Source organism: Pimephales promelas, chromosome 17 (genome assembly GCF_988280905.1).
Source record: "Pimephales promelas chromosome 17, fPimPro1.hap1.1, whole genome shotgun sequence".
Lineage (NCBI taxonomy): Eukaryota > Metazoa > Chordata > Actinopteri > Cypriniformes > Leuciscidae > Pimephales > Pimephales promelas.
Genome location: NC_142785.1, coordinates 25,717,786 through 25,861,964, shown reverse-complemented (window position 1 = coordinate 25,861,964; position 144,179 = coordinate 25,717,786). Strand labels below are relative to the sequence as shown.

At 38.2% G+C, this 144,179-nt stretch overlaps 9 protein-coding genes across 35 annotated transcripts in view; 3 read left to right on the top strand and 6 right to left on the bottom strand.

The window, feature by feature from the left end:
* Nucleotides 1-8,947: 8,947 nt before the first annotated feature.
* nherf1a (NHERF family PDZ scaffold protein 1a) lies at nt 8,948-28,965 on the bottom strand. Its single transcript, XM_039665126.2, has 6 exons — nt 28,356-28,965; nt 18,777-18,947; nt 14,200-14,353; nt 12,575-12,618; nt 9,613-9,729; nt 8,948-9,528 (listed from the first exon to the last, which is right to left on the bottom strand). The coding sequence occupies exons 1-6, from the start codon at nt 28,809-28,811 to the stop codon at nt 9,373-9,375; spliced, it is 1,098 nt and encodes a 365-aa protein (XP_039521060.1). The 5' UTR covers nt 28,812-28,965; the 3' UTR covers nt 8,948-9,372.
* Nucleotides 28,966-30,805: 1,840 nt separating this feature from the next.
* narf (nuclear prelamin A recognition factor) lies at nt 30,806-38,935 on the bottom strand. Its single transcript, XM_089122287.1, has 12 exons — nt 38,681-38,935; nt 38,108-38,208; nt 37,927-37,992; nt 37,569-37,706; nt 37,351-37,483; nt 36,659-36,793; nt 34,432-34,550; nt 33,973-34,102; nt 33,473-33,545; nt 33,197-33,334; nt 32,905-33,062; nt 30,806-31,566 (listed from the first exon to the last, which is right to left on the bottom strand). The coding sequence occupies exons 2-12, from the start codon at nt 38,195-38,197 to the stop codon at nt 31,316-31,318; spliced, it is 1,431 nt and encodes a 476-aa protein (XP_088978413.1). The 5' UTR covers nt 38,198-38,208; nt 38,681-38,935; the 3' UTR covers nt 30,806-31,315.
* Nucleotides 38,936-40,045: 1,110 nt separating this feature from the next.
* On the top strand, nt 40,046-43,863 carry cybc1 (cytochrome b-245 chaperone 1). Its single transcript, XM_039665127.2, has 7 exons — nt 40,046-40,199; nt 40,582-40,669; nt 40,766-40,807; nt 40,906-40,979; nt 41,072-41,168; nt 41,254-41,398; nt 41,553-43,863. Exons 2-7 carry the CDS (start codon nt 40,582-40,584, stop codon nt 41,707-41,709), a joined length of 603 nt encoding a protein of 200 aa, XP_039521061.1. The 5' UTR covers nt 40,046-40,199; the 3' UTR covers nt 41,710-43,863.
* On the bottom strand, nt 42,338-68,131 carry fasn (fatty acid synthase). 2 transcript variants are annotated; one of them, XM_039665124.2, is made up of 42 exons: nt 67,911-68,131; nt 64,213-64,362; nt 63,780-63,932; nt 62,736-62,909; nt 62,364-62,564; nt 61,640-61,762; nt 61,086-61,201; nt 60,449-60,583; nt 59,853-60,315; nt 58,964-59,151; nt 58,397-58,586; nt 58,127-58,221; nt 57,884-58,018; nt 57,576-57,779; nt 57,177-57,292; nt 56,904-57,079; nt 56,621-56,812; nt 55,962-56,042; nt 55,643-55,828; nt 55,340-55,519; nt 55,059-55,262; nt 54,318-54,631; nt 53,837-54,223; nt 53,538-53,708; nt 52,510-52,625; nt 52,216-52,370; nt 51,876-52,079; nt 51,637-51,787; nt 51,375-51,553; nt 50,276-50,395; nt 50,070-50,192; nt 49,750-49,973; nt 49,458-49,659; nt 48,626-48,777; nt 48,446-48,537; nt 47,945-48,342; nt 47,667-47,855; nt 47,219-47,446; nt 46,291-46,502; nt 46,106-46,204; nt 45,727-45,978; nt 42,338-43,930 (listed from the first exon to the last, which is right to left on the bottom strand). In XM_039665124.2, the coding sequence occupies exons 2-42, from the start codon at nt 64,337-64,339 to the stop codon at nt 43,793-43,795; spliced, it is 7,545 nt and encodes a 2,514-aa protein (XP_039521058.2). In that variant the 5' UTR covers nt 64,340-64,362; nt 67,911-68,131; the 3' UTR covers nt 42,338-43,792. The 2 variants fall into 2 exon arrangements, with proteins under 2 accessions (XP_039521058.2, XP_088978412.1); XM_089122286.1 differs by lacking the exon at nt 67,911-68,131 and adding an exon at nt 65,976-65,996.
* Nucleotides 68,132-71,545: 3,414 nt separating this feature from the next.
* Nucleotides 71,546-84,946, bottom strand: ccdc57 (coiled-coil domain containing 57). The gene is made up of 20 exons (XM_039665122.2): nt 84,107-84,946; nt 83,383-83,841; nt 83,163-83,271; nt 82,329-82,430; nt 80,955-81,112; nt 80,802-80,876; nt 80,391-80,591; nt 79,777-79,935; nt 79,229-79,391; nt 78,988-79,110; nt 77,592-77,769; nt 77,282-77,473; nt 77,010-77,110; nt 76,593-76,793; nt 76,394-76,450; nt 75,761-75,983; nt 75,055-75,188; nt 74,677-74,805; nt 73,980-74,157; nt 71,546-72,011 (listed from the first exon to the last, which is right to left on the bottom strand). The coding sequence occupies exons 2-20, from the start codon at nt 83,778-83,780 to the stop codon at nt 71,821-71,823; spliced, it is 3,072 nt and encodes a 1,023-aa protein (XP_039521056.2). The 5' UTR covers nt 83,781-83,841; nt 84,107-84,946; the 3' UTR covers nt 71,546-71,820.
* Nucleotides 84,947-85,608: 662 nt separating this feature from the next.
* Nucleotides 85,609-92,949, top strand: slc16a3b (solute carrier family 16 member 3b). Its single transcript, XM_039665121.2, has 5 exons — nt 85,609-85,772; nt 89,504-89,752; nt 89,836-89,979; nt 90,071-90,841; nt 91,554-92,949. Exons 2-5 carry the CDS (start codon nt 89,530-89,532, stop codon nt 91,928-91,930), a joined length of 1,515 nt encoding a protein of 504 aa, XP_039521055.1. The 5' UTR covers nt 85,609-85,772; nt 89,504-89,529; the 3' UTR covers nt 91,931-92,949.
* Nucleotides 92,950-94,084: 1,135 nt separating this feature from the next.
* On the bottom strand, nt 94,085-106,247 carry csnk1db (casein kinase 1, delta b). Of its 2 annotated transcripts, none has more exons than XM_039665120.2 (10): nt 105,619-106,247; nt 100,993-101,103; nt 100,701-100,849; nt 100,243-100,471; nt 98,386-98,556; nt 98,142-98,290; nt 97,738-97,906; nt 97,509-97,651; nt 96,913-96,983; nt 94,085-95,558 (listed from the first exon to the last, which is right to left on the bottom strand). In XM_039665120.2, exons 1-9 carry the CDS (start codon nt 105,692-105,694, stop codon nt 96,951-96,953), a joined length of 1,230 nt encoding a protein of 409 aa, XP_039521054.1. In that variant the 5' UTR covers nt 105,695-106,247; the 3' UTR covers nt 94,085-95,558; nt 96,913-96,950. The 2 variants fall into 2 exon arrangements, with proteins under 2 accessions (XP_039521054.1, XP_039521053.1); XM_039665119.2 differs by having other exon boundaries at nt 94,085-95,546.
* A 2,069-nt stretch (nt 106,248-108,316) lies between these two features.
* Nucleotides 108,317-116,747, top strand: c1qtnf1 (C1q and TNF related 1). Its single transcript, XM_039665118.2, has 4 exons — nt 108,317-108,429; nt 115,115-115,257; nt 115,334-115,437; nt 116,052-116,747. Exons 2-4 carry the CDS (start codon nt 115,115-115,117, stop codon nt 116,600-116,602), a joined length of 798 nt encoding a protein of 265 aa, XP_039521052.2. The 5' UTR covers nt 108,317-108,429; the 3' UTR covers nt 116,603-116,747.
* A 20,605-nt stretch (nt 116,748-137,352) lies between these two features.
* The window catches only part of rbfox3a (RNA binding fox-1 homolog 3a), a 494,366-nt gene continuing 487,539 nt past the window's right edge, over nt 137,353-144,179 (bottom strand). For 24 of the 25 annotated variants that reach the window (XM_089122270.1, XM_089122267.1, XM_089122269.1 and 21 more), the window contains one exon: nt 143,333-144,179. This exon is cut by the window's right edge and continues 5,362 nt beyond it. Coding sequence is in view for 1 of the 25 variants with exons in the window: in XM_089122261.1 (XP_088978387.1) it covers nt 140,939-140,941 (3 nt within the window). In the remaining 24 variants the exon portion in view is untranslated. Of the gene's footprint in view, nt 140,942-143,332 lie in introns of those variants that run through there. The other variant, XM_089122261.1, reaches the window with a different exon arrangement.

The window sequence follows — 144,179 nt, the reverse complement described above, 5'->3', positions numbered from 1 at the left end:
CCGGTACTTCATTGTTCCGAAGAAGGATGGGGGGCTGCGTCCGATTTTAGACCTGCGCCTCTTAAATCGGTCAGTAGGGAAGCTCAAGTTCAAAATGCTGACTCTCAAGCAGATCGTGTCACAGATCAGGTCCGAGGACTGGTTTGTCACGATAGACCTAAAAGACGCGTACTTCCATATCTCCATCCTTCCGCAACATCGGAAGTTCCTGAGGTTCGCTTTTGGGGGCGAAGCGTACCAATATCGGGTCCTTCCATTCGGCCTAGCGTTATCTCCTCGAACCTTCACGAAATGCATGGACGCGGCCTTGGCTCCGCTGCGTCTCCAGGGCATTCGCATTTTAAATTACATCGACGATTGGTTGATTCTGGCTCAATCAGAGCATCAGGCGATTCGGCATCGAGATGCCGTCCTCGCCCACATCAGAAGGTTGGGGTTGAGACTCAACGCCAAGAAGAGTGTGCTTTCGCCAGTTCAGCGGACCACTTTTCTAGGCGTGGTATGGGATTCGACGACGATGCAGGCACGTCTGTCGCCGGCTCGTATAGCCTCGATTATCTCGACTGTCACGCAAGTGAAGCTAGGCCAGTCACTCACTGTAAAGGAATTCCAGAGAATTCTGGGTCTGATGGCAGCAGCATCCAACGTGTTACCGTGCGGCCTGCTGTACATGAGACCACTACAGTGGTGGCTCAGGACCAAGGGGTTCTCCCCGAGGGGAAACCCGCTCCGCAAGATCAAGGTCACGCGACGTGGTCTCCGTGCCCTGGCTATGTGGAAAGAACCTTGGTTCCTGTCCCTGGGACCTGAGCTGGGAGCCCCGTGTCGCCGGGTTACGGTGACGACGGATGCCTCTCTCACGGGCTGGGGAGCGATCATGAGTGGTCGCTCGGCCCGCGGGCTGTGGCAAGACCATCATCTCCGATGGCATATAAATTGTCTAGAGATGATGGCGGTGTTTCAGGCTTTGAAACACTTTCTCCCAGACCTCAGAGATCATCATGTTCTTGTCCGGTCAGACAACATGTCTGTGGTCTCTTACATAAACCACCAGGGGGGTCTGCGCTCACGTCCATTGTACAAGCTGGCGCGCCAGATCCTGTTGTGGTCCCAGGGGAAACTTCGGTCGCTGAGAGCGATTTATATCCCAGGATACTTAAATCGGGGAGCGGACATCCTGTCGAGGCAGGGGCCGAGGCCCGGGGAGTGGAGACTTCACCCCGAGGTGGTGGAGCTCCTTTGGAGACACTTCGGTCGGGCCGAAGTGGACCTCTTTGCGTCCAGGGAGAACTCACACTGCCCGCTGTGGTTTTCCCTGAGTCCTCCAGCTCCATTGGGGCTGGATGCGTTGGTACAGGAGTGGCCGAGGGCACCCCTGTACGCTTTTCCCCCGATTGCTCTGCTCCCAGGGGTTCTGGAAAGGATTCGCCAGGAGGGGGCCAGTGTACTTCTGGTGGCCCCCCGTTGGCCAACCAGGGTATGGTTTGCGGACCTGATTTCCCTTCTCGAGGGTCCTCCTCTGGAGATTCCGGTCAGGAGGGACCTTCTGTCTCAAGCGGACGGGGGGATACTCCACCCCCGTCCGGAACTGTGGAGGTTGTGGGCTTGGCCTCTGAGGGGGCCCAGCTCATAGATTCAGGTCTCTCGACTGAGGTCGTGGAGACCATCCTCCAGTCCAGAGCCCCATCCACGAGGAAGTTGTATGCCTCGAGGTGGAAACTGTTCACCTCTTGGTGTGGAGAGCGACAGTTGGATCCAGTTAACTGCCCGTTGCCGGCAGTGCTGGAATTCCTTCAGGAACGCTTCTCCACAGGGTTATCGTACTCCACACTAAAGGTGTACGTGGCGGCCCTATCCGCTTACCATGTCCCTTTGAGTGGAGCTTCTCTTGGGAGACATCCCCTGGTAACCCGTTTCCTTCGTGGTATCCTGAGGCTGAGGCCGGTAGTGCGTACGAGGGTACCGACCTGGGATCTAGCGGTTGTGTTGGAGGGGCTCTGTTTAGCCCCTTTCGAGCCCATTGATGAGGTGCCTGAGAAGTTTCTTACTCTCAAAACCATCTTTCTCCTAGCCATCTCTTCCCTAAAGAGGATTGGAGATATTCAGGCGCTGTCGGTTTCCCCCTCGTGCTTGGAATTTGCTCCCGGTATGGCGAAGGCTTTCATCCTCCCTAGACCGGGGTATGTTCCGAAGGTTCCAACTACGGTTGTCAAACCTATAGTGCTACAGGCCTTCTGTCCTCCTCCGTTTCGGACACCAGACCAGGAGAAACTAAATCTGCTCTGCCCGGTGAGGGCCTTAGACGCATATGTCCACAGAGCTGCCCTGTGGAGGGAATCAGAACAATTATTTGTCTGCTTTGGGCCTCCTAATAGAGGTTCTGCGGCGTCTAAGCAGAGAATGAGTAAGTGGGTGGTCGAGGCCATTTCACTTGCTTATGAGTCCTCTGGTCAGCCTTCTCCCTTGGCTGTCCGGGCTCATTCAACCCGGAGTATGGCTGCCTCTAAGGCATTTTTATCAGGAGTTCCCTTGTGTGACATCTGTGAGGCGGCAGGATGGTCTTCACCTCACACATTTGTGAAGTTTTACCATCTGGACTTCAGCTCCACCCCTGGGGCTCAGATGCTTTCGTCAGAATGTGCACTCTGTTATTCATACAACGGACACCTGCTCGCATGGCGGCGTTGGTATTAGCGTTCCCACGGCGTTTACACGCAGCTCGAAGTTCCCTGAATGGGAACGTCTCTGGTTACGTATGTAACCTTAGTTCCCTGAAGGGAACGAGACGCTGCGTGTCTATGCCATACTCCCAGCATGCCCGTGAGCGCTTGCTTCAGTCCTATCAGAAGCTGTTGCGCTTGTGTTTCGGGGATGCTTTATAGTTTCCTGGTCGATACGTCACCCCGCCTATGACGTTCCGTCTCGCCATTGGACAGATTTCATACGTGCTTCATGACTCGTCACGCAGAGGCGTTCCCACGGCGTTTACACGCAGCGTCTCGTTCCCTTCAGGGAACTAAGGTTACATACGTAACCAGAGACGTTTTGAGAAGATTGGAGAAACTTCATTTTTCGCCCAAAAAAAAAACGTAAGGGGTACCACTGTCGTTTTTTTTGGGGGTCGAATTTTTGAGTTTCGATATCTCAGCTCTGGAAGGGTCTGGAGCCTCCATTTTTGCACTCAGGTTTAAGTCTCATGGCCCTCTATCAGAATCCAGAGTTTTGAGAAGATTGGAGAAACTTCATTTTTCACCCAAAAAAAAAAAACGTAAGGGGTACCACTGTCGTTTTTTTTGGGGGTCGAAATTTTGAGTTTCGATATCTCAGCTCTGGAAGGGTCTAGAGCCTCCATTTTTGCACTCAGGTTTAAGTCTCATGGCCCTCTATCAGAATCCAGAGTTTTGAGAAGATTGGAGAAACTTCATTTTTCGCCCAAAAAAAAAAACGTAAGGGGTACCACTGTCGTTTTTTTTTTGGGGGTTGAAATTTTGAGTTTCGATATCTCAGCTCTGGAAGGGTCTAGAGCCTCCATTTTTGCACTCAGGTTTAAGTCTCATGGCCCTCTATCAGAATCCAGAGTTTTGAGAAGATTGGAGAAACTTCATTTTTCGCCCGAAAAAAAAAAACGTAAGGGGTACCACTGTCGTTTTTTTGGGGGGTCGAAATTTTGAGTTTCGATATCTCAGCTCTGGAAGGGTCTAGAGCCTCCATTTTTGCACTCAGGTTTAAGTCTCATGGCCCTCTATCAGAATCCAGAGTTTTGAGAAGATTGGAGAAACTTCATTTTTCACCCAAAAAAAAAAAACGTAAGGGGTACCACTGTCGTTTTTTTTGGGGGTCGAAATTTTGAGTTTCGATATCTCAGCTCTGGAAGGGTCTAGAGCCTCCATTTTTGCACTCAGGTTTAAGTCTCATGGCCCTCTATCAGAATCCAGAGTTTTGAGAAGATTGGAGAAACTTCATTTTTCGCCCAAAAAAAAAAACGTAAGGGGTACCACTGTCGTTTTTTTTTTGGGGGTTGAAATTTTGAGTTTCGATATCTCAGCTCTGGAAGGGTCTAGAGCCTCCATTTTTGCACTCAGGTTTAAGTCTCATGGCCCTCTATCAGAATCCAGAGTTTTGAGAAGATTGGAGAAACTTCATTTTTCGCCCGAAAAAAAAAAAACGTAAGGGGTACCACTGTCGTTTTTTTGGGGGGTCGAAATTTTGAGTTTCGATATCTCAGCTCTGGAAGGGTCTAGAGCCTCCATTTTTGCACTCAGGTTTAAGTCTCATGGCCCTCTATCAGAATCCAGAGTTTTGAGAAGATTGGAGAAACTTCATTTTTCACCCAAAAAAAAAAAACGTAAGGGGTACCACTGTCGTTTTTTTTGGGGGTCGAAATTTTGAGTTTCGATATCTCAGCTCTGGAAGGGTCTAGAGCCTCCATTTTTGCACTCAGGTTTAAGTCTCATGGCCCTCTATCAGAATCCAGAGTTTTGAGAAGATTGGAGAAACTTCATTTTTCACCCAAAAAAAAAAACGTAAGGGGTACCACTGTCGTTTTTTTTGGGGGTCGAATTTTTGAGTTTCGATATCTCAGCTCTGGAAGGGTCTAGAGCCTCCATTTTTGCACTCAGGTTTAAGTCTCATGGCCCTCTGTCAGAATCCAGAGTTTTGAGAAGATTGGAGAAACTTCATTTTTCGCCCAAAAAAAAAAAAAACGTAAGGGGTACCACTGTCGTTTTTTTGGGGGGTCGAATTTTTGAGTTTCGATATCTCAGCTCTGGAAGGGTCTAGAGCCTCCATTTTTGCACTCAGGTTTAAGTCTCATGGCCCTCTGTCAGAATCCAGAGTTTTGAGAAGATTGGAGAAACTTCATTTTTCGCCCAAAAAAAAAAAACGTAAGGGGTACCACTGTCGTTTTTTTTGGGGGTCGAATTTTTGAGTTTCGATATCTCAGCTCTGGAAGGGTCTAGAGCCTCCATTTTTGCACTCAGGTTTAAGTCTCGTGGCCCTCTATCAGAATCCAGAGTTTTGAGAAGATTGGAGAAACTTCATTTTTCACCCAAAAAAAAAAACGTAAGGGGTACCACTGTCGTTTTTTTTGGGGGTCGAATTTTTGAGTTTCGATATCTCAGCTCTGGAAGGGTCTAGAGCCTCCATTTTTTCACTCAGGTTTAAGTCTCATGGCCCTCTATCAGAATCCAGAGTTTTGAGAAGATTGGAGAAACTTCATTTTTCGCCCAAAAAAAAAACGTAAGGGGTACCACTGTCGTTTTTTTTTGGGGGTCGAAATTTTGAGTTTCGATATCTCAGCTCTGGAAGGGTCTAGAGCCTCCATTTTTGCACTCAGGTTTAAGTCTCATGGCCCTCTATCAGAATCCAGAGTTTTGAGAAGATTGGAGAAACTTCATTTTTCACCCAAAAAAAAAAACGTAAGGGGTACCACTGTCGTTTTTTTTGGGGGTCGAAATTTTGAGTTTCGATATCTCAGCTCTGGAAGGGTCTAGAGCCTCCATTTTTGCACTCAGGTTTAAGTCTCATGGCCCTCTATCAGAATCCAGAGTTTTGAGAAGATTGGAGAAACTTCATTTTTCACCCAAAAAAAAAAACGTAAGGGGTACCACTGTCGTTTTTTTTGGGGGTCGAATTTTTGAGTTTCGATATCTCAGCTCTGGAAGGGTCTAGAGCCTCCATTTTTGCACTCAGGTTTAAGTCTCATGGCCCTCTGTCAGAATCCAGAGTTTTGAGAAGATTGGAGAAACTTCATTTTTCGCCCAAAAAAAAAAAACGTAAGGGGTACCACTGTCGTTTTTTTTGGGGGTCGAATTTTTGAGTTTCGATATCTCAGCTCTGGAAGGGTCTAGAGCCTCCATTTTTGCACTCAGGTTTAAGTCTCATGGCCCTCTGTCAGAATCCAGAGTTTTGAGAAGATTGGAGAAACTTCATTTTTCGCCCAAAAAAAAAAAACGTAAGGGGTACCACTGTCGTTTTTTTTGGGGGTCGAATTTTTGAGTTTCGATATCTCAGCTCTGGAAGGGTCTAGAGCCTCCATTTTTGCACTCAGGTTTAAGTCTCATGGCCCTCTATCAGAATCCAGAGTTTTGAGAAGATTGGAGAAACTTCATTTTTCGCCCGAAAAAAAAAATGTAAGGGGTACCACTGTTGTTTTTTTGGGGGGTCGAATTTTTGAGTTTCGATATCTCAGCTCTGGAAGGGTCTAGAGCCTCCATTTTTGCACTCAGGTTTAAGTCTCATGCCCCTCTATCAGAATCCAGAGTTTTGAGAAGAAGCCCCAAAACAACGACAGTGTTACCCCTGTCGTTTTTTTTTTTTTTTTGGTGCGAAAAAATACGTTTCTCCAATTTTCTTGAAACTCTGGATTCTGATAGAGGGCCATGGGACTTAGACCTGAGTGCAAAAATTGAGGCTCTAGAGCCTTCCAGAGCTGAGATATTGAAAGATTTATAATGGCATAAATGCTACGTGGGATATGAAGTTCTACCAGGAAGACTCAATCGTACACGTCATGTATTACCTTCTCACTTATCCAATCACCCGGAAAAAAAAAAAACGAAAGGGGTAACACTGTCGTTTTTTTTTTCGGGTCGAAATTTTGAATTTCGATATCTCAGCTTTGGAAGGGTCTAAAGCCTCCATTTTTGCACTCAGGTCTAAGTCTATCATATCCTAATAGCCAGTATAAAAAGGTGGTACTTACAAATGTCTGAATTCTCAGATGCTGTCACTTCAACCACCTCCATCCTCCCCATCCACCACCAGACGGGACCTTTCCTTCATCTCCCTAACATTCACATGCCGGGTCCTTCCCTCCATCCTTCGCACCACCTCCAGATGGGCTCTCCCCTCTACCATGAAGATGCCAGGACGGCCTCTCCTCCTTCCACCCCACCACCACCACCAGATGGCACCCTTCCTTACTTTGCAGGGGGTGGGCTGCGCCCCTGCCTTCGTCTTCAGGCAGGATATGCAGATTCCGTACCCTCGGAATGCAAATTACAGATGGGCCCTGCTAAAGAATTTGATTGTTTGCTGAGTTCAAATAAATGTTTATTGTCACAGTATTAAGTGTCCCGAGTCTTTATGGTAAAACTCAATATCTCAGCTCTGGAAGGGTCTAGAGCCTCCACTTTTGCACTCAGGTCTAAGTCCCATGGCCCTCTATCAGAATCCAGAGTTTCAAGAAGATTGGAGAAACTTATTTTTTGGCACCAAAAAAAGTCGTTTTTTTTTTTGGGTCGAAATTTTGAGTTTCTCTGATCTTCTTGAAACTCTGGATTCTGATAGAGGGCCATGGGACTTAGACCTGAGGTGAGTATGTGCTCCTACCTAGGTGTTGACACAGAGTGCTTCGCTGACAGATATTCTAGAGTTGGGGCTGAGGAACACCTTAGTCGAACCATCTACGTCTGACGTTCCCGACTAAAAGGGAACGTCCTGGTTGCGTATGAAGGAGGGAATGGAGTACGTAGTCCCCTTGCCACTACCGCTGGACCACCGCTGACTCCGAGTTACACTCAGCTCCTCAGCAAAAAGCAAATGGTATGTGCATCCACTTACATATTTATACCCACGCCGCGGGGCGGTGTGTGAAATGCGTATCTCGCAAGCCACTGTGCATTGGGTCGTTCTAAGATACTAAAATCAATAGGCACCCTAGTGTGATCCCATTTCAGTCGACGTCGACTACCTCCTCCATTCCTTCCTCCAGGGAACAGTGGGTTGCATACGCAGCTTCAGACCAAACGTTGTTTTGCAGTTTTAAAGGGTTAGTTCACCCAAAAATGAAAATTAAGTCATTAATTACTCACCCCCATGCTGTACCAACCCCGAAAGACCTTCATTCGTCTTCGGAATACAAATGAAGATATTTTGATTAAATTTGAGAGGTGGATCACTGCTACATAGACTGCCTAAGGGATAGAAACTTGACAGTCCAGAAAGTCAATGAAAAAAATGTTTAAATATTCCATGTGACCGCAGGGGCTCAACTAGAAGTTTATCAAGAAACGAGAACACTTTTTGTGCGAAAAACCAAACAAAAACAACGACTTTATTCGACTTTTCCTTTTCTTCCTTCTAGGCCTGAAACGAGACTTCCTTCCTGAAATGAGATTTCCACGACGCATGGGAGAGAATTGCGATCTCCTTCAACTACTTCAGTTCAGTTCTCGCACATAGGATACAAATTAAATAAGGAAGAAGGATACAAATTAAATAAACAGTGCTTTATTTTTTTTCAGGTACAGACTATTTAAGAGTAGAATTCAAGTAAAAACTACTACAGAAATTGCATAATCAAATGTAAAAAAAACACTGCATAGTCTTCACTGTATGAATTACATATATATTTATCCTTATTAAAGTTCCTAAAGTTTGAGTAATTAGTGATTATTATTTATTCATTTTTTTATATATAAACAGTCATAACAGGCCAGACATTTTATGTTCACTATAAAATCACGTTTTTGGTGTAGAACAAATAGACTTTGTTCTTTGTACATTGTTCTATAACAGTTATTTAAAGCAGGTACATTTCAATATTTTAATCAAAATTTAAGTTATATGGAATGAAGCAAGCATTTGCTGATGAAATAAAATATAGTGGGAGATTTACAAGTAAAATTACACCACAGATTTTGTGCTTAAACATCCATTACTCATTACCATATGCTGTTTAAAAAGCATAGTACATCCACTAAACAAGCACTTTAAATAAAACCTTTAATGAGAAGGTTTATCAGCCAATATTATCAACTAACATGTCAATCATTCAGTCAAACATTATCATTTAAGTGGTTAATGGGTCCCATACCAAAAACAGCTCACATTTACAAAATTAAAAGGCTGTAGTTTCTACACTTCATTGTCAATTGATCATAACCCCCAAATGAAAACGATGGATTGCTGCTGCTCTAAAAGTTACTTCCCATCTCTGTTAAGACTAGTCCTAAAGAAACTCACTGTACAGCGCTCTTGAAGGGCCATCAATACTGCGTCAAAGCAAAAAAATATACCAATATGTTTCAGGTATCATTTAAGCTTTCTTCTTTTAAAAAATGATATTTTAGACTGTACATTATACAGTCATTTTAAATCGTATATTTCATCTTATATCAAAGATGTAGAGGTAAATCAACTCGACAGAAGTTTATCAAACATTAAAAATCAACTGATTCAGAAATTACACAGGTGAAATAACACTGGTTTAAAAACATACATCTGAAAGGGTTTCTAATTGTGTGCAAGTGAATTGAAAGACCGAGAAAAGGAGCAGAGAGGCATGGTGGGATGGAAAATTATAGAGGGGGGAGAGGAAATAAGAAAAAAATAAATGGGTAAGAGAAAGAGGGGAGGCACAAAGGAGACTCAGAGGTTGCTGAAGAGCTCGTTTCGTTTGCTCCATTCCATCTGCGGGGCTCTCTTGTTGGAGCGCTTCTTGTGAGCTAGTTCCTTTGCCTGTTGCAGCGACATGTTCAAAGATAGTTCTGCACCATCACTTGAAGCCTTCTCTTTTGTTTTCTCCTGCAAATGTGTCATTGTGAAAAATCAACATTCTAAACCTTGCGGTCTACATATACTCCAGTATGTGTGTGTGTGGACACAAACCTCTGGTGCTGAGGTGCTGGCTGGAGCTGCAGAAGTGGAGGTGTTGGAGGAGGTGCTAGACGTCGACAGACTCATAGCTACTTTAGGCTTTTCCTCCTGGGTTGCTTTGCCATTCACCTGCACCAAAGGAAATATAAGACATTAATAGAACCATTACATTCAAACACAATTAAAGGAATAATTCACTGTTCCAAACCTGTATGCATTTATTTTTTTTTTCTGCTGAACCCAAAAGAAGATATTTTGAACAAACCTTCTTGGTTCCTATTGACTTGCATTCCATTTGCTTCTGTCAAATGGAACCTAAACTGATAAGCAACCAATATTCTTCCAAATATCTTGTGCTTTTGCCACAGAAGAAAGTTTGGAAGAACATGAGGGTGAGTAAATGATGACCGACTTCATTTTATAATGCACTTTCACAAAGTGCAATACCAAAAACAAACCCCTAGATGGACCCTGAGCTTTGTTCAGTTCACAATCTGACTATGGGCCCGTCCCAATACCCACACTTGTGGCCACTTGAAAGTGCGTGCATGCCACAGAATGTCCAAGTGCAACTTAAGGTTATGCAAGTTCTGATAAAGCAAAAATCTCTTCAAAAGTTCTACACACACTTGTGGTCTTTCATGCCCACTTGGGTCAAAGACAGGAAATACGTCATGAAAGTAGACAAGAGGTCAAGACCACTCCAAACACCACAAGTGTGGGTATTAGAGTTCAGTAGGAAAGTTCTGCTACGTCTGTAAGTGGGGTCAATAAACAGTTATAGTAAAATTACTTTAATTATATTTGCAAAGAATAACTTGTAAGTCTGGACTCGGAAGGCTGAAACACTAAGATGAACTGAAAAATGTTACAAAATAATAGATCCTCAATTCAGGTCTCCATATCATGGTTGCCATACCATCACTGACCAATCAACTTTGGACAGTTGCCATGGGAACCTGATGTAATGCAGATGAAATAATTTCAACAACCTGAACAAAGCTCAGGGTAACTAGAGGTTTGAAATTCCTATACATTTCAAGTTGTTTGTGATGGTTAGGATATCAATTTTTAAGAGACTGAACACATTCTAACCAATGAAATATTTCAGAGCTGAGACATTTTGAAAATTCAAATTGGTTCCATTATTTTTGGAATCTATAAATATTGTATTATAAATCAAGCAGGTTTCAGAAACTTTAAATCCAAAACATAGCCAGCATCAGTCAGTAAAGAATAAAACAAGCTTGAAAACAGCAAGAGTTTGTTGCACTAAATTTGTTTTGTTTGTATGTTGTCTACATTACTTGATGCATAAAACAAATCTGGTCCTTGCAATGAGGATTTCTAGTATATAACCTTACAAAAGTTACAAAGAAACAATGATACACCACAATTCAGTTTTGGGATATATATATTATTTGTGTAGCACTTTATTTTACAATCCCGTTCCCCATGTACATACTATATACTTATTATAGTTTTTAAAATAACTGGGTAGTAACTAGGTACTAAGTTACTAACCCTGAACCTACACCTAAACCTAACCTTAACCCATGTTGTTACCTTATATTACCTAATTCTTTCTTAGGTATGTATACTATAAACATAAGTGCAATACTGTGAAATAAAGTGCAACCATGATATTTTATGTTTTTAAAAGAAGTCTCTTATACCCACCAAGATTGCTATTATTTGATCAAAAATACTGTAAAAACAGTAATATTGTGAAATTATTTCAATTTTAAAAAACTGTTTTCTGTGTTAATATATATATATATATATATATATATATATATATATATATATATATTTTTTTTTTTTTTTTTTTTTTAAGTATGTATTCTGTGATGGCATTGAGACAATGACCCAGAATGCTGTCCATGGTTGGGAACATTTTTTTTTTTTTTATTCTGGTGGGGAAAGAGTTAATATTTTTTTGTGGAAACCGAATAGAAGGGGTTCGTTTGAAATAGAAATCTTCTATAACATATACATGTCTCTACTGTCACTTTTGATCAATTTAAATATTTGCTGAATAAAAGGATTAATTTATTAAAAAGTGTATGCCTATTTCAAGTAGGTTTCAGCATCAATGTTGCTTATCTGTCAGCAAAGACCATCATGAAAGCAAGGACCAGAAACTTTAAATTTGCTTGTTTTGTTTATACGTTACCAAGATTATATAGTGTAGCAAAAAATAAATAAATAAAAAGACATTGAGCTTTTCTGGAATGTAACATTTCAAATATTTTTTGCTCTTAGTTTCCTACTGTCTCCTACTGACGTCAGAACAACTGATATAAACCACATGATAATCCGAAAGCTCAAAAATAATGATGGATTTACCAGACTCAGACTCTCTGCTATCTACAGCTGTGCAAGATCCAGGAATCAAAGCCAGACAAACATCAGAGGGTGAAAGAGTATCTCGAGAAACGCCAGCGGTACCAGGTTTACAGCTTGATAAAGTTAAATGTTCATGTGTTGTGTGAAGAAAAAGAGCAAAAACTCTCCTCCACACCCTTAAGATGTTTTATCTACCAGCAGATACCTGGACAAAGAGCTTCCATTAACTCGAAGGAAGTGGCGATTATCTGCCCCAGGTTATCATTCTCTCACAGTCAGCTAGTCTAATCTAGCAGTGGGAAAAGTGATAGATGAGAGCTGGTAGAGAGAAACCAGGACACTGCATTAAAAAGTGGCCTGAAATCTGGTCATCAGACACCACAGATTTACCCTTGTCCTAATACTGCCTGTCTAATCCCGTCACTGACACTCAGACACTATTACACTTCATCAGCCAATAAATGTGATCGAGCAAATTTAGCAAATGCAAATAACTGAAACACATTACATGACCAGCGTAAAGGGTCACATGCATGTTTTCTTGACACAAATGAAGATTGGTCATCTGAATACATGTAATCTTTGAAACTCTGCTTCATTTATTGAAGAGCCAGGGGTTGCTCACCTGATCTTCTGCGTCACGACTGAGAACAGGCTCTGGGAGTGCACCTAAGAACAGAGAACGACACATTCATTAGGCCTCATACATATAAAAAAAACCTTTTAAAGCTTTAGAGATCAGACATATTTGTCTCACAGTTAGTTCAAATGCAACTTGGGGGAAAAAGGTTATGAGATCCATGATTCCTAAGTCGACATGAAGCAAAAATTGCAATGGTCTTTCCTTGCCTATTGTGATGTATATCCGAATGAAACGGCTTTTAGAATGAGAACTTTTTTTATAGGGCGGGACTGGATTTTGTTCTCGGGAGCTGATTGGATCGTAGGAAGTTGGGCGTTGCTAACTAAATGGAGATAGACCTGAATGCCATCTGAATGTCAGTTGTGGAGGGTTTTTAGTCCCACTGTCCACCGAGACATACGCATGTCATGAAGAGAACAATCGCCGTTTTGAGAGGGAGACGAGGTTAACGTTTTTGATTAAAGAATGAAACAAATAATGATGGGCACAGATAAATCCTTTAAAATTAACACATAAAAGTGCGTAATATACATGGCGGCACCATTTAAAAACAAATTAAACACAGAGTTTCATTAATTATAATGCGCGTAAGGGATTTTATTTATTCTTATCTTTTGATTTGTTTTGTCAAGCAACATATATAATACAATACTACACTTAATGAAATCTTTTACTATGTAACATACAAAAAACATTTTGGGGTTGAACTATCAGTAAAAAAAAAAAAAATACAAAAATAAATGGGGGAAGTCAATCACCCCCACCCTAAATATACCAGACAGGCATCCACGACTCCCAACCAACCCACCATTATTATACATCACATATATATATATATATATATACACACACACACACACACACAATTTAATTTGTATATTACTCTAAATTAATAATTTAATTTACTCTGATGTAAGATTTTGCCATTGGCCTAAGAGTTTAGTTTTAAATTCACAGCACAATGGCTGGAAAGTGAGCTTCATTCAGGGAAAAAGAAACAGAAAACGGGCAATAAAGCCTTTTAAGAATTGGGAAACATTGCTATTTTGGTTGAAATAATAAAAGATGAATAAAGATCATGTGTGGGTGCTGTCAACATCTTTTCAGTGAAAATGGGGAAAGTCCAACGGGCGAGCTCATAGTAACATTGTAGGGCAATACTTTTCTCATAAATCATTCATTTTTTTGCTTACTATTTCACCTGTTGCTCAATCCCCTTCATGTTATTCTACCTCATATCTTAGTGGGGTGGTTGGGAGTCGTTTGCCTGTCTGGCATATTTAAAGTGGGGGTGATTGACTTCCCCCATTTCTCATACTGTTGCCATGGCCCTGCTCACCATGACTACATGCTGGCAGTGTGTTATTGACTTTGGCTAATTCTCTACAGACATCAGACAGTGTCACTGCAGGCCTCAAGTTGATGTTTAACCAGCAGTCTGTTACTATGTGAATGTGTGTCCGTACAATCATGTGAAACATTTGACAAAGTGAACCAAGTTATTCTTGATCAGCAAAACCCCACTAAAGGTCAAGGGTGAGATGGAAAGAAATCCACTTTGCACATGCAAAAACATGCCACAGCGGGTTAATTGATTACGCTGGTACCTGTGAGATGTTTCTCGGTTGGGAGGACCCCACAGCTCATGAAGAAGGCGTCTGTCTCTGAATCCACCACCAGCAGTCTGGTCTCATCTCCTCCCGCTTTAATGGCCGCCACCACTTCTGAATGCTGCATCGTGTGCACTGGAACACCATTCACCTGCAGAAGCAACCAAACATTATTTACATTTTGAAATAGGGAGACACTTACAGTATATGGTGATAAGGAAGAGAACATAAAAGGAATGCAGGAAGTCCCCATTCATTCCGACTGTCTGGAAATTTTAAATGAATAATTGTTTTCCTGGAACATTCAAAGCATGTGGCTGAAGTGAGTTCCATCATGATTTTCAGGGGACATTTTATTGAAAGGGAATTTTAAATAAATTGAAATTAAATGATAGAATACAAACAATATTGCAACAAAAAATATTTTGATGCAATTTGTATTTTTAAATGATGAAATGTCATTAACAGCAAAAAGATAAATTGACTAAGGAATTACTAATCAACAAATTTGAAAAGCATATATAAATATATATATATATATATATATAAAACCCTATACACACACACACATACACATATATATATATATGATTTAAATATATATATATTCACTGTGTGTGTATATATATATATATATATATATATATATATATATATATATATATATATGATGAGTTCAGATGCAGAAGCCTCTAAATGCCATTTGAAATTTTCTTCTAAAATGACCATTTTTATCAAGCTTGTATATTTAAGCTCAGTAATTTCACTTAAATGACAATTAATAGGTAATCTTCATTGCCATTTAAGTGAAATTACTGAACTTAAATATACAAGGTTGATAAACGGCACTTAGAGGCTTTTGCATCTGAACTCTTCATATATATATATATATATATATATATATATATATATATATATATATATATTAGTGTAGGCTAACTTGTTACTCAGTCTGTGGCATGTAGTTTTTCACAGTGTTTGACATTGTACATATTTTAAGAAATTATAGCCATTCACTGTACAAAGACTGGCAAAGTTATTCACCCTGATTGCAAATTTAACATAGGGTCAGTATATATAGTAGTATATATAGTAGGTGTATATATAACTGACCCTATGTTAACTTATGGGTCAATAGAAAGACTAATCCCATGACCATGACCAGTTCTCATGGACGGGGCACCTGGGAAAAGACTGAAGTTCTGTTGGCCTATCTTATAATGCCAGAGGCTAAGGAATCTGCGTGGGAGATTCAGGGCTGGAGTGGGCTCTTAGGAATGCCGATCCCACTCTCTCGTTCTGCAGGCAATTAAAAAACAGCGGACAAACAACAGTCCCCTTATGTGTCCTTTAAACACAGCCCTTTTACACACACACACACACACACACAAACCAGAGGAAGCAAAATGGAGAACTCATCTCAGTGAGCGTGAGAGGCATACAGGCATAGCATGGCATGTTTTTATCGTCATGTTCAGGTAAAGCCATGTGACTCCACATGATGCCTGACATTTAAATGTCTCAGCTCTCCGGAATCTGAGAGGAGACACGGGAAATGGGAGTGAAACTAAGAACAGGGATCCTTAGAGTGTGAAAACACTCAGAGCTTTCAAGCACGGCCGCTGAATGAAGCCAGCGTTCAAAGAAAAGGGTTCAGTGGCATTCTGAAGAAAATTAGACAAGTCTTTAAACCAAAAAAATTCAGGCCAAAGAGGACCAGATTTGCAATCAGGGTGAACAACTTTGCCAGTCTTTATACAGTGAATGGCTATGATTTCTTCAAATATGTGAAATGTCTAAAACTGTGAAAAACCACATGCCACAGACTGAGTAACAAGTTAGCCAAGACTAATTCAGCATGACCCTGAAAACATTCACATATTTTGACATATTTTGTCATTTGGTTGGAAAAGACTGATGCATATGACATCATTAATAACTAGCTGCTAATCTGTTATCGGTTCTGAGCACAATACACTGAATCTGAATTTACCAGGAACTAATTCTGCTGTAAAACACAGCTCACACTAGTAAATAACCAAACTATGTAGCCTACAAAATGGTATGAAAAACAAAAAGAAATAAGTATTATATTTATATTTACTTGTCTGACTTTACTTTTTCCACATTTATACTAGGTATTCTTTTTGTGCAGTGTGTTTAAAATGGGTGAATGATAAATATAACAAACATTTTTCTCCCTTTTCGCCTTTCTTGAACTTTGTTTGGGGTCTTTGGGACCTCTATCACATAGCCGTAATAAGTGGATTGAGGCTGGCCTGTTATCAGCAGCGAGGGGGAAGGTGGCTTGATAACCATACGTGGCTCTGACCTCTCCTCAGGTGTTCAGTAATCCCAGCAGTCTCAGAGAGACAATAATTACACTGGCCACTCCTTCACTGATAGCTAATGAGATTAACGCTCTACAAACAGAGTCCAAACCGCTCAGGCATTTAACGTTAAGTATAAAATTAAATTTGTAAAATAACGCTATAGCTCTAAGATATAATCTTTGATTGTTCAAATGGCAGCTGAAAACTACATAATATGGTGGGAAAAGATTGATTGAGATTATTACTAATATTGGCCGAACCACATGCTTTTTAATGACAGATGCCTATGCCAAACTGTAACCAGGATGTCTGCTGGCTGATATAATGTCAATACACACGACACAATTTAATGACAGAAACTGAGATGTACTGTACACAATTCAGAAACGGTTATTTTCTAAACATTTTATGTGAAAAGAAAAGAATCCATTATCCAGGATTTCAAGGAAAGTCAAAATGCCAAAAATAATTTATAATACAGTATGTACCGATCAAAAGTTCTGGGACTGTAAGATTGTTTTAAAGTTTTTGAAATAACCTCATATGCTCACCAAGGTTGCATTGATTTGATAGAAAACACTGGTAAAGAAGTATAATATTGTAAAATATTACTACAATTTTAAATAATTGTTTGGCATTTTAATATATTTTAAAATGTTATCTATTCCGGTGATGGCAAAGCTGAATTTTCAGCATCCATTACTCCATTACAGTCTTACTATCCAGTCTATTGAAAACAGTTGTGCTGCTTTTTGTTTAAATGATGAATTCTTTTCAGGATTCTTTGATTTATTTGATTCTTAGATTATTTGATTTATTTTAGAATTTGATTTATTTGAAATAGAAACATTTTCCAACATTAAAAATGTCACTTCAGTTTAACGCAACTATCGGTGACGAGAGAGACACGCCACCTGAACAAAAAAGTTGTATTACCTGATTACTACACATTCCTGAAGCACACACACACACACACACACACACACACAGGATTGAACAGAAGTCAAAAGCGAGGATGGAACAGAGAGAGACAGCAGCCCGAGGAGTCTAATTTGTCTAACCTCATGATAACCGGATTGTGAGTTTTAGGTAGATTTTTGAGCATATTCAGCAGTATTGTTATTACAGAAAGTGTCAGGACTCTTAAAGGGATATTCCTTTTAAAACAAATTAAGCTCAGTTGGCAGCATTTGTGGCATAATTTTGATTACTATTTTTTTACAATGCAAAGATGACATCATCTGCTTTGATAAGATCCCTGGAACACTCTGACTTTATGAAAGAAATCTTATCAAAAGCATGAGACAAGAAGGACACTCAAATGAGGAATATTATCCATGTGATGATCAATGACATGATGAGATAAATGTCACAAAAACCCATCTGGATCATATTTTACGTCAAATAATAAAAAGAAATTACATTTGAATAAAGAATGAAGCCTATGTTTAAATTATTTTCATGAGAATTAAGTCCATTCTAAAAATTATATATATTATATAGAATATATCATTATAGTAGAACTTTAAGTATATAGTAATGCTGTTATATTTTAGTTTAATGCATGCTGACATAAAAAACTACAGTATTTTTACAGAGCTTTTTGTCCCAATTCTAAAACTCTTAATGGTGTTATTGCCTTCATAGGCAAAAAATAATTTCTAATTTAGGTATGTGTGTAGGTGGTAAAACGTGTCGTGTTTTTTGCCATGTTTTTTTTTTGTGATATTCACCCAATAGCTTGTTCGTCACTTGTACATCTACAGAATGGTTATTCCACAAATTTACAAACTACTGCGTTTATCTCACCCAAGTTTAGATTAGAAAAAAAAAAAGAAAACAATTGGGCACTTGGCAGGAGATACTTATACGCTTGATTTGGGCTTAATATAGATCTGTGCATGACTACTCATATATCAAGAGAGGATCTTCTCTAACCAGTTTTCCAAGTGGAGCAGAACATCCTCGACAAAAACTGAAATGACATGAGAGGAAATAAGCCTTATATTTAAGCCTTAAAAATTACTATTTTTTTTTTTTTTACTTTTACCTGGCTGGGAAATATATATTATGGCCCTAACAATATGAGCAGAAGGGGACACATTTCTGAGGTTTTAAATTTAGAAATGTGAGGCATAAAATAATATGTATAATTAATGTATCATTTTTTTTATTTGAAATAGAAACATTTTCCAACACACACACACGTTTAAATAGCTAATTAAATACGGTGTATTATACCTGCACAATTTTATCTTGCGGCTGAAGTCCAGATTTCTCTGCTGGGGAGTCCTCATCCACCGCCCTGATGTACTGGCCAGGTTTCGACTTCTCTGTGTGCAGGTTAAAGCCATATCCCGTGGCACCCTTCTTCATGTGACAGAGGCGTGGACGCAGCTCATTCTTTGAATCCTACAAAGAGGAAACAAACAAGACAAGAAATTATGAAAAAAATGGATACTCTGCTATGTCACACACAAAGCAAAGCGTATATAGAAATATTTGAGGATTAAATCACTGATTACATCAGTTACATCACATATTGAGTTTGTTGTAAATCACGATAAGATAATTTTTACATTCATCTTTCAAATGTTATATATATAATATATAATAGCTAAGAATGTTGTGCAAAGCCGAAGTCAGAAACAATCTGATTCCCTCCTGCAACCAACCAGTTTCCAAAAACAATATGGTTCAAATCAATCAAACATTCACCACACACCAAAATATGTTTTCACTTTACAAATGTGCTTGAAAAAATCATAATCTACAGAAGAACTTCCAAAGCAAAGCCATCCACCCTAAATGATACACAATAACTGAATAAACAAGTCACCTGCTTCCTAAAACATTCAAGCTTCCTCAAAATTCTGATCAACACTATAAATCAACCCAAAGAAAATGAAATAAAATACAAATAGATTTTTTTAAATAGCTTGTATACCATTTCAAAGCACAGTCAGTCCGTCAACATCCCGAGATGAAGCACTGAAAAGTAGAAGTAATGAAACTGACCAGTCATCCATGTACTTCCCTCTTTAGCAAACCAGTCTGTGATATATGGCTGAACTTATACAAACAGATAAGACATTCAAACACCTACATGCTGCACACATGTACATATTGATCTACAGATGAGTCAAAAGAAAGACACATGAGCCAGTATGAAAAAAAAATTGGAAAGAAGTTTTTTTTTAAATGCAGATCATTATATAATACAGTTTAATGTTTCATCCTCCATCTTATGTACCTCTCCCTCAATAATGCTCAAGTGCCCCTTCATAAACACTAATAATAATCATAAATACTGCTACTACTTGTTTTTGACAAATTATTTTGTCTTATGCAACACCACAGCCCCAAAGATAAGCATAATAATAATAATAATAATAATTCAAATAAATATTAATAATATATTTCTATAAGAATAAATATGATACACTAAACACTCATAATAATAGTCATTAATATTTTTAGTATTTCTTTATAATACAAAATGCATTTAATTTTAAAAATAATAAATGTGATACACTGATACAAATCATGAGATTAAATATGATTATTAGTTATAGACCATTTCACAACACTGGTCCAGAAACACTTCCTGTTTCAGTTTGTAACTGTTTTCTTTATTTCACATGTAAAGAAAACATCTTAAAGATGTTTGTTTAACTTTTTGATTCAGTTTTAATTGTTCTGTTGGTTGTATTTTATCCCAGCTTTTATGTAGTGTTAAAAAACTGAAACAGGAAGTGCTTCTGGACCAGTGTTGTTTACATCTTGTGAAATGGTCTATAGATACACCTACGCGTTACGGCTTATGCCTTCGTCAGGGTGTGTGTAACAAACAAAGTCACAGGTGCATTTTAAGTAGCAGTTCATTAATCTAAATAGTAAACACCTGGTCACACTATGCAACGTTAGCCAGCAGGGAGCCGAGTTCAACAGATAGCATAATATCATACATAATATAAAGCCAAGGAAAAAATAAATAAATAAATAAATAAATAAATAAAAAAAAAATTTAAAAAAAAATTAAAACAATAATATAAGTAATATAAGTGTAAAATAAATGAATAAATAAAAAAGAAATAATAAAAAAAAGAAAGAATAAATAAATAAATTACTAAAAAACTACTAATAATGAAAACAAAGGTTTGGAATCACTGACGAAGACCAACTGCAAACCAATTCAGCAGCACATAGGGAAAGTGTGTCCAAGGTGCTCATTAATGATACTCGAACACTGATAATACCAAAGACAGCAGTACAAAGCTGCAGTGTAAAGGCAACATACTTCCCGGGAGGGCTGCTCTTCTGGGAAACTGGATAGCACTGCAGAGTGAAGGGGATAGCAGCGCTATGGTCACTGAATGTGCTCGATAGGATTATCAATACCTGTTCAAGCTCGGGGCTAACCACAGGTCACAGACAGTGCTGACAAAAGCAAAGATATCCTCGTTACTATCCCCAAAGAAAATGTAGCCACTAATAAAAGAAAGAACTTTTCTAACCGGTGACTATGCAAATGCAAGGCCTATCTGAGCTCTGATTAGCATAGGCTTAACCAGCAGAGGCCATATGTTACGCTAAGAGTTTAATCCCGCCTGCTGAACACAAGGCTGTGACTGAAGACTTCTGTTTATGGATGGTTTGCGGACGGTGTGTGGTGCAGTGGTTAGAGCACAGGGCTGGTAATCAGAGCCATGAGCTATTGCCAAATTGTCCCCTTGATCAAAGCACTTAACCTCAGGCTGGCCTGGAGGGATTGTCCCTGTAATAAGTGTACTGTACTGTATAAGTCACTTTGGATACAACAAGCACCAGCTAAAAGACTTACTACTCAGTATTACTAGGTGGTTTGTAATGCGTTTTGGTTGGTTGATTACAAGCCCATTATTCATTTTTGCAATAAATCATTTTGTTTTTTACAAAAATTTAATTTTGTAGCACAAACATGCATGACGAGTTTGCTAGACCAAACTGGCAAGAGACTAAGTTTAGATCTTATTTCATTCTGCAAAACTGTAACTTTCCTGCCAATGTTCTGTAGCCACATCCAACTGTTTCTGACGGAAAGATCACAATGTCCGGAGAAGACTGGACATGGACATTATACAGTCAGGAATATTACACAAAGTTATTCGCTATCTATGTGGGTCTTGTGACAGTATGACACATATGACAAGTCACAATGTTATATGAAATGCCTTTGATATTACTCACACAAGTAGACATATCGGGTCACTTACCATTAACTAAAAGATACACCAACACCCTGTGATAAGATATACAAAGCTGTCTGATAAAGCCATAGGTTGCTGCACTGTATTGGCTCTTCTTGTGACTTCATTTCTAATTACAATCATGCAACCTCTGAAAACTCTTCTGCCCAAGGCAAATAATGAGTGGAAATTATGAACAGAGATGAAATGATATAGCATGATATGAAAATCATGCTTGCTGCATTGTAACTGTATGAAAAGCGAAAGATACGAAAGCACTGGGCGAGGTGATAGCTCTGGCACATGTGATGTGAGTAAGGGGAGAATTGTGGGAGTGTGGGAAAGGACTTGGGTGTGGACTGTATCTTTGAAAAGGGTTTGGCACGGGCCCACACATTCACACAATGCAAAGATGACATCATCCGCTTTGATAAGATCCCTGGAACACTCTGACTTTATGAAAGAAATCTTATCAAAACCATGAGACAAGAAGGACACTCAAATGAGGAATATTATCCATGTGATGATCAATGACATGATGAGATAAATGTCACAAAAACCCATCTGGATCATATTTTACGTCAAAAAATAAAAAAGAAATTACATTTGAATAAAGAATGAAGCCTATGTTTAAATTATTTTCATGAGAATTAAGTCCATTCTAAAAATTATATATATATATATAGAATATATCATTATAGTAGAACTTTAAGTATATAGTAATGCTTTTATATTTTAGTTTAATGCATGCTGACATATAAAAAACTACAGTATTTTTACAGAGCTTTTTGTCCCAATTCTAAAACTCTTAATGGTGTTATTGCCTTCATAGGCAAAAATAATTTCTAATTTAGGTATGTGTGTAGGTGGTAAAACGTGTCGTGTTTTTTGCCATGTTTTTTTTTTTGTGATATTCACCCAATAGCTTGTTCGTCACTTGTACATCTACAGAATGGTTATTCCACAAATTTACAAACTACTGCGTTTATCTCACCCAAGTTTAGATTAGAAAAAAAAAAGAAAACAATTGGGCACTTGGCAGGAGATACTTATACGCTTGATTTGGGCTTAATATAGATCTGTGCATGACTACTCATATATCAAGAGAGGATCTTCTCTAACCAGTTTTCCAAGTGGAGCAGAACATCCTCGACAAAAACTGAAATGACATGAGAGAAAATAAGCCTTATATTTCATGCAGCATTATAATAGAACTTCTAACAATAAACTAGCATTAAACCATGACATATCATGTTACAGACAGTTTGTGATGAAAGCTTGTGATCTCAAAAACTAACTTGGATTTATTATGCAAAAAGCTCAGAAAGTTTATTTTCTTTTTGGAAGTGTACAGTTCGTTTATGTGATATCATCTTTGAAAGAAAATCTCATTACTAGATAGTCTCCCTCTGGGCCTCCTTTTGCCTTTGGATTATTCAATATAGGAAGCTGAAGTGAGCAGAGGAAATCATTCCCCCTGTCCACAGTAGATGAGGGGGAGAGTAATTTTAAAACGACGCTGTCTGACAAAGACCTTCATTCACTGCCAATCCTCCAGAGATGAAGACTGTCTGTGTGCATACCATGAACCTGTAGCACCTGCAGCCTTCAAAGTGACTATTGCCAAAGAGATCAGTCACTGATTACAGGGTTGAATTTAAAATAAAGCCACAACTTTTAGAACGATCTCTACTTGAATGCAAGCTTTTCTATATCGCCTAATACCTTTGCGTGAGGAACACTCTGAAATTTAAGTCACCATGCATCACAAAATCAGATTATGACCAGCATTACAATACGCAAATTCATCATGATATTTCCCCAGCCTTTTGTAACCACAAAGGGGACAATCTCACACCACAAACAAACAGCATTCTGTTCATTTACTCATCTTCAACATTTTTTGTCCACACAAGTCAGAAGGGTTCAAAATAGCACAAGATGTGACTTCAAAAAAACAAAAACATTGAGACATTTTTCTTTTGTGTTCCACAGAGGAGAGAAAGGTTTGGAACAATATGAGAATGAGTAAATGACGACAGTGTTTTATTTTTGGGAGCTGTTGCATTCCAGCAAGTAAACCTGTTTGTGGCAAGGCCCTAACCCAACCTGTCTCCAGCTCACAGCTGGCCTCAGTAAATCCTCCACCAACCCTATAAAGATACAACAGTTCAATAATACAAAGGTTAATGACTTTATAGCTCACTTTAGTAACTCATAATCTTGTCCTAGGTTTTCTCAACTCTTGAAGGACTGGGGTAGGGTTGGTGAAACATGATGATTAAAAACAATAATTATCCCAACCTTTCCAAGTAAACAACCTTTATTTAAACCCCTCCTATTACATCATGTGGTGTACTTGCATATTGGTTAAGCTAAAGCAATTTAGGAGCATTTTTAATAATATGTCACGAGATTGATTGCATGAATGTGAAGATGAGCAGAGCTGGCAAATGTGCCATGAATATATTTACAGGCCAGAGGCTTTGGATCCAAGATGTGCAGGTGCAAAATTCAACAGACAATAATTAACCTATAGAGATTTGAAAACTGCCAACCGACAGCAAAATGCATAGACAGGGACAAGAGCAGTGAGTTGAGGACTGATACGAACTGCTCGTGTCATCTCAAAATGCAACAGACCACAGCAGGAAAACAGCGACCTTGTAACCAAGGAAGTGGTTTATTCAAATGTGTGAACATCCCTCCCCATCTCACAGAGTTACGCATTCAGTTTGACGCATTGAGTTTACTTTTGAGAAATATTTTGAGATTGTGTGGCTACCAAACACATCCTAAGATGCTGTATTGTGTCTGCTGAAATGTATTGTTTTCAAAGCTGGTATTATTATTTGCTGGTCTTATGAATAAAATGTGAATTGTGCTTAATGCAACTAGAGTGCTATGAGTGGTTTCCAAGGAATTGCTATGCAGTTGCTAAGGTATTTGGAAGGTGTCTTTAGTATATGGTGCTTTGATTGCGACGTGGTTGCTAACTGACCCAAGTAAAAAAGTCCATCCTATATGATATTCCTATCTATGGTTCTTCAATGGTTTATGTAAACAGGAAGAGTACAAGTTTGAGATTTCCTGTCCATTCTATCAACCACAAGACAAAAAAACTCAACAAAAGATTGCTCAGAAAATTAACAAGACACCTTTACTCAATGATTTATACCATTCAAATGAAATTGGATCATTGGAACATCATATTTAACAAATGGAAAATTACACAATGATTTTTAATATAATTTTATAATACATTTTGTTCAAATCACTAACCTATATACTTTTTTTAAAGACAGAAAATTAGCTGGAAGATTATCAAGGCTAATAATAATTACAAGCCAACAATAATGACAACCACCAGTCTAGAACATTATAGTTTTGTAAATGAATTAGTAAAAACAATGTCAGTTTTAATATTGGTGAAGTTAGCAAGTAGGCCACTTCCATCTTTCCATTTAAAAATTAATCTAGCAACCTGATTAGTAAATAAATCCCTGAATGAACAGCATAGTTCCCTTACCACAAAAACACAGACCTAAAACACCAATAGCAAGCACACAATGTACTGATTAATATCAACATCACATGTTGTCACTTATGAACAGAATTAAAGAAAACTATTGAAGATTGTTACAAAGAAACATGCCCTTTCTTTCCTCCTAAACACACCAGCATTTCTGAAGAATTATGCGAAGGAATCTCCATCAGAGAATGATTCACATGATTGCAATGCAATGTCAGGAAAGTTGATTTAATTTTCTTAAATCGTCTAATCTGCCTCTTCTCCATCATTTATCATTAACACAATGCAAGCAAGCTGCATGTGTAATCTGCTCTGAAAACTCATCTCAGTAAGTAAACAGCATCCCGCAGAGCACTGCCATCAAGAACAAAGCTTAGTCTGGGTTAAACTGACAGCCGATCCAGGGATGTTCCCTCCAGCGGCATTTTACTTATGAATGATCACAGACAGGAAGGATGGGACGCAGGAGGGAAAGGGGAAAATCACACAACAGAAGGGCCATTCATGGTTGACTGAGGGATTCAATACACTTTGATAATTGCTGGAAAGAAATGTGATTACAATCCGTATTGTTCAAGAGCCTCTAAATAACTGTTATTGAGCTGAGGACTTCTCAGGGTTATGATGATTAAAGTTATTTCTGGCTCATGGCATGCCACATAATCAGAAAAAGGACTGATAAAAAAAGGCCTGTATGAAATTATGTAAAAAACAAAAAAAAGCATAACAAGCATCGAAACTGCACATTTGAAGTTTGCTTTTGCTGTGCTGGCACTTTCAAAAACTTAATTGGCATGCCTTCTTTAGTAACACTAACTTAACTAAGTAACTAAAAACTAGATTTAGATTTTCTTAAGAAAATTTGTGGTTGCCAAGTTATTGCATTATTAATACATTATTTGAGAAATCATCCATGTCCTGAGCACAAAGGATGCAGGACAAGTGACACAACAACTTTTAATATCTAGAGGTTTAAATAAACCTCTAACCCCAAGTATCAGCAATCTCAATCCTACTCTGTGGGCTCCTTTCTCTTTAATCTCATGCCTGCACCCAAACAAAGACTAACTTTCCACAATAACCCCCATGGCCCCTTCACCACTCAAGGAACTCCAAGGCAAGGGATTGAGACTTTATTGGGGTCAGCTTACCCTGCATGCTTTTGTCCTCAACCCAAACAATTACAACACAATAAAACCATGAAATATATTTGGCCCAATGTTTTATTTATCATCTAACTGAGCTCTATTGAAACTAACTAAAAAAGGAGAAATCACTGAAATAGCTCTAATGACTTTACAGTGTTTTTTTTTTTTCAGTGCTCAATGAATGGAAACTAAATTAATGGGGATGATAGGATACCCTCTTAAAGGGATATTCCACCCAAAAACAGGGTGACCGACATCCCATTTTTTTTCCGGAACAGTCACGTATTTCAGCACTATTTTTAATGACCAAACTTGTTATGAAAAAAAATCATGTTTTGTCCCATATTTCATCTATAGAGCGAGTAGTAATCTCCTGTCATGTGGAAAAAGCCTAATCAAAGGTAGCCAATTGTATCAGAGTAAATTTTGTAGAACAAAATAACCATCCAATCACAATTCCCTATCGATTAATGAAGAAAGCAGGATCTGGCCTCAGTGTCAGTGATAGAGAGCTTGTAAGAAATTTTGCTTTGTATGTGAAGACCCTGTACATAGTTTTAGCACACACAAAATAAATTGCCCACTATACTCTAGCTAAAGTTATTGTTACGTGTAGATATGTGGATTATGGGGGTGAGGGTGTCTGTATGTCCCCTATTCCACTCTGAAAACTCTGGATACCCCCCAAAAAGAAAATTCTGTCATCATTTGTTGCTCCTAAACCTAAAAGAAGACATTTTAGAAATGTCTCAGAGTTCTTTTGTCAATACAATGGAAGTCAAGGGGTTACAAAGTTATTTGATTTTGAAGTTCTTTAAATTATCTTCTTTTATGTTCCACAAAAGAAGTCAAGTAGGTTTGGAACAACATGGGGGAAGTAAATGATGACAACTTTCATTTTGGGTATCCCTTTAAACACAGTTTAAAATTTACATACCATGAAAGAGAATAAAATGTTGTTCAGGAGAAAGTAATTCAGATTAACATCAGAGGAATAAAGATACAGCTTTTTATATTCTTATTGCACAATAGGTGCAAATCACTTGCAGACCTTGTACTGTTACATAAATATGGTGCATCACTTTAGAGCTATGCAAATTACTTATATACTCTCTAAATGATTATGTAATCTTAAAATTTCAACAGAGGTCAATTATCAGAAAGCTCAGTTATGAGACAAAATATGATGCATATTTGATCCATGAGAAGAATTTTGGCCACACTGTCCACTCCTTCCTGGTATAATTATTTTTATATCAGTTATAATTTTCTGGCAAAAAAACATGTCTTTTTGTCATCATGTCTGACAGGTCAGACTGAAACTAATGTAAAAACCAGAGAGACCTGTGACGCAACACATTGAATAGCCTATCTGATTTAACACATGTAAATGTCCTCCAACATTTAAGAAGCACATCCACAAATTTGCATTTTATAGCAAACGAGCTTTTCTCTGGATGGCAAGTCCTCTTATGCTCTGCTGGGAATATGATATTGGCAGAATATTTTGTACAATAAAATCAATTTGATTGTTTTAAGTAAAATAAATAGATAAATAAATAAATAAATAAATAAAAAGGTTGTTGTCTAGCTAGAGACGAAAAAAAATGTAACAATTATGAAACTGTAGATTTAAGCAAGGATACTGCAATAAAAGGCTATTTTAGTGTTTTTTACTTAACAGTTACACCACTTGAAATAATTAATTAATCAAAATATGTGGTGAAAAAATAGGCCAATAAATAAAAACTATTCTTCTACTAATATGAAAACAAACTAACAAGAATGTAAAGACATTGGGGCATCTGTCAAACTTGACGCACGTGCTCAGAGGAGTTACATTTACCACAAAAAACAAACAAAAACAAACATTTAAAGTGATGTAAATTTGCTCATTATACATTTAACTCACCTTGGAGCTCACGCTCAGTCTGTCCATGCGTATGTCCCCGTTTGTCTCCGGGACGGGGGTGGATTCCCTTGGTGTCCCGTTCTTCACATTCTCTTCGTGGTCTGAGCCAGCACTGCTCGGTATCGGTATCCCATCAGTCACATACTCTCTCTGGCACTTCAAATTGTGCTTCTGCAGCAGTTCTGTCGTCTCTGGATCCAGCACGATTAGTTCCAGTTTGTCCGTGATGCCTCGAATGCGAGACACCACCTGTTGATGCTTCTCGTCCTCCACATTCTCCCCGTTCACGAAGGCCAGTTTGTCTCCGGCCATCAGACCCGCGGCGAGTGCAGGAGAGTCAGGCTCCACATGCCGGATAAACTGACCCGGTTTGTTCTTTTCGCCGTGAAGATGAAAACCGTAGCCGGTGTCCCCTTTTTCTAAGACGCACAACTTTGGCCTGAGGTCGCGGGACATTTTGAAACTATAAGACTTACACAAAACCAGCAGTCCGGCTAAACTGAAAGTAGGGTTTGGCAACAACGAAAAATAGATACGTGTAGAGAAAAACTCTCCGCACCGCCCACTACGCGTCTTCACTGTGTTGCAACACTGACTGTAAGTCAAATCGCAGTTTTCTTTGAAGTGTAGCCAGTCAGCGATTCACGGCCCCGCCTCTCTCTGTAACTCTCGCTGATTGGAACTTTCACCTGTCAATCACAAGAACGTCATTGCGTGAGTTCTGTAGATTAGTTTAAAAGGGAGACAATGGGCAAATCCCATTTGCAAGCAAAATCAATCATGAAAAACGAATCCATGTATTTTAAAGTAGATTTTTATTTTTTATCAGATTTGTATTTTTTTTTTTAATTAGATATAGTATTCACAGGCAAGTGAAGTGGCAGCTTTTTATCATTTAAATTTTGTTGCATAATTTAACTTTGCATAATATCTTATATTTATTATTACACCCGAATTCTGTGTCCCAGTGTTGTTACGTGAAATATGGACACTTTTCTGTGATGTGTTTAAAAAGTCCTAAACAGTTTCTCTACAACATAAAAAAGTTTCAACAAATTAGTTCTGTGATGGATTCAGAAACGTAACAAAACATGAAAATAGTTGTAATTCCATGGCATGCTTCTGCATTTCAATGCAGGATAAAATAACAACATTTTTCCATATATTTCTCCCTAATACACCTCTGTTATGTGTAGACTGTCCAACAAAGTAATTAAGATAAGGTAATCTGATTTTTGAATAGCTTTGAATTCCATATACTAGATATGAATTCCAACAATACTTCTCACACTATAATCATATCTTGGTACTTTGGCAACCCTTTGCTTTCTTCCATTACTATGCAATACAACAAAAGATAAAGACTTGCTGATTCCCTTTCACAGGTTATCTGCCTGAAAACATGGTTGAGGCAAGCTATGAGAATCACACCCTAAATATTGTTACTGTTTAATCACATATGTGATTCACTCTTTTAAATATCAAGCTTAAATACACTCTAAATTAAAGTTGAAAGAAAATCTCTCTATGTATGTGCGTTTTAAATTCTTGTGTGAACAACAAGAGATTCAATAATAAAAGTCAATACTACCAATATGCTGCAGTGTTTGGCCTCACAAGTGTCTAAATTTACTATACTGGTTAATGGCTCAAAATTGGTCAAGCTTCCTTGCTTGACATGCATGTTTGTGCAAGAGGCAAGATTACACCATATAAGGGATTTCACTAATCCTCAATGTGTAACTACTCTACCAAATTAAATTTACTTTAGCATCATACAAATCATTTAAATCAAGAAAATTACCTTACCATTCAAAATGCATCCTGTATTGCAACTGAAGTGTGGCACATAAAGTGGCAAGTATTTTAGTTTCTTTTCTTTCTTTTTTTTTTTTTTACACAACATAGAACATATTGTGACAGAACTCAACTCCTCTCAAACAGGTTATTGCAGCAGCGGATACATACTGGGCATACAGTGAGAACTAGAAGTGATTAGAGGCCACATCTGTCAATTCTGCCCTCTACTGCCACTTTACAAACCTGCACCAAAAGGAAAACCAGTAATCTCACCACATTCTGTACCACTTAATACAGAAGGATTTGTTCTCAGCTACTGTAAATGGGACACATAAATCAACAATTAGCTATAACCAGGCCCAGGACGAATCTGAGGACAAATCAAATAGATGCATTTGTGCTGTAATACCATTTTTGGTAGCTGAAAGCATAATCAAAAGGGTCAACATTTAATGAAAAAATAAGCGAGGATCACAGGACATGTAGGACTTTCTGAATAATGGACGTCCCAATTTAGCAGAAATCTACAGATGTGGATTATGTGCACGCCTGGATCTAACAATTAATTTCTTAATGCATTTAAGCAAAATTTTAGGCCAGGTTTGTTAAAATTAGTGCATGCATTTTTGTAGCAATCAAAGTAATGAAGCTTTAACTGGTTATTTTTCTTTAATTACTTTATAGCACCAATATGTATTAGTTTGCCATTTCTAAAGCTGGATCTCAGTGATAGCCATACACAAACCTCCTTCAGTACTGTCTTCAGTGCATATGAACAGGGTCCAGTAATCTGTTTTGATAAAAGTCTGTTTTTTTTGCCTTGTGTTATTGCTATTGTCCTTTTAATAACACTTTTATACATCCGTGACTGCTGGTTTTCCCAACCATGCATGCCATAATTTAGGTGCAATGCGAGAAAATGTTCTAGAAAACAAGTAAACGAATGCAAATGCTCATTAGTAAAGCAGAGTCTGATTCACTGCATAGAACAAAAAGCCGGTTTGGTCCTTTGTTCAACTTTCTTTCTTTTTTTTTTTTTTTTACTGCAGAAACAGTGCAGTTTGTCTGAGCCCAAGATAGCATCAAACAGTCAGTCTTGATTGGTGCATCTAAAGCAGAGCTTGGTTCCAGGTGTGTGGGAACACAATGATGACTTCCAATCACCATTGAATGTCAGGATTTACTATTTGAGAGGGTGCCTGTGCGTGGTTCTTGTACTGAGTGTGGAGGCATTGCTGTGCACATGGGGAGTCGTGGCCATCCAGCCAATCCTGGTAGAGGCGCTGAACCTCTGGATTTGTTTCAGGCAGACGGACAGGTAAGCTGCTGTAATGCTCTTCCATTTGCTGGACCAAAGGTCGGTCAGGTCGACCTCCCTCTCCCTCAGCTTGTCCTCGCCCACTTAAACAGCCTGTAAGTCAAAGAGAAAGAGAGAAACGGTACTTTTACATTCAAAGATAAAATGTTTATCAATGTAAAAAAAATTAATAATACTAATATGTTTTAATGTCTTAACTATTATTGTTGTTATAAATGTAATATAATTTTAGTTAATATCACAAATGTATTTAGAATCTGATATTTCATGATGGCTTGTGAGGAATGTTGCTCACAAAAAGTAATATTTAGCCACTAAAATAGTACAAAACAACAAGAAAAATAACAAATTATATTTTAAAATGACATTTATTATATTTCCAGGATTTAAAGACCTGTAATATAGATGTGAGACTAATCGACTAAAAGGTTTTGCTGCTGCTTGTGAACATCGGAAATATTTGTTTTTAAATTCTTTTTTTTTGTACAATTATGTTTTGCTGAATTTTTTTTCTTCCTTAGGTTATGTTCAAATTACCGTCACATTATTGTTACATTTTAAAAATAAATATTTGTAAAAGTATACATTAGGAGCAGAAAACAATTTCATTTTATCTCTTACTTTGAATGCATTTTCTCTGTGTCACACAAGAGAAATGTCCATATGGAAGATGAGCAAAGAGAGCAAGTATTTTGACTTACACAAAAATGTTACGTTTTCTACCATGTCAAGCATAACAATTAGGTTTGTTTTTTACTAGTTATAATGAGAGACAATGGCGATTTAAAGGGGAAACATTTAGAATGAAACTTACTTGACAACAACAGATCTTAAAGCAATATTCTAACAGTAATCCCTTAAAAAATGTATAGTTAATGGTAAAAATCAAGCTTTTCTTCCGATTTGGCACACGAAGTGTACAAGCGGATGTCAGACAACAATACTTTGACGTGCTTATTTATCTTGGCTAATTTTTGTTTGAGTAATTCTCTTTATAATAGGCTATTTAGTTTGAATCAACAGGCAGTACAGGTTTAAAGTACAGTGTATTTTTATTTTAATAAATATGTCAGTATTGGCTAACACTGATTAAGTGAACTGCCTGAAGTCTAATGTTTAATGTAATGGGATTAGACTGATTCATAGATTAAGTAGACTATTTCAAATGGATATTCATATACATATTTTTTTTACTTTCATCTATCTATCTATCTATCTATCTATCTATCTATCTATCTATCTATCTATCTATCTATCTATCTATCTATCTATCTATCTATCTATCTATCTATCTATCTATCTATCTATCTATCTATCTATCTATCATGTGTTCAAGCTTATTTTTAGTGACAGTACCTATTATGTTGGGTAATACCAAAATAAAATTAATGTAATATTTGTAATATGATTGTTTTGAAAAATATTTAATACCTCCAGGGCAGGAAAGCACCTCTATTAGCTGGTAGGGCACTTTGCCTTTCCTCATTCTGTGCACTAAAGTCTGAATGTTCCGGAAGCCATAGACTGCAGCAAACTGCAGGAGAGTCTCTCCATCACGCTCCAGCGCCACCTCCTGGAAGTCTCGATTCCTATCAGGAATAAGGCAGGTGTTTACACAGATGGCAATGTAAGGATTATCAGTTGGTGATTGGCATTATTTATAAATAATTATAAAATATAGATTACCCACCACATATCAAAAATGGACTGGTCTATCTCTCACCTGAGTGTCTTGTACACAATCTCTTGGACGTCGAGGCCGAACAGCTCTTTGGCTGCATGTTTGAAAATATGCTCCAGGAAGCCTTCAGATCCATGACCTTCATGCCTGGTCACACCTGAGTCACTTGTCTCTCCAAATCTAAAAAAACAATAAAACATTTTTGGATTATATACTATTTTTTTCAACAGTTACCTGGACTATGATTGCTTTTGCTTTAATAGGTTAAATCAAATGTGAAGACTTATGCCATTGTTTAATGTTGCTAATTTAACTTACACATGATCCAAAGGAGCAGAGTCCACTTCCTCTACAGTAACTTTGCTTTGTTCCATCAAATGAAGAATCTCGCCTAAACCAAGACAGTCATTTAAAGTCGTTTCAAAAGGACAAAGATCACAAAAACACCCTCCAATGAAACCTGCTTCTACACAATAACATGCATTAGTTATTACTGTATAATTTCCAAGAAGGAAAGATGCACCTGGGAATTATATACATTCCATTAAAAAGTTTGGGATCAGTACGAAATACTTTTAATCAGCAAGTATATTAAATAAAATCACAAGTGACAGTAAAGACTTTCACATTGTTTTACATTGTTGCAAGAGACCGTTTTCTAAAACATTAAAAAAATGTGTACGAACCCAAACATCTGAATGGTATTTCATACATAAAATATATATATTAGGATAAATAAATGTGAATTATTTGGTCTTAACCGGCTGCCTGTTTAGAAATGAATCTGAAAAGTAACAGAGGAATAAGGTCAGTCGTACCTGACGTAAGCACACAGTCGACGTCTCTGGTCTCTAGGATGCTGTTGTAGAATTCTTCTCTCACAGCTTCAAGCTTTTTATCAAAACAGGGAGCCACCACCACATGGAAAACCTGATCCGGGGTCAGTTTCTACAAGACGTAACACAAAATTTTCAGTCTTATTCAGTCACTATAATAGGAAATGGACCATTTGTGGTACAGGTGATTCAGTAAGCACAAAGTTTCAATAGGCAGTGTGTTCATTTTAAATAATAATGATAATAATTACTAAGAGAATTCTGTAGCACTTTGGAATAGGACCACACTCATTAGGTTAGTGTACAAATAGTTTTTTTTTTAGATCAGATCAAAACTTTATATAAAATATACCTATTTTGGCATTATTTCATATACATGACTTCTCCAGCCCTGACGATAACAATTTGAAAATCACCTGATACTACCAGGTTTTCTCTCACCTGTTGTCTGGCAAAAAAGTCTTTGACCAAAGAGCCCATGATCTGTTGAGGTGATCTGGAGTTGCAGATGTGTGGCGTGACCAGGCTACCAAGAACATGCTCTGCATAGCGAATCCACCCTGAGCACAAGCAAAATCACAAATTTAATATTCATATATTTACTAAACACAGCAACTAGTGCATTCTACTGTAATGTACATAGCAGTAGTATAGGACTACATGTTCTAAGAGGTGGCGAAATCTATATTTGACCTGATAATACTGTATTGATATTCTCATTTTGATATTCTCAAAATAAAAAAAAATAAATAAAAATGATTTATAACTCTCCTGTGCTCACCAAGGCTGCATTGGTTTAATCAATAATACATTATACTATATATTGACAATTCAAATTAACCGTTTTCTGTTTTAATATATTTAAAAATGTAATTTATTCCTATGATGGCAAGCTGAATTTTTAGCATCATTACTCCAGTCTTCAGTGTCACATGATCCTTCAGAAATCATTCTAATATGCCAATTTGGTGGTAATGAAATTTCTTTTTATCAGTGTTGAAAGCGTTTTTTTTAATGAATAGGATGTTCGGAATTTATTTCAAACAGAAATCTTTTGAAACATAATAAATGTCTTTATGGTTACATTTGATATATTTTCTTGCTGAATAAAAGTGTTAATTTCTTCTTCTTCAAAAAAAAAAAAAAAAAAAAAAAAAATACTGCACGCCAGGTCTCTGCTGATTCCCACCACTACTAGTTTGAGCAAGACAAGTAACCCTGGGTCATTGAACTAAATGTACTGGAAGTCACATTAATTAAACATCAGCTTAGTGAGTTAATAATCATCCATGATGAAAATTAAATAACAGCCACTCTGAGATTGTGGACTAAAGTTGTGAAAAGTGCAGGAAGGGTGTGTGATGTGTCTTGAACTACTATCTCACAGCTTCAGAATGCTATGGCTATCTAACAGTCCCACCCATTCAAACACAACCCACATTTACACACCACTGCACATCATTTGGCTCTTATCTACATTAAGAGACACAATGTTTGCAAAACACACAAAGGCTTGAGGTTCAGAGTTAAGAGCAGAAAATGTGATCTTTTTCTTGAAGGCTCTGGCTAGAGGTGCTTATTTGTGTTGCAGGATGGATGCAAGATGGCAACCACTTCTCTTATAATAGCACAACAATCCAAAATATTTTTCAATAGTTTTAAACCGGCAGACCCAGGTGGACTTTTCTTGCAATGTAAGCTAAGAGCATAATCGAATTAGCTAAAATAGATTTTATAAATGAACACACAATGCGGTGAATACCAGCAGACATTCTGTGCGGACCTACTTGCACGTTGTCATTTTTATACCTTATGGAAGTATTATATACTGTATAGAAGTGCTTTCAGGTGGAACGGGGCCTTACGATGTGTTTTAAGAGATGCAATTGAGTTTAAAGGCATGTAAGATTTTTGCATAAAAATATCCAAAACCACTAGCACAGTGTAATATATTTTGCTCACTTTTATACTTACACTATCCCTAATGTTTCCAACAATGTTTAAAGCCAGAGAAATTCACAATTTTAACCAGGGTAAAGACCCTCCTCATTGCGTCGCCTGTCAATGGCACCATGTCCGCATTAACCTCGGTTTTCGCTTTTAGTGTTATAGAAACCATGGCAACACAGTGAATCTCATGAAAAAAATATGTAAGTAGTAGTAGTCTAGCACAACACTCTGTCGCACAGTCGTCATGCCGGTCATGGACCACAATTATTTGTTATAGTTTGCATTTAGTCTATGGCAGTGTAATTATTAAAAACAGCATGCGTTATACATAAATAGTAAGCAAGCCTTTTTGCAAATGCTGCGGGTACATTCTAATGTACTTTAGTACATGTTTAGTACACTATTTAGTATGATTGTTTTGAACATGTAAAACTGTGCTGCGTCACCCCACCATTTAATTTGACAAATAAAGTGACATGTATAAGTGGTAATTTAGCAATAAACATGAGTCAAAACATACATCAATTTCAATACCTCATTCATGAACATGATTTGTGAGTTCCTTCAGATTGATTTCCATCGGCAATGAAGGTGAAGATGACAACTCCCATCATTCCACATTCCATCAAGTCACGCCTTTGTTACTGTTTTGAATATGTGACCTCTAGCGGCGAAAATTACATACTGTGCCTTTAAGAGGTTATCAAGATGGTCTTACCTGGACATGAGGAAGTGAACATCGGTATGGAATTGGCATCATGGTGTTTACGGCGGTAACGCTGAACAAATTCTTTCTGGCTTTCCAAAATGCTAAAACTGGCGGCTACTGTACTGTCAAAGACAAAATGAACCCCTGAGGAGACAGATGAAAAAGGCTTTTAAAACAGTATGAAAGAACTCATGTTAAACTCAGTATTAAATAACTCATGCCATGTGTAACAGGATTATTATTGTTAGCTAAAACTAAAAACAAAAACGAAAATTATTAATTAAAAATAAAGCTGAAATAAAATCAAATTCAAATATTGACAACATTAAAACTTAAACAAAACAAAAATTAAAATGTTGCCATGCACTAAAATTACTAACAGGGAAGAAAGAAATAACTAAAACTGAACTAAACGTAATACTCAAATAAAAATAATAGTACTATTAAATAATAAAAACGACAAATTTTGTTTTAAATGAATACTAAAAAAAGCTAATATAAAAGCGAATAAAAACTATAGTAGTAAATAAATAATACTAAAATAACTGTTGATACACAAATATTTAGGATGGTTATTTACTTTCAGATTTCATGTAGCAAATATTTGCTATGTGAACATCTTGTTTTAATGAAAAGCAAAATAAAATAAAATAAAGAGGTAGGCAAAGTGACTTTAAGGCACATGTGGTGTCCAGACGTACCCACACTCTTCAGGAAACCACAGAGTTTCTGTGCAGCTGCTGGAACGTCCAATTGAAATTTAACAGCAAAGAATGGCAGCGACTGGGGACACACGGACACCACGACAGTTTTGTGCTTCGAAGTGTCACATTTCTGCCAAAGAAAACAAAAATAACAATGCAAGATACATCCACATAGATCATCTTTCTAAAGTCTGAATTTGTCAGGCTTAAAGTACCTTATTAATGGCAAGCACATGGTTGATCTCATCCAGATTCTGCTGAGAGATTCTCTTGCCTTCGTCTTCCGATACGCAGCCGTCGCAGGACAGGCACGCGCTCAGCAACACCTGCTGAACTGAGGTAGCCTCTCTTACCTGAGGAAAACAGCGTTTCAGATTATCCACATCTACAGGTCCAGAACAAAATGAGTGTTTGTTCATTCACCCTCCCCAAACACACATCATGTCCAGAACAAAATGAGTGTTTGTTCATTCACCCTCCCCCAAAACAAACACAAACAAAACAACAGATGTGAACCTCAGTTTTTCTGATTACAACTCAGACACATAAAACGAGCAATGAGAAATGGCCTACCTCTCCACTTGCAACATCTTTCTCTTGCAGTGAGTTTATACTTTCATCACTTTTTTTCTTGTTGCACTAAAAGGTGGAATCGATAATAAACACTAATGAGTGCTTAAGCAATACACTGGTGACAATAAAGCATGACATTCAGACATAATTTTATTAAATCAATACATTACCAATCCATTACCTGTTTTGTGCAATTCTCACACTTTTCTTTTTTCCGTCCAATTTTGACTTCAGACATTGTATAAGGAGCTCTTGAAATATTTAGTGCCATGAATTACTCCTCTGAAATGAGAAACTGAAATTGAAAGCTTTCTGTATTTATAGAGCATTCTGGGTATTATATGACACCAAAAACACATACTTAACAAAAACAAGGGGTTAGAAATAAGATACAGTCACAATAAAGCCTGCTATTAACCTGAAATATTCATACAAAAGCCAATTTGAGGGAAATGCCATAATTTCAGGTTCCCATGATGGGCTCTTTTCAGTTTCACCAAATTACTGTTTTGAGGATTTATAAATAATCACACGTTAAGCAGTTGGATCACGTTCACCATGTAATTGGGTGATAAATAAATGACAGAGAGAGCTCTGAGGACTTCGCTTTCCTTAGATAACCCGTGACATTTACTCAGCAATCTCCCACCGTTATCTAACGTTGCCGAATGTTGAACGAGTACTAAAATAAATCATAAACTAAAAAAAAAAAATAAAAATAAAAAAAACTTAAAAAAAAGAACAACCGACTCACATAAAAACCACATGAAGTCCTCATTGTTCAGGGGGAAAGCAGGAGACGCAGCAGTGGAACTAAAGCAGGAACTTCTATTAATGACACATAAAAGCCCGAGCTGACCATCTGAAAACACAAACAGCGCACTGCGGTCAGTTAACACTAATGTTCATCCAGTCATCAGTTCCACAACTCTGACTAATCCACATTCGCTGTAGAAGGATCTCGGCTTGTCTTAGCATCGGTGCTTCCGACTCCATTGTCCTTAGCAGTGTCTGAATCGTGAATGAATCATTCATTTGAGTCGGATCATTTCAAAGAATCAGTTGAACCGAGTCACCAACTCACTGAACCAAGAATCTTCTCTTCCTGACAAGACAACTGTCTCTTTCCAACATACATCTGAATAATTATTAATCAGATGTATGTTGGAAAGAGACGTTGTCGTATCATTTCGAATTCTCAATTTTGTTCGTAATACAGATTTTTGTTTGTCTTGACTTGAAGTAAGTAATCAACTCAGTGATTTTCATGATGATATCTAAAGGTTAAAATGTTTACCCTTTTCACGTGAGAAAAATTGTGAATAGGCGAATGAAATGGGATATATTTGGGTTCTTTTCTAAACTTTCCCCTGATGGGATTCTTCGGGGCTTTTTTCCCATATTGAGGATACAAAATCAGATGAGTTTGCTTCTGTTGCAATTTTTTCAAGGTTGACCTCCATTTTGGCTTAAAATGACAACAAACTCACCGATAATGTCTGATTCAGAATTATTATAATATTTAAAGTAAAGGAAAAATATATGTATGCAATAAATTACCTTTTTTTTTTTTTTTAAATTGCTTAATCATGGTTGTAACAAATAAATAAACATCCCTTCCTAACACAAATTAATACAAATAAAATGTACCAACTTACATTTGGGTTTTATTAGAACGATTTAGAACATGACACGCTGGACACTGATCTATATCAGGGACCATCATAGGCCATGTGATGACGTGTTACGTCATTACTCAAATAACCTCGTTTTTTTAACCGGCTCCTAGAATCGAACTGTTTGAACGAACCGATTCGCGAGAAGGATTCGTTCAGTGGATCCTTGAGTGGATCGACACCAGTCTATGATCGACACGCATGCGTGAATCATGCCATTTTCGACAATGGATTAACTGTTAGTACAGAGTATTCAAGTATTAACATTATTCAATTCAACTTGTTCTTTTCACACATTACTCTTGTCATACATAATACCGGTATGTTTCAGATTGTTAACAACAAGCTATGACTGGAAGGAAGCGTCATAAAGCGGAGGGCGGGTCCTTTTAATACATGTTATCCAATCATAACGCTATGTGCTTAGCGGAAATCAACGTCATCCGAAGGCGGGTTTATGTGTATGGGCATGAGCTACACATTTTATTTCCTTAATTTGTTTTCTGACATTTTCTATTGCAAATGTCCGACATTAAAATTTGATATATTTAAAAATTATATATATATTAATCCGGAAGGAAAAAGCGAGTTATTGAGGTAAGGTGTCAGATACTTTTACATGCGATTATGGCAGTTAACGTTAATGGAAGCATGTGTGTGGTCACATTAATGAGGGTGTTGTCCCTGTGCTATTTAAAAAAAAAAATTATGAAACTGATCTGGCTTATTATACTTATATTCAATATACGGTTCATACAAACAACTTTGTGCAGTATTTAGACTTTTAAAACTGTGCTCTCCTTTGTATAAAGCTGCAGTATTCTGGCATGTTGTCAGATTGGCACGTCATGATTATAGTGATGCTATACACATAAATGTAAATATTCAACAAAATCTTTTACGTGTACTCAACTAGACATTAATGTGTTCACAAAAAAATTTAAATGTATTTGAACATGTTTTTTTCTTCTTCTAACAGATGGGGTATATGGTCGTGGAAAAACATACATCTGATCTCCTCCATTTGAAGAGGTCTCCTGGGATTAGATCATGGTCCCTCCTTGTTGGTATGAGATCTGGGGAGCTTGGCAGCTAGACGTGTGTAGTCTAACACGCATTACACAACATATCTTTAAATGTCTTCCTTCTTCCTCATTTTACAGGAATTGCTTCAGTTGGACTAGCAGCAGCCTATTACAGCGCTGGTGAGAAATGGTTCCTGAAACCCTGGGAGTGAATAAAACAACAAAAGAATGGCTTTTGTGATCTGTGTTCCTCATTTTGCTATTTCCTTTTGTTGTAGACAGTATATTATGGAAGATGTTCTATGTGACGGGTTGTTTTTTTGTAGCCCTACAGAATATGGAGGAATGGGAGGTAGGGAAATGTTTTACACACACTACATCCATGATCTTTAAGTCAATGTATTCAGCTGTCCTGACTAACGATCCGTTGCGCTTTGTCCTTAGGAAGCAGTGTTTGATAAATCTAAGAATGAGATAGAACTAAAGACGTTTAGCATCTACACCATGATACTGACTCTGTGGAGAAGAGGGCATGAAAGAGGTGAGCTTTGTGTTAGCTGTCATTATTGTTTTGCTAAATGACTGGCCAAATAACAAGATGAAAATGCCTTTTCTCTCCAACTCAGTGGTATTAGATCTGCGGCACCTGCGTGACGTGAGTGTTCAGGAGGAGAGAGTGAGGTATCTTGGCAAGGGTTACCTGTTAGTGCTGCGTCTAGCAACGGGCTTCTCTCACCCGCTTACACAGAATGCCACGCTGGGGTCACGCAGGTACTTGTCCTTTTACAGTCCTATGGTTATGTAAAACAAAATGTACATCAGAATATTCGTTAATAATAATAAAAAAAATGTGTTTTTACACCATTTGGGTTTTTTCAGTGTGACATTATTGTGACTTTTTTTGTGTGTGTGTGCTTTTGTTCAGTGATGTGGAGGCACTTGCTGCACTTCTGAAGCGCTTTTTGGGTCTTGAGGAGTTACAGCAGCGTTTGCTAGAAGACGATTCTCCTGATGATGATGACGACATTGAGGATTTGGGATTGGGTGATAGCAGTGATTCAAAAGAGGAAGATGAACTTTAAAAGCCTCAGTGAGAGTTAGAAAATGGTGGAAAACACTGTATCAAGCCTTAAATAAAACAACCAAATGTTCCAGTCTTCCAAACATCCTGGTGACAATCTCAAAGCATTATCTGTCATTACATTTCTCATATCTTTAGAGGCATTACCAGATGATATTCAGTACTTATGCTAGATTTCTCTGTATACTTTGCTACATGCAACTAATTTGACAGTTTGTGAAATAACTGCATGAAGAATTCGCTGTTCAAATATTCTATGCATGCACATTCAGATTACAGAGATGCAAACTGTAATGAGTGAAAATGGATTTAACTGCTTTTTTTTAAGGTTTTTGATTTTAATTTTTCTATTGTAAATATGTTAATATCATTTTTCATTCTAAATCCTGAATTTAAAGGTGATTCCAAGGGGATGTTTTACATTGTTGTTGCTTTTTTTTTATTAGGTTAACGTGAGTATACTTTGTTACAGATTTCTTTTTAATAAAAATTGTTTGATAACATTGGTTTGAACTGGATTTTTAATTCTTAGCTTAATTATATTATAGCCTTAATATTCATAGCCTTAAATGAACAACACAGCAATATCAAATATAGGTTGATGAGAAAACAAACCATTGCACTGGATGTGTATGTTAGTAATAGCTTTTTATTTGAACTAGTTCAATAAATACAGGGAAAATTACACCAAAAGAAAAAACAAATTAATAATAGAAAAATGAACGCTAGCACTTTCAGCTTTGCTCTTAACATTGAAAGAAATCACAGTTCGTCACTGACTTTTAGAGCAATTCTAAAGTCTCAGAAATGTATAGTGATTTGCTTTCTAAAAGAAGACTTTCCTCTGCCATGAAAGAAAGAGAAAGTCAGTAAACATGTCACTGCCAAGAACATACTCATACATCTCAAAATTCACTCCTACACCAAATAACACTTCATTCGGGCAAGATTTAGGATAAACCATACGCTTTGCTTGTGTTTAATGTGGAACGAGCCACAAGAATCTGCTACAACTAACATCAGAAGTTAATTACAGAGCATTTTTGGGAGAAGGTATACATCTGAGAGACACCTGGAATAAGGAATGTTGGTGCTATCCTCAAAAGAGGATTAGAAACGTCAATACAAGATTAATACTCCAGTTACAGGTCTACAGTTAAGCAGCGAAGCAACATTTCAGTATGAGCCGAGATGATTCACTCTGGATTGCCAGGCATTCCACATCAGTGTCATAAAATCATTTTGCTTTTAGCTAGTGCAATAGTGAGATAATATATATTTTTTTAAAGTAACAAATGTTCCAAAATTAACCCCTAACTTCAAAGTAAACATTAACAAGAAGTCAATAAACCAGCTCTCTTAATTGTTACTTTCATACAGGAATGTTCTTTTCATACATATTTTCCCTTTTAAATAAACAACAATTACACAATTATTGCAATACCAGCAATAACAAGAGAACCAGCAAATATCATTCAGAAAAGAAAAACAATGCTACAGTAAACACCATCAACTAGTACCGCTGAAGCATCAGTGAGTGACCACTCAAAATTGGTAAACAGCAATCTCAGCTATGTGCGTAACTAGATTCCTAACGGCTAGCTAATATGTGGATTCGAATACAGCCTTGACTTGCAGTCCGCATCATTAGGTTGGATATGCAGAGATGTATGAACATGAATACACAGGTTTGACAGAACCTTTAGCAGACTCGTAGTGTCAGTGATGGCACTTAACCAGGCTCACATGCTAGAAAACAGTGACGTGTTATATTTCACAGTAACGTCTGATGAATTATAGAAGATAATTAACAGCTGATTGATTCTTAACCAATAAAGCAAGCAAACAGTGTGCACCAGTTTTGTTTGGACTATACATTTTTAGTGAAATGTAACTAGTGATAAGCAACTAAGATATCAAGTGAATGAGAAAGATGAAAAGAAAAGGCTGCTGTGTGTGTGAGAGAGGTGTGAAGAGATGACAGACATACATGCTTTAATACGAGACACAGTGTTTTGGTTTGACAGGTGAAAGCAACAGAGTAAGGGTGAAACGAAAGAAGGAAAAGATATTTGCCGGAAGGTTCAGCCCTCTCTGGTGCTGACTCTGGGCTCAGCCAGTGAGCTGTGGATGATGCCTGACATGGACTCCACACCCTCTCCCTCCAAAAAGGACCGGTGGTCTCCCTCGATCACATGAACGGACACCTTCCCGTCACACACCTGGAGACAACACAATCCAATTGGTAGCCTTCAATCGGGTTAAGGGGTCTATACGACCTCAATTGACTTTTACTTAATAAAAAAAAGGTTCCCTTCATCTCAGTGGAATAAGATTTTGCGACTTTTCATACATTATCCATCTATGCACACACAAAAAAACTGGGCTTGATGCGGTTGTTCTGAAGGTATGTAAAAAAATTCAACTTCTGGTCTTCGCGATCAATTTTGAAATGAAATGACAATATTAAACCCCACATTGAAATGAATGGGAAATGTGAAAAAAAAAAACGAAATATATTTTCATAATTTTCATCCAAAAAAAAAAAAAAAAATCCGGCATAAATCTGAAAATTTTTACACAAATGAAGGCCTAGTACTTGAGCATAAATGCAATGTATCAAAAAAAATAAATAAAAAAAAATATATATATATACACACACACACACACACACATCATATGCTAGCTAATGGTGTAGTTGAGGAATTGTGTGGTATATGGATACAAAAGTACTTTAATCTCCAAAAACACAGCATTAATGAATAGATGAAAAGTAAACAAAAAAAATGATATATTATTTGTATGATTAAAGATGTATATTTTTTGAACAATTACTCAAATCAATTGTTGGGGTCGTATAGACCCCAAAGCCCAGGGTCCATATCCCTAAAGAATTTTTGTGCAAAAAGTGGCTCCTAGCGGCCAAATTCTACGAAAATTCGAATCATGATGACATGATTAGAATCAAAAAGAGTCATGACGTTTTCTTAGAATTTCCTCTAAAAGCGACACGAAAATCCCAGTTAATAAAAAAAGCTATTCCTCAAGATTCCTAGCGCTTAAAAGGGCTCTTAAGGCGAGATCTGCTAAGAGGACTTTTAGTGGCTTAGGAGTTCCCCTAAGCAGCTGCACAAAATGGCCAACAGAGGAGGCAGGAGAGATGTCCTGCAAACACTGGCTTGCTATTCTTTTTTTTCTCCATTTTCTCTGTTTGTAGGATATTTGTTAACAAGCCTTCATAAATAGACCAGCCAGAAATCACAGACATTGATAAAAGCTGAGCCGTGTTACCCTCGTTAAGACCACACTGAGTTGTAACGTTGCAATTTCTACTTCATTAAGGACAGCCCCTTGAGATAGGCCATCTTGTTTTCAATGGGGTCCATATGGGAGTGAAAGTACAAAATATGCCAGCTATTAATATGAGCAAATAAGACACGAATAATTATTTGAACAGGGTGTAATGAGCTTAAGTTTTCACATATTTTAGATTCTAATGTTAGGCAATAATAACCCCTAAAGCTTACTATTCATTTTCCAGATTTCTTGAGTGTGAAATATTATTTACAATTACAGTCTGCGTAAGACTAGAGTGTATAATTTGAGGGTACATCCTTTGCTCATTATCACCAAAAGTTCATTTTCATTAAACTTGTAGGATCAACCAATCACGGCTTTTGAAATGATGACTCATACTGTACCTAGCAAACGGGGTCAACAACCACACCTCCTCACTAAGATAGGATTTTCCATCCATTCCTTGCTCAGAATTCATTGAAAATGCTCTGGAATCACTTCTAATCTAAAACTCCAGGCAAGGAATTTTTAGGTTAAGTTAGGAGCTCTCTGAGAGGATTCTCAGAATCTTTAGGGATACGGGCCCAGAAGTGTAAACAGGAAACGAAGACCATTTGAAGGTTAACACTGCAGGGATGCACAACACTAAACTTGAAGTCTTCATTTTTACTACAAAAGCTTTCAGTATTCCCTAAATGTGCGGTCCATATACTGTATTTACCTCATGCAGCTTGTAGTCAGATCCTAAACCATCACCGTACTCGCTGCTGGCCTTGGCTCTCAGCAGGGTGACATTGCCGTGATACTTGGAAGTTGGAACGTAGCGGTCGGCGGCCTTCAGTTTGTGGTAAAATGTAGAAGCAGCAAAATGGAGCATATCTCGGCTGACATTCTTATGGCTGGATGTGATCAGATCCACAGCCTTGTTCACTCGAGCCTCCAGGTCTGATAGAGGTAACAATGTCTCCAACAGCTGTGTGAAGAACCATTACATTTAGCAACTGAACTATGATGAGTTAAGTGTTGTCTGATTTATTAATTTAGAAATCAATCAAAAATCTTTTGAAGAATAAATCACATATTAACAGTTGTTAATGTACCTTGTTATACTCAATGCCAGTGAACTGTTGGATAAAAGCACATAGAGCCTCAGTCTCTGCCTCAGACTCTTTGCCAGGGGTCAGTTTGGCTCTGTAACTCTGTTACAGAGAAAAAGAAGATTACCATGTGGCCTGGCACACCATTTTCTTCTGTTTTTTTGTTTTTTGTTTTTTTTTTATAGCACCTGTGTATATGCTGCCACGTAAGAGTGTGAGCCGTCAAACAGGAAGAGGTATTCCACGGGGCATTTGGCTGCCTGCAGCTGTGAGCACATCTCAAAAGCCACACACGCACCGAACGAGTAGCCAGCGATGCGATACGGCCCCTCAGGCTGCACCTGCCTCAAGCACTCCACGTAGTAAGCAGCAAGACTCGGGATACTGTCTAGAGGCGCGGCTACAAATGGGCAAAACACAAATAACTGAAAAAATACTACAGGACTCAATACTACTGATCAAATTAAATAAAACACAGCAAAAACAAAACCTATTAAGTAATATTACTGATTAGTTTTTGTCTTTTATCAGAAATATACCACAAAGTATATGTATATACACTATATCAGTGTTTACAATTTACTTAACCACTCTGGAATAATAAATTCAACGTTAACAACTAGCTTTTCTCAACGTAAATATTTTAATATGTGACGATATTGTTTTAGTTTTATCTTTTATACCAAAAGATGGCAGATAGTTTTGGTTTAAACTGCAATTTTTTATTTGTTTTCAGTCTCCCCTAATATTTATATAGACCATTTTGCCAGATGTAAACAAAACACTGGTCCAGAAACACTTCCTGTTTCAGTTTGTAACGGTTTTCTTTATTTCACATGTAAAGAAAACATCCTAAAAATGTTTGTTTAACTTCTTGATTCAGTTTTATATGTTCTGTTGGTTGTATTTTAACTTTTATGTAGTGTTAAAAAACTGAAACAGGAAGTGCTTCTGGACCAGTGTTGTTTACATCTGCTATGATGGTACATATATGGTATAGACCATTTTGCAAGAACAAAGCACTCCAGACTCCAGCATTCGGACGTTTGGTAAATGTCTTGAAGTCAATAAACTGCCTTTCACCCTGAAAAGTGATCACTGAGATTGCGTTTGTACCTTTAGTGCACTGCAGGCCATAGCACGGCACGCTAAGCTTTCCGGTGAGAGTGCGAAAGGCGGCAATGGAGCCCTCGATGGGGTGGACGAGGAACAAAGGCCTCTCGGCACTCTGGACCTCGTTCAGCGGGGCCACCGTGGGGCCATCAGGGTTCACCAGCATCCGGCTGAGATCTGACTCCAGCAGAGCTTGAGCGGCAGAACGCTTTGCAGGAGAAGCTCGGGACTCTGGGAGGAAAAGTTATTATATTGATGCATTTTGCTTCGAATAATGCAACATTTCCTCCAAAACATGAAATTTCATCTCCTGAAGTTATTTTAAATCTTTTAAGAACGTTCTTAATGCTTATTTAAGATACTGTGGATAACAAATCATGTTATCCAGAAATGAAAGGGTATCATTCTTGGCTGTAGTTCACTTTTCAAGATCACAAAATCACATGCTCACCCTCTTTCCCTCCTGATTGGCTGGAAAGCTCCCGCAGCTTGTTAATGGTTAGCTGTCTGATTTCCCTCATTGCCATGGCGATGTCATAGTCCCTCTCTAGCGTCTGCCTAACCTCAACACCCATCAGCGAATCGAGACCCAGATCAGCCAGTGAGGCGTCAGCGTTCAAACTGTTCACGTCGCGCACACCTGAGCAGAATAGGTTGAACTGTTACTTGAAAGCATTACAAAAAAGTGCAACTTATCAAGCTTTGAACATTTCGGGTCTGTGCCTTTACCCAGAATATGAGCCACAGCCTCCACCAGGTCCCTCTGTCCGCTTCCTTCTCCTTTAGCAACCACCACTTTCTCTGCCAACACAAAGCTGGACATTACAGGCTTCTGCTGGCACAGAAACCTATCCAGCACTTCCAAACAGGAAGACATGCGCTGGGGCAACGTGCCACCAATCACTGCATCATTGCCACCCATAGTCTCCAAGACGACCCCCACATCTCCAATGGCGCCCCACTGTATGGCCAGGCCCGGCAGGTTGTCGTGCCGGCGCTGCTCACACACTCGCTCCATGGATGAGTTGGCGAAGCCGTAGTTGCTCTGGCCAGCGTTACCACGGCCACAGCTGACCGAGGAGAACACCACAAACTGCTGAAGCTGTGGGCACTTCTGCCTCGTCACGCTGTGGAAAAAGGAGAAATGCATTCAAATTCATCACAGCCACAAATGAACAGATGAAGGAAGAAGATATTTAGTCTGCATCTCAGTGTCAAATCATTCCTTACTTGTCAAGATTGATGGTTCCGTCATATTTGGGTCTATTGACATCAATGAACTGCTGTGGGGTCAGATTCTCCAGCATGCCATCTTGAAGGACCTACAATATGGAGAGAAATTTCAGTTTTACAGTTGTACTTACTTTGACTACAAAGGAAAGTGAACTTAAAGTAAGGATTGAACGCTACCATGGCAAGGTGGAAGATTCCACCAACTGGCCCCAAACGGCAGGCCTCAGTGATGAGACGCTCCGTTCCTCCCATGGTGCTGACATCACTAGTGGACACGAGGACCTGGATGCCCATGGCCTGCCACTCTCGAATACGTTTGGCTTGATAACCTGTCAAGACAACAAATATGCTTTAGAGAGCTGCCCTGACCAACATCAATGTTATTTTAGCAATATTTATAGAATTTTATATTATAATAAAGCTATTTTTTTAAGTTTTACTTTAATATAATTTGCTTTAAAATGTTTGTGCTTTTGTCATTTTTTCTATTTTTTTACATTTTATTTAGCTATTTAGCTTTTACAGTCATTTTAGTAACGGAGTCATTTTAACTTAATTTTAGTTAAAGGAAAGTTTAATCTAATATTTATATTTTATTAAATTTATATTTCAAACCTATATTTCAATTAACAAACCTGACTTCGAATAGTTCTAGTTTTGTTATGTGCTTTTGTAATTTCTATTAGTTTTTGATTTTATTCTATTTAGCTTTATCAGTACTCAGCATTTTATTACTTATTTTTTTTACTTAAATAAATTAAGTTTAAGTAATTTAGAAAATTAAGTAATTTCAGTTAGTAGCCAGGACAAGAAATCAATGTTTGTAATCAAATATTAATATTTTATTTCAAGGAATAAAAAAAATTACTTTTAGTAATAGTTTTTGTAATTTTTATTAGTTTTTGTAACATCTATTAGCTTTTTATTTATTTATTTATTTCAGTATTAGTAATTTTAGGAAGTTTTAGTTTACATAAACAACACAGACCAAATCCTAAGGCATATTTACCGTTGCGGATGCCAGACCGTGACGTGAGCACCAGTTTACGAGCACCTCTCTCAGTAAGCCAGTGGGCCAGCTCCAACCCGAAACCACCCAGGCCTCCAGTGATGATATACGAGAGAGAGGCAGGGCAGAATGTACGGCAGATAGCGGGGATCGAGAGAGAAGAAGCTACAGGAACAGTGCTGCTCGTCTCCTCTGAACGGACCTGAGTGTTGAAAGGAGAGTATAAGAAATCTAAAATCCAATATCTCATTTTCATGGCAGATTCTTTAACATTAACCACCACCATCCTTACCTGCAGAAGGACTTTGCCGATGTGTTTGCCCTGAGCCATGTAGCGGAAAGCGTCCTCCACCTGATTCCTCTCGAAGACTGTGGTACGTAAAGGCTGAACGACCCCACTAGCGATTCCCTTCTTCAACAGCTCAGAAACCTCCTCCCATTCCCTGTTGCCTTCCTCGAACAAAGCGTCCAGCAGAATGCCGTGGAAGGCCACGTTCTTTAGGAACAGAGCCATACCTGTACCGAGAACATGATGGGCAATTACATTTAAAGCATGGAATGCATTTCAAGTGTATAAGTATGAGAATAATAAATCTAGGATCTGGGACGCACCTAGCGGAGTGTTGTTGGAAAGGTCATATTTGCCGATCTCCAGGAAACGACCATGTCTGGCCAAACAACGCAAGCTGGCCTGCAGCTTCTCTTCAGCAAGGGAGTTTAGAACCAAATCAACTCCTGAAAACACACATACAAACACAGTTGTTTAACACTTCGATCCACAATAATATTGGATTCAATGCTGCTGTGCAGGTATTCACCTTTGCCCTGCGTGTGGAGCAGTACATGCTGTTCAAACGAGGTGTCTCTGGAATTAGCAAAGGATTCTGCCGTAAGCTGAGGAAACCTTTCCTGCAGGTATTGCTTCTTCTCTCCAGAACCTGTGAATCAAAGTGAGATCATTTATGTGTTTTTTTATATTCATTTTCATTGTTTTAGTCATAGTTTTTGGAAAATACTTTAAATTTAGTCAGTGGTTTGTGTGCGAAATAGACACAGACATAGTCAAAGCGTGACATAGGAGAATCACAATGATTTCTACCCTCCAAAAATACTGCTGCCTAATATATTCAGTTGCATCACTAGTTTTAGTGCTTGTTATAGTAAAGAGCATCTATATAGCAGTTGTAAAATTACATGTATGTGCATATATGGGATTCATTTCATATGTATAAAATGCATTTGGAGTTGCCGCAAGCAAAGAGCTTCAGTTTACCAGTGTTCATTAATTACAAATCACATCAAACCGATATGCCCTCAAACCGTATTCACTTTATAACCCTTAATCCTGTAATTGTGGACAAATGTGGGCACAGAGGACTCAGGTGCTATCCTAATTTTTATTTATTATAAATGTTATATCGCTGTCTTCGATAAAGTTTTGTCTATCCATTTATGTTTTTTATTTTTATTTTGGGGGTATTTTTGAATTTATTTACTTCAAAAAGTACCATATTTTCTATGTAAATTATGCTTATTTTATGTTTTACTTTTTTATTTTTTTAACTACATTAAAATATCATTCCAATAAGTTCTTAGAGCTAAAACCTAAAGATGAAGTGACTTTGCTGTCGCCTGGTGTCTTATTTTGGCTTATTTTAGAACGCTCTAAATTACAGTTTTTCCCATTCATTTCTATGGCCCATATTTGACCCAAATACAAGATTAAGGAGATTTTTTTCACCCAATTCGCAAAAAAAAAAAAGTGTGTGTTCAGGAGGCAAACTTAGGAAAAGTAGCCAAGTCTTGTACCGCTCAGATTAAGGGAAGTATTTTTTTTAAAAATAAATCAAAAGTATTTTGCCCACATTTGTCCAGAATACGGTTTTAGGGTTAAGGAAGTAAAAGTGTGTTACTTACCCACAGTTGCAAAGACTCGACAGCGCATACTAAGTGCAATAGCAATAGCGGCCTGTCCCACCCCTCCAGAGCCTGAATGGATCAGCACACTCTCTCCAGGCCTCAGACGCCCTCGCACAACTAGGGAATAATAGGCGGTGGCATACACCACAGGAACTGAGGCAGCCTGCTCCAGCGTCCTGCACAAAATAAACGGCTTCACTTAGCATTGAGAGATTTGGGAGAAAACTCCCATTTCAGATTTAGGTGCTGAGGGTCTCACCAGCTGGATGGAACATCCCAAAGGAAGCGCTTGTCTGCGTCCACACAGGTGGCCAGCCCTTTAGCTGGCAGCAAACCCATTACACGTCGCCCACTGGGGTCTCGCCCTGAAAACTCCATTCCCAGCATGCATTGCTGCAGCGCTATGTCTCCTACATGGACAAAATGAGAAGAGTCTCTTTACAAAGTCTTTTTAGGGTAAGCTAGCGTGCAAAGATCTCACTTTGATTGTGTACAAACCAGGGATGGCATCTGGAGGCAGTTTGCCGGTGGCCAGCATGATGTCCCTGAAGTTGAGGGAGGAGTAGTAAACGCGGCAGAGCTGCACGTTGGGATTGGACGGGACAAAATGGCGCAGCGGGGAAGCGATCCAGCGCAGCGATGAGAGGTCACCACGGGTCAGAACATTCACGTATGCCTGCTCAATCAACTCCTCACTAAGATCTAAACAAACACGCAGAACAAAATGAATTTATTCAATGTAATTCACACAAAAGTATTATAAAATAGCAATAAATCCTCTCCATTTTACATTGGACTTGTGATATGTCACTAAGTCTTATATGACTTCCTATTTCACCTTGTGTTAACAACTGGTGCCTAAAAACGCCCCACAGCCCATCACGGTACACGTTCATGACCAGATCATTCTTCAGTAATGCCTTCATCTCATTTTCAGTAGGAACAAGCGAGGGGACTGCAGCGTCCTTACTTAAATTAGAAACAAATGCACACCTATTGGGGAGGAGAAAAAGACAATTTAATTAAGTATTAATTAATACTAAAAAACAGTCAATAGCATAATCTTAACAACAAAAAATATGATATAACAGTGGCATATGTGAAACACTATCTACACAGTAAATGGACGGACCGTATACGGTTGCCTCCAGGCTCCTGTCTGAGGCAGTTCACCATTCCCACCACTCCATTATGCCCCTTTGTGGCAATGAGCCAGACTGGGATATCAGATGACTCAGCTAAAGTGCTCTAAAGAGGGAGAGAGAAAGGATTAGAGGCATCCATTTGGTTTTAGCATGTTTCTGGATGATTAGGAAGTGCTCTTGGTGGCTTTGGCAACACCACTAATGCATGAATGAAGTTATGAGGAAACAAAAGTAGCGACTGATCTTTTCTTCCATATTGTGACATACATCCCAGTGCGACGTATTGGATTTTGAGATGTGGGTATTGAACTCAAAAATCATTGCAAGCTTGCAGTCAATAATGAATAGGTGGGATTTAACCAGACTAAAAATCTCTCACTTCACTGGATACCGGATAAATTTAGAATTGATTTTAAAGTTTTTTTTATTTGTTTTTAAGTCATTGCAGAACCAGTGTCCACAGTACTTATCTGAATGACTTCATCCGCCCACACAGTCAAGATCACTCAGATCAGGGGACTTTAACTTACTATCTATCCCTCGAACTAGACTAAAAAATAGGGGTGATCAGGCTTTTGCAGCCATTGGACCTAAGCTATGGAATATCCGGCTTACATCAGATCTGCCCAAAATTTGTCCATTTTTAAATCTACTTTGAAAAACGCATTTTTTCTCAATAGCTTGTGTTTGTTTATATTTTTATTTGTATTGTTTGTCTTTTTGGCCTTGTTAAGCACTTTTTAAAAATGTGCTATACAAATGAAATTGTATTGTTTTGTATTGTATAGTAAACGATTAGAGTAGTCTTGCATATATATCAACAGATGGAAGTCTTGTCATTTTCACCAAAAGACTGAATTATGACATTTGGATTGAACATTTCAAGGTCAAAATTAAAAAAAGAAAGATAAGGAAAAATAAAAGAAATGTCTGAATCGTTCAGAATAGGTCCCATTACAAGCATTTACAAAACAGATGGAGTGAGTTTATATTTCATGCAGACTTTAACACTAACCTTTAAAGTCTCCACCCATTTATAGTCAGTTGGGTCCACAAAAATAAGTATGGGCTGTTTATGAGAGGACTGTTGGCGGCGGCGACAAAGGAACAGAGCAGAGCCGTAGTATGATTTTCTCAGCATGACCACATTTAGAGAGGCCTTATGGAAAAGCTCCTCCCATTCAGTCTGAAAAAAAAAACCTGTTTAGAACCTGAGAACACTGCAATAAGTGCCAGGAAATATCGAATAAATAACTGGCCATTGTTTCGTTTGTTCTTAAATTAAGTACAGCATTGTTACTTTTAGGCACACACCTGAGTCAACAAACCCTCCTGGTTGCTTTGAGATGTGAGGAAAGCTACTGTCTCCCCTAGACTGTCTCCTCTGAGTAGCGTGTGTAGCAAAACAAAACCATCTTCTTTTGCAGCTGAACTCAGGTTCTCGATAAGAAATGCAGGATTGGTTGTCGGTCCTACTGCACAGTTACACACAACCAGGTCAGCTCCAACCAGGCCGCCTGTTGCTGGGCCCTGTAGAGGGTCCCACTGAGCAGATGAGATGCCCTGCTCCTCCAGGGAGTTCTGGTGAGCAGAAAGCTGGTCAGTGGAGACATCTGATGCGGTGTAGTCGAGACGCAACATCGGCTGGATGTTGAGGAGACCAACGGCCCGAGAAAACACATGGCCATTGGCAGCTAGAGCCTGAAGGAAAAGAATAAATGTTGAGAACTTCAACCATGTCCTCCACCTCAGAATAATCTGCCCTTTATAATCCTAAATAAATGATTCATCATACCTCCAGGACTTTGAGTTTTCCAGGAGTGCTGTTCTCGAGGGCCGTGTCCAAGCAGTGGCGTAACGCCTGGGAGTCCAGCAGGCCATTGAGCAGAGGGTCCTGCAGTAGACAGTCTCTCTCCTTCTCCACCGTCTGTTCCAGCTCAGAGCGCAGGTTCCCGTTCAGCTCCAGTCCGCACAGCACCGAGAGCAGCCGCAACAGACCTTTTTCCGCCTCTGCTCCAATCAGTTGGCCCTCGTTCGAATCTTCTAACCCAGGGATGGAGATCTTCACTCCCTGATTGGCCAGCTTCTTCTGGAGACGCTGTATTAGACCTGTGCATACAAAAATGGGAATAGTAAGTATAGTGCCACAAACAAAAGAGAAAAATACCACAGAAAATTGACAAGATTGACTTCATTAAATAAATATTATGATTGTAAATATAGTTTTACTTATTTTCGTAAACACCATAGTGGCTCATTTCTGTGAGAGCAGAATAATAATTTAATGAGCAAGTGGATATACAACACTAATCAAAAGAAAGACATTTATAATATTTAAAAAAAAAAAATTCTAATAAATGCTGATCTTTTGCTACTAAAGACAATTTAAGATAATTTAAATCATATTTCACAATTTTACTTATTTTTTATCAAATAAATTTTGCCTTGGTGAGCATAAGAGCCTTTTCAAAAATATATAAAATAAAAAATGCCATGCCATGTCGCATTTCTCAGTGAAGTGAAAATCAGAACATACCTTTGCAATGTCTCAGTTGGTCGCCAAGTTTCTCATTGGTTCTCAGGCAATCTAAATCCACATTGGGAACAAAGACAAATTCCTCCAAAGTGGGCGGAGTCTGCTGCTGTTGGCGACGGGGTGCTACGGTAGCGTGAAGTCCACAGATCTGAACTCCTCCAGCTGTTATGTTGTCCAGACAACGATTAACATGAACGTCCACAGCTGAGGAGAAGACATATTGGTTAGATAAGTTTCAAATTAGGTTAAGTTAGACTTCTGCTAGTTGGTGTGTCTGATACCTTTCTGCTCATCTGCATACTCATTCACCCTCTCCTCGTGACGTTTGGGGTGCACACGCACAGAGCGGATGCGAGTGGGAAGTCTCAAACTGCGACCAGGCAGCCCCACTACGATCATCTGCAACATGGTGTCTAAAAATGTAACCCAGTTACCCGTCCAGTGAAGTTTTCCACAGTCACCTGCGAGAAAAAACGAATATTAAGAGTTTAGGATTGGCCGAATCATATTTTTTGATCTTCACAATGTTTTAGCCTATATTATCTCAACAATTTAAGTTGAGGTACATTTTTAAAGGGAATTACCTGCGTTGTTAGATTCCAGTATTCCCTGGAATGTCTTGCCGTAGTCATATCCACGCAGACGCAGCTCTTTGTAGATGTCCCCAGCTTTCAAAAGCAGTTTGGGATCTTCCTTGTCTGCAGGCAGTGGTTTATTCAGCTCAGCATGGAAAGCATCAAGTTCAGTGTCTTCCAAGACACTCACTTTACCTGGAACCAGAAAGGATATAAGAGCATGATCATCAATCTGAAATAAAATGTCTTGTCAACTCACAAACATCCTGTATTACCCGAAAAAAAGTGGTCTTATTTTGACGACGATTTTAACAGTCTGGAAACTCACCACTGACAGCCAGATTTCCATTCTCCGACACCTCAAAATGGTTAGTGGCAGGCATGAGTCGCACCTCCAGCTGGACAGACCCTGTGATGTAGTGCACACAAAAACAATCCGGTAACCTCTAAGCCACAGTCCGTTCTATATGATCAAATTTACTTAAAAGCATGTAAATAAGTTTGGGGTTTAATGAATAAGAAGATAGACTTCTTATTAAAATGAACCTTCATGCTCAAGGGCTAAAAAATAGAGATTCATTGAGAAAACCCAATGGAAAGAAAAATGCTTTGGTGACTACCGTGATTTAAAGTGTGGCAGCAGTGATTTTAAATAAATCTATTGATCAATTCAATGCTTCCTTTCTGTATTCATTTTTTGTTTTGTTTTAAGTCTTACTGATTCCAACATTTTGATGGTAGAGTACATTTATTTTTTTATTCAGAGTTGGAAAATATATATTTTCTTAATAAGTCACATTGTGAGCTATAATGGTGCAATAGTGAGATAGAAGTTTGCAATTATAAAATTGCAATTACAAGTCCTCATTGTAAGATAAAGATTGACAACTGTGTAAAACAGCTGCAATTATCTCTGTATTTTTATTCTAGGCGTCAATTTCATCAAAGATGTCCAGACTTGCAGTACAAAGAAAACAAATCTTTTACCTGTCTTGGGTAGGATGGTGGCTCTATGGATGGTGACGTCTTCAAATGTAACAGGAGTTTGCTCCATGACTGTGCCTAGTGATCTCATTAGAGTCCTCCAGGCCAGAACCAGGTATCCTGTGGCTGGGTACAGCACCCGTCCATCAATACAATGACCAATCATGTAGTAATCAGGAGACTCTGGGTTCATGTCTGCACAAAGAAGAGCCAGGCATTAAAAAAATAAACATGACACCGCATCAAAAATGAGAAAACCAATGATTTCAACTTCACTACTACCCACCAATATTGTACACGGTGGCAGAGGTGGATCCCCCTGAGCCAGCAGGGAAGTCCTCCACCTTGGGCACATCCCAGATCTGGGAGTGATCCCACTGAATGTGAGGGGAGATGAGGGGAGTCCCTGTCGGAACAGGGTATTCCACTGCTGGATACAATTTATTACTGTTCACGTTAATTCTGTAAGAACAAAAGAGTCACCATCAGTCATTTAACATTTGAAATGTCACATCTAAAAAAAAAAAACAGTTTGGGAATGAACAGCATAAAAACCAACCCATTCATGTGGATCTTGCCCACGTGAGAGAGGAAGAATTCCAGATTGTTGACATGACCTCTTTTCATTAGGGGGAGGATGGAGCAGGTTGGTTTTAGGCTTCGCTTCAAGATGGCCTGGAGGTGAAACAGACACAGTATGTTAATAATAGTGGATCTAGATTCAAATCTTCAAGGCATGTGAATTGGGTTCAGACATAAATAGTAATAAAATAATTTCCCATCCTTACATGTGTCAAATATTATCCTTAAATTATAACCATTATGATCACAAGCTATAATCATTGCCTGACATGTTCATGTGTTTGGTGAACATTATGCATTCAGTTAAGCAAACACATAAATTATATTATCTAATGGCTATATATATACTAAAATTCTAATTGAATTGAACTGTTACCTGCAGCAAAGCATGAGGGGCAATTTCAACAACCACAGCATTATCTGGTACATGGTTAAGTCCCTCCTGGAAGAGCACAGGGCTGACCAAGTTATTGACGTGGTACTCCGCAGAAGAGTAGAGTGCCAGCGGGCTCTCCCAGTCCGGCTGCGGGATGGACGTACTGATCCAGCGTGCTGAGCGAGGCCTTGGACTCTTTATTACCTACAAACACACACACACGTATTCAGTGTTTATCTATGATGAGGTTTTGAGCCGTTAATGGCCACCAGAGGGCACTGGTACACTTCAATGCTTCACCAACTCACCTTCTGTAGTGCAGTCAGGAGGGCTGGAGCGATAGAGGCCATATAGTATGAGTGGAAAGCCACACCGGCACTGCGCACCTCTTTGGCAAACACACCGCTCTCTTTCAGCTGGGCAACAAACTTACTGACAGAGTCCTGCATAACCAAACACTTATGTGAGGTACGAGATTCGAGAATGCATACTGTAATTCTATAAACACTATAAGTTTTTTATATATTCATCATTATCTTGAGTGCATGTACCTGAGGGCCTGAGATGGTGACAGTGTCCTCTGCATTGTGACAAGCAGGAACGACACCCTGTGGACACTGAGCTTTGCATTCTTCCCACGTTAGGCCTAAAGGGGGGAAATGATTGATAAAAGATACCATTGGTAAGCTTGCTAAAAAAAAAAAACCTATAGCATACATTGCTGAACAAAAGACTAGGCAAATCCCCCATGGAGGGACACTTTGTGCTTTGAGTCCAGTTAATGAAGCAAATCTTGTGGATGAATCTGCGGTCACACTAACCCACTGCAGCCATGCCCCCCGGGGGCAGGTTGGCCTCTTTAATACAGCGTCCTCTCCAGTAAGCGGCAAGAACGGCCTCGCTGTGGCTCAGGGAGCCATCGGCGTAACCACATGCTAGCTCTCCCACAGAATGACCCACAATCCCATCAGGCTGTAGACCCAACTTCCGCAACATGTCAATCTGGGCGACCTGGAAAATTGTGAGTGCACAATTAGCAAGTGTAGTAGGTTTGATGTTTTTTTTGTGTCTCATAAATAAGTGACACGCTTAAAAATGCAAGTGTAAGGAAAAAGCACTTTGTTTGAGCCATACAAGTTTAAACATGCAGGCTGAGGAAAATTATGACAGATAATTTGGATGAACTATCTCTTTACGAGACAGTTTCGCAGACGGAGTGGCTGTTGAAATCATGACTGATTGTGCCACTGTATTGCAATATTTGGCAGCTGGTATCAGTTGCAAAGTTTACAGGGGTCATTGTGTCATTGAGAAATTCTGCTGATCTCAGTCCTGTGCCAGTTACTCTGGCACTGTACATGGTGTCTATAGAGCTGGAGGAGACTGACCTGGATGGCCGCAAGAGCAACAAATGCATGAACGGTGTCTTCAAAGGTGCTCTCATCAGCATCCAAGAGCAAGCGAGACACACACAGCCCAGTTTCCTTCAGAGCCACGTCCGAACGCTGGATTGACTCCCGGAATTCAGGCAGCTGCATCAGACTACGGCCCATTCCAGCCCACTGTGTCCCCATTCCTGGCAGGAGATGGAGATGCAGATACGAAGAAAGACAGGACCCAGAATTAAAAATTCAGCCAATGTCATCATGTGTAGAAGCTTTCCACTATGGTGACTGACTTGCTCTGAATAATAAGCTTAAAAGGGATTTATGCAGTACCTGTTAAAAGTTTGGAAACATTATTCTGTTATAATAATGCTGAAAGTTAAAAGTTATGCATTTATTTAAATAAAAAAATACAGTATAAAAGCAATCTTGCAAAGTATTAAAATGACCGTTTTCTTATCCATCCATCCATCTAAATAATGTAATGAATAATGTAATTTATTCCTGTAACGCAAAACTGAATTTTCAGCACCATTACTCCTGTCTTCAGTGTAACATGATCCTTCAAAAATCCTTCTAATATCAAATCAAGAAACATCTATTATTATCATCAATGTTGAAATCAGTTGTGTAGCTGTTTAGGAGCTATTTTGTTTAGGATTGACAGTATCTAATAACACCAGCTTTCTTTTTTTTAATTAAATCATTACATTAAAATTTTAGCAGCCTGTTTTCAATAAATGCTCTTTTTGGACAGGAAATGACGTTTTCTAAAAGTCGCTGCATGCATTTTATAGTACATCAAGCTCTTTTTGAGCAAAAGATCTTACTGAAAATTCACCCCTTTTTCTCCCAATAAAACATTTACCATCATCAATATAAGACTCCTCACCTGAGCAAATGAACCAGAGGGGTCTTGGTGTGGGCTGGACCTGTTGAACCTCTTTAAGCTCTCCCTGTGCTCCTATCAGTGCATAGCCCCTGTAGGGCATGCTTGCCGTTGGAACTCCAGACACATCATTCATTAGAGAAAGGTAGTTTGGGTTTTCCTTATACTGTTGGGCATTGTCTAGGAGGGATGTGACCGCCTCCTCAGTGCGACCACAGGCCTGCAGGAGTCTGGGGATTGAAGGTTGCGCAGCTTGAGCCAGTGATTTCGAAACATGTGGACGCAGGATCACATGGACATTTGAGCCTCCAAACCCAAATGAGTTGATGCCCACGATGCCCCCACGGACAGGTATGGGCTCCGACACAACACGCAGCCGGCCATCCGTCAGAGCAGGAATGTCAGGGTTTGGATCATGGAAATGGATGTTGGGAGCCCAAACGCCATGTTCCAGAGACAAAACCACCTGAATACACGCAATATGAGAGAGTTACTTGATTTACTTCACATTTGGGATGTGGGATTCAGCTTCCAGGTATTTAAAGAAAAAGCTGACATGCATCTAATCAGGGAGAGTCTTTGAAAGACAGTTTATCTACCTTGGCAAGAGCTGCCAATCCAGAAGCAGGCTCTGGGTGTCCCATGTTGGATTTGGTTGAGCCAATCAGAAGCGGATCCCTCGGTGACTGACAGAATACACTCACAATGCCATTCACTTCCTGAGGATCCCCGACCTGTAAAAGACAAGAATTATTTGTATTATCCACTAAACAACAAACAATGACTGCATTTACATACAGAGGCAGAAGAAAATGAATGTTACAGTTCCAATAACAATAGCTAGGACACTAAAGAGACCTTTCAAAAGACTCCGACAAATCCAAAAATAAAGGTTCCCCAAAAATAAAAAAAAATAAAAGTGCCTTGGTGGAGGTGAGTGGAGTAACATCTCACAACATACTGCCAAATCTTTTCCAATCCATAAGGATGAGATGCACTGTAGGACTTGTGGAAACACCACATACTGAGTGCTAATTTTGATAATATAGACCTCAATTCTGTTCAGGCACTCATTATTGCAATGTCTGTGAATTCCTTTTTTTGTATATAAAATTTGTACTTAATCATATTTACCAATCATATTTACCAATGATCAAGCCACTCCTATTTTTAATTTTGGTGCAAAACTCCTCAAAACAGTAATGTGTGTTTAGTGTAATTTAACGTTTGACTGACCTTAGTACCAGTACCGTGGGCCTCGATGTACTCCACCTGTTCAGGTGATATGTTGGCCTCCTCATAAAGGGAACGGACCAGGCGCTGCTGCATATCACCTGATGGGAATGTCACACCTGGGGAAAGAGTCGACACACCACATTCCAGAATATAAGCAAATGCAAGTATTAGTCACAATGACATATGCATTTCTGGAATGCAGACGTGAGCTACGGCACAGACTCTTCTGTCCTCCATTTACTGTAGCGGCACATGACACAACAGGATATAGGGGGGACTGATATCAGTTTCTACAAGATATGCCAGAGATTTTAAACAGCCTCAACGATCACGCTCAGCAAAGTATCATGTTTAAAAACACTGGGGTGTAAAGTGTGGCAAGAGGCACTAGGGGAAAAGCCAGCATCTATGACACTTATAGTGCCAGCATTGACAGTAATGCCAGGCTTCAGTGAGCCTAACCAGATCAGGCAAGCATTAACCGAGCGGATTTCACTCACGCTCTGGGAATTTGAGGCAGATTTGACGTCTGTGAAAAGGAAGGATGGGTTTACCTTGCTCTTTGTAGCCGTCTGTGTTATTGCCAGCATTGAGAACTGTGGCGTAGATTCTCTTAGCCATTGACTTCTTGGTCAAGAGTACTGCAACAGCAGCCTCTGAGCGACAATAGCCATTTCCTAGAGAGGGGGAAATAAAATTAATTATTATAATAAAGCCTCCATTCATTAAACAATAGTGCAAATCAGAAATGTAGTCACAAAGGGTCTCCGTTCAGAATAGCATGCCATTACACTAACCATTTGTAACTCTACTTTGTGCAGTATGCAAATTCTCTATGGAAGAGTACTTTTCCCATAAATTGAACAAAACACACTGCGCTGAATACAATATGCCAAAATGCAACGCAATTGATTTGACTTTTGACCTCCCATATGACAAATGAACAAGAAAAAACATCAGCTTTCTTAACATCTCCTTCTTAATATTTTATTAGGCTCCAAGAGTAAAGACCTATTTACACAAAACTGTATTAAAAACAATTAGACAGCTAAATAAAACATGGAATCAGACGACATTATAGCATACTACTGCTTAAAACCCTTTATTTTGCATAATGCATGCTGCTTCACACACTATACTTATTATGTAGTATTCAGTATGCAACACTTAGAAGGCTTAGAGTGCCATTTAACAAGTTGTGCAATGATTGATAAACCAGATTCCTTTTATACCTTTCTGAGAAAACTGTAGACGTTACAGTGATGCACGCAATCTCACCTGAGGCATCAAACGACTTGCAGGATCCTTCAGGACTGAGCATGCCCAGTTTCATGAACTGCACTGAGGTGTTGGGCTTGAGCAGCAGGTTAACTCCGCCCACAAGTGCTGCATCACATTGGCCATGGCGAATAGCATTGAAAGCATTTTCCAGAGCCAGCAGACTAGAGGAGCACGCGGTGTCAATGGCTGTGCTGGGTCCTGAATAGGTGTTGTACATCAAACACAACAGTTAATGGTTGATCAGATCAAGGATTCTCACACAAAGTGATTTAAGGAATCGATTTCAACTGGTTGAACGGGACAACCCAATTCTGTCTTACAAGGTTACCTAGAATTGAGTCAGTAATTAAACTTGTAATGTTTGCATACCATTGAAGTCAAAGAAGTAAGACAAGCGGTTGGCAAACATGGCCCGCTGGCATCCAGTCATGCTGTATCCCAGCAGCTCCTCTGGGTCTTTACTGAAGGCCTCTCCTGCCTCTGAGCCACTCACTCCAATGTAGACGCCTGTCTTGCTGCCACGCATGGACACTGGGTTTATGCCTAAAGGGAAGAATCAACTTGTTCTATATGTGCAGTAAATAATCAGTAAAAAAAAAAAAAAACTCGACTTGTCATCACTTATTCAGCACCAAGAAATAAATGCTCCTTCTATTTAAAAACTTTAAATGAGCTCTCTTACTATATATACACACACCATATACTAATAAACATACGCTATGTTCAAAAGTTTGGGGGAATTTTTTTTTTAATCAAGGATGCATTTATTTTTAACAAATTATTTAATTAAATTAATTAATATTAAATAAATGTATACAATTATATTATATTTTAAAATTTAATGTACTCCTGTGTTGGCAAAGCTGAATTTTCAGCATCATTACACCAGTCTTTGTGTCACAGGATCTTTCAGAAATCATTCTAATTTGATGATTTGGTGCTCAAGAAATTAAATTTCTTAATTTTTTATTACAATTTTTTATTTTATTTTTAATTAAAATTTCAAAATTATGATCAAAAGTTTGCAGTTAAATTTTGAAATTATTTTCGCGGGAACCGTGGTACGTATTTTTAGGATTCTTTATGAATAGCATTTATTTAAAGTACAAATCTTTCCATTTAATTATAAACATCTTTACTGTCACTACCACTTCAGTGTATCCTTACTGGATAAAAGTATTGAATTTTTTCACAATTACTGACCACAAACTTCTGATAAAACATCATATGGGTGTAATAATATATACATTAAGTTTTTAATCAGCATCATAAAAATCCTCAAATAAAATAATGAGTAAAGTGCTACAAAATATGACTTTTACCCTTTAAATGCAAGCTTGTCATGCATGTCATGAGCCACCACAAAATAGATTATATTAACACCTATTATAAAAGAGAGCAGCGGACACTAACCTCCATCGACGATGGCCTCGTACGATATCTCTAGCAAAAGCCTCAGCTGTGGGTCCATGGTGTGAGCCTGTTTGGGATGCACACCAAAGAAGGCTGCATCAAATCTGTCGATTTCTTTTAGTTTTCCATTTCTTCTGGGAAGGCCATACAGACCTAGATTTAAAAAAATAAAAATAAATAAAAGGAATCAAAAGTGCTCTCTACTCATCGCCCTAAGCTTGCTTGTGCTTTAGCACATGAATGAGAGTATTAACTTGGTGCCAACAGAGAGAAGAGAGACAGGCCTTTCATAACACCCAAAGCAAGACGGACAAGGAAAAGCACAGAACAGCAGCCATGTAGACAAGGCGACCATCAGGTTGGCCTTCGAAAAAGCAAACCATTTCTAAGTTATCAAAAAAAAAAAAATTTGAACTGAATATTGCTAGCATACCTGGTTTCCACCGCCTGTCGTCTTCTGTGACCATGTCCACTCCATTGAAAAGGTTCTGCCAAAATTCTTCCAAATTGTTAGACTCAGGAAGGCGACCTGAAATTCCAGCTACAACGATATCCTCCATTTCTGACTAGATTTTCTTTGATTCTAATAATATAAAGACAAAGAAAAAGAAAGAATGGGTCAGTCAATGAACAGAAAAACAGCGCAATTCAGTCAGTTTGATCTACATTGGCATTATCAAGAACTGTGTGTGCATGTGTCATTCAATTTAAATCAGCAATTGTGTGTTGGGGTCACCAAGTTGGTGTACAATTGGGTATAGGCGGGGGAGTGTGCATGGGGGGGGGGGGGGGCGTGGCCTGAAAAGCTGGACACTTTTGTTCCCCGTTTCAGGGTCACAGCACTCAAAGCGACAGCATGGATGGGATTCCTGTTCATTCAATGCAATCAAGAAGCGGTGACAAACACAGTGTCCCTCTGTTCCACTTTCCTCAAACCACAAAGGAGGGTTCATTTTAATTTGGAGGACCACAGAAACGGCATTAAATATGCCAACAGAGAAATCAACTCCCCTAACTGTACAGTACGCCATCTGATATATTTTACCATCTTTATAAAGCAAACACAACTATATCTTTTTTTTTAGAAAATCAACTTGAATTAGTTAATTTCATCTATACAGAAACTACAGAAGAAAAATACTAGAAATATTATAAAGATATATAGTCGTAACATATTTTTCTTTAATTTGGGATGATGTGAAAAATTAGATGAAAATGAAACTAGTTCATAACAAGCTTCCACAACATGTTCCCATATTAATATAATAGTGTATAAATATATATAGAGAGAGATAGTGTGTACAATAAATGTATAAGTAGTTCAGATAATTTTGCACAATATATGCATCATCAATGAATACATTTATTTTACAACTGTCAAAATAAAAGACAATCATAGGAGAGGTCTTTCCTAACACTTGTGAGCATCTTTTTAATGTTTGTTTCCACACTGGAGAAGTTTTAAACAAATGATGGTTCTCGTTGATTCGTAAACAAAAAGATATGATTCACTCATGGAACAGACATCGCTACTTTTCTAGAGCAGGACTTTCAGAGAATAACGACTTTAATTTCAGGCCGTTTCTCAAGTCATTTTGTCTACTTTTATAATAAATTTATAATTATTTATAATATTTTATAATTAAGTGACATCAAGGCCAAAGTGTAACAAGCAATAGAGATTGGATGTAAGCCATATATTTTCGTGTATATGAAAATAACTTCACTTGTTATTTAGGAAAGTGATATTCATTAGAAAATGAATATTTTACAATTACATAAACAGAAGAAGTAAATGTGCACAGGTAAGTCTGAGAGAAGGAATTAGTGCTCTTTGTTTCCACAGTGACAACCAGAAGGAGTCTTTGCCGGGCAAGTGCTCACATGCAACAGCTTGTCTGTAAACGTGCATGTGTGTGAGTCATTTAAAGCTCCATTTAGTGCAATAGTACAATACACACATGTTAAAAAAACGAACTGAACGAAGCAGAACAAAGCTATAGATAAACCAGCAACACAAAACAGCTATATTGATTTTGGTGTGAACCAAAAAACACTAAACTGGTTAGGTGTAGAACAGTAATACTATGAATAAATGACTATTTTGATTGTTTAACATTTAACAACAATACAACAACATTATGCATGGCAGAATGCAGACTGAGAAAATAAACAGATTTCTGAACTGTAATCTACCTGACCCAGATCCGAAGCAGCCGTTGAGTTAGTGATGTAGCTGACCACTTGCCCAACTACAGCTCCGATTAACAACCTCCCATGGAGCTTGTGTGTCATCAGCTGATGGCAGTATTACAGTCCTTAAAGGGATAGTTCACCCAAAAATGAAAATTCTGTCATTAATTACTCACCCTCATGTCATTCCAAACCATTAAGACTTTTGTTCATCTTCAACACAAACAAACATCTTTTTGATGAAATCTGAGGGATTTCGGTGCCTCCATTGACAGCTAAGTAAATACCTCTTTGACACGTCAAAAAGCTCAAAAAATGAATTGAGTGGTTTAGTCCAAATTCTTTGAAGAAACTCAATTGCTTTATATGATAACAGATTTAATTTGGGCTTTTATTCACATATAAACATTGATCTGTGAATATAAACAGCTCAACCGAACCTGCTTGACACACAAGAAAAAAACTCTTTGGTTCTTGCTGAAGCTCAAACGTGCTGCGTAACACAAGAATGAACCTCATTGGCTCTTGCTGAAGCTCAAATGTGCTGCATAATGAGAATGAACCTCATTGGTTCTTGTTGAGGCTCAAACGTGCTGAGTAACACGAGAATGAACCTCATTGGTTCATGCTGAAACTCAAACATGCTGCGTAAAACGAGAATGAACCTCATTGGTTCTTGCTGAAGCTCAAACATGCTGCGAAACACAACAATGAAATGAATATCATTGGTTCTTGGAAATCAATCAAACATGCTTGAGCTTCTGTTTACCACAACTGATGTGAGAGATGAATGTTTAAATGTAAAAGTTTGGGAACCACTGGCTTGGACCATATGATATACGAATATGAAACATAAATGCAATAAACTTGGTAAAATTCTCTGAAAAATCTTGATAAGCTGACATCAAGCTGATTATCATCTGATAATATTTATCTACTGAGTTTTACTAAATGTGATAATCAGATATTATATTACAAGTTATTTCCACACATTATTGGGACCTAAATATATACATGGTAGTCAACTGAACATGAGGGTTAATAAAAAAAACACCCCAGATGTCTAGGCTGCATGGTCTGATAATGCATTGCAGACAGAGAGAGTCCTGCAATAAATATAGACTATAGATAGTGCCTAAACAGAACAGTCCTAAAAGCATCTCCAAATATTACCATCCTCACAGACAAACACTACTTACATGCCAAACCTTGTCAAGGAGGTTTCAAAGCGTGATAAATTCCGCACTAGCTCTACAGTGACCGCACTGACACCTTTCCACATCTCAACATATTACATTAATCCTTTTTAGTTTATAAATAGAAAGATCAATTGCATAATGCTGTTTCTTTTATGCAAAGATGAATGTCATCCTATGCTGTCTCCAGCTAAAAGCTTACGCTCACTTTAAATCAAGAGTGTGCTGGTCATAGATATTCACAAATGCGCAATATCCTTCGGGTTAAATTAGAAATGGGAAGTTCGACACATTTCCACGAATCGATTCTTTCGAACAGGTTCTGTACTCTTACTTCAATGAACAAGTCGAAAAAAGCGATTCTGCACATCCTTAACGTCATGACGTAATTACGTCAAGCGCGAGCCCAACATCCCTATGCAGTGTGCAAAATTAATTGGATATTTTTTTTTGCGTATTTTAATAAAATGCTACGAATAAAACATTTCTAGTTTATTTGTAACATGTCATGCTTTTTGGCAATTAAAATACATTTCATCATATATTCACTCTACGCTCTTAAGATTCAGCGGTTTCATGATTCACTGAAAAGATCCGATTCAAAAGAACCAATCATTTAGATTCTTTTAAGATATACATTTTTATTCATGGTGTTACAGATAAATCTTGAATTTGAACAAGTCTGAAATCTGCACATCTTGTTAAACTACAGATCTAGAATTGACACGATATGCTCGCTTACCTGGATGGGTGTACAGATTACCGCTGTTTCCCGCAGATCCTTCGGGAAAGAGTCGACTTCTATACTCCTCTTAATTGTTGTCGGCTCTCAGTACAGAATGGAGAGATTCGCGATCCCCCCTTTGGCCAAGCCCTAAAAATTACTCTCGCTCTTCTGAGTCCCTGTGTCTGTTTCATTTAAATGTCTGACATCCTCGATGGCCACGCCACATGGGCTGACAGTTTGGCTCTGAGGTGCAGTCCAATGAGAGAGGAGGCTGGGCTGCAGACGCAGCCAGTGATGGGCTGATTTCAGAAAAAAAAAAAAAAAAAACGCGTCTGAAAAGGCTGGGTTACTAAAGTTCATCCCGGCATAATCACATGCACTGCAGCACAAATTTTTGCTTTACGAGTCTGATCGAGCAAGTTCAAGTTGACACGAGGTCGTGTGTCTGTGATTTGCAAACAATCTGAAATCGGGTAAATTTAGCATGCAACACTGGATTGATATTGAAACAGCATGGATGTTGGTCTGTCCTAGTTGTTCATTACTTAGTATGGATTACTTATTTTTACTTATATATGGCATTGAGCAGCCTATTAAAATTATTGGATTCAGTTATAGAATGAGGTAATGTACGTAGCTAAATATTTTGTGATTTGGGAGCAACTTCATCTAAAATGTGTTATAGCCGCGGTGTTTCCCAACCCCGTTCCTGGCGGCACACCAACACTGCGCGTATTCGTCTCCCTTATCAAACACACCTGATTCAACTCATCAGCTAATCATGGGTTAATAAGCTGATGAGTTGAATGTGTGTTTGATTAGGGAGACAAAGAATACGCGCAGTGTTGGTGTGCCGCCAGGAACAGGGCTGGGGAAACACAAGCCGTTCCTCAATACCAAGTACGCAAAGGGGACTTGGGACGAGAGGACGCAAGTGCGGTTCTTCTGCAAATGGAACAGAGCGTACTTGATCGCGTCACTCAGCAGCATGCTCTGACTACTCCGGTTATCTCTTTATATTTTATAAATTTAAATGAAACTTTAATTTTAAACTTTATATTATATTTTAGGCAACAATAAAACGAAATATGCTACTACTCTGCATCTTTTCCTTAACAATAAAACGAAATATGTTATAAAACACCATTTTGCCTCTTTTCATTAAAAAACAAAACAAAAATTAACATATTAGCCTATGGCCATAGACGTTGGAACAGGGGGGGCGGGAGGGGCGGCCGCCCCCCCTCCAACGGCCGCCCCCCTCCTACGGCCGCCCCCCTCCCCCGGCCGCCCCCTAAATTCACCTAAGCACAGGCGTCAGTTTGAAATTTGCTGGGCACAGAGACACATTCGGAAGTGCTGGGTACAAACTTGTCAAACTGTGCAGCCTTTCTATTCAACCCATAAATAAATAAATCGATCCGCCAGATTTCATTTTCTTTTTGAGTCCTGAATAAAGTAATATCATATCATCATTATTTGACCGTTTGAATGGTCTAGTGGTAGCTCTTTTGCCCAGAGTGCCAGAGGTTACGGGTTCTAATCCGCCCTAGGTACAGTTATTTTTTTCTCTCATCAAAACAAAATATATGTCCATCTGTGTTTACAGTCAATATCAAGCATAGCCTATAGGACACATTTATTTTGTGATTTTACCGGAATGAATAGAGTCTCCGACGTAAAGGCGATTAAAGTGCGCGTCCGAGTGAAGACTGCGCGCCACAGAGAACATAGCCTACAACTGACAGCAGCGGCAACAAGCGTTCCTCTTGATTTCAAAAACAAAACATTTTAGCGCTAGATCTCTTATTTAAACAACCTAAATTAATGCTCTGCTTAACAGGATATGTTTTATTCATGTTTAAAGCGTTTTATTTTCCGATATATGGTGACTCAAGCACTGATGGATCAAGGAGCGGTCCATCAGTAGAGTCACCATATCGGAAAACATTTGGAATGGGTCAGACATAGCCCACAGTAATTCTGACTTATTATGTTTTTTAAAAGAATTTCGTTTTTAGAAATTGTATTTCATTTTAATCAATCGTTTTAATCAACAAGTTGACTGATAAATTCTCAGAAAATGGATTTAAGACCAATATTTTGAAACGGTGCGTAATTCCGACAGCCCCCCCCCCCCACCACCGGGAATCCCGCCCCCCCTCTCACAAAATAGTTCCAACGTCCCTGCCTATGGCCATGTGGTTCAGGCAACGCGATTCTCTTCACTGCATTAACAAAATGAACATGACTTTGATTTGCTGGACAAACAAAATGAATACACTGACTTTGATTTGCTGGACAAACAGGTTTCAAGATGAATTAAATATTTCAAGTCACAAAATTACTTTTTTCTTTAAGAGTTTATAAAACATGCCAATCTACTAATGTCAACATTTTTTAAAAAGAATTTCAACCCTTTTACAATGTCTGAACATATTACCTTATACAGTAAGTTTTTTTTGTGTTTGTTTATTTATTTACGTTTTATTTTGCCTCATATGCTGCAACATTTGCTACATTTAGTTTTTTATACCTAAGGATTCAGCTTAAATAGAGTAGTCATATTCAAAGATGCACACTATAAATGTGGGGGGAAAGTTCTGCGTTTGTTAATGTTAATGTCTAATAAATCTTCAAACTTTTGGGGAGATGCGTAACGACATCGCCGGGTGTCTAATGATGGCGCTGTTGAGCTCTAGAGACACGTGAGAGACACGGGGCATAACATTTTGACAGTTAGAACGAGCCAATCAGAATGAATGCAAGGGTGTTGCTAGGCGATAGGGTGATGTCAGGACAATACGATGGGAGGAGTGGAATCCTACACCTGCTGCGGCTGTGATGTCATTATGAGGGGCTGGACAGCACATGGGGTTACTGAAAGTTAACAAAAAGACACATTACAGTGAACGTGAAGTGTCCTTGTATAAATCAAATGATAAAAATACCACTAAAATATCAATGTTATTCTGAGTTCTATCTGATAACATAATTGTTCTAAAAGGGGGTAAAAAAATCTGTATTTCTCACTCTCACAGAGGCAATGTTCAGATTTAAATGTTTATTGATAAATTAAAACTACATTATTGGTTTATCAGACAGGGTTCGTACACATTTTCCATTTCAAAATTCCAAACCTCTGTCGATTTTTCAGAACACATTTAACATAAATGGTTTGTACAACATTACTTTCAGCATTCTATTTGGAATATAGTTCAGTAATCTGTAAATATTTTTATTTTCTCAAGGTTTTTTTTTCATTGTTTTTTCAAATTGATAACGTGTCGAGCTTACGTGATGAGAAGAAACCTAAAAAATGCATATATTCATCTCTGACACATCAGTTTGATACTCTAAATGTGGTTTGATGTTGCGAAATCACCAAACAGCAAAGTGAAGTCTGATTTAGATGATCGTTTGCTCCTTTATTTTTTTGCTGGTTTGAGTTGCATTTGAGTAATCTTTCTTTTAGTGAAGTTCAAAAGAGACTCACCTTTGGTAAAGACAATTTTGTGTAATGAAAATATGCGTCTTGAATTCATTCAGTCGTGTTGGACAATCAAACTTCAAACCCAAAGTTTTAAGAAATTCACAACTTTATATTTTAGTAAACTGAATAAAATATGTAAACATTTTTCCATTCTCCGTTTTCTTTTTACCATACTTATCAAGACCTGGAAATTACTTGGTTCAAATTTTCCAAATTGTGTAGGAACCCTGACCAGACCACATATTTCTGGGATTGGATTTTTTTGGTGTTTCTGCTCATTACAAAAGACTTGCATGTATATTGGTAAAATTACGCAATAATTTATTAGAACAATTACAAATGTAAAAAAACAAAAACATGCATGATGCAAAGTGGACAAATAAAAATGCAGCACTTTATATAGAAAACGCTTTCAAGCAGGGTCGGCCTTTTTTAGTCTTTGTTGTTGTAATTCCGAATCTTGCCCTGATTTCTAGCAGGGCGTATCTTTTTAGCAGGTACAAATGTTGTACGACTTTGTTTCTTCTTTTCTTGGAGAGATGATTTAGTGCCCTCCACGCTGACCAGTGGAGTAGGGGGCTGAGTAATATCTGGGTGTCCTCTGTTTGCCGTAGACGCTATACCTGAGAGCACAATAATAAAAGAGTTTAAAACTTTCATTTAAAAATGTAAATCCCTGTAGTGGCTGAAATTCAGTACTGCTAATCAAAAAGTTACTGGTTTGATCCCTGTAGACATGAAGCATCACTATTGTGACCTTGAGTAAAGCACTTGAGAGAAGAGTACTTCAAGAATATTCTGTAAATGTTTCCATCCAAAGTTGTGAATTTAACTTATGCGTAAAATTGGAACATTGCATGCAACATTTGAGAATAAATGCCCTCTCATGCGTTCAAGAGAACAAAATGGCCACTTCCTCAGAAATGAGTGAAAAATATCTGCGAGCCACTATGGCTCTTTTTTTCATTCATCATAAATGATTTGTGCCTCAGAGCGTGCAGGGCGTAACATAACAAACACACATGTTCTTGCATTTAAATACTTGGCGTTTGGGAACGCAATCATTATCATTATCCAATCACATCCTCTGTTGTGGCAAAGTCAAATAAAGATTTTGTTGCGCTTCAAGGGATTTATTTAGTAAATGGGTTTCCTTCATAGTTTATGTCTTCTTCTTATTGAAAAAAATAGATAAATAAACACAAGCATATACGTTTTTAAGCACTTTTAGAATTTATCTTAGCATTTTCATTGAGTGTTTTTTATGCAATAACCAAAAATTGCCACAAAAATAGGTGGATGGAAACATATAATGTCATACTTTTATCTGGATCTATGAAATTATTAAATTCTGAATTAAATCAATTTGACATTGTTGGTGATACTTAAAGTAAAACAAAACTGTTTTGTCATTAAAAGGTTAAACTTCTTACAATATTTGACTTTTTTGAGAAAAACTTTATTTTATTTTATTTGAATGTAAATCAAGATTGTTGAACTGTTGATGTGACACCAAGGTGAATACAAAGATACATTCCTAAAACCATGATACATTGTACGCTGTTTCAATTTTTCAGATATCTTCAAAAAGTGATAAATGGCACTTGTATTCACATATTACCATCTGCATATTTCTGTATCTTTCTGACAGAGAAAAATTAAAACTCTTCACTTGTGTGTGTGGCTGATACTGAAATGCTAAGTAAATACCATTTGATATTTGGACTAAATGATGTACTATGAAGCAACGCTGACCCTAAACCTGGCCTGAGCTGATGGGTTATAACAGAGTACATTAGTCTGAACCCTAGACACCAGAACACCAGTCAGCCTTGCAAGTACCTGACCTGTTTCTATGCCAAGGTTTTCAAATGATGAAAATGTTGGCCCAAGGTACATAGAGGTGAAAATCATGTCTTTTATATTTTTATTTAAAGCAACTGGCCTTAATATTCAAATTATTAAAGACATTTTGCCAATCTAAATGGCTTTGTCAGCTGTCTGATGAAACTGATGTAACATCATGATGTGATGCTGCCTTCAAAGAGCCATAATTTAAAGAAAGTTACTGCAAGATGAAATGTCCAAAGAGAACTAAAGATATTAGATAATATAGGCCATTCTCATTCAAAATTCATTCTTATTTTCACTCATTCGTGACAAGGCTGTATTTAATGCCAGTAAATGACTATGTGTATAAAAAAGACAAGTGTAAAACTGATCTGAATGATAAAAAAAAAAATCAAATGGTCTCATCAGTATTATGTCCATAGATTTGGCAACTTTCATTTGGCCTTAAATCCAATCATGCAGCTCTGTCATCATCCCCCAAATTCACTTGACAAATCAAGTGATGAAATGTCAGACCAGGAAACGTGTGCAGTTATCTATTTACACATTCAACATGACTAAACAGTCAATAAGTTAGATAAAGTTAGTTAAAGGAAGTTGCTTAATCATGTTTTAGCTAACTGACTAGTACTTAGACATCCTATTAAGTCATCAAAATAGCACGCACCGTACAACAGTTATAAATTTGAATATAAATGGTCTGAAGATTGAAGTGGCTCATTTATTACTTTTCTGCTCACCTTTGTCCTCACTGTCACTTGGAGAAAACAGAGAGGAACTCAAACCTTGATCCAACATTTTCCACACATCCTTTAGGGAATCATCGGTGCCCGTAGATGACAGCAGAATCCGGGATGACCCGGGCAGTCGTACAAGAGCTTCATTTTGCGGCGGAGTGTTTTCTTTACTACCCACAGACTTGAGGAAGAAACAGAGAAAAATAATTAAAACAACAACAATAGATTCACTCTTGTTTACACCAAATAAAACCGCATAAATACCTTTCAAGGGTTTAGGCTGCATTCATTTGATACAAAATGCAGTAAAAACAGTAATATAGTGAAATACTATTAAAATTTAAAGCAACTACTTTCTAATTTAATATATTTTAAAATGTAAAGCTGAATTTTCAGCAGCCATTAGTCCAGTCTTCAGTGTCACACGATCCTTCAGAAATCATTTTAATGCTGATTTGCTGCTTAAGAAGTACTTCTTGTTATTATCAATACTGAAAACAGTTTTGATGCTTAATATTTTCGAGGAAACTGTGATAAAAACATTTCAGAATTCTTTGATTAATAGAATTTATTTGAAATAGAAACATTATAAATCCACTTTTGATCAATTTCATGTATCTTTGCTGCGTAAAATCCATTTCTTAAACTAAACTTTTGAATATGTGTAAAATATATTTATGGGGTGGTGAAGTCATAGTACCTGGACTGCGACTGGTGGCTCCCATGGGTTGGTGGTTCGGTGTTTATCTGAACTCTCACCCTCAGAGAATTGAGGATGGACAATAATTGCCATTTTCTTACTCTGATCTCTCTGTGCATATTGTAGCTCCTAGAGTAAGATTGAAAATAAATATAATTATTGTGTTATCGTAATCAACCATGTATCTTTAAGCATCTGACAATGGAGTGATCGCTGGCCTTTGCCATGCTCCAGAGGCCTTGACTTAAAATAACATTGCATAAAAGCTGTGTCTAAATCTTCAGCTCAGTACATTTGCACAGGCCAAACTGATTAATATGATGAAATATATTCTCTGTATCAATAGAGTGACTAAAGTCCCTATCATGCCCAAGTCACCTGAGTGGTTAGCTGGTACTGTAGCTGTTCCAGGGTAGATAAGCGGCTCTTCGACTGCTCGGTTTGAGAGCAGTCTTTTTCCAAGCTGTGCTCGGGATCATTTGGCTTGAGAATGATCTTTGAGTGTCGTGAAACTGAGAAAAAAGAAAATAATTTCTATAACTACAAGAAATACAGGGAAGGCTTTAAAGGGCATATTTTGTATTAAAAATGTTGAATTTTACATAAAGGTGATCGTTTGCATCCCTGATGTCCATTTAGGCAACTTTAATAACTTTATAAAGACTTTATGTATGGCTGTAATTGCACAGGACATTTAAACTGGGGACATAGGAAATAAACATTTTTAAATGTGTTGTTGATATTCAGTGGTGATTTGCCAGTAAATGACTTCTCAAAAAGTTGTATAACATAAACCGCTTTGAAGCGAGGCAAAACACGCAAAGCATGGATAATTTGCGGGACAAGCATTGGGCTCTCTATTGAGAATCAGAAGGCTTCTTTAATCCCTTGGTACAAACATAGATCAACCCATTGTGATGGGGCACGAGCATACCAATGAGAGGTGAATTATAGGAATTAACCCCATGTGCCCTTTTACAAAATAACAGAAGAGGGTTCTTTATATCCCTCTTGAGCCATTCCTTACATGATTTACTCTGGAAGAGAATACTGAAATCAAATACACTTCAAAACCAATACCAACCCTCCAGTCCTGCTTCAAGCAGCTGAGCCCGGAGCCCGTTGCCCATTTCAATGAGTTGCCGTTTGTCCTGACTGAGGCCGGAGATCAAGCGTGCAGCCTGTTTGAGCTTTGACTGAAGTAGAGGAACATCACCCACGGCGCCCCCTCTGGCTGAACTCTGCAGCAACAGAAGCTGCTGTCGCAGGGACAAGTTCTCCTCCTGAAGCTGCTTTACCATCTCACTCTTAAATACCAGACAGACATTCTTGTTTAGGTAACCATAGAGAATACTTTTGATAAGAGACTATTCATGTCAGTAATATATATACTGACAACATTGTTTGGACAGTAGTCCCAACTGCAGATACAACCGGTTGGCAACAGATTCTGCTTAAATGCAGAGACCCACACGTGACGTGGACAAATATATATATTTCATGGGGCAAAGAAATTGCGCTTTTATCAACCCGGCCATGATTTATTTATTTATTTTGCACCACAAGCAAACAAAACAAATTTCTTACCTTAATTCTTAAGATTATTTCATAAAAAGTAGGAGGACAAATTTTAACAGTGATTGTAATATAAAGCCTTTTTATGGTCATATTAGATTATTAAACATCCATTATATCATGGTGCACTGAAGTGCTGTACCTGATTAAGGACAATGGTCTCTCTTCTGCTTGCAAGGTCAACCTTCAGTGCTGACACCTGGCCACAAATATATTTTAGTTTAATAAACATAAATTGTAATTAGAAAAATATATTAAACATTTTGTTTCTCTAAGGCAGAAAATATCATGTCTTTACTTCCAATTATTATGAAGTATTATTCTATATACTTAAAACTTGCCTGGTTGCCAAGGGCAACACTCTCCAGGTTGTGGAGCAAACTGCCTTTTTGGTACTCTTCTGCTTCCCGTCTTACTTCATTAACCTCCAGTTCAGTAGCTGCCACTCTTTGCTTGAGCCTCAGTTCCTGAGCTGCTGCTGCCCTCTTGTGATTGGCCAGCTCTAGACGTAAGCTCTCATTCTCCATGTGTTTTGAATGACACTGAAGGAAAGAGAAATATAATAATATATAGAGTACAGTATATATTCAAAAATAGCCAGCTTTGCCTGTGATTGATCATAAGAACACACAAAAAGCAACTAGAGAAAGCTGGCACATCACATATACTGGCACTAAATCTAAGCACTGAATTAACTGGTAAGTGTGTCACTCTGTTGATTATTGGATGCTTGGGGTAAGTTGGGCTAAAATCATTACCTGTTGGGTAAGCTGTTCCACAGTAGACTCCAAATGAGCCAGTCTCACTTCCTGTTTCTTTAGAGCAGCGGTACTGGCTACTTTCTCCACTCGTAGCCCACCTGCAAAAGAAAACCCACTCTTCTGTAAAACACTATGCAGTGCACTCAATTTTTACTTGTGCACCAAAAGACACAAGCACAGAAGACTTTTTTTAAAAATCAAAAATCCTCAAACAACAGTATTACATTACAGATCATGTTTGATGAAGGTGTGTCATAATTTTAAATTACCTATGGTCTCATTAAGTGATCTAATATGGTTTTGAAGGTAAGCATTGTCAGGGGAAACAGGGAATGCAAGGGAAGGCTTGCTGCCAGTATTGACCGTCTTGGGAGACTCCCCCAGCCGCTCCTCAAGACCACGACATTTAGCCTTAAGCTCCTGAATTTCTTTCTCCAAAGCCTGACTGTAGTCTGTAGTCCCTGAAACAGACAAATCACTTTTTGTTACATTTAACGTTTAATTAAAAAATGTCATAAAGTAAAATATTCTTACGGTAAGTGTCTTTTATTTGCTTATTGCTGTGGTGACTGCTTGTACCTGCAGAGCTGACCTCTGGATTTGTGGTCTGTTTATGACTCTGAGCTATAGGCATCTGCTTGCTCAAGTTCTCCATCTCTTTCCTCATTTCGGTCACCACTGCTCTAAGACTGCTGTTCTGCTGCTGGAGTCTCCTGATCTCTTCTGATGGGAAACTGCTGCTGTCTACTGCAGATGCCTGTTGGAAAAGTTCACATTGTTTTATGTTATGTAAGACAGAGAGAAGCAGTAGTGAAACAATCAGATGATGGTATAGTAAGCCAATTAGCTACCACTAGGTGGAGGCAAGAGATTGTGCATGCTGAAAAAACACTTTTAAAGATCTGAATTTTCAATCAGTCAACAAGTTATCAGTTTGGTCAGTCAACAAGTTATCAGTACAGAGTTATCGGTCAGGCTATGGTTGCACGAAAAAAAAAAAAAAAAAAAAAAGACAGCTGGCAATTTAAAGCGCTGATACATAAGACTTGTTATGGTGTGCGGAATATGGATACGTGATGCTATGCAATATAACCTTGTGTTAGTGGCCAAGCAACTTCTGCTGACATGCTATTTAAAGTCTCTTAAATGTTTCTTGATAAATGACCTATCAAATAGCTGACAGGGCAGATATGAACAACCATATAACTCTTTATTCTCAGCTAAATATGACATGCCACTTCAGAATAGATGTGATAGGATTGCACCAGTAACACTTTAGTTTAGGGTCCAATTCGCACTAATAACTATTTGCTTATTGTCATGCATATTACTAGGATATTGGCTTTTATTAGTACTTATAAAGAACATATTAATGTCTTATTCTGCACGACCATATTCTGAATCCCTTAATCCAACCCAATACCTAAACTTAACAATACCTTACTAGCTAGTAATAAGCATGAATAATGAGTTTATTGAGGCAAAAGTTGTAGTTAATAGTTAGTAATTAGTGAGAATTGGACCCTAATCTAAAGTGTGACTATTGGATTTGCACCAAGTGGATACCCTCTCTTAATTAATGGAAGGGCAGGTACTAGTTTAAAAAAATAAGGTAGATGTTGACAATGTCTGCTGTTTTATTTAAATAGTAATTTAAGACATCTTTTCTAAGCAACTAGACAAAAACAACCGTCTGCAACCGGCAACTCAGGGTCAAATGACTTGCTTCATATGCTGTGTGGTTTCATGCCAAAGTGTCTGAAGAGTAAGGGTCACACGTGACCCTTACTCTTCAGACACTTTGGCATGAAAACCAGAGAATTGTTGGACAGTATACCCACCAAATCTTTAGCTGTCATCAAATCATGCTGTTTTTTTTCCAAAGCTAAAGCAGATTCTAAATGGTAACTGGCTCCTTTGCAGTATTAAATATCAGTCTAATTGGTGTAACAGAGAAAGCTGTGTGTGGTCTAACCTGAATTCCAGTTAGTGCTGGTTTGGTTCCATGCAGTGCCTGATCTCTCTCTACAGTGACACTTTTCAGCAGTGCCAATATCTCCTGCAACTCCCGATCCTTCTCTCTCAACTCAGCATTTTTCTTAGGGCAGATACACAAACATTACACATTACTTCCTTATACAGAATAATAACCTTCAAACCAAGATCAAGTCCAGAAAAACTGATAAGAAAATAGAGGTCACTGTGCTTCAGCTCACCTGGTCCCTGGTTTGAGTAAGGCTTTGGATGAGCTCCTCGCTCCTCAGGTAGTGTTCAGCACGCACCTCCTCACAGCGCCGCTCCCAGTCCAACTCCAGCTGAACTCTCTTCTGCTCCAGTGCCTGCTCCCTCTGCAGACCACTAGACACCTGCTGCTTATACCTGACAGAAATACATTTGCTTTTTTTGTAATTTGTTTCACTTATTAATATCGGCTGACATTGGATACATAATTGTGCATGCTCATTTCCCCTATTTTTACATTTATATCTATACATTATAATATTATATTAGTGCACATTATAATTGTGATGCACATTTTATTTGAAAGTTTTTTAGTGTTTTATTTTTTATTTGTTTAGACAAAATAGAATAGATTTTTTATATCTGACATATTGGTCATCGGCTATAACATTAACAATATTTTATTGGCTAAAACTTTTTTATTGGTGCATCCCTACTTACACTTTTATTTCTCACCGTATAATGGAATTTAATTTAAATGTTGTGTAAAAGGTATGCAATTATTCATCTTGTGACCCCTCACCTCTCTATATCCTCTTTACACCTTTCCAGCTCTGCTCTCACTTTGGCCTCTCTCTCCCCTGCAGAAAGCAGCTCTGTATCCTTGGCAACTTTCTCTTTGGAGACCTGAGTGATGTAAGTATCCCAGCCAGATCGAGTTGTTTCCAGCTGCACTCTGAGCCTTCGGTTTTCAAATAAGAGTTTCAAAGTTGGATCTGGTTACAACTGTGGTACCAAACACAGGTTAAGTCTCTCGATTGAATACTGTCTAACAGCAGACATGTTGTCTGTCTTAACCTGTGAATCTCAATTATTTCATTTATGAACATTAAATAATAAGCACTGAAAAATGAGTCGCATTTGTTACCTTGAGCCTGGCCTTGAATTTTAAACATGTTATATAATCCTTGTGCTTAGAAAGCCATTCTCAGAGACACCCACACATTTCCTCTCAATGTATTTACACTAATTTAGTCATCAGGAGGAGCCTGGCTAATGCATCGCTTTCCATATACACAGATTTCATGCAAAATGTACATTTTTATCAGATAAAATGCACTCCAAACCAGTTTGACAAGTAAAAATGAACCACTGAAAATTTCTATAAGTAGTCATTTTGATATGTCTGTGTCTTACTCTTGTATCTGCTGGTCTCTGTGGTGGAGGTCATCCGTATGACTCTTTTCTTTCCTTTCCTGCTCCAGAATCATCCTGTCCAGTTGGGTCTGCAGTTCTGACATTTTCCCCCTATCCTCTTGGAGCTCCCTGTCGTGCGCCTCTCTCATGAGACCCAGAGCATCCTCGCTCTGTCGAGATCTTCGTTCCAGCTCTGCATGCCTGCACATATCAAATTTCAAAACATCAGAGCAAGACATGCAGGCCTTTCCAGATTAATCTGAGCGAAAATATTAATCTACCAATGAAAGGTTCATAACCTCGATCGTTTTTTTTTTATTTGTCATAAAATCTAAAAACACTTGTCACTTTTACAGTGTGCTTAATAACTGGATTTGATAGGGTATCTCAAATTTTAGATGTAGTACTTACTTCCTGTTGTAGGCTTCTTGTTCTTTTTTATAATTGCTCTCCATTTGTTTTAGTTTGACCTCAAGCTCGTTTATCCTGTAAAACAGTAATCATGATCTCATTACATTCAAAAATCGAAACAGAACACTTTTCCGGATGCATGTGTCAGTTTACCTAGAGTCTTTCATTGCAGTGGTGTTCTTTAGGTCCCAGTCTCTGTGTTGAATCTCTTTTTGAGCCAGCTGGTAAAGTTCTTCAGAGGCCTGCAGAGCCTCTGTGGCCTGGCTGCGAGCTTTGGCATGGACCTCTAACTCTTTGCTCAATTGCTTTTCCTGAACAATTAATATTATAATTAAACTCAAATTGATCCATGCAAAAGATCTAAAAATAAAATATACTTAGTTCAACTCTATAAGACTAAGATATACTAGTCCTATATTGCAAGGGTGTCTAAACCTGCTCCTGGAGGGCCAACGTCCTGCAGAGTTTAGCTCCACCATCACCCTTGCCTGGAAGTTTCTATGAGGTCTGAAGACCTTGCTAAGACCTAGCCTGTGTATCACTCAGTGTATCGTGCACACGAATTTAAGCACTGGTAAGGACAGTAATGAAAAATATTGAGCATCGATACTCCCTGGCTTTCACAGTGCATTGTGGGACTTTTCAGGGAGTAAACATAAAAGTGCAGCCCTTAAAAAGGTTGACTAGGGATCTGATTGGCACACACCCCTTGATTAGCTGGTTCAGGTCTGTTTAATTAGGGTTGTTGGAGCTAAACTCTATAGAACTTATGGGTTAAATGAAGGTCAAATAAATAAATAAATAAATATTGGCAAAAATATGTGGATACCAGAGCATCACACCTACTGTATGTGCTCCTAACACTTTCCACTCTTCTTAGAAGGCACTGAAAAAAGCTGAAACCTAAATATGTGGGAATGTGCTCCCATTCAGATACGACAGGGGTGTCCAATCCTGCTCCTGAAGGGCCACTGTCCAGCAGAGTTTAGCTCCAACCCCAATTAAACACACCTGATAATCAAGGTAATCAAGGTTTAACTAGGCATACTAGAAACTTCCAAGCAGTGTGTTGAAGCAAGTTGGAACTAAACTACAGGACAGTGGCCCTCCATAAGTTCCTGAGATACATTCCTAAAATACGAGTATGAGTTTAGCCGCTGACATTTGGTTAATGGGGTATAGGTCACTTCGGCATTCCAATTCATCATTCATGTGGACGTTTCAATTGACCCACATACTTTTACCCATGTGGTGTCTAAAACATTGGTTCTCAACCAGGGGTGCGGGGTCCAGTCAGAGACCCTTAGCAAAATTCCAGGGGTTTAGATGTGTCCCTAAAATAAATTAAATTTAGTTATATTAACTTAATTTTAATTGGAATGCTAAAAAGCACTAAGAATAAAGTACCATGTTTTTTAATCATTACAACAGAAATACAGGAGGTACAAATTTGGACAACCACTGCTCTAAACAGCCCTGACCTCTAACATATAGTTTATAAGAGGTTTGATGGGATGTGGGTCTTACTTTGAGCTCATGAGAGAGAACCAAACTGGTCATTTCGTCCAGCTTCAGATGGAACTCATGCTCCCGCTTTCTCATTTCACTGTCAAAATCTGCCATCATTTCCTGTTGTGGATTGAAATTTACAACACCCACTGAATATAAATTACACTTATACCCAGTAATGCAGTCATAAAGAGTTTTATGAAACGCTTATTTGACTGAGCTTAAACAACAACACTCAAATGTCAAATGTCAAGTAACAACACTGAACAATAACCTATTTTGGACCTGACCTAAATGCACTACAGCATAAATAGCTTTGGTTCACAAACACTATCTGTGATCCTTCACGGCCTTATCATTTTACTTTACAGAGTGAGGTGAGGATTGCTTTAGTGATTATTTCACACAGCTCAACGACTAAGAACTCCTGCCAGCTGGAATCCTTTTATGTCAGTGGGTTTACTTTAAATAACATACAATGTCCTGGCATTAATCCCAGGCTTTATACTTTGTGAATTGATATTTAGACGAAAAACTGCACCATAACTCTAAATATGCAATATTTTGTAACTTAAATGTAGGCATGGGCCCCACAACCCACAATAAATGTCAAGTTAATTAGTGAGGTCAATGTTGTTTTCTTTCTGTGGCAGTGTTTTTAGCATGTTATACCTGTTCATGTGTAGACAGAAATGTTTGGCCATTACACTGCATCGTGCACTGTTTGTATTTTTTCATGAGTGCTGTGCAGTGTTAAGTAAATAAAGCTCGGCTTTTTTGAACACACCAAATGTACAAACAGGAATGGATGTCACCTCTAAGATTGTGTCTACCATCCTGCGGGTGATATACCTGTTTCTGCAGTGCCAGCTCCCCATCAGATTCTCTAATTCGTCGCTGGAGATCCCGTCTCAATGTTTCATTCTCCTCCCTAAGTTTTTGAATTTCGCTTTCCATGATGCTATAAAGCAAAAACAAATGTCATCAATATTACACAAAAAACAAACAAAAAACAATTTAGAAATCAATGTGGATAATCAAACATGGATAAGCCAAAGAAACAAGGTCATACTTCTGGACTTTTTCCAATTTGACTCTATGCTCCACTCCCCTCTTCTGATATTGCACTTCTATATCCTCCTTCAACCTTCGCTGCTCCTCCAGGGCATCCTGCAGTTTTGCAATCTCAATCCTCAGCTCACTGACCTCTTCTCGCCTGACACTGTCCTCCATCTGAGCATGGGCTGCCAAGGCATCATAACGCTCCAGCTCTTTGTCCCTCTCCTCCAACACACATAGATTATACTTGAAATCATCACGCAAGCGGAGGAAACGCTCTCTCTGGGTGGACAGCTCTGACGTGGCTTCATTTAGAGCAGTCTCCAGTTGTCGGATCCGCAAAGTTTGAAGTACTTTCCATTCTCTTTCTTTACAAGCCAGCTGGGCCTCCAGGTCCACAGCTTCCTGCATTGTTACAAAGCAGATGTTGAACAACAGGGCACTGCAAGACTTGACATCCTGTTAAGCAAATCTGTAGACATAAGAAGTAATTACAAAGTGCCCAAGGATATTTTAAAATAAACATGCTAAATGAAACCTCGCACATCATATTAAGCCATAAACTGGTTATGTGTGTGTGTGTGTGTGTGTGTGTGTATATATATATATATATATATATGTGTGTGTGTGTGTGTGTGTGTGTGTGTGAAAACAACAAACAGAAATTCACGAACACACGTTATTTTAAACAATTTCAACAGAATTGGAACTATTCCAGCAAATTAAAATAGGTTTACCTTGTGTGTACATCACGCCAAGAATGGATGAAGTGGTAACTTATGTGGTATTTTCTCCGGTTAACTTAGCTTGCATAGCACAGCGAATATTCTTCTATTTAATATTTTTGTCATAAATAAAGGTGACCAAAACTGACTAAAAGTTAAAAAAACACAAATACTCCAGAATTAAGCTGCTGAATATGTCTTAAATACTTCGTACTGAACGTTTAGGTCAGCTTAGCTAACCAGCTAAGCAATAGCATAGCATAGGTTCTAACTCGGCTCTGGGCGCCACCACAACCATGAGTGTTTCCATAGAAACGTTTCCTCTGTAACATCACATCCGCGTAGTGTACTGGCAAAGAACGTCTTTGGTGCTGGGTTGAACCAGACTTTCTCTGGTTAAACCGGGTTGAACTGGATGAATGCCATTTTTACAGCTAAGCGTCATTTGTTTACCTTGAAAGGCGGAAATTATGAGTTAATTTCTGAATATGCTGATGCTATATTTCTGGACTATATTTCCCACTATAAAGGCATCACGCGTATCGTAAAGTTATAAAATGTTTCAGAGACAATGTTAAATAAGAAATCATGATTCTCATATAGTTAGCTACTTTGTTATCTGGTATCAAAATATAATGTTAGTAGTACTAAGTTAACGTTTCTGACAAAGTACAAAACATTTTACCCTACAATGACACATCTGTTATGTTGTGTAGCTATATCCTGTTATATTTATACCTGACAAGTTCAGACAGTTTTGCATTGGTGTATGCTATTTTTCCAAACCTAGCTTACGCAACTTTTCCTGAGGCTTACAAAAGCTGTACAAAAGCAACTGACCCAAAAGGAAATAAGACACCTACTGTAGGTGATTTCTACCTGCCTGCTGTCACGTTCTAATTTGTATCTATTCTGTAGCCTACTAGTGTATAAATTAGCCTATGCTTTTCCTCTCACAAGGGATTTTTTAGTTTTATTGAGATGCTACAACTTCCAAAGGAAAACAAATTCTCCTCTTCTGTATTTTTGATAGCCATTAAATTAAAAAAATAAAATAAAACATAGTAGCCTATGTTTTACACTTGGTTAATATTCAGTGCTGTCTACAGAACCAAAAGCTCTCTGAGCATAATATTGAAAATATTGTAAGTGTTTTTAGTTGATGAACTGCAAGTAATCGTCGTTTTGTAACTCCAGTTTCACTGAGTCACTGATGTGTGCCCTTGTGCCACATTATGTGTGAGGGGAAAATGCGTAAGCTACATTTTAAGTAAACGCGAGAAACGTGTGAGGGGAACACTGCAAAATAGACTAATATTTTTTTTGTTCAGCAGCACCCAGCTATAATAATAATAAGAAACAAAGTCGATGCTTCATCTATGGAGGTAAGGCTCGTAAATCCCTTAAAATCCCCGGAGCACATGGTTTGAATAGGGATGAGAGAGAAGGAGAGGAGTGGGGAAACGCACGTAGCGCACCCACACAGCCTCATCATTGGCTGCACGTCAGACACAGCGTGACTCAAGTGATTCACTAGTGACAGAACACAGAACAGGCTCAGTCAGATGAGCAATTCATTCAAGTGCTTCTTCAAAAGATGCGTGCCGTGCAAACGTGATGATCCTGGTGCCAGAGAGGCATCGTCAGAGAATTACCTTAATCACAGAGTATCGTTAAGGTATGTAGCCTATGTATATGAGTACTGACTTTAAATTTGTCAACATGTGTCCTGTGTGATAATGATTGGGTGATTTTGCGCGTGCGTCGGTCAACGGGGGATGCTGAATGCCGATGGAGATTGAATGATGAAAAGTAACAGGTTACATAAAGAGTTCTCTTGTTTCTATTATCGTTGAAATTATAAGCTACGCCATGTTATAGAATACAAATATGTCTAATAATATCCCTAATATGTCGCGAATTCACATACCGATACAATTGTCATAGCCTATGTGATGGTCTGATACATTGTAGGCTAATCTTCGAGTAGTTGCGGTTGCAATGGTGCTACGAATGGTAAGTAAGAATATTTAAGGATACATAAGTACCCGTGGCTTTGCTTTATGCCCTGTGACGGTGTTCACCTGTTATGCCAGGGGAGGAGAGAGAGCCTATACGAAGTCACGTTTAGCACGTAGACCAGAGCTGTGGCGTAGTAGGCAATCGATGCTCTTCATACAAATATATATATAGGCTACACATGATCGCCTATTAGTTTAAATAATTATTCAGTGTTCAAATATTGTACACTGACTTCCTGGAGAGCCGATTTTTGGTAACAGCCAGGTAGCTAAAACTTCAAAGGGTTTTGTGGTATTTTAATGTAGGCTACTTAAATCTATAACGAACTGTCAAATAATGACTATCTGTCTCACATCCTGAAATGAGCCAAAGTACTCGAGCAGCCTACTGTTTCCTTGGTTACCACCTCAAAGCAATCGATATTTTTAAGGAAAAAATAAATGCTGTTACTAAACTATTAAATATCATATGAGGGGGATTCAGACCTCAATTTCCTTATATACCACATCTATTTCAGGTCTTGGGACATCTACAACTAAGTTAATGATTTAAGAACCACGAATTACCTATATTGTAGGAGGAGTAAGGTCAGCAATGGATGTATCTAAATCAGATCCCCAGTTCACTATATGGGCTGCACTTAATTCCAATTCAACCCTCACTAACTTAATAATAATTGGCTTTATGCCCAGCTGCACTACTTCCTGAACTTCAGCCAGCTCCTTGTTTCCTGTCTGCCATTATTGGCCAAATTGATTAATTCAGGTGTGTCTGATTATTGTTGCCAATTGTTGCCATGACTACTGAGGTCAAGCACACCTGAATTGATCAATTTGACCAATAATGGCAGACAGGAAACAAGGAGCTGGCTGAAGTTCAGGAAGTGACATTTATGGTTGGTTACATTTATAAAATGCTTTTCACAGCACTCAAAGCACTTTCCATTGAAGTGGAGAATCTCCTCAACCATCACCAATTGCATCAATGCTCACTATGCTCTCTTACCAGAAATTACATCCCATTTCTGATACACGAAACATAAAACACACAAGCCAATACAATAAATATAATGACACGGAATAGAAGCTTTGAAGACGAACTGTTTTTTTTTTTTTAGCGCTCAACATGTAGTGAACACATCTAGTCAACATTTATAATTAATATTCAGTTTAAATAGTGTAATGTAACAGAACAATGTGTTTACACACATACACAATAGTAGCACAGTAGTAGTGTGTAGTGAGCCAGGGTCCCTACTAGTGCCTGGACTTGTGTACACTACACACCACGATATTGTGATTTAGGGAGCTGATTGAGACAGCCAATGAAGGCATATATTATATGCCTGCCTTAATTAGCTTTTCAAAATACCTTATATATATCCCAAATCATTCATAAATATAAAAACTGAAATCACCCTCTTAATCGGGAGTGGTGTCACACATAGAGCTAGATATACTGAAATCAAAATAAGTAGTCTTGTCATTTCATTGTGACTGACAGATTAGAATCAGCCAGTTTCACTAATTAGTTTAGACATGACAAAAAGCATCCATAATCAACAAAGTGCCAGTGCCAGCTGGTGTGCCCTGCTCCAAATAATTCAATAGCCTTTCTAAAATGAATCCTTGCCCTACATAATTCCTCCTAACCAAACATAATTTAAACCCCAACTACACATTCTGTATACAAATTCTATGTAAAATGAGAATAGACACAACACAAGTTACAAGAGAGGTGTTTTTGTTCATTGCAATCAGTACCACATGGGGAAATGTCAGGGTCTTAATTTAGGTTGGATATCATGGCACTGGTTGGGTATAGAGTTTTTTCACTAGAGGTTTTGCCCTCTCAGTCCCCACCCCCAGCCTGCCCCCTAGGTTATGTATATGTGGGAGCTTCAGATCAGAAGGAGAGAATCAGTTTTCAGGAACCTTAGGCGAGGTAGGTTGCACATACAGTACATTGGTTGCATGTCTTACGTTTACCTAATGTAGCTCTTCTACATCATAGCTCTTGATCAACTAATTTCCACTGTTACAAGTTGCGCAGCCTTTTTTCTGTTTTTTTAAACACTTCTACCACATTTACATTGATAGGATTCCTTAGGTTGTCTTATGCTGTTTAATGGCATTTATGTTTGCATTGTTTATGCTTTTCTTTTGTTTATTAATTATTTGTATAAAGTATACAACGCCCTTACAGTATATAGTTGTTTTTGGCATTCAGATCACTAGTTTCATATTGTTTACATATTGATTTCAATGCTGTACCAACAGAGGATCAGGTTAGTATTATGAGCATGCATTAATCCGTCACTTTAGTTTAGTGCAGGGTTGTGCAAACCTTCTCCCTTTTTTGAGGGGGCCATATTTGATGTTGTGGACACAGTAGCTTGAGTTGGGATGCAGATGTACATTTATTGTCATTAAAACAAACAAATAACTTTACAAATTAATTTAGTTCGAACTCTAATCTTATTATTAAAATTGGTCTTTTGGTATCATACATCTATGATGACAACCACAGGTAACCAACCATACTACCAACCATGGTAAAAGTATCAATGCTGTTTAGTCTATAAACATTTCATATAAATACAAATTCACTAAACTACTAGCGTATAACAAAAATGTCTGTAATTTGGTGTAGATTTCATTGCTCCTTTAATACATCGGCTGTCAGTGAACATGTCAAACCTTGATCCGACTTTCGGATTCTTTCAGAGGATTCTTTTAGGAGTTGCGAAATTTGTCGCAGATGGCCAAATCGAAGCCAAAATCGCACAGTGATATGCACCCGGCTTTACTCGCTAAACGATATCGTTCACGCTCCCGCCAAACAGCGCGGTGTGAAGAGTTCGAGTTTGCAACAGAGGAATTGATGGAATTTGGTTAGCCGTCAACATCTGCTTAGTAGCTCTTCAGTTGATACATTTGAAAGGGCACACATTGCATAGTAGGTCAGATAAGTGTTTGCTAATTCTGATCCTGGAGCACCCCCAACATTACACATTTTGGACTTCACTTTGGAAAACACCCATAATTCAACTCATCAGGTGTAAAATAAGGGACACGCAGACAAAATGTGTATTGTTGTTGGTGGTCCAGGGATCAGGATTGAGATATAACTGTGTTATAAGCAACATATTTTACTCTTTGATCTAAAATGGAAAAATTACGAGAGCAGGTCTTGGCAAGAACATGAATGAGGAAGGGTGTGAATGCAGTGTGCCAGACCAACTGCAGATCTAGCAGTACAGAGATATTCAGTTGAGCATTAATGATCCACAAGCAGTAGTCAATTTATGTTTAAAGTCATGTTGTGACCAATCAGATGAAATATTTGACTGTAGAATTAAGCAACATCCATGCACTTTCTTTTCAGCTGAGACCTGAGGTGTACTGAGCATCATGGGTGGAGCAGTTGTTGACAGTGGCAACAGCGGGGTCAAGGCACCTGATGGAGGATGGGGTTGGGCTGTCCTCTTCGGCTGCTTCGTCATTACTGGTTTCTCCTATGCATTTCCCAAAGCGGTCAGCGTCTTCTTCAAAGAGCTTATCCGGGAGTTTGGCGTGGGGTACAGTGACTGCGCTTGGATCTCCTCCATTCTTCTTGCAATGCTTTATGGCTCAGGTAGGGATGTCTTTTTCAATGTTCTTTTTGTTTTTGTTCTTTATTCAATATCCTGGATGCTAACAGTGATTTGCTTGTTGCAGGGCCTCTGTGCAGCATCCTAGTGAACCGTTTTGGATGTCGCCCTGTGATGATGGTCGGGGGCCTTTTTGCCTCGCTGGGTATGATCATGGCATCCTTTGCAACCAGCATCCTTCACATCTATCTCTGCATAGGAGTCATAACAGGTGTGCACTCTTTTGTGAAATGATGGCATACTTCATTTCAACATTAACACCCTCAAATTTGACATTAACAGTCAAATTTATTGTCCTCTAGGTTTGGGTCTTTCTCTGAACTTTCAGCCATCCCTCATCATGCTGAACAGATATTTCAGTGAGAAAAGGCCCTTGGCCAACGGCCTGGCTGCAGCTGGAAGTCCCGTGGCTCTGTGCTGTTTATCTCCTCTTGGTCAGATTCTTCAATACAATTATGGCTGGCGTGGAGGCTTCCTCATACTGGGAGGGATTCTACTGAACTGCTGTGCATGTGGAGCCCTCATGAGGCCCTTGAAAGCACCAAAAAAAACCAGCGAGGTATACGAAAAGGAAACGAAAGCCAAACCAAAGGCCAAGCTTCTTGACTTCACAGTCTTCAAAGATTGCGGCTTTGTGATTTACACTGTGGCCGCGGCCATTATGGTGCTTGGCCTTTTTGTACCTCCTGTGTTTGTGGTCAGCTATGCCAAGGAACTGGGCAATGAGGACACCAAGTCTGCCTTGTTGCTCACCATACTGGGGTTTATTGACATCTTCGCCAGGCCCACGTGCGGCATCATTGCTGGGCTCAAGTGGGTGAGGCCACGATGCGTTTACCTCCTTAGTTTTGCTATGATCTTCAATGGAGTCACTGATCTTGTTGGGTCCATGTCCAAAGACTATGCATCTCTCGTGGTGTTCTGCATTTTCTTCGGTATCTCTTATGGCATGGTTGGAGCCTTACAGTTTGAAGTGTTGATGGCCATTGTGGGAACAGAGAAGTTCTCCAGTGCCATTGGCTTGGTGCTGTTGGTCGAAGCCATTGCGGTGTTGGTGGGACCACCTGGAGCAGGTCAGTTCTGCAGTTCATATTCTGTCTTCTGTAGTTTCTGTGCTGTTAAAGAGAAATGATACAAGTCCCAAGATGAATATTACATCTACAGCTAGTCTTATTCAATCTCTTGCTAAGAACATGCAAATATTAAAAAGCATGAAAAATTCACTCTGAAATATTTTCTAAATGCATGTAATAGCACTAAATGTGAATGGTTAAAAAGATGCACCTTTGAAACCTTTGCCCCTTTCTTACAATCAACTGCAAGTTTGCATTTAGAACTGCCTCCATCTAATCCACAATCGATGGATGGGACCTTTTTTGTTAATTGGTTCCATTTAAAGGGTTAGTTTACCCAAAAATGAAAATTAAGTCATTAATTACTCACCCCCATGCTGTACCAACCCTGTAAGACCTTCGTTCATCTTCGGAACACAAATGAAGATATTTTTGATTAAATTTGAGAGGTGGATCACTGCTACATAGGCTCCTAAGGGATTGAAACTTGACGGCCCAGAAAGTCATTGAAGAAAATGTTTAAATATGTATTTGGTATTTTATTTGGTTCCTCTTTATTAGGATATGGACTAACAAAGTGCACATGGATTGTTGTAGGTGTCTCAACAAGCACATCTGCTATTCATAGATCCATGGGCATGTTTGCCCCGATGGCCTGTCACCACTATTATATGGGAAGTTCATATCAATGTTCTCTTGTTTCATTTTACAGGTCGCCTTCTGGATGCCACAAAGAACTACATGTACGTCTTCCTGCTGGCTGGGTGTGAAGTGGTCCTCTCTGCCCTTGTGCTCGCCATCTGTAACTTGCTCTTCATCAAAATGAAGCCCCAAGAGCCTGACCCTCCAGCCAAGATGGAGATGGCCATTACCGAGACCGAGGTGGAAGAGCTCAACAAATCACCAAAGGATGACCAAGACAATGAAGGTGCTGCTAGTGAGAACGGGAAGAAAGCTGCCGAACCGCAAGCAACGACGAAATCTGATGATAAAATGGCTAACGAGTTGGACTCGATAGAGTTGGAGAACGCTTCCAAAACGGTGACTGAACCAAATGGTGTGGTAGTTGAACCTGAATCCTCTCTGTGAAGATACTAGAACAATAGATATATGACAGAGCTTCCCTAGGAGGACTCATGGACGTGTGTTTGATGTTGTGGTGTATGCGCTTCGAGTGTGGTTGTGAGGACCGCTTTCAGAGCTTGCTCTGCTTTTTAGATAAAGCACTTGTAACTGGATTTTTTGCAAAACACTGCCTTGCATGCTAACAGATGTCAGGATATGTTCTCAAAGGTTCTTCCAAAAACCGATTCAGTTATTTATAATGTGGCTCCAAATCTTTGGTCAGTATACACTCCACATCAGAGCAAGGCATATACTGAAGATTACCAGCTTGCTTCTTTGTGGCATTCAGTGTTTGCTAATCTGGATAGTTGGTTTGTAATATATTTTATCGACGGTTACATTTTTAAACTGGTCCTGAGAGTTTTAAAGGTTCTATTCAAATCCTGAATTTAAGACCAATCCAACCAGACTAACCCATATGCATGACATGCAAATGAGGATCTGGTTTAGTCTCTTTAAATTGGGCATGTTCTTGAGGAATGTACAGAATTCAGATAAGCTTATTTTTGTGGAACATTAAGTATATAACTGTTGTAGGACAAAGCGGTTACATTTTTTTTTAAAGTTTTTTTTTTGGTAAAGATTATCACTATTTATATTAAAGTGTTGATGTCAGTTGGCACCTGCTCTTATATTTATTCTGTATTTATTCATCGAAATGTCACTGTTCTTAGACCAACTGCATCAATCAGAAGAGGACCACAGTTTTTACTTGATATGTTGGTTATGTAACATTTATTTTTAATTCATTAACTCGTGCATTGATTTTCAGTGGGCTTTTATGGTGACACAAGATTTTTGAAATTGGTGGCGTGGTCAGAGCCCTTTTAAACTTTACCTCGTTTTATCTTTCACCAGCATTTGTGATTAGGGACCCTCTTCTATGTTCAAAGACACTTGAGCTATTTTTGGTTGTGCCTTAAGTCTTGTAGCAGTACAGAATTTGTGGATAGAAATAAAAACATCCTTTCCTCTCCACTGCATCGTGACTCATTTTTATGGTGTTTAAGTGTGTTTGTAATGATTTTAAAAGAACCGAATAAAACGATTACAGGATACCATCCTTTTTAAACTTCATTCCAACATTAGGACTAACAACTTACTGGAAATTAAAAAATATACATTTCTAATTGAATTGTGATACCGCTCATAAAAGTAATTATCTTTTACTAGCTAAGGCTCTGAATTTTAAATGCCCTCACTGCTTACTCCTACTACAAGACAGTTGCACATAGTCCAGATCCTATTAGCATAGGATTTGTGCAGTATTTTCAGTTCAGTCCAGCTGGTGTCCATCTGCAAATGCACTGGGCTTTTGACACCTTATCTGAAACATGGAGAGGCATAAACAGTGATCAATCCTGCTTCTAATCTACCCTACTGTAGAATTTAAATCACACCTTGCTTTAACATTCAAGTGAAAAAAGATGTTTGGCTAAAGCAAGTTAAGCTAGCTAATAAACTAGATGTACACTGAAAATAAATGGTTCTGTAAGGCATTTCATATAACCTTTTAGGAGTTCCCACCAACCAATTTGTCAACATCTGCTTTAAATGCTTGAGCTTTTATACTGCAGAATGGATTCGGATTGTGTCGGCAATATTTTAGTTTTCATCGTTCAACAGTGATTCCAGCACTATCATTTCTCAGTGTCATTACAGCTACAGTTGTGGTAAAGACTCCTCATCTTTATAGTTATCGTTCTAGAATTATTGCATATATATCTAGGGGCTAAAGTTATTTTTGTAGACTTGTATACAGAAAAACATACTAGTAGATACACGCAGGAAAATGCTAGAGTACAGAAAAAAAATGGCTATATATAGACACATTTAGAGAACATGGAAAAACAATAATTTCCCTGGACTTCTATGGAACTCCAGCATGACACAAGAATAGGTGGTTACATTGGCTGAAGTAAAAGATGCTAATTTTCTAGAGACCGGGACAAGATTTAAAAAAAATTAAATCAATGCATCTTAAATGGTGGATATGCAAAACTAACTATATTTAGTTGTCATTTTGTGATAAACATCACTTCAAACATCTGTAAATGAAAAAAAAAACCTTGAACCATTAGCTGTAAATGAAAGATTATGCATAAAAAACAAAGAAAAGCAAATACAAGTAATTTATTTACACTGTTTAAAATACACAAATACAGTGGTAATACAAATTCTTAAAGGACTGACAAATTGGCATGACTTCCACAAGTGTGTGTAGCCCAAAAAGCCATGGGCTTCAAACAGTGGGAGAATCAGATGAAAATTTTTACCCAGGAAGTAGCCAATGTCCTCTGTTATAGATGACAAGGGAACGAGATGACCAAACCAGCTTTCAAGGTGCATCAGAAAAGCCACATCAGTGCTGGAATATTTCATAAAAGGGGAAATCAATTAACATCAGAGCAACACTTTGATTTGTTTTCATTCTTTCAACCTTTGTAAAAACAATCGATATCACCAACAAATGATTTACCACTACCAAAATACCATCAGAGCCATCAGAACACAACTTGCATCCATTACCTTTACATCAGAGTATAAAAGTCCTTTTTAAAAGACACGTTGCAGGTCTAAGCATGATCTCCATTCATCAGTCAAAACAACATCCTCAAGAGTCAAAGTTCAAGTTCAGAATGCATGAAACCCCCAAAGTCTGGCACTTCATTGTTGTGGCTTTATGAAAGAGTGGATCAAAATAACTAGTGATAACTTTCAGACATAATCCATCTGCGGTCATTTCATAATCTCTCTCAAGAATTGCATGGAAACATTTACACAAATATTTTACAGTTATTTCACAGCTTAGAAACAGAAGACACAATAATGGGGGAAGCAGTATTTTACAAACGGGCGACGTTCACAGACTCCCTCTGTGAGGACGTGTACGACTGAAAACGACGCTGTGGATTCAGTTTGCTATGAGCTGATGCTGAGATTTTGGCCATCCATTCAACACCACCAGCTTCAACAAGGGAAAGGAACCTCACCAAAGGGCTATTAAAATGTATATTAAAAAATAAATACACTGAGTATTGAGTAAATAAAATTAAAAAAAAAAAAAAGTTAAGTAAACCCATAACAACCCCTCATGACTGTTGCCCAGATTAAAAAACAAAAGAAAACCCAGTATACAAATAAACAAGACCCATTTAAACCACATAGATGATACATTAGCCTCAAACAAGAGGAGCCTCAACCAAAGAAAGTTGTGAAGCACTGAATGTATAGGAGTGTAACTGAAGGAAGGTCGCATAAGATGACAATGGTGTGGGGGCTGGGTGATCCAGTCTCTGATTGGTCAACCTACTGGTGTGATTTCACAACAGGCCATAGCTCTCATGTTCATTAGAACATTTACAGAGTGTGGGAGAGAAAATATGAGAAAGAAAAAAAGAGCCTGTTAGAAAAGAGGTCAGGTTGGTTTCTACACCATTTTGGTTTGGTCAATAGGAGGAGGAGACTGACGGCCTTATCTATTAGCTGATGGTGAAGAGCTGTCAATCAGGCATGTGTAGTTAGGTTGCCCATCGTGCTCCATATTGCAAAGTGGAGGCTTCTGGGACATGGAGACAATCTGTACACAGCAATAAGATAAAGGGACACACACTAAATGACATTTGCCACAAACCAAACAAGTATTTTTATGAGACTGAAATTTGTTTATACGTTTTCACATTACAACAGATTGATAATGGAGGAATGTTTAAATGTACATTTTTATGAACAACATTAATCCATTAACCCAAAATGGTTCCTCTATGGCATAACTGCTTAAAAGGTCAATCCACCTCTGGAAAGATGAATGTGAATTTAAAATGGGTAATTTATGTAGAAGAAATGTGAAACTATTTTTGAATTTGGAGCTTTGTAGACTGAGAAAAGCCAGAAAATCTATTTTTGGCTTATGTGGATGAAAGACAACAGCTCCCAGAATGCACTTGCTTCGCTGCCCTAGGAGGCCACGCCTACCGGTAACAGCACAGTAGGTAAACAAGTCTAGGCTACTAGTGAGTCTCCGAGATGAGTCTGCCCGAAAATGTTTCAAGATCACCCAAAATGTTCGGGATTCGGCTTTTGCGTACTACAGTCGCCATTCATTATGTTTACTGTGGCGAGCAGGACGAGTGAGGGCCGCGGGAGAACGACTCGAGGCCGGTGGCGTGATTACCGATGAGCGACACCTGTGAGACGCAAGTTACCGATCTCGTATCTCTCACGGAGGAGCGGGAATTTTCTTAGCAATGTTAAAACGTACATCAACCGATCACTTTTTTAGCGTTCATATTAACACTACATTCAGATTCACCAATCAGAATGAATTCAGTTAGATTGAAACAAAAGCTGTACATACAAACAATGAATGGCGACTGCAGAAAGCAAAAGCTGAATCCCGGATATCGACAGCCGGACATGTCCGGGAAAAAGAGGACTGTAACCCCTAAAGTTACTACTTGGCTTTCTCCACAGAACAAGAGCCTGCTAGCTTAGCTTCCAAAAAAGATGGCTGACACTGTGTGTAATCCCAATCCTCCATAATGCATCCATCTGCGTATTCAGTATCTTCATCCATATTTTCAAAAATTATCTGCCAGTGAAATCAAATGCACTGGCACTGATCTATGATAGGTCTGTTAGCGCATATGTGGGCAGGTTTGAAAGGGTGGGATCTAGTGCATGTAGTCTTTACAGAAATCCCCCCCTTTTACACTTTGCATCATTGCAGTGAAAAAGGTAAATAGCGTATTTCTCTCATCTCAGGGGAAAATGAGAGTGTTGCATGACCATTCAATAGCAAAACTGGGTTTCTAACGCAATGGATGCAAATGCAAATGGGTGGAGTGTCCATTTAACCCTTTTTTGGAACCTTTATTCTTAAGAGTGATGCACAAGAAGAAAACACAAAAAGCAATGTGCAGCTAACACAAGGTAATCAAACTCACCTGGTGCACCTGCCTTCACACAAGGACGTTACCCGCAACTACTTGCCGTGGTGATCGAAGGGAATGCTATTCTGGGGTGAAGAGAGAGAACATTACAGCCTTCCACCCCCACAACACAGTCCTTTGTCCACTGACATGCGATTCACACCAACCCATAATCATACCATGCCTACTGTCTGTCATATTGAAACAATATATGCTGCTGAAATTACTTTTCCAAGGCATACAAATGCTATGTCAACAGCTTCCTAGAAAAGCTGTTAACTACCTAATAATCAGATTCAATTTTAAGCTTGGCGTCATTAAAAGGATAATAGAGATTGTGAGAATCAAAAGGTAATTTATAAAATAAAATAATATTTTATCAGGTATTTATTTCAGTGACCGATTTGTAAGTGCAGAAATATGACTTCCCAATGTAACCACTCAAAGAAAGGCCACACGTACTGAACTGTTGCTTAGCCAAAAAGTTCAATCTCTTTAAAAGCAGCTCATTCAGACACAGACAGCCACAAGACTTGCTGCTTTTTTAAAAAGGTTCATTAAGGATTTGACTGCTCTGCTGAAAGCTGGGTTGAGCAGGGTCTGCCTTATACCTGTGATGTGGACATGCGGGAAGTGTCTTGCCGCCCCGTCAGGTCTGAGGACGACACGTTCACTGGGGCGCCACGATGAAGCCGCATACTGACCTTCCGTTCACGCTCCATGCCAGTGACCGGTCTCGGTGAGGATGTGTTTGCTGTGTGACGAGAAGCAAGAGACGACTGCCTACAACAGTGTTTCAAGCAGTTGGGAAGAAGCAGAGGTAAGAGACTGACTGTTCACCTGTGTGAGAGGTGGGTGTGAGGGGGGTGGGAGGAGCACCATCCTGTGTGGGGCGGGGTCTGCCTGAGGCTGCTGGGATCCCTCGAGCGGCAGGATTCCTGCTGTGCCTCATCCGCTCGTCCCGCTCTCTCCTCTCACGTTCTGCCTCCTCTGCTGTACGGTTAGCACCCTGAGACAGAAGGTAAATGCAAAATTATGAAACTTTATGAGTGCATAATTAAGAATCAAACCGGTGATTCCAACAGAGTTTATATATATAAGCCTTTTTTTTACCCCCTGAAGCCATATGGATTAATTTTATGATGATCAAAGTGACATTTTTAACCTTTTCATTTAATTTAATTTCACTGGTCAAGTTTAAATGACCAGTTTAAAGAATGAAGACCATCCAGACATGTACTTACAAATTTGAGCATGTTCCAATCAAACACGTAGTCATAGGAAAAGCCCTGTCTGTGGAACAGATTCCTGAAGAGCTGCCTCAAGTAAGAGTAGTCTGGCTTGTCATCAAATCGCAGTGACCGGCAAAAGTTGAGGTACGTGGCAAATTCAGCTGTGGGACAGAAAAACATCCATATTACAATCCAAGTGTTTTAGGTCAAGTACAAAGTATATCAAAATACAAATTACACAAGGCTTTGAGCATACATGGGTAGCCCTTGCAAAGAACTTCAATGGGGGTGGACATCTTCTTTTCGCTGATACGTTCATACTTCTGTCTCTTGGTGGCGGCTTTCAGTCCCTGCCAAGGCAGTGAGCCCAAGTTGAAGTACATCAGCACATAGCCAAGAGACTCCAGGTCATCCCGCCGAGACTGCTCTATAGAGATAGGTGCACACAGAATTAAAGCTTGATATAGCTTGCGTGGGGCAACAACTGTAGTTATTCATGAATAAGCATTCATTTCACATTCATACACGCATGCACAAATTAAACTCCTCTGGGAAATGCTAAAAATATACATGCATCCACTTGAGCATGAGCACATAGTGATGTCATACAGAGCAATGGAAAGGAAAAAATACTCTTGAAAAGACATCAAATGATCAGTAACCACAGCCAGAGAAGCGCTGTCTATCACAACAAATCTGGGTCACACACACATATATTAAAGGCTGCACAATACTAGAAAAAAATGTACATTACGATTTACCTCTTCTGTGATATTGCAAACGTAAAGAAATACAGAAATGTTCACCAGATGACTTAAATGGCTATATTTGGAAAGAATGAATCATTCTAGAATAGGGTGATTTTGTTGGGGAGTGCAAAAAATTATTACAAAATTTGGAAAATGAAATGGGAATTTTCATATTTGAGTTTACTCTTTACAAAAGTACTAACGCAAACCCTCTTTAAAAAACTATAGTGAACTTGAGTTTAAATGGGGCACATTCATGGGATGCACCAATCCTATATTCCACATACGTATTGGCTTTGATACTGTGATTTTTGCCAGATCAGGTATCGATCAGACAGGACCAGTCCAAATCCGATATGGTGCATACTCATTTCCCTACAATGTTCAAATATTCCCATTATTAAACTTGATCTGTAGACAAACTTTTGTAGATTTGCATAGACAGACTTTATCTGCTTGGAGTTTATGGCTGTTTCTAAATTGTAGAAGATAAAAGGCTTAATAAACTTCTGAATAGATATTGTGAACAAAACTTCTAGTGTATCACTGTATATCTCTTTGTGCCCTGGACTTTTGAACGTGGAGCGCTGCGTTCTGTGAGTCATGTTGCTTTAAGCACATCACTCTGCACCTGGAAAGCGCATTAGCGATGTGTGCTGCCCCGTGTTGGAGCCTCTCATATTATAATAATTTTGCGCACTGAAAAATTATTAATAATCTATATTTTCTGTCATATCTATCATATCTTATTGCCCCATTAAATAATGTATTTTATAAGAATACAAATAGTGATTTGTTTTTTATTAACATTGTACTATTAAGCACTACACTTATGTTCATTAATATTTTTTACCAGCTAAATGTCAACGCGAGTCTCTATTCTCTCTGCCATCTCTGATGTAATAAGCCAGGTTTTCTTTACATTAGCGTTGTTTTGGACTGACTGTTTGAATGAATACACTTACTGGATCATTGAACTGAAAACTTTCCAGGAGTTTAGCAACTTAAAATGATCTGATCGCAACCAGAGATGTAATATCAGGTTAAAGGGTTAGAATAGAAATTTCCTTAGAAATTTTGCTTGCGTCATTGTAGATGGAAGAACAGTGTGATAATCTGATGACTTCTAAGATCACGTAACTACATGATGTTAATGACACAATTTCAGATGCTTCAGTAACTTATTTGCATTATATTTTAACATGTTAAGGATTTTTTATGAGTTACATGCAATAACATTAACGTTGACAGCCCTAATATATATATATGGATGAACACGCACATATACTGTATATATAAACACACACAAGCACTCACGCCACAGTGATTTAAAAACTCATTGGCAAGATGTTTTGTTTTCTTACCAATGCCAAGGTGTGTGTTGATGGATGCATATCGTGCAGTGCCCGTCAGGTTCTTGTTCTCGCGATAGGGAATGTGCTGGTGTGTTCGTGCATCACGGTATTTCTTGGCCAGACCAAAGTCAATGATGTAGACCAGGTTTCCTTTCTTTCCCAAGCCCATCAGAAAATTATCAGGCTTAACGTCCCTATGAATGAAGTTCTTGGAGTGGATGTACTCAATGCGGCTGATCTGCAAGGTTTAAAAAATTATATTTCAATACTTCTGTGGCAAAAAATAGTCGTCAATAACCTTCAGGAGAGGATCTAAGGCACATACATTCTTAGAAGCAAGTAGAGAGTAAAATTTTGGACTAATTGGCCATTACATTTCTCAGTAACTTCACCTACATTAAAGACCCACAGGAAAATTGATGAAGAATGAAACAACTACTTGATTACTTAAATATTTGTAATCATACCATCTGATCAGCCAACAGCAGGACAGTCTTCAGGCTGAACTTCCTGGAACAAAAATTGAAAAGATCCTCCAGACTGGGGCCAAGCAACTCCATCACCATCACGTTGTAATCTCCTTCTGCACCACACCACTTTATGGTAGGGATGCCAACTGCAAAGAAAGCACAAAAAACCCTAAATACACCCAACATGTATTTTTGGCATGTATGAAATATATCATTGATTACATTAATTTATTTATTGAGCACCTGAGCTCCTTATTTACAGATGACACAAAACACTGATCTCAATTACCTCCACCCTGCATCATCTTGTAAATCTTGCTCTCGATGTGGAGCTGAGGGTGCTTTGTCTTCACACATTCCAGTTTGATGGCCACTTCCTCTCCGACTGAAATGTCCGTGCCTGGGGAAGATCGAGAAACAGATCCATTAAAACAGTGAATGGAGTCTGAATCCAACAAAAATGAAATGACTGCAGATCATAATTAATTGAACTTTATACTTTGTGCATACACTTGAAAAGTTTGACCAATTTAATGTATCCTCGCTAAATATAAGTTCTTATTTCTTTAAGAAAAATAGTGCATGCCCCAGACCACCCAGAGGGACCTCAGAGATGCTCAACTTTATCCAAAAAAAAACAAGCAAAAAATGCCAGACGGCAACCAATCAAAATGAGAAGTGTTATGCTGATTATGCTGAAAATATGCTGATTGTTCCCATTTCTTCTGAATTAAGTGCTTAAATCATATTGTTTACACATTGGACAGATTAAAGTCGTTTTATGCATGTTAAATATTGTAGTTTGGATGTGTATTTCATTGTGAATTGGCTGGCTTTGTTTGTCACTCTCTTTACATTGGGCGTATGTGTGATGATTGATTATATAGCCTGTGTGCTGAAAAAACAGATTAAACATCCGCTCTGAAGAGCACACTACAAGGTGTAGTTGTTGAGTGAAGTTCTGCCGTTTGGTGGATATTTACCATCAGTATGTAATCAGAGTACAGTGGGCTTACAAATTAGAAGAAAGCACAATCTTTCTGTCACTGTTCTAGTTGCAGTTATTAGCAACATCATCTCACAGAAGGATGTTCAACTGTTGTTATCAAGTGAGTTTGGAGTAAAGCATGTTATTAAATGTCTTTTGTTGGACAAGAGGTTCATAAACGAATGATGTTTGGAAAGATGTTTGACACGCATTGCTTTTTCAAATGCATGTTTTAAGTGACTCAAACTCACAGTGGTTTCAGAGAGAAAAGCATTTAAGAGCCGTACATCAATGACAAGCTGCGCATAACAAATAATCGCAGCATTTGCGATTTCAAAATCACGATAAGCCAAATCGGTTTAAGTGCGATTACATGGAAATTGCGATCAATCGTGCAGCCCTACTTTTTAAACGTGTTTCAAATTATAATTCATTAGCACCGCAATGTGTAAGGAAATAGGCCTAATGTTTCAAAATCGTGATTGGAATTGAAATCACAACATTGATCAAAAATTTTTATGTTTTGTCCATATCACACAGACCTACTTTAATTTAAATAGTAAAGCTCTATCGTCAATTTTTTAAGCCAATTTTTTTTCTTAAGTTGCCAGCCATTGTCTGCATTCTTTTAAAAACGATGTTTTATTCAAGCTTTATGCATATTTTTTAGTCAACACTGAATGTGGGCAAGTTTCATAAAAAAAAGAAACAAAAAAAAAGGTGAAAAATTCCATCTACGGTGGGGAAGCAATGGCCCCTTCCCCACGTACAGACTGTACTGGTAAATTACAGGTAACACATCATGTTTGAACAGGATCTTTGGTTGCATTGGTTCCTGCAATATACCAGTAAGGGAAGTTGTAACATTATCAGTAAATTAACGGTATATGCTCCATGTGAATGCGGAATTACCAGTATTTTGCACAAACCAGGTCAGAATGCAATGAACGCAAGTCATTTGGGCCAATCAGAAGCTATTGAAAATGCAACGACTTTGGGCCATTCATTAAATTATGAAGCGTTTAAGACCCTTGCACACCAAGTCCGAAATTCTCGCGCATTAAAAAATAAATACGACCTCAGGTTGTCAATCACGCTTGCACACAGCCTCTGAAACTTTCGTCCGTCGTAAAAAAAAATCAAAACGGGTTCCATTTTCTGCATTTTTCGCATCTGTAACAAGCAGTCTGAATGGTGTTTTGACAATTCAGAGCCACTAAATCACAAAATACGAAAGATTGCATATGAAAATTTCGGTCTCAGTGATGAAGGGCCTTTACTCAGGACTGTTTACAAGTGTCTTCAAATTGAAGTGATACCGAAACTAAACCGCTTCTCGTCTGGGGGGACGAAGAAGAGATTTGTCAACAAGGAACAGTTAGCAATCGTTCTGGCAATTTTATGGTAATTGAATGGGATTGCTGTGTTAAAGGAGATATGGTCTCAAAAGACAGAAAATTCCATCAATGGCAGATAAGAGAACTGTTAATTTAATTACATTCTAAAAGATTAGTTACAGATTTATTCAGATAAAATCTTCTACACAGATTTGATTACCACTTCATTTCATTTTAGGAGATCAACAGCCCAATTTCTTGTGAAAAAGAGCACTCTGGACATTCTGCTAAATATCTGTTTTCAAAAGACAATAAATAAAAAAATTGAAACTGAAACTACTACTCATAGCCATTTAAACAGAAACTCAAGGACTTGTTCAGCTTGTTCTTGAGATGTAAAAAAAAAAAAAACAACAACAAATGATAATCTTCCCTTCCGCTGTTAGCAAAGAAACTCAAAACGGCACGTCAAATAGCACATCAAATCTACGCACAAATTAATCAAGCAAACTAGACATTTATTCAAAGAGTACAAACAGTCAGTAAACCATGATTCCATTTACATAAAATTCTACCTATCTTTGCCAACAAACAATGAAATGAACCAGCTTCTGCTCTGGTTTCAGATCAGCTTTACAGCCCTGATAAAGAAAACCAATAATATGGGAGTATTAAGCAAGTAATTCCACAGATCCACACCTAATAAAAACTGCTGCCTATCCAACAGTTGACTCAAGAATTAGGATGCCAAACTGCTGATAAGGTGAATGCAAACTGTAGTCTGATAGTTAAATGAGAAGTAAGGGAAGTTAAAGATATGGCATCTGGTCGAAACATCCATCACATCATAAGCCTGAATCAAAAACTCAGAGGTTACATAAAAGCTGATGGGAAGGACCCAGAATTGTAAACGAGTTGGACAGTCCAGGATGATTCACACACCTGAGGCCTCCTATGATGCCAAGTGATGCAAATGTAACGGAATCCCAGGAAAAGGGAGAGGTATTGCATTGGATGATTTGTAAAAGCAGTAAGTGATGTAACTAGTCCAATCTTGTTGGGTTTGATCTTCTGAGCCTTTAAATGCCAAGGACATGGCAGATGATTTGAATGCATTTCACAGAGTCAAGATCTACAAGTTACATTGCCACAAAATAACACCTCGGACATATTTACTACGAAGTATTATTCAAAAACCACTTAATTATGCTGACATACCAAAGAGTGGGTGAGTGCAGATATGAAACAGAAGCAAGCAGATGAGAGTTTAATGTCTCACCACACCCACCAAGCCCTGTTCTCACACAGACAGACTGAAACAATTCTATCACAGCCAGAAAGCTTTAGTATAAAGGTCTCGCCAAACTACATAATGATCAAAGTCCCCTCACAAACATTGTTTCTCTGTCAAAATAAAAGCAAGCTGATTGCATTTGAGCCTGACATGTGGTTTGATTAAGTTAAACATTCTGTTGACAGGTTTCAATCCACAGAGATACGAATTAAGGCCAACAGACGCAAAACTTCCTTTAATGCCTCCTGAATAAGAGACAAACGTCATTTCTTACTAGCACTACCACAAATACATTTAATCACAGGCTTGAGTTAAATTAAACACCATAGTGGTTAAGAATACTAGAAGTTGTGGATTTTGAACTAATCAACTTGTTAAGAGAGCATAAAACGACCTACTTTGGTGATCCAAACCGGTGGTGCAAAAACAATGGCTTTCTATTGCCATCAATGCGATATCTAAATGTCAACCATAGATATTCAAATGATAAACACCATCCTGGTGTGTACTGATACTCTCAACCATGAAGGCCATCTAGCACATAAATAAAAGAGTTTCTCAGGTCCCTGACTGTGTTGCTCCAGGACAGCTTTATTGATCAAAAGAACTTTAGGAAAAATGTACCATGACCCCACGATCAGAAAAACGAGACTGCATGAATCAAACACAGTGCTCTAAATGCAAGATCTCGAGTTTTAGTAGACTGCAGAAGCAAATCTAGGCTTGGTTGGATAACCATGAAATGCTGATTCAATATGTCAGGTATGGGTGGTTCAAGCTTTCAGTGAAACCTGTATGGACAGGTGACATTCACTCAAAGTTACACAGAAGGGAGGACCAGTTTGTAAACTCCTGCTCACGTGTTCAATGAAATTACACCTCAATTTAAAGCAAATAGGCCTAATGTGTTGTCTTGTCAGTGATGTCACTGACATCTGAATCTAGTGTCAAAAGCACAAATTTTTTATGGTGACATATATGACATCCTGTTGTGTTTAAACCACTCTAAAACTTACGGTTGTCCCAAAGGGGACGTGAAGATGATTTACCCTACAACTACAATAAACCACTTACGTTCTTGTCATTGTTATAAAACATGGTATTAATTTCTATAAACTCAAACAACTGAGAAACGGACCTCATAAGGAGACTATAACGAGTAAATCTGGGGAAAACGCCACTGACAGTTAGCTGCTACAGTTGACAGATATATAAAACAATACAGCATTTAAGCGGTGTCATATTAATGACAGCTTTATGGCAAGAGAGTATACAGGTGTTGAAGTCTATACGTACCCAGATATATGTCTCCAAATGATCCACTTCCAATTTTTCGACCCAGTCTGTATCTGTTTCCAACTCGTAGCTCCATCGCTGTTTACTGGTTTCTCCCGACGGAGTCACTCGACTGTATTTCAGCTAATTTCTATTAAACCAGATGGTGTCAGCCCTTAAATTCGATGTTACGTTAATATTTTCACGCGTTATTTAACTGCTACGATCCTATATATCTATATGCGACCCCAACCCCCCCGAAACCCTGAAGAGAATTCGGATTCTTCCGGCTGAGTTCACTTTTCACCATTCCTTTTCTAATATATAAAAGCCCGGAATTTCACAATATTGTGATCAGGTGAAAGCTTAGAGTCTGTAGATTATGCTCCTGTCGGTTTGGTCACCATTTTCCCCAAGGATAAAGAAGATGGAGGTGGATTTTAACAACAGACCCCAGTCGCCGCAGCTGTCAAAGGCCTCGTAGTCGTATCTCTCCTGTGGTGGTAGACACAAACGTAGCGCTGTGACGTCACTTCCCATTGGCGACGCCTCGCTCTAGCCACAGTCACGTGGGAGAAACGCTGGGCGAGTTTCATTAGGTCAGTCTCATTAACTGTCTCGAACACCAATTAATTCATTATATGTGGACATCTTTACATTCGTCACACATATATCTTCTTATTCAGTGATTTGTATTGTTGAATAGAATAGCGGACATGTACTAAGTATCTGTTTTGTTACACATTAACGTGTATTCCAGTTGTTTAAGTTACATTGTTACAATAGTTACAGATTATAATAGATATAGGAATACCAGTAGCAAATAAATAAATACTAGACTAAATCCAAAAATATACTGGTCACTATTCGATGACTTACTATTAGTTTAAAAAAAATAAAATAAAATATATAAATACAAATAACAAAAGTATTTGAAGGTTTTTATAATAAATTAAGTAATAATAAATAGAAATATAATACATATAAAGTGGATATTTGGTTTAAAACTAGTTCAGATATAGTAAATGGGAAAAACACTTGGCTTAAGATCTTAAGATAACGCGTCATCTGTGTAATACGTGCTCCATCTGGTTTGCTCTTACTGAAGCTGTTCGAGCTTACTGAAACACCGAAGCAAATGCTTTGTAATAAACAAGGCAGTGGGACAGCAGTGGAACAGCGTAACATATTGTACTCTCTGAAGTGTTTGGGGGCATGGACACACCCACCTACTCGATGATTGGTGGATGTTGTTTTGATTGGTCACACAGTACCCAATCAGGACATGATCACATGGCTGTAATGTTTTCCAGCAGGTTGCGTAACAGTCTTGCACGTGTTTTTCAATGCAAGTCTTGCGGAGTAACTTTAGAACCGTTCAGAAAAAAAGCCTGTAATTGAGCGTGATTTTAACCTAGCCTTTCAAATAAAAATGCTTATCTATATACTTAATTTTAGAATAAATGTGTTGTTTGCATCTATCTCTCCTTAATGTCTGCCTAAAATATGTTTAAATTATATGCCTATAAATAATTTTTAGTGTAACACAATCAATAATGCAATATATATATATATATATATATATATATATATATAGATATATATATATAGATAGATAGATATATAGATAGATATATATATACGTTATATTTTTCATTAGGCTTTTAGTTTTCCAGATACAAACTAGTCAAAAGCTTCGACCTACTACTTCTTTATTATACTATAAAACGGGATTAATTATGAATTTAAAATTATAAACTAAACGATACTTGCCTTCAAAGTATTAACTCTACAGAAGAATATTTTTGAATGGTTGTGGACAGAAATTATTTATTTGGTAACGAGGACATCTAGTGGTCATTGATATGAATAGTAGCAGCCACTAACATGAGCAGCCTGTCTGTGATATTCCTCTGTATAATATGAAAATACACAGGACAATGTCTTGATCCACAGTGCTACAAAAATTCCTCCAACGAATGACCTTTAAAGCTCAAAATTGTATGTGCTTATTATGTAGGCCTGCTCCTTTGCTTAAGTTGATTTATGGAATACAGCTATTTTGGCAGACTTGTTTACTAGTGTACCATTTAGCATGTCTATACGCTTAAACATCAGGACCTTTCTCAGTAACTACACATCTCATACCATGATAAATCAAGTGACTGGGAGGAAAAGCACTTTGCAGAGATTATAAACATGGAGAGTCTGATCTGATGACTATGTTTGAACAGCATCCTTTTGTCCTTGACTGAAAGTTGTTCAATAACATGAACTGTTTCAAATCAAGATTAAAAAGGGTTTTTTAGGCTTATGCAAAGTTCGACAAATAGACAAATGTGCCTATCTCAATGTTTTTGCAAATAAAAGTTCGTTGTCAATATATTACAATCCTTATATAGCCCTATCTTAACTGAAATGTTTGTGTTCTTAAAATACTAATCTTGTTCTTTAAAAGATTATTTGAAACCATTAGTAGCTTTAACATTTACCTGAAAAGTCTTTATTACTTTTATATGGCACTGCTCTTCTCTTTCTCTCTCTTGGTCTGCTCTGGCTGCTTTATTTGCAAGATTTCTTTTCTTTTAAATTTGTCCTTTTTGTTGTTTTCATTTCACCCCACCCACTTGGATGCATCCATGCTCCTCCCTCTGTTCTCCTCCTTTCCTGAACTTTTTTCCCTGGCTCTTCATGGCATGCTGAGTTTGGGAGTGCAGGAGGGAGATGTCTTAAAAACACTGTCAGGCGATAAGACTCAGAGAGACAGAGCAGTGCATCCCAGTCAACGTAAGCATCCCGTGGACCCTCAGGTTTGGACCTGCCAAGATAAAGGTAGGGAATGTTCATTAGGATGTTTTAAGTTAGAAGTCTTTTCATTTTTGTAAATAGGGGCTATTCTCTTTGAACAAATATATCACAAGGTTACATAATGACAAGTGCAACAGTGTATAAAACCTTTTCCAGATGTCAGGGAAACTGAATTCTGATGCAAAAAAATATGCCCAAGACTTTTAGCTGTGTTTTTTTTTGTTTTTTTTTTACTTTTTACTGACTTCAATGCACCATGTAAGTGAATGAGTACATTTCCAGATCAAGAATGACAGGTAGTTATTCCACTTTATGAGTGTTGTTGGTTGCTCACATTGAATGTATGCATAGTGATAGAAAAACATGTAGGTGTCCTCCACTATAATATTGTTTTATTTTGAGACAATGTTAAGATGACTGTTAGATATATCAAGCTTAGAAATGTACAAATACATTTTAGCAGCAGGTGCAAGGCGAAAGGACACTGGGTTGGGTTAAATGTCCTGGGTTTCATGTGGTTTTAATATTAAAATAACGAAAACTAATTCATTCGGCTAGTGATGGATCCCACCCTGTCCCCAAGGAAGATCTACCAAATCCCAGGAATCATTGTAAATTTTACGGAGACAATATAAATACTAAAATGTATTTTGATTATCCATGGAAGGAGTAGCACTGCCACAGGGTGCAGGAACTGAATCTAGGACATGAATTCTTGAGGCATGCCATCACAAAGCCAAGTTCATTGCCTCATCTCTTGCAACTGGGAGAGACAGTGGAAATATGACACTATGAAGATCAGTGCTACACCAAATTGCTTTTAACCCCACCAAATGTTTCAAACTAGAAGCATCATTTTCTTGCATAATTTTACAGATTAAATGGTAGTGAGCTGGGAGTTACTCACCACTGCATTACCCCAGTCAATCCCCAGTAGATAAAAAGTCCTTTTTCTTTCACTTTGAAATACATCACACTATTATGGAAGTTTCTGCCAGGGAATAAAAATTAAAAAGGCAATTGCGACCTAAAGTGTAAGATATAAACTCGCAATTCTGACTTTTCTCAGAACAAAGATATCGCAATTGTGAGTTATAAAGTCAAAGTTGCAAGAGCATTTGCAATTCTAACTTCTCTTTCGCAATTTCGAGTTTATATCTTGCAATTGTAAGTTAGAAAAGTTATATATAATTGCTACTTAAGATATAAACTCCAAATTCTGTAATTTTCCTTGCAATCTTGTAAGCTTATCCCCCACAATTCTAATTTTTTTAATAGAATTGTAAGATATGGTAAATCCGTAGCTGTGAGTTATAAAGAGAAAAAATTCCAGATTCTCTTCTTCTATTTTGTATAAGAAACAAGCTTCCATACATTGAAGTAAAATGGGTTGAAAAGCTGAAGATGAGTGTTTTTCTTCAGTTCAGTGAACCATGGAGGATATCCAAGTTAAGGCACAGTGGCTTATACAGGTCAAGGGTGAAACTGACCTTTTAGTGTTTTGCCACACAGACTTCAAAGTGACCACTGCACTGTTGGCCAGAACCAAATCCTGCGGTGTCTATTTCTAGTTTAAAGTATTTAGTATTTCTAAAAATAATATACTAACAACATTATCATTTCTGCAGTATATAGTATGTACAATGTGTACTCATTCATACCCAGTGTGATGAACGAATGAATTTTCTCCTTATCCTCCTCCTCCTAAAAACAAAAAAGTGCAGGACAATTGCAGGGGGTGAACTTCAACAATCCTGTGAGTTTGCAAACAAGGAATTGAATAACATCATGTACCTGTACCAACAAGTCTCTACCCTTTTATATGGGAAGGGGACCTACAAAGACAAGATTACACCTTTTGATTGCTCGGTTATGGGCATTTATGTTAACAAATTGAATTAAAAGTAAAGCGACAAATTGTGGTTTCAATGTATCATTGCCTTGACGTTACAAGCACAATCTTGGGGTTGCCAACAAATGCAATACCATCAAAAACCAAGCTGAATAACATAATTTGCCTGCCACTTACTGAATACTTGGTATACATAATTCATATTATAATAATTCAGTTGTTTTATAGTTTTAATTTATATAAGTAAATGTCTAAACTAAAAATTATTTAAAATATACATGTTAAAAAAATAACTCAATGGGACTAAGGGGGCCACTCGAGTCTTTCCACAAAACTAATATATGAGTATGTTATTCTCTCAAAGAAAGTATGGAAAATGAAAGTATTTTTACACTCAAATTACTTACTTTGAGTACCCAGCTGTGTTTCATGAACTTGCCTTTTCTGATAATAGCATCCAAATGCACTCTAGGAACTAACCGTAAGTCCTGAAGGCAAAGAAGATTGTTGTTTTAATAAAATGGATGTTTATTTACTCTGTTGATGGACATGTTCACTTTCATTCCTTGAAGTTCATTCAACTTCCTCTGAAGAAACTCTATTACAAAAGAGCCGCAAATAATTGGAGGGATTTTTAATGTGAGAAAAACATGTTGGTCCAAGCATGTACAGTAGGAAAGGGTACATGTTACAGTAGGCTACAATGAACCTGGCATATGGAGGTTTTAAATGACTATAGTGACAGAAGCATTCAGTATGAGTATTCAGTGGTTGAAAGTTGGCCACTGGGGAGCGTTTGGTCACACACCCAAACTTAAAGAATTGAGCCAGTACCTCATTTCTGTAGTCAAAGAGACCAAATGTACCCCAGTGATGAACTGTTTATGTTACAGTGCACCTGGTGGGCCTCACCTTAAATATGATCCAGAACCAAACACCTACAGTAAGAATTGGCCAACTGTAAGAAGACCACACGCTTGTTTTCCATTGAGAAAATCCACCAAAGCCACACCTCGTAGTTCCGACACGCCACTGCATGCCTGCGGAATTGTGTAGGGGTGCAAAAAACACAATGCAGATTAGTAAATAGTTATTACGATCTGTTGTGATAACACAATGGGAATTTGTTATGACACCTTTCAAATGTTTGCACTTTAGGAATGTGGGAACATGGAAAATCCACATTATTTCTGCTTATCTTTTTGATATGGACCTATGGGTCTGAAATAAAAAATGAATGAATCATGATGTTCACCATGTAGTTTGTAGACATTTCTGCATGTGAATCCATCAAACCAAAAACGCAAACTCATGCGAAATGTTTTGCATTACAAAATTCAAGTCTAAAAAATTCACAAATTTTGTCCTTAAAAAGTGACCAGTAGAAGATCTTACAGTGTCCATAGAAATTTAGTGTGCTCAAAGTCTAGTTGAGTGTAACTTGTCCAAGACACCCTTGTGTTTGGGACACGTATCTCTTCAGGGGCTGAAAATGATGCATGGAGCATGGTGTTCTCTGGAGAAGAAGGCTGAAAAAAACAATCTTTACTTATGTAATACTTTAAAAAAGGTCAGGGTAGATGTTGATTGAGCCAAGAAGAAGACTGGGCCTGAACTAAAGGAGAGGGAAACATGTAAACATGACCTCAAGACCCCAACATCCGCAGGAAGGAGAGGGATTCTCATGCCAGGATATCAGATGTGGGACTGTAAACATGGCTTAGCATGAAAAAGAGGATAACCAAGGAAACAGCAGCGAAAGGGAAATAATATAAAGCAGGCCTTTTGAACGGACTGAATATGTTCATTTTTTTCTCCAGTTATTTGAAGCCCAAAAGTCAGATGGCACCAGAAACATCTGACAAAATGTGCTTTTGAGGTCAAAGAAGTGGCCTTATACACTCTAAAAAAAATGCTTGGTTATTTCAACCCAAATTTGGGTCAAATATGGACCAACCCAAATTGGGATAAAAATGTAATTTAAAATTTTAATTCAACTTTCACTTTCAGCAGTAACTTTTTTAATTACATTTTTAACCCAACGTTTGTTTGTTTTTTGCAGGAAACAACCCTGCATTTTTTTAGAGTGTATATATTTAAAATATTTTACGTAAGGGGAGCACAATAACCCAAAAATGTGATCAAGCTGAAGCTTTTGGTCTTGGTCTTGTATTACCCATAAGGGGTTATTTTGTGAAAATACAGCATTAAATATTTACACTGGGACGCAAACAGTATGTACCACTTACACAGCATCTAATTTCCTTTACACAAGCCTCTGCCTATTTTGAAACACCGACACGTGTACAAAAAAGATGGTCAGATGACATGCCAGGTGAACACATCATAAGCTTATGGGGGATTAGACGTGCACAACCTCAAAGCACTGCCCTAAAACTGCTTTGAACTTCAGACTAAATTGAGTGATATGACCTTTTCTTACATTAAACATCACTCTAAAACACACACATACTTTTAGAACAGAGGCTTCATCTCAGTGAGTTTTATTAAACAGTGGGACATAGCACGTCATTCTTCAACCTAGTGATTAGAGAAGGGTTACTGTGGTGTGGCGGGCTCCAGAAAACCTTATTCATCTCAGTATTAGAGGCAGTCTATAGTTTTAAATACTTTATGGCATGTATGGATCGTGCAAGTGAAGATGGCTGTATGGGCGGGATCGTGTACTCGACTCAAAAACGTGCATGACTGACTCTACCATGTACGTAGATAGAACACTTTGCATTACAATCTCTACAAAATATTATTAAACAATATCAATGATCTCAAACCATGAAACCACAGGGATGTTTATGAGCCACTGTGTGACCTACGCAATTATTTTGTGTCATAATCTGTAGTGATGCAACACTGCACAGCTGGACACGGCAAAACTAATATGATGACAGTCTGAAGTAGGATTTTATCTGTTACATTGTGTAATCTGAGCACAAATCAAGTTCTACTTCATAAAACATCATTATATATTTTGTTTAAGGTTGATCTCGTTGTCATTGTTCCACACTGGGAAATTAAGTCAGTCACCATCAATATAAAGTGTAACCGACCTGACCATTCATGGTGCAAAAACATTCATGAACATTTTTTTCCCCCCTACATTTTAGGGTTAGGGTTAACATCTAACTCTTTCAGCGTGTACATGGTTTAGGAGGTACATAATATTTTGTTTTGTAGATAAGAAAATCTTAATTATTTTATTCATGAAGATTTTAATTGTGAATATAGTTGTTCGTTATTCCTTTTGTACAAACTTTTTTCCTTATGTACAAACTTTTTTGTAGAAGAAAGTTGATGCAGTATTTGTAATCTGCTGTGTTTTGATTCTCACCACATTAAGCTTGTGGAGTTCATGCTGACCTTGACAAGTGTTTTGAATAGCTAAGCATTTTACCTCACAAAACATGGGCTTTTAATCAACTTTGTGGGAGTTTTCAGTATGTTCTTAAGCAAAAAAACCCTACAAACACTTTTGCTAGTGGGACAGCTGGGAATAAAGGGAATGACAGATAATGATGCAGACAGAAATGCATGCATATACAGGCCTGATGATGTATTTGATTAATCAGTTGATCACATCTGATTGTCATATACAAGCTATTTACTGTGACAATACTAACGGAATAAATAATGAGATGATATAAATTGACAAAGAGATAAGAGTGACTAAGCTTAGCCATAAACCTGAACAGATACATCAAAAATAACTGTTAAAACTAGCAAACACCCTACTTTATATAAATTTGAGTGTTTAACTGACTCGAAAACAAAATTATAAATAGCAGCATTTAACAAAATATTTCAGTCTGGCAATGAAAACATAAATGCCACTGCAAAGACCCAAATGAACCATCTGAAAATAATTTTAAATCACTTGTCAGCACTACATACAAGAGAAAAATTGGATGATTATTGTAATGTGTATGTGTGCAAATGTGATATAAAAACTAGCAAAGCATTCTCACTATACTGCTACTTGCTATAAAAAGTAACTTGTTACTGGAAAATCTTCCAATACAGACTAAAGAAGGATGGAAACTGGCCTTAAAATAGTTTCTCTTCAGTTTAAGTGATTTTTTGGCTCATGTCTTGCTTCATTATGTGTAATATTTTCTGTTCATGACTGATCATTAGATGCCTTTCTGCCTCATGGTTTGGAAAGGCAGAAAATAAGGCAGATTGATTTTTTAGTTTGCTGTCCTAAGAAGGAAAAAATATGAGATTATGAGATTTATAGTTTCATCCAAACATCAAGTACTGTATGATTGCCAATTTAAAATTGGACAACACATTCCAAGATATCTTTCGTTTCATAACTTTTCAGGTTATGTTTTCATGTTTTCTTTTTTTTTCTTTTTTCTTTTTTTTTTTACAAACGGTTGCAAGAGCCTTTCATTAGCTTTCATCACCTGATTGTTGTTTATGAAATTCCACAATGGTGGTCTGATTTCTACATAGCTTTAACCCCAAACTATTTTGTTGTTGCTATCATCAGTCAAATGCTAGAGGTTGAATAACATAGCTGGCCCTTTGCAGATACATGATAACACACAGCAGGGATATGTCATGTTATAACAGTCTCCTATCATGACCCTACCATCCAGCAAAAGGCCTAAACATGTGAGACTGCACATAAAATCTTAATAAGTTTGCAGAGATTAAAAATTATGCTCAAAGAAAAATTTCCAGAACAATTAGCATATTTTGTATTCATATTAATTATTGTAATGAATTGCAGCTTTATTGAAAGGGTAATCCACAATCATATAAAAAACTATTAAAGATTGAGTCTGCCAGTTTTCAACTTTTATCCAAATGATGTGTTAATTGTTGTCTCAGATGCTGATGTCAAACCTGGTGCTGCTGGGAGTGGTGTTTGCCAAATGGGCCGATCCATACATTACCCAAAACCGAGGTGCAGAACAAGACCCATATGAGCTCAGAGATAATCAGAGATCCACAGAATACTACAGAGATGGAAGGTACTTACAGATCAATCAATTCAGCAATCCATCCATCCATCCATCCATCCATCACTATTTTCTCTTGTGATTGTAGTGGAACAGAGTGCAGGCGATGCTGTGACCCTGCAGAGGAGCCCCCTCAGTATGCCAGTCCACACTACCAGATTGTGCCACAGATAAACATCACCATTCTAAAAGGTACAAACCATCAAAATATACTTTAAATGTTCAGCTTTTGGAGGTTTTTTTGTTGCTGTTTACAAATATACAAATCGCAAGGTAAATATCTTCCATTTTAAGGATAAAAAGGAACAAAAGGCTTACAACTTACATACCTGTAAACTGTTGACTATCTTTGTATAAAATTGTTTGGATGAACGTCAATCTTAGTCGAATATCTCACTGTTGGTAAATGATATAGGCCAGGCCTGGTTAATCACAGGATGCTTTTGTGGTCTGGAAAACATGCACCAAAAGGACAAATCACCACAGAAAGTGACTTTGTGATCCAAACTGTCACAAACAACAGAAGAAAAATGGCTGTGAGATTGGCGCCATCTTCTATTCAACGCTCCAGTCTTCACTCCACACAAACAAGACCATTATGTCATTTGAAAACCATAATTTTTTTTATTATTTGAGGTTTAATAAAACACCCTCCAAAGCTTGACCCAAACACAAAGTTTCAGGAAGCGAGACATGATAAATCAGAAATAAAGAATGTAAAAGACCTTTTTAATGATGCTTGTTAAAACTATAAAACAAACTGAACTTCACTTCTACGATTCACTGCTACATTCCTTCCCTTACAGGGGAAAAGGGAGACACTGGTGGACGAGGGCCCTATGGGAAATTGGGCAAGTCAGGGCAAACTGGACCCCGAGGGCCCCATGGCATTAAGGGAACCAAGGGCAGCATGGGTTCCCCCGGAGAAGCCTGTAAGTCCTATTACGCTGCCTTTTCTGTGGGCCGCAAGAAGGCCCTGCACAGTAACGATTACTACCAGGCCATGATCTTCGACACAGAGTTCGTCAACCTGTACGGCCACTTCAACATGTTCACGGGCAAGTTCTTCTGCTACGTCCCCGGCATCTATTTCTTCAGCCTTAACGCGCACACCTGGAACCAGAAGGAAACGTACCTGCACGTGATGAAGAACGAGCAGGAGATGGCCATCCTGTATGCGCAGCCCAGCGATCGCTCCATCATGCAGAGCCAGAGCCTCATGCTGGAGCTGGAGAGGGACGATCAGGTGTGGGTCCGGCTCTATAAGGGCGAGAGAGAGAACGCTGTGTTCAGTGATGACTTTGACACCTACATCACGTTTAGTGGTCACCTGATCAAAGCTAAGTCAGAAGGTTGAGCAGAGCAAAAATGATGGACAGCAAAACTGGATCATAAAAACAATATAAATACGGTTCGTTTTCTCACACACACCGCTCGTTTCGTGTCTTAGGTCATCAATGTGTACTTACATTTACGAGTCATTAAATCATGTTTAATTTGGACTTCTCTGTGCATGCTCTTTGAGGTGGTGGCCATAGACCTCCATTATATGACTGACAGATAAAAACGGTTTGACCTTAAAATATAAAAATTTAAACAACTGCGTAAACAAAGACACCTACATCTTGGGAGGTAAGCTAAAACATACCAAAAATGTATTTCAAAGTGAACTATCCCTTTAAGTGGGACTACAAAATAGAAAGTGGTGCTACAAAATTATACTAATGAGTATATTATTAGAAATATTGTAAATTAGGATTCATTTAAGAAACACAATGCAGTTTCAGTTTAGAATTTATATCACTATATCAGAAAAGATGCTGATCGTTTCAGAAAAAAACATTTAATAGGCCTAATATCAAATAATTTATGAAATATTTTTATAATGTACAGTATTACAGAATGAGGAACTGTGGGATACTTAGACACCATGCTGCAGACAACTAGATTAACTCAATGATCAATGACAAAACACCTTAATGGTGTCTCTGAATGTAGGCTGTTACATTTGTATAAATGGATGCACCAGTAAGACTTCTTAATCATATCATGTATAAGCAGCGATAATGTGGATTTGATTATATTCATATGATAAATTATTCCTATATGTGTTTTACTTTTTTTTAAAAAATCTGGTCATGTTGGAAAAGGACTCTGTAAAATAACAATTATTTGAACTGTGCAATTACATCTTAATCAAAGCTCATTATTTTAAAAAAGCTTTTGAAAGAAGCAGGTTACTGTGGTCAACAACAGCAAGTTTCTACAAGCTTCAGCAGGAAGTAAGCTACATTGTTAATTTGCAAATGTTGTTGTGTTTATTGACATTAAATTAAACAGTTCCTTAATCCATTAAGACAATATGGAAGATTGTAGTAACCACAATATCATTTGATGACCATGCTATATAGTTGTTCATGTCATGCCAGATATAGAAGATAGATGGGGTAACCAACTTTGGTAACATGTTTATTATACATTTTGTAGGATTTGGAGACCCTGTACTTTTTCAGCTGTTCACTTCAGAGCAAAATGCTTTCAATGATTTAACAGAGAGGACATAGGACATAACAAAAAGCACTTCTGTGTGAAATATCTGCGTGCAGTGTGAATGAATGCTCTAATCTGTTAACATGGACGCCGAAATGCGCTGCTCACGCAATGCTAATGCTAACAGATCTCTGCTTAGACAAACATAGCTACTTGTCGCCATCTAATGGTGTAGTAAAGGACTTTAAGGGCTAGATACTTCAAAAATGAAAATAATGTCATCAATTAATCACTCAATTATCTTGCTCCAAACCTGATTATCTTTCTTCTGTGGAACATAAAAGATGTTTTTGTTTTTTTTGAGAAATGTCTCAGGTTTTTTTGTCCATTCAGTTGAAAGTCAATGAGAACCAAAGCTTTGGTTACCAACATTCTTTAAAATATATTATTTTATTTGACAGGAAAAAGAAAATCATATAGGTTTGCAATGACATTTAGGTGAGTAAATAATGACAGAATTGTATTTTTTGGGTGACCTATCCCTATAATATTGAAAAATCTTAAAAGAGAAATCTAAAAACATTTCCATAATCATAGTAACTATTATTGAATTGGTAATTCAAATATATTAATTTCTGGTATGTGAAATTGCTTGACATGATTTGTAAAACTTACCATAAAATGACCAAATATATTGAATTAAATATATTTAATTGTGACAAACTCTCTTGAATGCCATAAAGTTTTAAAGGTTAACACAATTAAATTTGTGTCACATTTCTAAGTTTAAGTTAATATAAAAATGTCCGATTAAAAGAATAGAGAGTATGACACAATACTATTTTTTATGATACATTCTTGGCCTTTTTTCCAGTATAAATCACCCTCCACTTTCCTTTTATAACAAAAGCTTGAAATAGAAGATGGGGTTGGAATGACACTGGGGATTTGTAAATGATGACAAAACGTTCATTTTTGGCCAGTCTAATCCTAAACATTCAGCAACAGCAAGTCTTGGCCTGCAGTGTTGCAACTTTGCCTCTGTCTTGTGATTAAACTTGATTTTAAACTTGATAATTGTATCCCCTTTTTTATCTCCTGGAATAAATCACGTTTTCTGTAAATGAGGAAGCTACTGAATTCCGAGCACTCACTCCCCTGAAAAACCTTTTACTTTTACTGTCTATCTTACTGGTGGCTAGGCACTTAACGTAATTAATTACAGTTTATAGTGTACACAACAGTTTGATCCCTTCTCTGATACAACTTTGTGACTAAATAAGTTTCTGAGATATTTTCGATTGCTGTCCGAACGGGAATTTATGTTGTCATTCAAAATGAATAGAATTAATTTGAGATAATGATCTGAATACGCTAGATAAAAAAATATTGTATCAAGAGTCAGCAGCCACCCAAGAAGGACCCAATAGAGATCATTTTAAAGTCAATTTTCAATCTAGCCAATGGGGCTATTTTGTCTACAAAAACTACAGCCGTCAGGTCCTAGTCTGATTGTAGCTATAAAATGCATCGACAGGCAATGGATTCAAAGTTTGCCCTGCCCATTAAAAAGCACTGGGGTAAAATGCTGATGATGTGTGCTGCACTTGTGATGGCTCTTTATCTGGATGGGCCATCAGATGCTGTTGGGAAGGAGGGGTGGAGGGGTGTTTACTCAGCAGGCACACACTCTTTCTGTGCACTCAACTGAACAGCCCACTTGCTTTTGCTTTTAAAACGCTTTTAAGGTGTCATCTGAGAGTTCTTTTCTTTTAAGCCAGCTAACACTATCAGTGTGTCACAAGACCCAGTTTCAGTGTCAATGTGTGAAAGAGAATCTGTGACAATGTGACGTGATCTGACTTTTTGCTAACTGCTAATTTCTGATGTTGTTGTCGAACTAATATTTTATTTTACACAATTGTTTCATTTGTTAATAACCCTAACTGCCCTAGGCCTACTCTTATTTAAATTTTATGTTACCTATAACTCTGAAAGGTACAGTGTGTAATTTTCGCCGCTAGACGTCTCACATTCATAACAATAACAAAGGCATACATTTTGATATTCCTAAATCCGAACCGCTGAAGACACAGTGGCTGAGTTTTGTTTTCCAAGGGAATATTCCCCACGATTAACGTCAATGCTTTCATGTTTGCAAGTATAAATTCTCACCAGACTGCTTTAGAAACGAGGATCAGTATAAAGCTGGTTTTGCTAAGAAGCTGCTCCTAAAAAAAAGTATCGGTGGCATTTATGTTCCCTCTGCACCTCTAAGTAAGTGTTTTATTAACCTTTTTTATTAAGATGCTATATGTATTTTTTTAGCGGCCTCTATCAGTGATGTTTCAGATTACAACCAATTCTTGTGCGTGCTCGAAAATGGAAGCGGTTAGTGAACTAGACTGAACAATTTCAGTGTAACAGTTTGTGTTGGAGTGTGTGTTGTGCTGGAGGCATGGTGTTATCAGACTCATGTCGTTCGCTGCAGTGCAGTCGCATAGAATGTATATAAACAGGAGAGAGGCTTGGGAGCGTGCACGTCACATCCGATGGATTTCGCAGAAAATCCGACCCAGAGACTTCACATAGAAATTGAAATACTGGCCAGGCTTCAGAGGTAATAGCAAAATCCAAAAAGTGGATCGTAATGTGTAATGTAATGAAGGATTACAACCCCTTCACACATGCAGGCAATAAAAAATGATTCATTTTAGAAGAAAAGTTACATATATCACCTTTAATCTTTGCAAATTTCGAAAAAATGTTTTTCATGACCATTGGTTGTAACGTCAATCTGTCAATGAACTAACGTAAACATCAGTAAACACGGCGTTCGTATCTCAGTACACAAAGATCAAAGTGATATTACGTTAACCAACCATTCAGAAACGTCCTGTTCGAGCCTTAACTGTTTGTTTTTTAAAATATGTTTTAATGCAAAAATCTTAAATATTAAGCCTTTAAAAGAATTGGCTTATGGAATCCCTTGAGAGTTTTTTTTTTTTTTTTCATTTGTTACAATTTATTAAAAAAAAGGCCAAAATTGCAAAAATATTGCATATACTGCTTGACTAATGGACAGTTAAGATGTTATGCAACTTCTTAGCAATTATGGTACTATAAAATCAGTTTTGTGTGGGATTTATCTTGTCGAATGAGATTTGAAAGGAATGTGAAGCACAGACCTTATTTTATTCATAAATCGAAAAATCCATTAGAAATTCCCAAAGGAAACCATGGTGATTTAGCTTTCCAGGTTGGCTGAAAAATTGACATCATGACTGAATAGCATATAAAGCGCTAAATTGTAAAATTAGAACTTGAGAGAGATGGGAACAGAAGAAAAAAAATATATAAAAAAAGAGAATTTATAAATACATTTTTGGTTATGAGATGGAGCATTGATAGTGGAGAGCTCGTGCTCATCCAACAGATTTATTTGGCTCTTGGACTTGGCTCTGTACTAGCCTCTCAAATTAGATTTTCAGCGTAAGTCCTGGAGCTCTGCCATCGAACCACTTGCAGGAACGAGGAGCAAATATTACATAATGAAGAAAGAAAAGAAAAAAATGACAAGATTTTCGTCTACTTTTCTGATTCTGCCTTTTGCCGCCTTGATAAATATATGCAAAATGATTTATAAAGCTTTTATGAGCAAGCCAAGACCACAGAAGGAAAGTAAGCCATAAAAAAGGATCACAAACCCCCGAGTAATTAACACAGGCTATATGAGGAAAGCTCAGAGCCAAGGAAAATCCTAAATCAGAGAGAATTTCAGCAGCCATATACCACTCGGACAGAGAGTCTAAATCCACTGTGCGTTTTGTGGCTTCTTATCTCTGTGCCTCGTCAAGTCATCATTGTAAATAAGAGTTGGCTCCTAATTAATTAGGCAGTTGGAATAGAGGTTAAATACTATAGATAATCTGAAAGGCAGATGTGGTGTCTGTCCACTGATCCAGGATCTGAGATCAAGACATTTAGCAGATGCTTTTAACCAAAATGACTTACAATACACATCACAAGGAAAATCTCTTGGTACATCCTGGGAAATGATAGTTCCCCTTAAAATAACAATTTAAAGGAGTAGTTCACTTTTAAAAAAGGGCTTTCTTTCTTCAGTCGAAAACAAATTAAGGTTTTTGATGAAAACATTCCAGGATTTTCTCCATATAATGGACTTCATTGGGAACCAAACGGTTCAAGGTCCAAATTAGAGTTTCAGTGCAGCTTCAAAGGGCTTTAAACGACACCAGACGATGAATAAGGATCTTATCTAGGACCCTTCGAGTCATGAATCGAAAAAAGATTTGTTCATTTTGATGAACGAGTTTGAACAAGAGAGTCACGAACGCTCATCACAGAACAGAGCAAGACGAGCATTTGAGCTTATAAAACTTAACATTTTTTATTTATTTTTTTAAATGACCGATCGTTTTGCTAGATAAGACCCTTATTCATCGTTTAGTGTCGTTGAAGTCCATTATATGGAGAAAATCCTGGAATGTTTTCATCAAAAACCTTAATTTCTTTTCGACTGAAGAAAGAATCTTGGATGACATGGGGGTGAGTAAATTATCAGCAAAAGTTTTTTTAAAAGTGAATTACTCCTTTAAGGTTATCATTTACTTATTCCAATCCTTTATGACCTACTTTTATTCTGCGGAACACAAAAGATACATATTCATCCTACACTTTTCCATTAAAGTGAAAGAGAATGCAAAAAGAACAGAAAAGCACCATACAAGCTCTATAAAATGGTTCGGCTCATATTCACAGTATACTGAAGTCATATGATTTCAGTATACTGTGTATACAAATATTAAATACAAATCCTAAAAAGTGTGGCTTTTGAATCTCATTCATTCAAGCACATTCGAAAGCAACTTTAAATCTATGGCTGGGTGCAAACTGATAAACTGCTTGAAAGGAATAGCATTTATTTTAAAATAAATAAATGTTTTGTAACTTTTTATCAATTTAACGTGCCCTTGCGGCATCTGTAACCCCCAAAGTTATTCTCTTTTCAATTCCAAAGAGCTCAAAACGCATAAACTAAAACTTTTGGAAAGCTTAAATGCATTTGATCCAAACGTTCACAGTCAATATCCATTGGGCCCACTCTGATGCGAACCGTTTGCTCACTTTTTGTGTGCTCTATTCTGCGTATTTGTACGCCACATGCATTGTTGTGTTTGCTGATTTCCCACCAGTCATCTGAGATTTGTCAACTTCTTTCATCTCGTTTCTCTCACTAGTTCTCTGTCTTTGACACGGGGGTCTGCTTTTCTGTTATTCTCGTCCTCCGTGTGCTCTGCTTGGCAGGCCGTGTTGTCTGTAAGTGACCTCTTTTGCCTCTGCACTTCATTGCCAAACTTGTTCTATGAAACTCTTCATCTCTCTAAGGCTTTACCTCTGCCATGGAGAGACAGAGGGAGGAAAAGCAGAATAAAATAGCAGAAAGATAAAGAGCTAAAAGCTCAGTGCGAAAGGTAGCAAAGGCTGTAGCCATTTCCCATCACTCTCCAGCTATATAACAGTCATTACCCTTCCCAAGCCTCTCTTGGAGACAAGCTAAGCACTTTTCAAAAGAGAGAGGACAATTTGTGTTCACTGTAGTGGCTCACCTGTCTACAGCTAGTCCTTGAAGTCCTTCACTGGTTTGCTACCATCTGTTTTCAGAGGCTGGTGAGTGCCATCAATTCCCAATTTGCTCCGAGAAAATGCAACCGAGAGGACTTGAGCTGCCATAGAAGGTCTGTCGGCCCATCTTGGTCTGCTTACCGTCCTGAGAAAGTTTTAATGAAGTGAACAGTTATTATGGGAAAAGGTGCATCCAACTAGATTGTTATGTTAAGTGTGTCTTTAGGGAGTGATTAAACCTATCTCATGCATTAATTGAAACCAGTGTACTGACGGTAATGAGTCTGTCGTGAATTTCACTCCATTGAGTAATACAGTTTTCTGTCTGATTTCTATAGAAGAAAATAGACACATAAATTAATTTAGAAACCACTTAAAATATAGCAACATGATCTTTAAGTAAATGAGCAATTTTCTATTTTAAAATGCCTCAAATTCCAGGTACTTTCTCATGTGTCTACAATACTGTGATGCCACTATAAGGCCAGAAGATGGCAGTCTTTACTGAGGCTTCACTTTTAAATCTCTCTTCAACATTTCTCATCTCAGATCACTCATATTCACTTTTGTCCCATGAGCTTCCCAGAAAGCCTTTATATGGGTTATATCAATCCATGGTCAGGCGGTGAAATACACTGAAGCCCACTTACTCCATGTACATGAACACATACACAGCACACTATACCTTTGTTCTCAGTTTATTCTCTGCTCACTATCAAAAACAGTGAAGTCTCAGTGCTGTCAAACCCAGTCAGTATCAAACCCTCATGAAGACAGATGAGATGGTATTTGATCCTAGACCATATGTGGTTCAGACATGCACATACTCAGGAGACCCCATAAACATGAGCTTCCAGTGAAGGTGTACACTGTGCAGATTTGCATGGGATTAATAGCGGTAGACGGCTGTGTAAACGCCTCTTGCACGTCGCACAATTATTTCAAATTTCTTTAATATGAAAAATGCAAGCAATTTCAAACACAGTACATAACTATGTGCATTTAAGGTAACCAGTGCATCTAAATACAATAAGTGACAGGTTCAATCAGATCGAATCCCCCTCAGTGTGTCTTCAGGTTTGTCTGAAACCCCTCGGATAAGTGAGCCTATAAAAACGGCCATGCCACTAGATGCATATTCTCTGTCTGAGGGCCACAAATCATATCAATATTTAATCTGACGCACACTTTGAAAATGTTGAGGCGAATTTATTAGCATATGCCAATATATAATAAATAATCCACCTCTGAAGCCTGCTGGTAACATGAATTTTTAATTGAGAATGTACCTAATGTACTGCTGCAATTCTTATGAGATTAATTTTTATTTTGGGTTCTTAGACATTAAAAACTGGACTCCAGCTTTGCACAACGACACCTAATGAAAATAGTCGAAATCTCTGCTGTTAACATGTGAAACTATATTAAAGCCAGTCAAAATGCTTTCCTTGTGATAGCTGTGCTATTTGTTTGTTTATTAAAGGGATACTCCACTTTTTTTGGAAATAGGCTCATTTTACCACTCCCCCAGAGTGAAACAGTTGGGTTTTACTGTTTTTGAATCTATTCAGATGATTTTTTTTATATATTTAGAAGAGTAACCAGACAATTTCTGGTCTCATTGACTTCCATACTATCTTTTACATGGCATGAAGGTGTTCAGGATGGGACACTCTATTTATTTACCACCCAGTGGTTTTCGTTTCATTTAATCAGGTCTTTTTGGAATGCTAATTTATTTGTTGAGAGGGACCTGACGGCTTTGTCGGTGAACAGCATTTTGTATCTCTGCCGACAGGACTGGGAGGGTAGAAGTAGACGAGGAAGAACGAAAAAGTAAAGAGTGATTGTGGACCGATGTGACCTTTGACCTCTTTTATGGCTGCACCCCGATTTTGACTCTGAAAACAAACGTAGGGATGCGCGTCCTCCTCTCAGCACAAATAAACATTAACCGCAGCTCCTCTGAGAGCACTTCTATGGAGAGAAAAGTTTTTCTGCACTGAAAATAATTACATTTGGCACAGAACAGAACTCCTCCGGTTCCCTCAATCAGATTTTTTACTTTCCACAGCCCTGTTGCTGAAGTCAACAAATATTTACATTAAAAAACCATTAGAGGTCCCCTTTGTCTCTTGACAAGATCTCTCCGAGGTGCATTTGGCCAGTTTTCCAGCCCACATGATTCCCTTTTAATTGCGGACAATTAGAGTCCGGGGACATTGGGGAGCACGGGCCAACCGTCCTGTGACTGTACAACCATTAAACCTTTATTGGACGCTTTTGCTCTATGGTCATGCCCATGTGCGGAGGGACGGCTAGTACACAACGGGGAAGTGTTAAAGGGGGCCTCCCTTTTTTTAATGCACCTTTTATGGGTGTTCAAACAGCAGAATAGGCTCTTGTAATGTGCTTCCCACCCAGATGCCAGCGCTTTGTCCCGTCCCACTGGCCCCTCCCCACCTTACATACTTCATTAATTGGTCCACTAAAGACTTATCGCGCTGGAGCTCGTTTCCAAGCATCTCGGTCGTGAAAAGTTGCCCCCTCCTCTCAGATTGGGAAGCTCGTCCGTCCCTCTTTTTCTCTGTCCCACAGCAGATGCTACTGTTCTGCCTTACTGGTGAAGGCTTCCAACTTAATTAACACTAAATAATGAAGTGGATAAACATGCCATGCGAGCACATGCGCTCAGCACTCAATCCTGTGCGGTGGCTCTGCACATTGCCTGACGCCCACACTCTACAGGAAGATATCAATGACTGTACCGGTCCAATGAGTCACCAACCTGAAACCATTCAAGCAATTTCATTAATTAACAAGAGAGCAACGAGTCAGCGTGCTGAGCCAATCACTCAAGCCCTTTCTCTCGGATTTTGAACATTTTGGCCACTGTGCGATAACGCATTCTCATCCTTTAGCGTCATATGTGAAGCTATATGACAAAACAGCCAAATACTACTCACATGGCACACGTTATCATTAATATAACACGCGTTGTGATGGGTAGGTGGTATAGGGTAGGGTAGTCTCATTTCACGCTAAAGGATTTATGACACCTTGGGTTCGTGCGTTATATTAACGATAAAGGGTGCCATGTGCGTAGTATTTCGCCGTTTTGTCATATAGCGTCACATATGACGCTAAAGGATGAGAACGGGCTGGATATTGATATCTGCTGTTTGTGTGGCATGGAAAAAAGCTTGATGAATATTTGTTTTGCATTTGGTCTAGCTCACAATATACAGCTCAGGAGTTATCAGGATATCAGCGTTTGACTATATCTGTGCATTATACAGGAAGAACTGCATACGGGTGATATTTAAGAAAACTTTGAAAAAAAGTTACGTTTTTTAAAGTAATACAAATAATAAATGCAAATGATGATTTCATGATGATTAAGTACATTACTGTAATGAAAAAAAATGTTATATATTATTATTAATTGTAAAGCGTTTAAACAATTAAAGTATTTGTTGTGCTCACTTTAATTATGCTAATTTAAAGTGTATTATATAAGATTCAAAATTTCATAAAATTGTATTAATGTAAAAAAAATCCAAACAAATATTATGTTAATGAGAACTAGTCATTACTGTGAAAATTATCCGCAATTAACTGAAAAGCATTTTTTTAGAATACTATTTTCTTTATGCAAAGTACAATTTTAACTTGATTTTGTGGTAAAATGTAATCTGACAATTTGTGCATGTGATTCATCCATCCGCACCCAACCGCTGCCACTTTAAACCCAGATGCGAAAAATGTCACAATGAAAGCTCATTTAGAAGAAATGAATCTATCCTCTGGTTCTGAGGCCTCTAATCACTCATGTATAAATGACTCCGTGCCACAAGCCGAGCACAGGAACAAGGAGTTGAGGAAAGGGGGTGGTAAACGTCAAAGACGGAGGGGGGGTGGAGGTTTATCAGTGTATCTTCTTCACCATCTCTCCCTAATGCCTTGTTGTGTGGGCACGCAAAACACTTTGACAAACACTTCATCATCGCCCACCCCCCTTCCTCTTCTCATACGTTCATGTAAAAAAGTAAAGATGAGCCGCTTTCATATGTCTGGTGCAGACACACGGGTGATTACGTGCTAATGTTCCTCATCCCTGTGCTTTTGTTTTTTCCTCTTTCCAGCAGGATGAATAATGAGCGAGGCTGGCTGTGATGGCATGGGGAACGTGGTCCAACAGGAGCATGCGTAATTCTGAAAGTCCGTTGTCAAGGCGCATCGATGTGGGCCGACGTGTGTGGCAACCCTGTTCTGCTGGGATGGACACTTTCTCTTTCTGCCTGGCTAATTAATGGAGCCACACACTCATTTTCTGTCAAACAACCATTGCAAACTGATTCTGGGCTTCTGTGTGTGCTTAAAGGACAGAAATTGGCTTTGGACAAACATTCACATTACCATGCAAATTCAGTGGAATGGGCATCAGGACGAGTTTCTGGTCTTTTCTCCGGGGGCATTTTGTCCGAAGAAGCTGTGCTTATTGTAGATGAGAAGATAAAAAGATGCAGATATGAAAGTGAAAGTGATATTCAGTATAATACAGAGCTCCAAAAACATGGCGTAAAATCAATAAAAGTAAAGGCAAAGTCAGGTGAGAGCATTCAGTATCTCCACATCACATCAGCCACGATTGGCTTACTGCACTGTGAATGTTTTAAAATCCATTTTTCATGTCCAAAACCAGCCCTGAATGTGTTAAATATGTGAAAATGATTGGACTAACTAGAAAGTAACTCACCTACTCAGACATTACCACTTTTAGTCACATCACAATGAACTAATGATCTGTGAAACAGCTGGTTGCTTTCCATTGTATTATCGTAATTACATTACATTTACACCACCTTTAAATGTTTTTGATTAAAAATACAGTAAAAACAGTAATATTTTAAATTATTTTTACAATTTCAAATAACTGTTGTCTATTTTAGCATATTTTAAATCCGTCCAGTGTTCAGAGTCACGTGATCCTTCGGAAATCATTCTGATTTGGTGCTCAAGAAACATTTGTTATTGTTGAAAACAGTTGTGCTGCTTAAAGAGGTGATGAACTGAGAAATCAAATTTTCCTCGAGCTTTTGACATCTAAGAGGTCATCATATTATAAAAATATCCTTTAAGTTTCAGAACTGAAAACGTCCTTGTTAGTCCAATAAAAACCTTTATTGACAGCAAACGACTCGTTTTTTAAAGTGGGGAACTATGACGACAAAGAGGATAAAACACCACCCCCGCAGAACAAGATCAACGCCTACTTCAACATGGCCGGTTTAGCCCCGCCCACCGATTCGCGCATTACATGCATAGCTAAATAACATAGGCCTACTTCCTGATGACAAACATGCCGTTACTAAATATTGTGCAGTGCCTGGTTCTGGAAGAAGACAGTCACTGGATAAGCGAGTGAGTTGAAACTCATTATAATATGCAAAACTGTTATGGCGTTTACTTTCAAGTCTTCAAAAAAACGAGCTAGTGCTCAGAACTAGGGTAGAAAATATCCTATTACTTATTCATTTTGATGTTTTTGAATGTAAAAACCAAGCGAACATCATAAGTTGACCTCAGACAACAATATAATAAAATTTAAAAAGCCAGTTCATGACCCCTTTAATATTTGATTGTATTTCTTAAACCATATATGACCCTTATATACTAAAAGAACACAAATGAGATGTTCGTATGCCTTTAAATGTTATAAAGTCATTAAGCATAAAGAGTAAATGGTGTTCCATTTGTCTTTAACCCAAAAACAACATAAACATCAAATGGAACTGGAACTAGAATTACAATCTGACTAAAACACCCAAACAAAGGGTTTGCTCCCTCATTTCTGAAGTCCACCGAGTGCCACTGCTTTGCTGCCCTCCAGCCTTCAGTCCACTCAAGGCAGAAGAAACATAGAGCTCCTGAGCCTGAGTGATTTCAACATATAAACTTGACACCGGTCATGATAAACTCCCATAATAAAGCTAGAGGATGGGTATCATTGGGCTGCTCGTCACCATAGTTACAATATTCCAGCACAATTACAGCTCCCCCTGTGTCTCTCCCTCTATTTTATGTGATCTCTTTAAACAGCAGTAAGGAAGAGAAAAACCCTCTTTGGACCTCCAGGCATAAAAAATCAGTGGAAGAAAGAAGGAGAGAGAGAGAGAGATTGCAGGATACTTCTACATTACGTATTATTCTTTTTTTACAATCCATTTTATTCGGTGAACATCTAAATTTGTGCAATTAATGTCTTATTGTCTTTTCATCATTCACTTCAGAATCTGTTAAACATGACTTGTACTTCATGGCCTGGATAATGATGTTACTCTAACAGTCATGCCGACAAAGCGTTCTTCAAATGAACCGAAATGAGTGGGTGATCAAAAGAGAGCGAGAGAAAAAATAAAGAATAAAGTGAGAGTGAAGGAGACCGAGGCCAGTCTGGCGTTATTAAGATTGTATTGGCTTCCATTTTAAATAGGCCGTGCCGTAAGCTGTAGCTTGATTGAGTGCGACTCAGACAGATGAGCTACCTTAAACAGCACTGTTCCTCCCAGCCAGGAGTAAACACATACAGGTCCTCAAAAAGACTAATCTTTACTGCTTCGAGGGATAGTTCACCCAAAAATGAAAAGTCTGCCATTATTTACTCACCTTCATGTCATCCCAAACCTGTATAACTGACTTTCTTCTATAAACACAAAAGGAGATTTTCTGAATAATCTTTGCTTGTGCTTTTTGTTAGTGCAATTGCAATGAATGGTGACTCTAATAAAGATTTATCTTCAATAAAGATGCAAAAGCAACATATAAGTGGTTTCAACATATAATAAGCACTATATAAGATAGGTTTGTGTGACAAACAGACTGAAATTGAAGTCATTACTGACGTTCACAACAGTTCATGTGAGAAGTACGATGTCTGATTCATAAATGTATCATTCTCTATCTATGTTTTCACAGTGATGCCATGGAAGAACAATTTTTGGTTTCCCAAAGAGCCTTTCAGGAAACAAGGGCCAGATTCACGAAACATTCGTATTCCTAAAAATTACTTCTAAAGAATGTTCTTAACAATAGGTCATAAATAAAAAATTCGTACCTCTTTCCCTGCCATTGACAAGTTTTCACTGCTTTCCGTGTTTTCACTGTTGGATGGTATAGGGGGCGCTATTACACATCTCCTGGAAGAAGAGTATCTTCTGTATTTTCTGATCAAAACACATGCAATGAAGAAGCAGAAACAAGCGTTGCATATGTAAGCAGATGCATATGAAAAATAATATGATCATCAACAATAAACAGCATATATATTCAAAACCTAGTAAAATGTCGGTTAAAGGGATAGTTCATTTTGAAATTAATTTTTGATATGTTTTAGCTTACCTCAAGGGCATCCAAGATGTAGGAGTCTTTGTTTCCACAGTAGTTTCAATTTTGATATTTTTAGGTCAAACTGTTCTTGTCTATTAGTCATATAATGGAGGTTTATGGGGTCCACCTCAAAGAGTATGCACAGAGAAGTGCAAATTAAACATGATTTAATGAGTCGTAAATGTAAGTACACATTGATGGCCTAAGACACGAAACGAGCGGAAAAAACTTTTGTAGGTTCCAAAATGTTAAAGGGTCCTCGTGGAACCAAAGATGCCAAAAAATCTTTATTTTTAAGTGTATAAAAATTAATAAAAAAAGATTTATTAGATTTATATAGTCATTTGGAACAACATTTTGGGTAAACATTTTCTTTATAAACACAAAATGGCTGGCCCCTTAAATCAAAAAGATGTTTGTAATGCATACACACATTTCTAGTATATGCACAAATACACTGTCTGAGAAGACATTTTTGTTGGGTTCATCAACCCATCTCTCATTAAGCAGACTGAATGTATCAAAGAGGGATAATTCACATGAGGGTTAAAGTGAAATGAAAGCAGGCCCTCTCTGTCATTCTTTCCCCCCAACATCTCTCTCTTTCTGGTCTGTGCTGAAAGCTAGCAGTAGATCAGCAGTGTTGCTGTGGTTTGTTTGCGGCGGGCTTTGGAGACCTGTAGACAGAGCACACACTGGGGAGCAAGCGTGTGTTTGCTCTTGTGTCTGGAAATCTGTGCGTCTGTGTGTAATGCTGGACAATGCAGTTGTGATGGCAGATTAGTGAAGTCTGAGCCCAGAGGTGGGCAGACAAAAGCTGACCTGCGTTTAATGAGAGCTTCCAGCAACGCCAGACAGAAAGTGTGTGTGTATCTGTGTTTGTGTTTACTTGTTTGATGACTGAATGCTCCCTCTTGCTCTCTTCAAGCCCTTAGTAAATATTTACTCTCATTTGAGTCTGTAATCTCAGCCTTGTCTCTGAGTATAGTCTACTTCCCCCCTGATGCACTCCGTCTCTATTCCCCCTAGATATTTCTTTATTTCTGGGGTTTTGATTTGCCAGACCTCACTAAGACTTCTGTTTCATGGTTCTTGTCAAACTCCCAGGTAAAAAAAAAGTGAGAAATGAAACTCAAATGAGGAAATTGTCAGATTCAACAGTGATGACAAAGTGTGCAGATATTTTGAACTGGTCTTTTTTTTTTAGCTTGTGGTCAAATGAAAGTGTTTACTGCACAGAATATTTCACATTTTACGTCAAAAACTAATAATTCTGTTATGCTGTTCCAAACCTCTTTGATTTACTTTCTACCAGTGTAATGGAGAAATTATGATGTAAACATTAACAATGTGCTGGTCTTTTCTATGCAGTTACAATAAATGGGGGCTAGAGCTTTCAAATAGGGCCAAAAGTAACATAAAAGTATCATAATAATATCAAAAAGTTGTGATGAACACACCCAAATGTATGCCTCATAAAGTCATTAGAGAAAAGGTTTAAATATTCCATGTGCCTACAGCGGCTCAATTATAAGTTTATCAAGCGACGAGACTACTTTTTGTGCGAAAAAAACATAAATAACGACTTTATTCCACTATTCCATTACTTCCTTATGGGCGCATGCGCGAGAACTGAGACGAGGACGTTCTCATTCGTCTCCTTTTTGTTACCGGCTGCTCACCGCTTAGGAGTTTTACCGCCACCTACCGTAAGCACGCCCCCTCCCTTCCACTAGGCTGGGCGTGACATCATAAAAGGGACTTTTATAGAGCTGGTAATTCCCGCCCCTTCAGCTAACCCTGCTGGACGTCTAGGTTGAAAAATCAAGTGAAGTTAAGTCAATGCAAGTGAATGAGAGAAAATAATTATTTTCTAATCCCGTTTGAATTTTGCAATGAATGTGAACATATGTTGTCTGTGAATTTGTTATATAATGTTTCGTGTAAAGAATGCCACAATTTAACGGGTAGAATTTTCATACGGTTAGACTTTGTGTGGGAGCTCCTTGTGGATTACAACTCTTTCGACGTGTTTGATATACGTCACCGCCACTAGCACACGGATCCCGCTAAACATGCCTGTATCTTTGGTGGACTTAACCGTCTTCTTTCAGGGAGAGGACAAACTAGTCGAGCGTGGTGAAAACCATGATTTGTGGAGGGAAAATGTGTTATACAGCGACGTCACATGTGACGTGTAGTCTTTCTCGTTATGTCTATTCCACAACTGCCAGCCAAAGAATACAATATACTGTCAAACTCGTTACATGAGAAATTATATAAAAAATTCACAGACAACATATGGCACAATTCAAACGGGATCAGAAAATAATTATTTTCTCTCATTCACTTCCACTGACGCTTTTTCAACCTAGAGGTCCACTTGGAGTTTTACGGATGGGCGGGACTTACCAGCTCTATTGTCTTTGCCTGGTCTATGCTCCAAGCCTAGAGTTACCGCTAGTCTAAAAGACAAGTAAGCTAGCGGTTATATTGGAGACCTAGCTAGTAAAAATGGTTAACTACTGTGTTTGTGCGGGATGTACGAATACATCAAAAACAGAGGAGAGGCTCCACAAGTTTCCCAAAGACAAACGACTGATTTGTGCCTGTAAGTGTTAGCATACCTGAGGTAGATTTTGGGTATGGGAGGCCGACCCGACCCAGCCTGGCCTGACACATTAACTGTAATTATTGTAAGAGGTTAGCGACCCCTAGTTGTGAAACAATCTTGCATATTGTAGCTACCTTTAAATGGCACTGAGATTGGGCAAGAGCAAAGTAAGATACATCTGTGTTTTACCAGATGAAAAGTTTTTACTTAGTAAAAAGAAAATCTTTTTTACTACTTTAATTCATTTAAGCACTTTGAATTGCCATAGTGAAATGTGCTATATTAATAACCTTGCCCTGCCTTGCCTAGACAAATGAATAGTGATTTATTTTTCCTGAATTACAGTTGGTTTTTTTCAGAAGCCTTTCCAAATCATGTGATTTTTTACAGGAAGTTCTTTTACCAATGGCATCAGGATGTGGTTTTGAGAGTTGAACCGCCTGTCAGATCGGGAGGGGCATTGGAAGATACTACTGCTCAATTTAAAATGAGAAATGGGTGAACACCTCATCTGCTGGATCTCATTATAAGCCTGCCTTGTGACAGACACCACATTACCGCATCGAAAGAGACCCTTTAAAAAGGGGGGATTTATTTTGTGGAATGAATTACCAAGTATAATTAAAGCTTTAATCTCCTTTTTCCCCTCAACAAAACAATTTTGTATGAACCCAGAGAAGCAATCCAAAATTAATTTACCGCACCAGTGATTAGTATTAATGCTTTGCCATTTTTTTCCTCTTCCGTCGCTTGGCTCTCTCTTGCGCCAAGCTCAGATGAAAGGATATAGCCTGTTGTTACATGCGATATTCATGTGTAATTAACACAAGTCTCGCAGAGCACAGGGGGCAAGCTAGCATGTACTCTTAATAGCTTTCATCCTGGGAACGCCGGCTTTTGTCTCCCGCTGAAAGGGTTAGGGTAGTGTCGAAAACTTTGCTTGTCTGTCAGTCATCCTGTAAAACCAGAGTGAGCCAACTCTTCACCCCGGCCATGAATGGATGATTTATTTATAGGCAAAGGTGATGGGCGGGTTTAGGATGATTGAATGCAAAATTCCATGTGGAGCTCTAGGCTTTTTGCAGGAAGGGGTGGAGAAATGTCAAGATGCGTGAACTGCCCCACAGGTCTTTATGCTGATATATGTTGAAGCCTTTTGCCATGTTAAAACTTATACTTGGGGTATACATCTCCTATCTGGATCATACATGTTTGCATTTCAAAGCAGCTAATAGCTCTTGCTTTGATTACAAATAAAGACATTGGCAATTAAAAGAGACAAAGAGATAAAAATAAAAGCTTTGTGTCTCATTCGATTGTTCTTTCAGAGCAATCTTCTTATTTGTTTCTTTTTCAAGAGGTTCCTCTGGTGACCTCGAGACGAGGTGTAAAGTCTTCTTTGATTGGACGAGAACTTCCAAAGCTGGTGTAATGAGGGAATGACAAAGTACCGTACCATGGGATCAATGTTGGAGGTGGAAAGCTGTTCGTTAGCGCAGGTATGTGAACGTCTTTGTGCTGTTTTGTAGGGTGCGAAGGGGATCGATGGTGCGTTTGCTTTGTGTAGGTAAATGATCATTGTGGAGATGGACAGGACCACTTTGTCTTGTGGCCCTAAGGGAACAAAAGACAAATTGGGCTAGAACTCCCATCATCCCTTTCACTCTCAATTCTACAACTTAACACTGGCAGTGATACATACAGAGAAGCGCAATGACAAACTAGGTCACATATTTTTCAGCAGCGCTTCTATAGAATTGAACCTTATTCAAAGGTTATTTTTAGATGGAGTTTATTTCCAAACAGTCAATATTTAATATTTGTATTGCTGTATTTAAGAACCAGCATGTTTAGTAACAATGCCTGAAAAAGGACAACAGAGAACTTAAATCAAAGAAATTTGGAAAGAATGTGACTAATTAATGTTACCTATAACCTTTAGCTCTGGTCCTTCAATTTGGCTCTGTGTTTTCCATGTGCCTGAAAGTTGGTTTTTGACCAAAGTTTTCCACTTTTGAAGTCATTCGTCACATTAAATGTTTGCTTAGTTTTCACCAAAGCTCACTCTATTTTACTGTAGATCATTAAAGCATTACGTTGCCTCAGTTTCGTGAGGTGCCTTCGTGCGCAAATGCTGCCTGCAAAAACAAGTTTTCAGATGCAGCCACTGATTTGGGAAACATGTAACTATCTTAATGAGTGAGTCACTGATTGATTAACACAGTCTCATCCCAAATCGTCATATAACTGACGTTTTGGGACGTATTTTGACCATACGTCAATATCCGCCTTTTTAGGGCCCCCTTAAACGTCGGTAGATGGCGATCCCGGGCCGTCATACAACTGACGCTTTACCTTTAACGTCAGTTAGGTGACGGGTTAGGTTTAGGGTTAAGTTTAGGTATGGGGTAGAGTTAGGATCCCATAACCTCATCTACCGACGTTTAAGGGGGCCCTAAAAAGGCGAATATTGACGTATGGTCAAAAGACGTCCCAAAACGTCAGTTATATGACGATTTGGGATGAGACCGGGTTGGATTGATTCACTCATTTAAAATAGTGATTAATTCAAAAACAGATGTGAACTGTACATGAGTACTATAGCTTTGCAGGGGTTTGTCTCCCAACATAAAAAAAAACATTGAAAAATAAATTATTCTTACAGATTAATCTTAGCATTATATTTGACTCACAATTATCTACAGTATGTAATCAAAGTAAAATCAAAGTGTGTATCTTCGACTATGATAGTTTGTGAAAGCATTAAGCAATGAGAAAAATCTGTAGCGGCACATAATAGTTGGGTCATCTATAGCAGTTCAGTGAAGGTTCGTTTCTCACTGGATTTGTAATCTATAAAGGTTAAAAAAAAAAAAATGAGCTGGGGTGCCCCTCACAAAAATGTGGGGAAATTTTGTGAGAGCCCGATATCCAAAATGGCTGCCGTCGGCCAAGCTGGAAATGAACTTTTTAATGGTTTTGCCCACAGTGCTGCATAATACATGGTTTCTGGGACTATTTGGGTTAAGAAACCCATAAATTATGTAGATTTATTGATTTAACCAATTTTTGACCTTTAAATTCAAAATGGCCGCCAATTGGCTCTTTAAGGTGAGACGCCACTACAGGTGAATATGGTAAAAATTTGAACTTACAGACATCACCATGAAACTTTACCAGTTGATTACTCATATGAATGGGAGAAATTAATGTATTGCGAATTTTCTGTAATTTTCTGTTTAAATATGCTAAACAGGCTATATCTAATTAAATATACCCTAATTTGCATATATTTTTAAGTGACGTATCTGACCATTGAAAAAAAACACCATTGGTTCAAAATTATTTTAGCATTTTGTTGATATATTCAAAGAAAAGACATCACCTGAGGGGATTACGAGTATCTCTTTTTGTTACCCTGTAAATCAGAAAATACCGGCAGTATAATGGATTTACTTGTGGTATGACAGTTATAATTGAAAAATGTTTTATGTAGCCTACAAGTAAAAAAACAATAGACTAGAGACCAGAGAGACCAAGTACACATTATATGCTACTTAATCATATTATATCTGATAGACCAACCAACCCAGCGCAGTCTCATACCAAGATGTCATACAACTGACGCTTTTGACCATACGTCAACATCCGCCGTTTTAGGGTACCCTTTAACGTCGTTAGATGACGCTATCTAATCCTAAACCTACCCGCTTCATCTAACTGACGCTAAAGGTAAAGCGTCAGTTATATGACGCCCCAGGATCGTCATCTAACTGACGTTAAAGGGTACCCTAAAACGTCGGATGTTGACGTATGGTCAAAAGCGTCAGTTAGTTGACGTCTTGGGATGAGACTGTGTTAACCAAATGTACACAGTGCATATTCTACAGTATGTTCCGTGTACGTGAAATGAAATGTCATCATAATTCAGATGCCACATACATATGACAAGCTCAGAGATTTGAGTCTCTGTTATTGAAGAAAGAAATATTTATTTATAACCATATTAATCATGATAGTAATAATAATAATCATAATCATAATAATATAATGATTTCATTAATAAACAGTACTGGTTGTTTGAAGCACATTGGATGCATACAGAAAGAAAACTGAAATTTAGAGTACAGATCCAGGACAGCAGAAGTTTCGTCATTTCATTGTAAATAGAATACTTTATATTGGTTTCTTTTTTTTTTCTATAGTTCCCCCTCCCCCCCACACGGTTATGTATTTGGAACAACTTCAAAATTTGAAAGAAAATGAAAACAAACAAAAGAAAAACCCAAATGATAGATTTGTTGTTGCGTAGAGCTCATGTTGTACATGAAGAGAACCTTTAATATAATACATTTTATATTGAGATGACAGAGGAAGTAGCTTTTGTATATTTTCAGTAGAAAACAAAGGGGCTGGAAGCACACACACACACACACACACACACGCACACGCACACACACACACGCGCACGCACACATCCAAGCTACATGGAAGGTAACTATCACTGAGACAACTAACCTGACTTCCATACAAACTCTTGTGCTTCGGGGATCTGGCAATGACAATGAGGAAAATCAGGTTGGCAGGAGTTCATTTTTTCCTTTTTCGTGTGTTGGGAAAAGCAATTGCCAAGATAAGTTAGTCATTTCCATTGGCTTGACTGTGTTTGAATGAAGTTCAAGGGAACTGTGCAGACACAGGTGAGCTGCATAGCTGGTCTCACACCTGCCCTAACATCTAGAGCAGACGACCAGTGTAGATTTGAAGGACGTTTCTGATGGCAGATACATGCGCTCGAGTCTCATCGTAGTTCTGACAATAGACTATAAGCAGACTACAGTTTGCATTGGTTCTCTGCTTTGGGTTGAGGAAGACGGCGAATGACTTTGGTGCTCAGGTTAATGGGCTGTTTGAGAGGAAACAGAGAGTTGAAGGAAGACAACAAGCCAAAGAATACAGTGCAAAAGCTGACATATACCTCACAGCGGGGTCGGAAAAAACCAGGACGTGTAAACAAGTAATGTCTCGTACGGACTAAAGCAAATAAATAAACCCAGAGGTCTCGGATCTCTGTAGAATTGACATCTTTTTGTTAGGTTGTTCAGTCACAATCTCTTCCAGAGCAGAATCCGCCACTCGGTTTTTTAGAGTCCCTGAAACAACACATCTTCGCCCAAGTTCCCGTCGCTAGCTTTCGCATCTGACCCAGCGAACTGTTTTTCCTTTGCATCCTTCGGGCCACAAAGTGGAACAGTCGCTGAGATAGAAGTCGCCAGCTTTGTAGAAAATAAAGTTTTGCTCTGAGAGGAAAAATGCAGCAAGGAAGAGTGGCATCATTACCTATGGAAGGGAACACATCAGTTCTGTCATGTAACACCTGAGTCCGAGGAAGCGCATGATTTTGCAAAGCTTGGGAATGCTGTCTGTCTGTAGAGGTGGGCTATCTATTAAATGTACCGTTTCGTCCCACTGAGCCACAACACACACTGTAAAAAGAGTGGAAACGTGCAGTTGTTATTTTAAAGATGTATTTCTACCTGATCTTGCTTTCATCGATGTAACCTAATGTAGTCAGGTTGATTCAGTCCAGTTCAAATGAAAATGTTGACCTGAATATGAAGCAGATTTCAAGGTTTTTTTTTTACAGTGCATTTCTTTCCCATGACAACATACTGCCGTATAGAGTGACAAGCCCCATGACGTTTGAATGTGGATCAACTGTTCGCCATTTGCATAAAGAGAGAAAAAAACTAAACAAAACATGAATTAAAGAAAGTGGTTGTCGATAAAAGTCTCCTCCGATCGTTTTATGTCTTTCTGCTATTGTCCTGCAGCTGGTTTAGCCGGACTGCACAGTATCTCCGTCGGGTTTGGCTTCGAAACGAAGACTTGCTTTACCATGTCCACACATTTACAAAGTACTGCTTAAAAAACAAAGACATGTACATAAAAAGTTGAATTACATTCAATAGCTGAACCAAAGATACAGACAACAGAAACAATGCCACACGAGTGAAAATCTCTCAGCACTTGCATAAATCGTCGCCGAAAATAAACCTGGACCACCATCGAGAAACAAAACAAAAAAGGTACAATCCTCTTGAAGGGTTGCAAAGTCACAAATAGATATATCCATATATAAATGTTTTTCATACTGGTAATACAATACAACATTAGTAAATGGCTACAATCGACGTTTGACCACGCTGAGCAGCATGTAATTAGTACAACGTTTAAATATATAAGGATGTGTCACTGAAATGGAGCTCATTAGAAGTATAAAGGTAATCGATTTTTAATAAAACTTTTGCTCGCAACCCCATAACTAAACCGGCATGTCGTTTTCCACCTTGCGGCGGGCAGGAACCCATTTTCAAGATGGATAGGGAAACTCCCGTGACAATACCGAGACGACAGCTCCAATTTTCTTAATTTGTAGCCTCATGACACCACATACAAAAGTGTTTACTACACAGCACGGCCACCTCCACAACACTACAATGAAATGCTTTTTTGGTCGCCCTGGGCTCCGGGGCCACCGCGACCCAACACAACTCTATAAAGCCCCCTTCCGCCCGTAACCACTCACACACACAAGAACGCACACGTCCCACTAAAACCTGCCGGCGGGCCATTTCGTATTGTGCTACAAACAACAGCGGGATGACACGGCATTCCCTCCTTCAGATCGGGTGGTTTATATACAGTGTCTTCTCTTGTCCCGTTCGTGCGACACCTGAATAACAACCTGATGTATTGTAAGTGGATCTTCTGACTGAATTTTGGAGTCCCATGCAAGTTCGTCTGCCTTTCGTCTTTTTTTGTTTTGTTTTTGTTTTTTTTACCTCTGGACGGGATGAATGACAGCTTTGAGAAGATCGCTGCCCCATGCGAAGCCTTTTCTCCAAGGAAGCAATGCAGTTCAACCCACGACAAGAACGGACTGATGGAAGACCCAGCTGTGCCATATGTTCAAGGGCTCTGGATGGAAACGCGTCTGGTGGGCCTGTAGCCTCTCTGCCCGGCCTCCTCGCGCAGGCCGGACAAGGAGGTCTGCGGTGGGAGGGGGGTGGGGGGTGTGAAGGACCAACGTGTGCACCCCCCTCCCCCCCCCCCTCCTACAGCACTAATTCATCACTCTATTTGCACTATTTGTACTACTATTTTTCTTCACTTCTTTTTTGTAACATATTTATACATACATATATATATCGCTATATAGATATATACACTCATCTTTTTCATCTTTTTGAAACCATAAACTTAAAAAAGTTTAGAAAAATAAAAAGTTTTATGATGACCTCTCTCCTCTTCTCCTCCACCTGAAAGGCTGTCCCAGGTGAAAGCTAACCCCTTCTTTCATCCACAGCTTGGCTGCGTCAGTCTCGCGTCCCTACAGAGATATATAATGCCTTCTCCTGACAGCCTCGGTGTAAGGATTTCCTCTTAACTTCTTTTTGTATGTTTTTTTTTTCATTGACGCTTTTCTTCCTTTATCCTTTTTGTTCCTTTTTAGCTGATGCTCTTCTTCTCCTCTGTCTTCTTTCTTTATATTTACTAGATGCAAAAGAAAAAGAGAAAACATGAGTTCATCTGCACTGCATGCAGACTGTTTAACATACACATACAGTGGGGTCCAAAAGTCGGAGACCATGCTTCCGTTTTGCATTTTTAATTTAAGAAATTTCCATTGCAAATTATCTTATAAGCATGACGATTTGAAGGAACATTTTATTTGAATAATTTTTTTTATAGACTTTTTGCCATTACCATTTTTCTATTCCAAATCATATTATCAACATAATGATTTGAAGGAAAAAATCAACTGAAATGTCCTATGAAATGATGACGATAATAACAACAGTAATAATAAATATCTTTAAAATTTCCATAACAAATTAAATTATCAGCATAACAATTTGAAGGAAAAAAAATCCTATGAAATAATAAAAATAAAAGCATCATTCAAGATACTCCACACATTTGCATACAATTAAAACCTGATGATCACGTTATCTAGAATTCTTATTGATTTAACACCGTAATTTAATCATAAATGTTTGTTTTACATTTTTATTTCCAGGTTTAAATTACATTCTGAATCCCAGATTCTTCATTTGATCTCAGACTTTTGGACTAATTACACAATAAAAATGCAAATCATTTAGCAGGAAAATATGTTCTGATTACACTATCTTCCATGCACCGGCTCAATATCAGAAACAATCCTTGGGTGTAATGCTAAACACACATTGTGGAATTATCTCCCAAATCCTGGATTATAGTAACTGAAGTGAAAGTAGGGCTCAGCGAGGAGGGCTTCCACTAATTTTTCAGCCTACGAGTGAACCGGGTTGATCAGAGGCTCGGCGATATGGTTGCAGTCTGAGGAGGATGTTCGACACTGAGCTGAGAAGACGTCCACCGGACAGGAAGAGAAAAGCAGAGAGAGGAGGAGGAGATTCCGGGGTGTCCTGGGGGCTCTCATCCTGAAAGAAGCTCTCTAATTCGTGGAGATGTGGTGCCGTGCGGAGGAGCCTCAGAAGAGGGAGCGAGCTGACTTTAATTTTAACACGACTTTGTAGTTCTTCAACCATCCCTGGAGGAGCACACAGATGTGCTCCGGCATACTGATCATACCCAATGATGGGCCTCTGTTCTCTGCTCGGGGCGTAATATCTCTCGAACAGACATGGGATCCTCAAGATTTTGCTTGACAAACATGAACAGAAATCGACTGAAGGAGACTGTTGACTGTTGGTGGCCGGTCATGTCGATGAAAACCAAAAACGCTGGTAACATGATAAATGCTAAGCCCCCTTTTCAACATCCTATTCGAGCCCTATTGACTATTTCAGTGACCAAACTGAATGTAAAAAAAGGTATTCAAAAATACAATGAAATAAAAGATACAATAAATGTAAAAATAAGTAAAATACTAATATATATATATATATATATATACAACCATTCAAAAGTTGGGGTCAGTAAGATTTTTTTTTCAAGGGCGCATTAAATTGATCAAAAGTGACAGTAAAGACATTTATTAAGTTACAAAAGATTTATATTTCACGTAAATGCTGTTCTTTGGAACGGTCTATTCATCAAAGTATCCTGTGAAAAAAATTATATCATCGTTACCACAAAAATATTAAGCAGCACAACTGTTTTAACAACACTGATAATAAGAAATGTTTCTTGAGCATCAAATAAGTATATTACAATGATTTCTGAAGGATCATGTGACACTAAAGACTGGAGTAATGATGCTGAAAATTCAGCTCTGACACCACAGGAATATATGACATTTTAAAATATATTAAAATAAGAACAATTATTTTAAATTGTAATAATATTTCACAATATTACTGTATTTTTTGGTATTTTACTGTATTTTTAATCAAATAAATGCAGCCTTGTTGAGACATCTTTCAAAAACAGTAAAAAAAAAAAAAATCTTACTGACCCCAAACTTTTCAAATGGTAGAGTATATAAAACATTTACATATATATATATATATATATATATATATATACATACACATTACATCGATTTGCATAAAGTCAAGCAAAACAGAAAAACTAAACACAGAGTTGTAATTTTCCTTTTATTTAGACACAAAAATTGCTTAAATATTACTTATTTTTATTTTATGTACATGGCTTTACCTACTGTATCATGAAGTCCAAAAACAAATGGCTAAGCGAGAGCAGAATGTACCAGTTGGATTTTAACAGATGACGCGATTCATATAAGCTGAAACTTTCACAATGTTAAGCCTACATGAAATGGACAGCAAGAACACATTTAATACTACGGGTTATACATACAAAAGATGACTGCGATATGTTCTCTCTCTCTCACACACACACACACACACACACACACATACAGTATATATTTTATATATATAGTATTATGTACAAATAGTACAGTTTTTGCTTTAAAAAAAAAAACATTTTCTAAAAATCCCCTGACAGAAGAAAATTGCACAGCACATGGAATAGTCACAATTTTAAATGACAGAAAGTTAATGAGGTAACAGCAGATATAATGACCAGTGTAGTCCGGGTCTATTATTGACATCATTCTATGCAATTTAAGCTGATGCATTGTGAAATAAACAGTTGTATTTTACTATTAACTTCTATTTTTTAGCTTCTAATTTCATCCTGTTTGCAGTTTTGCACCCTCAAACAGATCTCTCAGTAAATGAACATTTGTGCCATCAAATTGAGAGAGATGAAAATCTGCTGCTATGTGGACTGGCCCCTGGCCCATGGTGCCATCTTACAAATCACTGCATTAACAGAGCTAATTAAACAGGCAATCTTTTAATGGCCCACTGCGGCGTCCATGCAAGACGGAGACTTCCATCTTGTCAATCTGCAAGCTCACACATTCGTTTAGACGACTGCAAACTGTCTCCTCAGCAGTTATTTCATGCTCAGCGCTGTGTTTTCTCTCTGCCTAAATGCTGGAATTAAATAAATGGGTGATTGAGTCCTAATATAGTCGCTTGATTAGTTTAATTGTCTGAAATGGAGACGGAAATGCCTTAGTCAAGAATATGATAGTCTTTTCCATGAATTAACTCCAATTGATTTTCAATTCTGCATAGATATTTAACAAGAGGAAGCGCGGTTTATGGTCAAACTAAAAACGTTGTTTTGCCACTTTTTAGGACTAACAAAGTACGTGGCTGGAAGCACCGAACACAACGAAGGCTCGTACTCTGAGTAAAGCCACTTCAGAAAATGTGAGTCAATTAAAATTGTGTCTTCCACGTAAAGG

What these genes read in the sequence shown, in the direction of transcription:
- nherf1a (XM_039665126.2), bottom strand. Translation starts at nt 28,811, where the DNA reads ATGTCCCGCGACCTCAGGCCAAAGTTGTGCGTCTTAGAAAAAGGGGAC. An exon ending in GACTGAGCGTGAGCTCCAAG is followed by an intron (nt 18,948 to 28,355) that starts GTGAGTTAAATG and finishes TCCTCTTTGTAG; the next exon opens with GATTCAAAGAATGAGCTGCG. An exon ending in AACCGAGAAACATCTCACAG is followed by an intron (nt 12,619 to 14,199) that starts GTACCAGCGTAA and finishes CTCTGTTCTTAG; the next exon opens with GTGCACTCCCAGAGCCTGTT.
- narf (XM_089122287.1), bottom strand. Translation starts at nt 38,197, where the DNA reads ATGGCACTAAATATTTCAAGAGCTCCTTATACAATGTCTGAAGTCAAA. An exon ending in TCTGCTCCTTTGGATCATGT is followed by an intron (nt 33,335 to 33,472) that starts GTAAGTTAAATT and finishes TTGTTTTTTTAG; the next exon opens with ATTTGGAGAGACAAGTGACT. An exon ending in ATTGTGTACAAGACACTCAG is followed by an intron (nt 33,063 to 33,196) that starts GTGAGAGATAGA and finishes TATTCCTGATAG; the next exon opens with GAATCGAGACTTCCAGGAGG.
- cybc1 (XM_039665127.2), top strand. Translation starts at nt 40,582, where the DNA reads ATGGGGTATATGGTCGTGGAAAAACATACATCTGATCTCCTCCATTTG. An exon ending in AGAATATGGAGGAATGGGAG is followed by an intron (nt 40,980 to 41,071) that starts GTAGGGAAATGT and finishes CTTTGTCCTTAG; the next exon opens with GAAGCAGTGTTTGATAAATC. An exon ending in GCCACGCTGGGGTCACGCAG is followed by an intron (nt 41,399 to 41,552) that starts GTACTTGTCCTT and finishes GCTTTTGTTCAG; the next exon opens with TGATGTGGAGGCACTTGCTG.
- fasn (XM_039665124.2), bottom strand. Translation starts at nt 64,339, where the DNA reads ATGGAGGATATCGTTGTAGCTGGAATTTCAGGTCGCCTTCCTGAGTCT. An exon ending in CCCACGGTACTGGTACTAAG is followed by an intron (nt 60,584 to 61,085) that starts GTCAGTCAAACG and finishes TGTCTTTTACAG; the next exon opens with GTCGGGGATCCTCAGGAAGT. An exon ending in GGGGGGCATGGCTGCAGTGG is followed by an intron (nt 58,222 to 58,396) that starts GTTAGTGTGACC and finishes TCCCCCCTTTAG; the next exon opens with GCCTAACGTGGGAAGAATGC.
- ccdc57 (XM_039665122.2), bottom strand. Translation starts at nt 83,780, where the DNA reads ATGCAGGAAGCTGTGGACCTGGAGGCCCAGCTGGCTTGTAAAGAAAGA. An exon ending in TTACTCAAACCAGGGACCAG is followed by an intron (nt 79,111 to 79,228) that starts GTGAGCTGAAGC and finishes ATCTGCCCTAAG; the next exon opens with AAAAATGCTGAGTTGAGAGA. An exon ending in AGCCACCAGTCGCAGTCCAG is followed by an intron (nt 74,158 to 74,676) that starts GTACTATGACTT and finishes TTCTTCCTCAAG; the next exon opens with TCTGTGGGTAGTAAAGAAAA.
- slc16a3b (XM_039665121.2), top strand. Translation starts at nt 89,530, where the DNA reads ATGGGTGGAGCAGTTGTTGACAGTGGCAACAGCGGGGTCAAGGCACCT. An exon ending in TGCAATGCTTTATGGCTCAG is followed by an intron (nt 89,753 to 89,835) that starts GTAGGGATGTCT and finishes TGCTTGTTGCAG; the next exon opens with GGCCTCTGTGCAGCATCCTA. An exon ending in CTGCATAGGAGTCATAACAG is followed by an intron (nt 89,980 to 90,070) that starts GTGTGCACTCTT and finishes ATTGTCCTCTAG; the next exon opens with GTTTGGGTCTTTCTCTGAAC.
- csnk1db (XM_039665120.2), bottom strand. Translation starts at nt 105,694, where the DNA reads ATGGAGCTACGAGTTGGAAACAGATACAGACTGGGTCGAAAAATTGGA. An exon ending in ATTTGGAGACATATATCTGG is followed by an intron (nt 101,104 to 105,618) that starts GTACGTATAGAC and finishes GATCTTCCCCAG; the next exon opens with GCACGGACATTTCAGTCGGA. An exon ending in CACACCCACCTCTCACACAG is followed by an intron (nt 97,652 to 97,737) that starts GTGAACAGTCAG and finishes CTCGTCACACAG; the next exon opens with CAAACACATCCTCACCGAGA.
- c1qtnf1 (XM_039665118.2), top strand. Translation starts at nt 115,115, where the DNA reads ATGCTGATGTCAAACCTGGTGCTGCTGGGAGTGGTGTTTGCCAAATGG. An exon ending in GAATACTACAGAGATGGAAG is followed by an intron (nt 115,258 to 115,333) that starts GTACTTACAGAT and finishes TTGTGATTGTAG; the next exon opens with TGGAACAGAGTGCAGGCGAT. An exon ending in AAACATCACCATTCTAAAAG is followed by an intron (nt 115,438 to 116,051) that starts GTACAAACCATC and finishes CTTCCCTTACAG; the next exon opens with GGGAAAAGGGAGACACTGGT.